Source organism: Pseudopodoces humilis, chromosome 7 (assembly GCF_049639895.1).
Source record: "Pseudopodoces humilis isolate 2021_Gansu_Grassland_sample_001 chromosome 7, ASM4963989v1, whole genome shotgun sequence".
Classification (NCBI taxonomy): Eukaryota; Metazoa; Chordata; class Aves; order Passeriformes; family Paridae; genus Pseudopodoces; species Pseudopodoces humilis.
The window spans coordinates 22,134,318-22,277,421 of NC_142206.1; the positions used below are offsets into that span (position 1 = coordinate 22,134,318).

The 143,104-nt window shown below is 42.3% G+C and overlaps 3 protein-coding genes across 4 annotated transcripts; all 3 read left to right on the forward strand.

Annotated features, from left to right (window-relative positions):
* The first annotated feature begins 812 nt into the window (after positions 1-812).
* On the forward strand, positions 813-83,668 carry HSD17B12 (hydroxysteroid 17-beta dehydrogenase 12). Its single transcript, XM_005522405.3, has 11 exons — positions 813-1,018; positions 32,355-32,401; positions 36,821-36,896; positions 50,505-50,615; positions 55,242-55,306; positions 56,271-56,315; positions 66,376-66,410; positions 71,773-71,854; positions 75,155-75,220; positions 81,701-81,850; positions 81,995-83,668. Exons 1-11 carry the CDS (start codon positions 850-852, stop codon positions 82,097-82,099), a joined length of 951 nt encoding a protein of 316 aa, XP_005522462.1. The 5' UTR covers positions 813-849; the 3' UTR covers positions 82,100-83,668.
* A 1,456-nt stretch (positions 83,669-85,124) lies between these two features.
* Positions 85,125-103,753, forward strand: ALKBH3 (alkB homolog 3, alpha-ketoglutarate dependent dioxygenase). 2 transcript variants are annotated; one of them, XM_005522406.2, is made up of 9 exons: positions 85,125-85,237; positions 86,488-86,600; positions 88,244-88,278; positions 89,139-89,186; positions 90,737-90,840; positions 92,016-92,104; positions 95,013-95,222; positions 101,761-101,859; positions 102,368-103,753. In XM_005522406.2, exons 1-9 carry the CDS (start codon positions 85,168-85,170, stop codon positions 102,458-102,460), a joined length of 861 nt encoding a protein of 286 aa, XP_005522463.1. In that variant the 5' UTR covers positions 85,125-85,167; the 3' UTR covers positions 102,461-103,753. The 2 variants fall into 2 exon arrangements, with proteins under 2 accessions (XP_005522463.1, XP_014107361.2); XM_014251886.2 differs by lacking the exon at positions 85,125-85,237 and adding an exon at positions 85,475-85,554.
* A 12,365-nt stretch (positions 103,754-116,118) lies between these two features.
* C7H11orf96 (chromosome 7 C11orf96 homolog) lies at positions 116,119-116,906 on the forward strand. Its single transcript, XM_005522407.3, has one exon. It carries the CDS (start codon positions 116,186-116,188, stop codon positions 116,546-116,548), a length of 363 nt encoding a protein of 120 aa, XP_005522464.1. The 5' UTR covers positions 116,119-116,185; the 3' UTR covers positions 116,549-116,906.
* The last annotated feature ends 26,198 nt before the right edge of the window (positions 116,907-143,104 follow it).

Sequence of the window (143,104 nt, forward strand, 5' to 3'; positions counted from 1 at the left end):
CACTCCTCCCAAGTCCAGGAGTTCCTAACCCGTCCTGTGTGGGGCTTTGGGAGAGAGGTCGTGTCAAACGGGCAGCTGAAGGGCGACGGGGCACGGCAAGTCCAGGCATGGCACAACAAGTGGTCATCTCAGGGGAAATATTTCAGGAAGCCTTTGACCCTGGATCTTTTCGAGGAAGACAAGATCGAGGCCGGTCAGACGGGACAGCGCTGCCAACCTCGCGGTGCGTGGGATGCAGGGCAGCTGGGCTGTGGTGCCCAGCCGCGCTTTGCCCAGGATGGACTTTCCCCGGGGCGGGTTCCCTGTGCCCAGGGGTCCCTGCGGGCCCGTGCCGGGCCGGGCCAGGCCGGGCTGCGCTGTGGTGATCGCGGCGCGGCTCCGTGGGCGAGCGCAGTGCGGGGCTGGGGGAGGGGAGCCGAGGGACATATTCGAGTGCGAGGCGGAGCCTGAGCATTTTATGAATGGGCTCATATGACGTCAGTGGGGGCGGGAGCAGAGGTCCCGTCTTCCACCATTCCTGAGCGGCTCCTGGGCGGTGGGACCAATCGAGGTGCGGCGGCCCGGTGACTGCCACGCTCGCCGGCCAATGGCGGCAAGAGAGCGGTGCCGACCACGTGGGGCGCAGGCCGCAAGTAGTACGGGGGCGTGTGGCCGCTCGCTGCCTGCCCCCCCTTGCCGGCGCGGCGGGGCCGGGCGGCCCCAGGGCGGGCGGGCCCGGCCGCGTTGCCGGGTTACCCGGTGGCTGAGCGGCCCCTCCGCCAATCGCGGCAGGGCGGGGGCGGGCGCCGTGACGGCTGCGGGGCGGCGGTGGCCGGGAGGGCTCAGTCCGGCCGCGGCAGCCTCCGCAGCATGGTGGCTCCCGCTGCGCTCCCGGCCGCCGGCCTCTTCTACTGGGTGGGCGCGCTGGGCGCTCTCTACGCGGCGGTGCTGGCCTCGTACCGCCTGTTGACCGGGCTCCGCGTGTGGGTGCTGGGTAGCGGCGCGGCCGCCGTGGGGCCGGCGCTGGGCGCCTGGGCAGGTGAGTGCGCGTCCCGGCCGCCCCCGCCGCGGCTTTTTCTACGGTGCCCCCTCCGGGCCGGGGCAGGGACCTCGCCGGGGAGCGGCCTCGGCCTGGCGGGGAGGGGACGCGGGCGGCGAGGACCGGCCCTCGGGGGGACCGGGGCAGTCTGGCGGAGTACCCGTGGGGCGGAAGCCGGGTCCGGGACGGGCCGGCCTGAGGTAGCGGCTGAGGGGCCGGCGGGTTCCACTGCTCTGCCGGGTGGGCCCCCGCCGAGCCGGGAGCCGTTCTCAGGCTCCCTACGAAACGTGCGGGGTCAGAGCGCGCCGGTCGGGTCGGTCCTGAATGAAGCGCCGAGTGTCGGGACTTGTGGGCGGGCGGGCGAGCACGGCGTGTTTGAACTTGGCGTCTCTGGGGCGGCCGGGCTCGCAGCGCGGCTCCGAGGCCGCGCAGCCGGGGCCGCTCCGCAGTTCCCAGCGCGGCCGGTCGGTGCGCGCCGCCTCCTCCGCGCCGGCCTCGCACCTCATCGCTGACGTCAGGCCCGCCCCGTCCCCGCCGCCCCCGGAGGAGCGGCCGCTCCCGGCGCAGCGGGAGCCGGGGACCGCGCGGCCCCCGCCCGGCGCGGGCAGCAGCGGCGCTGCCCCGCGGGCGAGCGGCGGCGGCCGCGGGTGGCCCTGGAGCAGAGCTGTGCTGGACTGTGGGCGAAGCGCCCTGCCGAGAGCGGCGGGCGAACGGCGGAGCGGCGCGAAACTTGTGCCGACCCCGTCTGCTGCGGCAGCTCGGCCCTCCTCGGTCCCGGAACGCGCTCAGGAAGGGGCTGAAGCACGAGTGGCCCTCCCTGTGGAGGGGGTGACAGTAGCGGTGGCAGGGAGGGGTGGCGGCAGCATTTAGCTGGCATCCCCGAAATACGGGAGTGCTGTGGAAGTACAGCGGAGGCTGTTACCAGGGTGTTTTCAGCGCTGCGCTGCTCTAACTTTTTTCAGTACTTCGATTCCTAGTCATAGAAGCCAAGCTGGGGAAAGACAGTTTCTTCTGTCTGAGTCTGCCACTGCCACTGTGGCCTTTAAATAATGATGAGGCGATAGAAACGGTTTCTCTGCTGGTGTAACAGACCAGGCCAAGGGAATTTTCAAATCCATTATTGGAAAAATCATTGTAAAGGGCAAGTCCTGTGCCTGATTAGGAATTAATAAGGTGGGCCACAAAAATAATTGTAGCGTGTAAGAGGTGTGAGTTTAAGATGAGATGACAGTTTAAAAGGCTGCAAAAGGTACTTGCTTCCCTCAAGGGGAGTAGGAGGACATCAAGTGCTCAGCTGCTGCGGCTGCTTCCAGGTGTCAGACCTGTAGGCAGAGCAGCCCTGCAACAAGCTGTTTGGTTGCTGGGCTTACGACTGTGCTCCCCCACAACCTCTGCTTCGGACAGCACAGAACATACGTGAACATATGTCTGGGTAGTTGAATGTCTGCTTGTGTGAGACACCAGTAACCCAGCGGTGCTACTTGCAGCATACATAATGCCAGAGCATGTCATGAGTCCTGTGTGCACAGGCTCAAAGTGCAGCAGCCGTGCCTTGGATAAGTTACAGCTTTACTTACAAATAACTAAGGCCCAGGTCTTCCTTTCAGCTGGAGAAATGTTATACCTGTTAAAGATGTGGCTGTCACAGGACACCCAAACCTTTGATTTTCTAATATTTGTTTTGCATATATTACTGCATTATCGGTTGCCTGCTGACTTGTGGTGCATCACAGAAGTCTTGGTGGCCACTTGAGTTTGTTTTGCGTTGTTTCAAACATGGAAGTTTGCAGTGCTTGAGCCAAATGCCAGCTTGTCAGCTGGAACCACAAACTGTAAACAGCAGATCTTCCCACAGTCACATCCTCAAACATCCAGAGAACTGCAGTGCAAATGTCCTCTGTCACTGTTTTGTACAAGCGTGGTCAGCAGCGGGCTACGGTATGTGGCCAATGGCTGCTCACAGAAGTTGTTTTATCTCTGTCAAGATTGTGGTCTTCAAGCCAAGGAAGAAGAGGAGCACTGGCAGCACAGCTAAATTCTGTGTTTATTTCTCTGCTCTGAAGTGGGAGTATTGCTGCAGTGTCAAGGAGAATGGAGAAATGAGGGTGGTGATGCCTGCTGTCAGGCAAGACATGTGGCCATCATGGGTTAGCTGTTGTGTGTGCAGCTGATGCAGGTGAGATGCTGCTTTATTGGGACAGCTGCTGTAGTCTCCAGCTGAAAAGAGGAGAGGTTGTCTTAGTCTGAATAAGCACTGGAGTGTTTTCCCCTGAAGTACATTATGGCTGGGCAGGCTCTCTGTTTACTCTTACGGAAAGGAGGATGGAGGCACTACTGCAAATGTGTTGAGTCACCTTGAGAATTAGGAAATTGTTAAGTCATACTGTAGGAAGAAGTGCATTTCCATTTTTTCTGATATTTAAAAAAACAAGTGGTTTTGATGCTAATTGGCTGCTGTAGTTACTGGGTCAATTTATTCTTTTTAATAATAAACTGGAGAGCAACTTCATAAAAACCCTAAAACACAAGTCCTTTTGGAAGGACTTCTTACTAACCTTTAACTCTTCTGCATGTCTGAAATTGAGTTGCAAATTCTTTCCTTTTTTTCTCAGAGGTTTTTTTTGACTGCTTCTGTCTATGCTTGGTCTAATTTACTGGCATTTAGAAGGAGGGGATGTGAGGAGGATGAACAACTACGTGAGCTGATAATGTACTGTGGGAAAACTAGGTTTGTACTACTTGAGGTAGCACTTCTTTTGACAAAAAGCTTTTCTATGATCACTGTTATGTGTGAAGGTCTGTAGGCAGCTTTTCTGGTTTTCTCTCCGTATAACTTGCATCTGGCTTGATTTTTGGGTACTGTACAGTGAAATACAATATGGAAGTTGGGTGGATGTCTCAATGTGAGATGAGTGCATCTTGAGAGACTATACAGTGGAAACTCCTGGGTTGAATGTTCTACCTTCAGTGTGGTTCACAAGTTGGTAAAAGAAGATAGTAACAGCTCCTGTGATTGAAAAACAATGTAGCTAAATGAAGTACAGACTCATCAGGACCAGAATGCCAAGGAGTCATTCTGAATTCACCAAGAATACAGCAAAGATGTGGCTGTTCCCCTGCCTTCCTCTAGGCAGACAGATGTGTTGGTAGTGCTGATTGTTGTGATCCATAGTGGCATTTCCTTAGGTTGGATGAGAGTCCTATTCTTCTCCAATTGATGGTAGTGGCAGGCAGCCACCTTGCTTCTCTGCCATTGAAAATGGGGTGTGTTCTGGAGTATAGTGTCTGGAGCAGGGAACTGTCTGCTGCTGTTATAGCTCCCATTTGGAGAGTTGCCGTGTCTCCTATTTTAGGAAGCCGCTGCTTTTTCAGGAAAACATGAAATTGTTTTTCTGCTCCTTCCCTTCAGTAACTTGGTGAAATAAGTTCAAAATCCTATTATAATTTAGACTGGGAGGGACCTTAGGAGGCTTGTAGTCCAACCTCCTGTTTGGAGCAGGGTCAGCTGTGTAATCAGGCCAATTCAGTATATGCAGATAATCAACTTTGTATATTCAAAAGACAATGCAAGTTGGATTGATCTGGTGCTCTAAAGCATCTGACATCTTGGTTGTGTCAGTACTTGGTTGTGTGGATACTTAAACCTTTTGTTTCTTTTTTTCCCTGTCTGAACATGACAAATATTTTGATGATTAATGTGATTCCGCCCCCCCTCCCCCATTTTCTGTAGTTGAAACTATGTGTTAACTGGAAATGAAGTTTGTTTTGATTGTGCGATTTGCCGTATGACACTTGAAGAAAAGTCCTGCTTTTTTTCAAGCCTCACAGTAGTTTAGAAAAGCATCCACTCCTTCCCCTAGTGCCTTTGATAGAGTCATGGTTGAATAATCGTACATTTAGTGGTTACAAGATGTCTGATAGTGGTGATGCTTTCTCATGTGGTGAATACAGCTGTACAGTTGTATGTGGGCCAACAAACATTTGTGAAGATGAGCTTGCCTTAATTAAGCTTCTTGGAGTTTATTCCTTAACATACAAAATTAACTAAATGTGGGCAATTTGCTCTAGGTTTCTTAGAGAAGAATTTGTAGGAAGTTGTTAATCAGGATGGTGCTCTCAACTGCCTCTAACTTTCTGTAAGACCCTTATTCAGTCTTAAACCATTTTTTTCCTGTGTAAATATTTAACAAAATTTAACAAAAACTTCTTAGAACAGCTGCAAAGCTGGGTGACCCCCTCTACTTTCTTGTTGGCTTCTTTTGCTTAACAAAGGCCATACATAGTTCAGCATCTAAAAATAGCAACTTGTGCGCTAGGGCCACTGAGGGAGGCATGAAAAATATAAGTAACTGGGTACGTGAGTAGTGGAGTAGATACTTCTTTGTGTCTGTACAGTCAGGTCTTTTAAAGATTAAGAATACGGGGGCAATTCTCAAACTCTTGTTGACTAGTAAGTTGAGATAATAACAAGCTCTATAAATTAGACCTTGTTGATAATATTATTCAATTAATAAGATGTGATGCTTATGTCAAGATGAAGAAATCTAAGAAGAGGACTAGCTGGATTTTGTGCTTGTAAATGGTTTGAGTTAGATTCCATCTGTAAACTGGTGCTTTCTGTGGTCCCTAGAAATGGTGCCTTATGAAACAGACCCTGATCCTTATAAAGTTCTTGGGGTATCCTTAATGAAATAAGTCAGATGGTAAAATATTTTAGTTGCAATATAAGAACTCCATACAGAGGACATTCATTTCAGTGCTATCAGGTGCTAACTTGCTGATGACTTTGAGCAGCTTTTGCAATCAGTGTCGTTTTTCAAACTCCTTAGCATTGTGAAATAGTTGTTACCTTAAAGCTTCTTAGTCTTCTGCAAGCAAGTTTCAGTCCCGATTGCACAAGAAAGTGCAGTCTTGCTTTGCAGGTGTTTCACAATGTGCAGTGACAAATAGTTGACAAACCATGTCACAAGTCACTGTTGCAGATTTAAAAGCCGCCCTGGAGCAATGTGTGATGAGGGTGTAGTTAGTAGGGAGATGGAGGGGAAGAGAGTTTCAGCCTCTCTGAGTATTACTTTCCCTGCAGGATGTGAGCTCTGCTCAACTCCCCATTTTCCCTGTGCACTGTGCTTGGCTGGTGTGTGCAGAGCTTTGGAGGGAGCTTCTGATTATCTCTTATTCTTTAGCTGAATCACTTATTAGGGATTTATCAACTTCAGCACTTCAGATCCATGGTGAAGGTTTTCTGGCCTTGTTCTCAATTCTGGACGCTACCCTTGTATGAAATAAAGCATGGCACTTGTTAACTTGAAAAGTAATGTTAAGAATGTGTGAAAATATGCCAGTTTGCTTGAAAACTAACTTGTTTGGACACCAAGTTCAATCGTGACAGCTCAAGTGAAATGTGCAGACTGAACTCAGAGCATATTTTGTTTTCTGGTATGGCTATTTGCAAACTGCTTCTGAGGGGTTACTGCACTGAAGAGTGGCTCAGAGAGCATTCTGATGCAAATGTCCCATCTGTACTTTCCCGGAGTACTGTGCTCTAGCCTGTATGGCTTTTTCTTTACCTATTTGCCATGTAATACTTCCAAGAATCCATCCTAAATTTTCTCTAGTAAAAATTTAGCTGTCTGCCTTCATAGCTTGTAATTTAGGAGACTTCTGTCAGTGTATCCCTTCAGCTTTGTTGGACTAAGGAAATGATGCTCTTCCAGAGCCATCCAGGAGAAGTGGGATCTCTGACCTGTTTCTCTAGACTTGGCAGCTCATGCTGTGTGGTGTTCGAGGGGGCTGTAACTCCTTAAGAGACCTTGCAGCTCTTGGTGAGTCAGGAAGGCTCTTTAGTATTTTTTAAATAGGCTACTGCTATTAACATACCCTAAAATCAGTCCTGCTTCCTAGACAGTATAAAGTAATGAACCATACTCGGCTGTTTTCTGCAATTTTTCTCTCTTTCTGGTGCTTGCTTACTTCTTTCACGTGTTTCCATTTGCACATGATGTTACTGACTATTTAAAACCTCTACTTAGTAGGATTGCACAACACTGCACTAGGTGCTTCTTTTTGCACTCTCTGGTCAGAAGAGTAGAGGGAGAGTGACTGCTCAGAGTCCAGAGGTCCCGAGTCCTGGTTCTGCTGTGTCCTTGCTGATGGACTTCAGCCTTCCCCTTCTGGATCATGCCAGCACACTAAATGTGTGTGTATGGGTACCACCAGCCTCAGCATCAACCAAGCCTCGTAATCTACAGCTCTGCAGTTCGATTCAGAATATGAGCAGACTTCGCCATGTTTAGCTGCAGGAGCAGAAAGATGTATATGGAGGAGGGTTAAATGCTGTAGTATGGTTTCTCCATCTGCAAAAAAACCCAAAAAACAGCTAATGATGAGTGGAGGACAGATGTTTGCATTAAGGTGAAAAGAATACCCATCTCTGATAAACAGCATGAGAGGGAAATGCTTAACAATTTATTAGCCTGGAGATGAATAGCTGTGATTCAAGCTAGTTCATTCATTCTCCCAGTCTTCTGTGTGTCTTAAGGTAGGAATACTTGTAATGGAAACTGGTTACTTAAAACTAGAGAATTTATATAAGGATGTAATCTAGAGTGATATCTTGCTTCAGTTTCTTTGGTTTGCTCTTTTGTCCAGTGTGCTTCCCTCACTTTGGGACCTGTGGGATGCCCTGGTGACAGCAAGGAAAGGCATTGCATAGAAGTGGTGAGCACACAAGTGTCCTCAGCAAGGAAGTCCCAGCTGGAATTGTGCTGTGTTAGTGCCAGCTGGGTAAATGCACTCCTGTGTAAGGAACAAGTAAGCTGTCAGGAGGCTTGACCTGAGGGTCAGAGGGCAGAGCTGAGAGTGTCCTTTGGAAAAACTGCAGTAGTTCTCCACCTAGGAATTATTTTTTGGTAGGTGGGTGAAACACGTTGTTCTTGGTCTTGTGAATATATTCATTCCTAATCCATAGGGTGATGATGACCATCTCTGCCGTGGAAGGGATAACAGTAAGAAAGTATCTTTCCTGACTATTCTAATAGAAATGCCAAATGTGGTTCTTTAGGCCTGTATATGAACACAAAAGTGGGAAAAACACTCTAGTAGGTAAAGCACCCATTTGTTTTGCTTGCATGGTTTCATCACTTATCTAAGTTGCTGCTTCTAGCTTCAGATGACTTCTGGTGCTGACTTACTGATAAGTTTTAGAAAACCTGGTTCTTAGAGAAAAGCAAAAGATTTTTCAGGTTGAGTACATTAATATCTGGAAATGCTAGAATTAGGGCAATTCAACTTTCTTCTCCTGTAGTACATTTAATTGCACAAAAGAATTCTACTTTAAATCTGCTATTTTTTGACTCCTGATTTAACTTTAAAATAACATATTGTTTTTCAAATCTTTGCAAGTTCCTAGATTCCTGGAATTAAAGTCTAGAACAGTGCGCCATCACCCACTGGGTGAGTCATTAGCAGTGCTGAAATCCTGTTCCACAAAATAAGCGTCTCCAGCTCACATGGGAAGAGAGCTATATGCAAAATTTCCTACTGAGCTTCTAATTCACTCCATTGCCCTCAGCAGCAGATGGTGACACCTAAAAGCCTGGGGTTTGGTTGTAGGTTTTGAAAGAAACCTCTTGTTTAGCAGTTCTTAAAAGTGGAGTGGAGATGTCCAGAAGCTGAGCCTCAGGGAAAGTAGTGCCTGTCCCATTTTCTTCTACTTCTTTTCCAATTTTTGTTACCCTCCCTGCTTCTTTCTCCCTTGAGGGTTCTCTTGGGTTTCTCTCATGATTCAGTTGCTTGTCAGTGGTGGGAGACAGCTGGGGTGGCTCAAGTTCAGGCATGGTCTGTGTACGTGCAGAACTTGCTGTCTAGCTGGATGTACCCGTTTGGTTTTGGTTGCGTGTTTGATTTTTTTCTGTTTTTTACACCTCCCTTCTATTTTGTCCTCTTAAGCAATTGTGAGCCACATGTTCTTGAAGGGTGTATTACATCAGTCATGCCAGAGGGACAGCTCTGACTCCACTTCTTGAGGAGCTCTGTACTTAACTAGACAAAGAAGAGCAGACTTGAGGAGCTCAGCTCTAGGACTGTTAATCACTACAATTTTTCCAGAAGATTTTGTGTATGTTAGAAGGCAACCACAGAAGCAGAAGGGGAGAAAAGCTGTAGTGAGAGAAGAGGAATGGGAGGTGATAAGCTCAATGGGACAAAGGTTTTTGTTGCTGATGAGACAAAACTGTTGTGCATAGACTAATTCTGGTCTCCTTACAAGGCATCTAGTCCCTGCTTTTAGATAGAGAGGTTTGTGGATGTGTGTGAGGTTACATATAGATACAGAAAGCAGAAGGCAGAGAACTATTTCTATTTCTGCAGGTGCTGCTACCCAACCAACACTTGCTTATGCTTGCATTCTGCTCTCCCCTACATTCTACTTCACCACTGGATCCTTGTTCAGCTTTCACGTTCCTCATCTGTGACTGGCTGATTTGTTTTTCCAAAACTCTTCCATCGTTCTGAAGTCTCTGGAAGACCTGTTTCCCATAGGCTTCTGCCCCTTTGCTCCCTTCCCCAAGATTCTTATCCTGCCAGCAAAGGTGATTAATCTATAAACTTGTTGTTCTCTATTATTTTGCATAAATATTTTTTTCTTCAAAAAGGTGTACATACCCAATATTCCTGCTGTCTTAGTCTCATCAGCCAAAGAGCCCTCCATCCCCAGAGTGTGGATTCAGTATGGCTCATGAGTCAGATCTCTAACAGGAGGGAGAAGCAGCAAGGATAGGGCAGTAAAGGATCACTGCACTGCTGGAAGAAGCTGCTACTCAGTCTGTGGTTGAACAAGGCATTAGAGTAAGGATGTTTGCTGTTTGTTCCTGCCCTCAGTTGTCCTGCGTGTCCAACCCAGTGTTTACATGGCATGGCAGATAGGGATGTGTTTGCCTGTCAACTTACAGGTGTGCTTCCAGGCAAGTTACCTGTCCTGATACAAACTCTTTCCCTAAGTCTTTTTGTCCTGGTAGACCCAGATCTATGGCAAGACTTTTGGGGCTTCTCAGCTTTGTGTTTGTTCCTAGATTTTGATCTAGAACACTCCATTTGGTGGACTGGCTCTTCACCTTGAGTGTTCACTGTAACCTCCAGAGCCTTGTTCATGTTTCTTTGCACCAGAATCAGTTTGCTGATGCTCACATGGTGTCAGTTTACAAATGAGATGCCTTTGGTCACAAGAGTGAGTGTGTGTTTTTACATCATGGCTTTCTGGTGTAAAAGTTTGGTGTGGAGAGAGAAAGTGGATGGAGGGTTCTTATCTTGCTGTTTTCCTCCTTACACTGGCACTGAGGCTGGTCTTTTTGTGTGGTGATCTGTTTAAGGAGTGTGCCCTGCAGAAAATTAGTCCCTTGGGGCTATTTATGCTCCATAGACTGCTTTGGTCATATGAATTCCAGTGCTGGTGCAACAGAAGGGAAATTTGGTAGTATTATGGAAGTGTGTGTTGAAGATACAGTTGAGCTCAGTGGTCAGCTTGAGTTGCTCCGAGACCAGGCTGCTGCCAAAAGAATTGCAGCTGCTCTGCTGCTGGCTGGGAGCTCTCACTGCTTCTTTACATTGCCTCAGTCAGTGTGTGGTGGTGGTGTTGGTGAGGTCTGCTTGTGTGGCTGACCTCTAACTGTACAAGGAAGACCAGCTGCAGTCAGCTGGGTCAGCTGAGCTGCCAGAAAAGTGGTTGGCGATCAGATGCTGAGGAAGGAGGTAGGCGTGGATGGTTGGGTGATGTCCTGCAGCTAAGCTGCCTGAAACTGAGCCTGAAATTGCAGGAGGAGCCTGTTGTCAGTTCTATTGCTTGGTCCCATCTTGATGGACTGTTCCAAAGTTTTGTTTTACTTGGTTCTTTTGTGGGTCAAGGTGGGTGGCACGTACTTCTTGTGTGTTTGAGAGGATTGTTTATGTGTTGCAGGGTATGATTTTAGTCCCTGCTAACAGGTTTTAACTAGCTCCTTTCCTTTTCAAAGACTAGGATAATGGTGTTGTGTTGGTTTGATAGCTAAGTTTTTATTAATTTTAAGAAATAAACCTCTTTGTCATTCTTTCTACAATAGTTTATGTTATTGTTCTTCCTGTGACCTTATCCTTGGGGACAGACTGGTTGTGCTTGGCTGTGTTTCAAACTCTTAATCTGGTAACCAAATTCTTGATGTTTTAAAGTGTTTGGAAATGATGGGGTAGGAATCTGTTAATCTGAAAGTTTTTGTAAGCCAAGAAATTTTAGTAAAATGAAAAAGGTGGATTTTCAATCTGCCAGCTATGCAGAATTTTGGTAGTATTTCATCCCAGCTGGATTTGTCACTTAGTTGCTGTTGCTGGTTGTGGTTAAATCAAAGTGTAGAGTTTCTGATGTAAAACATTGCCTTGGCAACATATGAAAATAATGCATTTGTTCAGAAAAAATGTGTAATCTTCCAGCATAGACTAGCTTGTTTCAGTCACCGTTAGTAAGCTTTCGATTGAAACTGTTTCTTGTGCACTAACCTAGAATTAGTCTCCTCAAACAGACTTTCAGCACAAATTATTTACTAAGTGAAGAAGCAGATTTGAGTAAAAATATATCTTTTTTTATAAATGCATATTGTTTTAAAGTTGCCCTTACTGTAGAAGTTGGTTTATATATTCATTTTAAAGCTTTGCTTTGGGGGGAATTACTGCTATGGGGATGCATGTAAGTAAGGGATGCTGATTAGAACTTAAAATGCCCTGTGTGGTAGTGTGTACACATATTCTTACTAGCTTACTAGCTGGATTTTCTGCCATCTGAAGTTTGCTGTTATTCCTAAATCTTGGAGCAGTGATCCTTGCTCTTAAAAAGATTTTTTTTTTTATCCCTTTCTCCTTCTCTTCCTTAAGGGGTCTTAGTTCCTTAGATGCAAGCTACTTTGTCTAGCCACAATGGCCATTTTCAGCAGGAATGATGCACCTAAATTCACTGCTGTGAGAGTTTGCATGTGCAATGGGCTGCTCGGCCTCTAACCAGGCTATGCTGTGCCCCAGCTGGCCTATGTTTGTCCTGGTGTGCATGTGTCCTGGTGCTTGTGGGACAGGCAGTGTTTTGGTGAGGTGGCACTGGCTGAATGCATGGTAGGAGAGGATTACAGGACCTGAAGGAGAGCAGCAGAAATCCTGGAATGGGTACCATTGGTGGGGGTTGGGGGGGGAACTTTATTAAATTTTGAGGGGTCTTTTGAGAGGCTAGAAGGACCTGTGGATAATAAAGCTGTTTTGTCAGTCTGGTTCTGATCAGTGAACTAAAGGTGCCAAGATCAGTCTATGCAGATACGTTAAGAGCAGCCTCCATTGCTTTTTCTGGTGTCAGACTTCTAAAGTAGGGTTTTCTCTTGGACCAAAGAGAGAAGTTAAATTGCTGGCCCCTAGTCCCACTCAGAAAGGAGCTGGGGAAACACTAGTGAAAACCTTTTCTGCTGTGGAACCTATAAAGTTGTCTAAATCAAGGAGTCCTTGAAAAGTTGGGATAGGAGGGCTGCAAGAATGGGATGTCAAACAAGGAAGGAAAGCAGCAAGTAGAAGAGAGAGAGGGCAGGAGGTACCTGAAGTCAAACAGGGAGCCTGAGGGGTACAACCTATTGAGCATGCTGCTTTCCAGAGCATCCTGGAAATTGGTGAAGGTTGCTCTCCCTTTATAGCATTGCATCTGCCGATAGGGAATGTTGCTGAAAATTCCTCCTTTTTTTCCGAGCCGTGGCTGCCCGTTTGCTTGCTTGGGACACAATGAAGAGTCTTGTCGCCACTTGCTTGAGTGTACTCTGTAAATGAAAAGGGCGTTGGGGAGACTGCAATGAAGACTTTGGAAGGAGGCTGTAGTGGACCTTGACAGGGGAGTGCTGTATCTTTGGTTTAACTCTCCATAGAAGTCTCCACTTGGTCAGGGACAAAGTGCATGTTAAAGACAAGGTGAATAGTGCTGTGCTTATGCCAGTGTTCCCTGATGGAGCCGGAGCTCAGCGGGACCTGAAATTCATGCGTGGTGTTGGCTGGCCCGGAGGTCCTTCCCTCTGCCGGGTGTGCCCTGCTGCTTTGTGCTTGGGACAGGAGCGCGCAGGGCTGCTGGCCACGAGCTAAAGGCGAGTTCTCTGCTGCGGGCGCATCCTGTGAAGGCCGGCTGCGGAGACCCGAGGGGCAGGCGGCAGCGAGGGATGCAGGGAATGCTCTGTGTTGGGCCTCAGCTCAGCTTGGGCTGGGCGCGCTGGTCCTTTTGGAAGGCAGGCGCTCGGGCAGTGCCGGCTGCTGGCCGGGAGCGAGGATCCAGCAGCCCGGGATCGAGCAGCGTGCTTGGTATCAGGGGCTGCTCGCATCCTGCGCCGTGACGCGGGCGTGCTGGGATCAGTGTTCGGGAATAGGAGTGTTCCTGGCACGCCGGGCCGTGCCTCACGCGTGGGCGCGGAGCAGCGGCTGCAGGGCGCCGGCGCCCCCGGGCCGTCTGTCCGTCCGTCCGTCCGTCTGTCCGCCCCCGCCCGCCCGGCGCGGCGCAGCAGCGCCCCCTGCCGGCCCGCACGGCGCACCGGAGGTGCGTGCGCTCGGGGCCGCCCTCCCGGCGGGACCGACCCCACTCCGCGCTGCCTCCGGTGGGCGGCGGGGGAAGCCCACCCCGCTCCCGGGGGAGCCGCTGCCCGCGGAGAAAGGCCGGCCCCGCCAAGGGTTAATGCCGCCTCACCTCAGCCGCCCCGGCCGCGGCGGGAGGGGGCGGAGGAGGAGGAGGAGTAGAGTGGTGCCGTCACTGCGGCGACTCCCGCGCCGTTACCTAACCGGTGACATAACGCGCTCCCTCCGCTCCGCTTAAGAAGCGCCTGGGGCCGTCACGGGGCCTGGCAGACCCTGCGGGGCGGTGGTGGGGGCAGTCGGTGTGACCCCTGCCGGGAGCGCTCGGCTTCCTCCGCCCTCATTGCCGCTCCTCCCGGGACGCCCTGGCTTCCCGCCCCGAGGGGCAGCGGGGCTGCCCCGTCCGAGAGCCGGGCGGTGGTCGGGGAGCGCTCCCCGTGTCCTCCTCTCGAGGTTTCCCCGGAGGGCAGGGGATCGGCGGGGCCGCCGCTCGCCGCCGCTCCGTGGGAGCCGCCATCCCGGGCCCGGGGATGCGCGGCCGCCTCGCGTGCCAGGGATCCTGCCAGGGACACTGGCTGGTCCACGTGCGGCCGGGGGGGCCGGGACAGCCTGCGCCAGCCCAGGCAGTGACCGCAGGCGCTTCCTCTGCCTCCCTGCTCTGCCAGGGAGAAGAAAGTGCACCAAATCAATCGTAGCTGAAACATTTAAGGAGGCGTGATGGGAGACTCGTTTCCATGGGAAAATCTGGGGAGTTTTCCACCGGGGAAATACTGCAAGTTTTCAAGGGCTTGGAGTGAAATATAGAAGGCATCGGTGGGCGTTTCTTTATTTAGAAACGGGAAAGCAAAGGCAGTGTTGCCCGAGTTCTTCCTTAAATCTTTACGGCAAGCACCTATTGCAAAACAGTGCCGATACGAATAAAACAGTCAAGGATTTCTAGATCGCTTTAACGTAAGAGTCTCCCTAATGCTTTATGGTAATTTATCGAGGGCATTTCTCATGAGACAACTGTTGCCTTCTAAGTTGATTAACTTGGGCGTGTTAACATTATTCATATCCTCCTCCCCCACCCCCTCCCCCCCCCCCCCCCGCCGCCGCCGATGGATAGAAATACTTAATTAAACCGAACGTAATTAAGAGCGTGGGATGGAAGGGACCTCCGTGGAGCAGTAATTACCAAATATTCTCATTCTAGCTAAAACTATATCTATATATTTTAGGGTAAAAAAAATGCAGCGTGTCGTTCAGGTTCGCTCGGTTTCCAGCGGCGCAGGGTGGCCTCTCAGCGCTGCGAGACCCCCTATTTTATGAATGGTGGGGCTGTGCTCGATTGAGCAGCCGGGCGCGCTCGCCGCTGCCGCTGGCTGCGGGCAGAGGGCGCTGCCGGGAGCGCGCGGTGCTCGGCGAGGCGCGGCTCGGGCTGCGCTCCGCGGGTGCGGGACGCGAAAGCCAGTCTAAACACAACAGCCCTTCTGTGTGCCCCGCCGGTGCAAAGGTTAGAGTGCAAAATGTGGTTTTGAGAAGCAACGTACTGCGGGGTACCTCACACTTCTTGTAGGCAGGGTATCTTTGGAAGAGAAGTTTTTTTTGGCTTTTCAACAACTTAAATTTCTGGAGGTTGTTGTTTGTATGAACCACCTATTTGAGTAGATTGTTTCTCATCATAATTAGGTAACTTTCAAAGATAGTGGAAATTTAAATTCTAGTGCTACTTCTCTGCGTTTTAAGGCTTACCTTTATAGGATCTTGACAGCTGAATAAAGGCTTGTCAGCTATGGCATCTTTTATCTGTGCTTCTCTTTACATCTTTTTAACAGAGTAGCGTCTACTAAATATGATCCTGAAGCCTTCTTTGCCTCTAACAAGCCATGAGAAACTATTTCCAGTACATCTGAGAGGGCTCTACTTTTTAACAGAAATAACGGTGTTATTTAGAGTTAGGGATTATGAAAGATTTAGAGCCATTCCTAGCATAGCATGAATATGCTTACAAGCTTCTTGTGGATCTTGGTATATGTGTGGTTGTGCTTGAACCTGTGAAAGGGGACACCCTGAAGGGTGTTCTCCTCTCTCCCCAAAAAAAGCTACTTTAGCAGTTGGTTTGAGTAAGATTGCACACATTCTTTATTCCAAAGTAGCAAGGGAGAAGGAAGGAAGGGTTTTATGTGGTGATGGTTTGTGTCTTGGATAGCAACAGGTGGTTTAAATGGTCCAGTCCACCTTTTTTTTGTCCTTGGGAACTGACAGTTTGGGAGACCTGAGTTTTTGGATGTTTCCAGTCATAAGAACAGAAGCATAAGATTCTACTAGAAGATCCAACATTGTCTCTAATCAATATGATTTTGGTTCTTGCTTAACGTGAACTACTTTGCTAATTAGCTCAGGTGTCTTCTTATTCTAAACTCTTCCACTTTATTATCCATTTTAAGTGCTGGAGACTTTCACCTGTAATGGTCACATTAGTTTCAGTCTGCATTTATCCTAGACAAGCTGCCTACAGATGTAATGAGGATTGTGAATGTCCTGCAGTTCCACAGTTCTGCAGCCTCAAGTGAGGAGCAGTGGGCCGGGTGAGATAGGAGCAGTTCTTTCAGCCTCTTTTGTCACTAATGTTTCTTACTTCCGTGTCTGATGTGACACATGTTATGTGGCTGCTGTGCTCTTACTTAGTCTCAGTAAAACCATGAGGAGCTGGCTATGGAAACTGGTCTATTCTTCTGGCTTGTCATTGTTCCTGCTGTGCTGGAGTGAAGCTGATGTACGTTTGTACACTTGTTTTCTGCTGTATATACATTGAAGGGCCTGAACTTGCATTCTGCAGTTGTTATCCACCTGATACCTTCACAAGGCCTTGTAAAATTCCCAGTGTGATGCTTTCCATCCTGCTGTTTAGGTGTGTCAGATATGGAAGTCTCTGTGCTCCAGCTTCCCTGCTTTTGAGCAGGTTACACATTGAGTATGAGTTTTGTTGCCACTTCAGCTGTTCTGTAGAATCCTTATTTTCATACCTCTGTGTCCCTGGAGCTAATGCTACCTTCTCAGTGTACAGCTTGTTTTAATGTTGCTTCTAGCTTAAATGAATAAAATATCACTGTGTGTCTTCCTGCTCAATTTCTGTTCTATTTCTGAGCAGTCAGTCTCTTCTGGGAGAGCAAGCTTCTGAATGAAATCTCTTCAAGTCTCACCTCTTTGCTGTTTGATTCCTTTTTCCCAGATAGCCTGGAGATCTTACAAGTTCTGCTGACATTTGCTTCCTTATGCTTGTGTTGGTGGGGGAGGAAGTGAATACATAGTGTGGGTGGCGGGGAGGCAGACCTTTTCTGCTCCAAACAAGAAGTTTTGTCAAGCTTTCCTACTTCTGTCTTTCTTGCGTGGTATATGGCACGGTGAGAACTTGGGAAGAGGGAAGATCTTGGAGCTATCCTTACACAAAGCAAATGCTTTTCCTGTCCCTAGAGCCATCTTTATACTTGCTCTCCCACAATCTGTTAGTGCACTCTGGGAGCTGAGGTGTAAAACTTGGGAACATGATACACATACAGGAATATCTCCTGAGCCCTAAATGCTGACTGGCCATGACTGATAAATGGATAGTATGAAAGAGGAGGTAAGAGTTCTTATATGTCCCCTGCCTGTGTTAATAAGCAATGGACTCAAATTCTGCAGGACAGCAAGTTTGGCTCATGGGTTTATGTAACATACACACACAATATATTTTGTCCATGACCACACATTCAAAACTTGAAGGCTTTTTTAGAACTGTTGGATGGTGTCCCCTCCCATGGGCCCCTGGAGGCAAGAAGTTAAACAAGAGTAGTTTCTTGGGTAGTTCTGATTTTGGGATTAACTCTGGGGTTTTGGGAGGGAGCAGATGAAATTAGAATTTAAAAGGGGTCAGTGCAAAACTTATCAGTAAGCTTGACTCTGTCACATGGAGGTCCACATCATGCTATTGTAGAACATACAGGATCCACAGATCCAAAGAGCTGGAAAATCCCTATTCTATTTTAAAAACAATTTTAAAAAGCCCTAGCATTTCAGAAACTCTTCTTGTATTTTAGAATTTTTAGCTGTAGAAAGTCACTTAGCAGAAATGTGTCTTAACAGTTGTCTGTTATACACAAGAACTTCTAAAAAGATCTCCAAGAATGGAAACAGCTTGGGGAAGGATTAGATATATTAGCTTTGTGGGCTTTTCAAAGTCTTCACAAAAATTCAGCAAGGAAGCCAAGCTGCTTTGTATTTCGATAGAAAACCAAGAGGTTAGAAAAACTCTGTACAGTGTTGTGTAACTTTGTCATATACACTGCAGGGCAGGTATGTTTGCTGAAAAATGTATAGATACAGATTTTCTCTTCACATGTAGAATCTGTCTCTTTCTTGGAAGATGAAACGTAAAAAGGAGTGACTTGTGTGGGTAGTAAGTGGGTGCAGAGAATGGGAAGGTGACAGTGCAGGCATATTAGCTGTCTTGAAACACGTTTTAGTATGGCTTGGGCTCTTAAATTAAAGGTTCTGGGAGAGCCCTTGCAGCTATTGCATCACTTGCTAAAAATAGCATCTATACTGCATAAGGCAGCCTGTCTGCAGTGTGGATAGTCTTGAGAATTTAGTGCTTCTTATGAATGATGTTCAGTCATTTTTACTTCTCAGCTAAGCATGTTTTTAATCTAAACTGTGATAGAGAATGAAGCAAAAGGTTTTATTTTCTGAGGGTGGGGTGAGTTTCAAAATAGCGTTGTCCACAGTTCTGTGTGCAGCATGATTCTAAAAATACATTTTTAAGATTACTGAAATTACAGCTTAAAGGTACTGATAAATATGTTCTTATATTGTAATTCTCAGGGGAGGGGAAGAAAAAAAACCTGCTTTGTGCAGTATGAGGTATTCTGCTCTTCTCATCAATCACTTAAAATTTAGCAGAGGTTTTTTTTAATGGCAGTTACACAATGCAAGTGAAATATAATGCTAATCTGAATTCTTACTAAAAAAACACCCCACAAACCCCAAATCCCTTCTCTTGAAAATAGAATATATGTTTTACAGTGCTTTTTTTCCCTTCTCTTATTTTGAAATCTTAGTCAAGAATCACCAGCAAAGGAGTGTGTTTGTATTCCAGTGGTGTTGCTGAACCAGACAGGTCTGCAGCACAGCATTTTATTTTTAGACTCTAGGTTGCCATTTTTATCCTGTAAAAAATATTCATCAGCGTCTGGGTGACAGGCCATCAATTTTTTTAAATGTGTTAGACCACGTTTTTCCACTTCTCTCTATTTCTCCTTTTATATCCTGCTATATACATTCCTTTTTTGGGGGGACAGGGAGAGGGGGAACGAGGGTATGGATTTTAATTCATGCATTAGATTTTTCAATTCACAGATCTTTAGCGTCACACGGTTCATTCATCTTCTGTGCTCGGCTGCTTACGCAGCTTTGCTTATTGTCTGCAGAGGGTGAACTGCTCTGGTGCAGGCAGCAAAAGCATGGGATGGGCAAAACCAGCCTCCTGCCTGACTGGTCACCTCAGCTGCCCTCTCTGCTTGCCCCAAAATACCTCCATGTGGCTGTGCTGTGGAGAGGTAGTTTCATGTGTGGTTTTGGGGTGCTGGTCAGGTATAAAATTACTTCCTGGATAAGCTATTCAAGGTCTCTTTGCAATAAATGTATATGAGCCAGCTGACTTCTAACAAGAGAAGATGGGAGATATCTTCTGGTGTGTAATACTGAGAATTGTTTAGTGCCTGGCAAGAGGGGCTCAAAGCCATACAGTTGTTGGGTGGTGAGGCAGTAATTCACTAAATGTGAATCTGCAGCACAGATTCTATGGCAGGAGTGCCACATTGCAGTTGCTTTCTAGGGTGGTGGGCTTCAGAACCTCCATACTGCAGCTGTCCTGTTTATGCGTAGAAAACCTGAGGCTTTCTTAAAGAATTGCTTTGTGTCCTTGAAGAGCCTCTAGGCTGACAGGGAACTGTTGTCATCAGAGCAACTGGTACAGCTGAGGGCCCCTCCCTTTTTCCCCTGAACCCAAACATGGGAATCTTTCTGTAGCAGTGACAGGAGCTTGTTTTTGAGCGGCTTTTTGGTGGTGTTGGAGAAGAGTTGTTGCTAATGGGAGGTGGATCCCAGGAACAACTTGCTGCTGGAGCCAAGTTAGCTTGTAACCCAAGGGGGGCCTCACCTCTGAGGGTGATGGGTTTCATGGTGGTCTGGCTGCTTCCTAAGACTTTACCTGAATCATGTGATCTCAAATGCTCAAAGGGAACTGAGAGAAACAAGAGAAAAGAGTGAATATACTCTGTTAGTAGTTGAAGGTTTAAGTCATCTCTGTCCTGATTAGTTTTATTTGTAATTTTAAAAGCTTTTGGAGCACTGGTACTCAGGATGGCTTGTTGTGGCAGGGCCAAGCTTATGATAAGTAATAAAGGTATTCCCAAATGTAAGAGCAATACAATTTTTAGGATGGTTGGTTACTGACACTTTTGGAGTTAGAAGTGGAGATTTAGTATATTGAAACTATATCTCCACACATGCTAAACATGCTTTAAGGGGGAGAAAATGGATAGGATTTTGATTATATTTGTAGAGACATTGAAAGCTGAGATCTTCCTAAGGAAGGTTCTTGGGTACAGTTGTACCCATTTGTGTACAGAAAGATAACATATTGAGCTTGTGGTGTGACTTGTAACCTCCTTAAATGTGTGTAATTAAAAAAGTTGCTTATCAAAGATAGACTTTATCAGCCCTATTAAAGATACACTTTATCAATCATATATGATGATAATACAACGCTTTCTCAGGGTTAAAACTTGTTTTTGCTTCTGCACAGCTAAATGGCTGTCCTGATTTATGTCATCCTTCCTTAAATATGGAACATTCTAATTTTCGCGTATCAGAATTTGGAAACCCTAAGGAAGTGGCTTTATGGAAGAAAGTAAAGTGGTAGGTGATATTTCAGAAGAAATTAAGTAGCCTGTGTGTTTGATTTCCTTCATCTATTTTGGCAATGATGGTTTTGAAACCACGTTGTAAATAATTGGTTAAGGATTGGAGACTAGATCCAAAATATCATAAATGATAGTGGTATCCAGATTGAAGGAATGTTACGGGAAGAAGAGGTGAGGCTCTCTGTTTTCCTTCTCAGGGGCTGTGCTGCAAGGAGGTTTGTTGGGTGAGAGCAAGGCTGGATGAATATATGACTTGAAGGCATTCCTTAGCTTTTTAGGAGTTCAGAAAACTCCATATGGAGGCACACAGTGGTTTTGGGTGAGCTACTTAGGTCTGGATGGGCTTCTCTGCTGAAAGTTGGCAGGCTGTGTTGTGAGACTATATTCCTGAGAGTCTCCATAGTCTTTCTGTGCTTCCCAGTTTGTCTATTTTTGGTATATTGTTGATGCAGTGAAATTCTACTCCGTGACTTGCATTTGAAACGAAGTTTTTAATTCTGGGAGTAGGGAAGGAACACGGTGTTTCTAATACGTGGAATATGGTTAATTTGGTATTTTAAATGTACTTAATTTTTAAGATTATATTTGCCATCTGCAAACCTGAAGGGAATTCTGATAGAGGCTCCCATTAAAGTGTTTCCTAAATACCGTATACATTTTGTTATATCCGTTAGATTCACCTGTTTAGTAATATATAAAATAACTTGAAAATCCACAACATCAATTTAAAGGACAGAGAGAAAGTTAAGCAAAGTGACCAGTGTCATTGCTTGCTATGATCAAGAGGTAGTGGAGAAAGCACCAAATCCCAAACTAGCAGATGACTTGCAAAAAGAACAGAAGGAGGTGATACTGTCCCATGTAGGATGTAGTTCAGCTGGGTGGCCTCTTGTTAAGTCTGTATTATGTGCTAAAGGTTTACATGGATTTAAAAAAAAATAAAAAATAATAGCTTAATAGCTTTGTCTCATATGGATTTGTCCAAAATCACTAGCTGTGGTCCACTACATTGCAAGCTGGAGACAGGAGTAGCATCCTGGAGAGATACCATTATACGTGACTTCTCAAAATCTCCTCTCAGTACCTCTTGCTGACAACTACCAGAGATCAAGTTTTGGGTTGGCTGGATCTCTGTTTTGAGCTGGAAGATCTGATCTTGGGATAAAATGGTTATACTGTGAGAAAGCTTGTGTACATTGTGCTTTTTTTTTTTCCCTTTGCTTCCAGTACAAATAGTTGGATGTGTGCTAAGGCAAAGGAACAGGTGAATGCTAACATGGGGTTTTTTTCCCTAATAACCTGATGCGTTGGATGTGCCAAGCTCGTACAGAATGATGCATTATGCTTGAAATATACCCAAACCTTCATTTAAAAATTTCTTCAAGACTGTGTTTTGTATAACTGCAAATAGTTCAGATCCTAGTCGTGAAGCTGTGAAAGGTCAAAGTGTTTCAAAGGTGCAGAGAAAAGGTTGTATTTAGCACGGCACCAATTTCATGCCCACGGTGTGATCTTTAAAAAGCCATTACAAGGTGCTGTTGGTTTTTTTCATGCCCTAAATGGAGACTGGTGTCCTCACTGTGAACAGGAGGTGCTTAAGTAAGAAGATTTGAGTTATTGCCAGCAGGATAAGGGGTTCAAGAGGGAGCCCCTTCCTAGTTCCAGTGCTTCATGGAACCAGAGTCTCTGCTCTCTTAGGACCACTTGTGCATTTGACCTGCATGTTGTTTTTCTTATGTATCTCTAGCTTCACCTAGCCCCTTTCTCATGGAGAGATGAACAAGACACTCTCTGGAAGTCAAATTGTGTGTTGAGATGGTGGGGGAGGAATGATAATTTCTGTGATGCCCTCTGACAACCTGAGGAAGTGTAGCACCATGCAGTCGACAGAATGTATCAAAAACAATAAATAAATTACAGTCAGGCTTATTTTGTTTCCCATTTTCTGTCTGATCCATTAAATGGATAGTAATGAACAGATTCTTGTTGTCAGTTTGTAGCTCTACTTCTACAGTTAGCTCTGGCTTGACCTGCATTTCAGATCTCCTCCAGCAGGTCAGGTTCCTTACCCTTATTCTGCTTTTCAGAGTCAGAAATAGGGTGGGGTTTTTTTCCTTCTTTGAGGTATAGTGATTTTCAGGTGGTCACAACCAACCAACTTATATTGTCTTCCCAATCTTAGCCTAAACTTTTCCTTTTCTGGTGATTACCCTACAGGAGCTTATGAAGAGCAAACAAAATCCTTTTAAACTCATCTCCCAGAACAGCTAACTCTAAATCATCTTAGCAGCCCTTTTTTTAAAATTCTTTTTGCAGCTGTTCCCATTTAAATTACTTAATGTATTATTGTTTCTTACTACTGTAGGAAGCACCTCAGTGGTTATACATGTTGTCTTTATAGTTGCATCAGAAGGACAATTTACAGACAATTTTATATGCAGACACTGATAGGTTATATCAGATAGAAAGACCAGATACCTTTTTTCCATTCCTTATAATGGTCACCTCACCTCTAAACAAAGTTAGTTTCAAATGCATATCTTGACATGTGGTATCTCCGTGTCACTGTGTAATAACTGGCAATATTATGTTTTATTCCTGTGTGGTCTGTAGACCCATGTCATTCTTTGCAGTGTGACACTATGATCCTTTTCAGGAGCTAGATTGTCTGTGAAGTTCATAGAGCATTTCCTTCTTTGTGTGATGGTCACTAGTAACAGTGCTGAACAGGATTTGTGCTGAGATCAGTTCCTGAGGAGTGTAACTAGTCATTTGTTTTTAACCTGATAAAATTCTGGTTTTGGTCTGAGCCATTGTAGCTGCCCCCCCAGTCAGCCCCTGATGATGTTCTAAGATTCTTATGTTTCACCATATAAAATTATTTTCTTTTGCCTCATAGGTCTGGAGCATTATTCTTGTCTAAACTGATCGTACCTTTTAGAAGTTTGACACAGTTTGCCTTTTGATTAAAAATGGATCTAGTGCTGCATTTTATACCAGTCTCGACTTTTTGTATGTTCACAATTATTCAGACACCTTACATAGCTTTGACTTGAAATGAAATGCCCACAGCTTGCCAGGATCACTTGTTTATCCTCTTCTACTTGCAAATGTTGGCTCTTTGTTGCCACATCGCTAACTGGAAATTATTTTTCTGCTTGCTGCTAGTACTTGGTGAAGGAGGAAAAACAAATCTCAGATTTATTTTAGTGACTTCTGATGTAAAATCTTCTTTCAGCATTGCAGGTTCTAAACCCAGAGGCCATTCTGCTGGCTGCTTAGTTTCTTCTCAGAAAAGTGACTTAACTATGCGTGTTTCCAGTGGCAAACACACTGAAAGCCCCCAGATGGTGCCAGTCCTGAGCTATCTAATCTTTAAAACGTTCGTGTTGTATTCACCCCCTCCTAGAGGCAGGAAGAACCAGAAATGGTAATTTGAGTGACCTCTATGCATGTGGTTTTTTGGCCTGGTCGTGCTTGCCGTGACAGTCAGCATCTGTCACGTATTTCACAATGATGAACAAACAAGAGGTTGTTTTTGCTGAATATTAATGCTATGCAGTAACTCTTACTGTAGTGTTTTACAGAGCACAAGGCAGCTGTAGCCTTTGCAAATGCTTAAGTCGAACTGGCTTGAGTAGGTGATCCAAACAAACTTCTTGCTACTGCAAAAAGTTTAATTCAGGGCAATCTTGGCTTCACCTGACATTTTCTGGATCAAAAGGCTTAAAAGCAGCAAAGGATGGGGTGGGGGCTTCTGAATAGGATAACAGAATTCCCCCCCTTCTCCCGGACTCCCATGTCCATAATGCAGCAGCCCTTGACTGACAGGAAAAAAAGACCTTGCAGCAAAGGCTGGAGTTTGAGTGCATAAAAGGCAACCAGCTTGAGCTGGGAGAGCTCCCATAGAGGCAACTGGAACTGGAATTGCTTAAGCATTGAGTGTGACTTTCATGAATTCTTCAGCATGCTTTTCTTGTAGGAATTTCTAGATTGCTTCTAGTTCTCAAATCTAAAGAATCTCCAGAGTGCACTGTCCAAAACCCTTTCTTGCTGTAGTTCTGGGTGAATTGGGAACTTGTCAGTGCTGCGATATTTATAGAATATTTTTCTACCCACAATCCTAGCTCCTAGACACAAGCTGTTACCAAGTAAGTGTTTGGTTTTGGGAATTGAACCTTTTTCTGTAGCCTGTCTTTTCAAAGCCTGACCATTAGGTGTTAGCTCCTCTGTGCAGAAAGAAAACCTTTATATGAAAAAAAAAAATAAAAAAAAATACTGAATTTCTAGGATTCCAGCTTGGGTACAGATCTTTCTGATGAGACTTCCTATTTCAGCAGTTAAATTGAGAATAGATGTGAAGTTTGTCTTATTTTTTGCACAGAGTTTTCTGTTTTTATTTAATAGAAATGCGGGGAGTTGCTGCTGTCTTATTAACTTGCAGCCGGCATGCTTATCTTCTTTGTTCTTTGTTAAATATGAGCTGGCATGTGTTAGGCTGCGTTAGCGTTCACTCTTTGGGACTTCAGTGGTTTCTAAATTTGGCATTGCTAAGCCGGTGCCCTGTTTGCTTGAATCAATTGGGGCTGCTATTTTTAGCACTAAAAGGGAATTGAAATAGCAATTTTCTTTCCATGTAATGGATCCCCAAGAGGAATACTGATGTAAGCTCTCTGTCATCCTGTATTCTCCCCTTCCCCAAAAGCACTCAGACGAAAGGCAGCTGTCATGGTTTGCGGCTGTATTAATCTTTAATCAATCGAGTGTTTTCTGCATTCAGGTGTTCAGGGAAAAAAAGGGTCACGACTAAGATCTGCCTAGAATAACTAAGCACTCATGCATGGTCTGTGCAGCCAGAATTTGTGGATAACGGCAGGGATAGATGGAGCAGCTAAAAATAGTATATGCTTCCAGTGTTTCTCCAGTCTATTTTTGATGCTTGATTTTGATAAGGTTGATTGGAGTCTTACTAAAAATAGCTGTTCCTAGCAAGCTGAGGACAAAAAGTAGAATATTTTTAACCAGCACAGACTAAAGTACTTTTGTTGGCTAGAGATAATCTAGAAGCTTGGTATTGGTCAAATGCCAGTGATTTATATAAATCTGTAATAAATGAAGCTCTGCTTGATGCCAAGCAGGGATAGTCTTTTCTCCCCTTGCCAGCTTTTGTTTTCCCCAGGAGCTGTCATATTCTTAATATAGCCTCTGTGTTTCGTAGCAGAAGAATCTCGAGTCTTCAGTTATTTATGGGCTGTACTTTAAACCTATGCTAAGGTTAGCTGTGCTGTGAAGTTTCTCTCAACTGTATTGCTTTAGCAATACACAGAGGGTCCTAGTTTCTGTTGATATGTGCTGCAGCTGGATTCTGTGCTGTGACAGACCCTTGCTCGATTCTGGGTTCAGTCTTGCAGGACAGGGATGGCTCTTCTGTGTGAATGGAGGATGTTGCAGACAGACTAGCTCTGCAGTGACCATTTTGACAACAAATTTGAATACTTCTCAGGGGATCAGAGATGTAGCTAAGCTACCCTTCTTGAAATCTGTTAGCTAGCTTAGTTTTCTCACAGGAAAAGGGTGTAGGTATTCCCAAATTGCTGGACCCACATCTGTCTGGGGAGAATAACATTGCTGGTGGCCTGAGTTCTCCCTCCTGGGTAATGACATGCATGAGTGCATCTGCAATACTCAGATTGCCTGAGAACTCTGGCTTTCCTGAATGAAAACAGGAAAATGGCTGAACCAAAATGAATTTGTAGTTTGAAGAGACTAGTAGAGAACATGTTGAATAGTTGCTAGCTTCATTGTGTAGGTAGGCAAAGCACTGCAAGGACTATGCCTGGTGCTGTTTGCTAGAGGCAATATGGATAAAAGTATTCTGTGCTTTATCTCCATTAGGCATCCCAAAAGTTCATTTTGCTGTGGAAAATGTGTGTTTGTATCTGAAGGCAGGCTTGATCTCTTTAAACTTTTTTTTTCACTGTAGTCTAACCTTGAGTTGGGGAGTCACGAATCTATAATCTTGTTTCAGCGTGATTGCTCTGCAGAACTGCAGTAGAATTTTCTATGCTTGCTGTTGCTCCCTCTCCCTGTGTCAACACTGGTCCTTGCTCCTGTTGTGAGATGAGATGATTTCTACATGCCTGCCTCATGCTTTACTGCACCACTCTTTGCTTTTGTTTTAAGATGTTCTGGCTGCATGAGAAGCAAGTAAAAATTTTCTCCTTGGGCCCTGAATACTCTCACTACAGTCACAGAACAGACTGCCAATGGCAGCTGGGTTCTGCTTTTGCCTGGGTCTGGGATGGTAGTCCCTGCTTTATGAGCAAGGAATACACCTCTGTTATATCTCTTAGGAGGTGGTGGATGGTTTTTGGTGACTTCTTATTTGGCAACACAGTGGCTGTTACTTCTTATAATCAGAAAAATATGTGGGCTCCTCACAGAGTTAGTGGCACTTCCTCTCTCATATTTAGCCATGGGTTGTGAGATTTCTGAAGGATGCAGGTGTTATTGGAAACATTTCTGTATTTACCCCTATGTAAGGCTTCTGGAGATGTGTCTACATTTTTCTCCCCTAAAGTACCACTGGTCATTTTAATCTTCTAGACTGAAGTCACTGTCTGGTTGCATGTGTTCCACAGGCTTGGTCTATGGCTTTTTTAATAACAGGAAAGCTGTTCCCTTTTAGTGCAAGATAACACCTCACTGACTGGTGAGGTTTTCTAACTTTGTTTGTCAAGGGTTGCCCTGAGTTTGGTACTGGCCAGGAAATGCTGCCAATGCTTATTAACTACATCATACTTGTTGTGTATGTGACAAAAGCTATGCATTAGGAGATAAGTTGACTAGGTGGTATTAAGTTGTAGAGAATTAGTGAGTTGTGTCAATAGCTATTCTAGTAGTGGAAGCTGTGGTGGGTGCCCGTGTAGCTGTATCTTAAATTAAAGAGATCACTGTAAGAGGTCAAATAAGCGTAGTTAAACTTCAAGTGGGAATTGAAAAATCTGTGGGGGGAGGTATGGGTTTCATTTTTTCGTTCTTCTCTCCCCACAACCACATAGGAAGCAAAATTCTGGCACAGCCATTAGGGCAAAGATGCTATACTGTCCTGAGGTAAAGATTCTGGTGATTTAAGGAAATGATTACATGATATATTAAGGATAATACTGTAATAAAAAATTTAACTGTTGGCGATCTTGTGCTGATGACTTGTATATAGACAATGGTAATGGAAACATCTACAGCCTACATATAGTGTAACCTCCTCCAGCAGTGTGAGCAGATGATGCTCCACACTGCTCTCATTGTTTGGAGACCTCAATACTACATTGGCAGTTTCTTTTTGCACCCTATCACTGCATCCAAAGCATGGGCAGGTTCACAGTCATTTATACTGATGTGGTGTACACTAGTGGCTAGCATGAACAGTGTTTTTAGTTTAGCAGCTTTCCAACTTCTTGCCTACCACTCCAAATGGTGTAGGGTTTGGAATATAAGACTATTGATGCAAAACTGAAATGAAAACCAGAACTAGAAGATGATACATACATCTGTCACTGATTATAACAATGATTATGCCATGCTTACCCAAAATATAATTTCCTAGAAGAGCGAGAGATGTTTCTTTCCGTGGACTTGCTAGGGCCAGGCTTTGTGGACTCTCAGAACAGGGGTTTTTAGACAGGCTGTTTTGGAACTTAAAAAAGATGATGTATATATATGTCAGCTCTTTAGTTACGCATATACTAATTTCAAAGAAAGTTCTTGAGATGGGAGTCTGTTCCAGGTGAGGACTAATTATTTTGCGAAATACCATGTATCCAAAGCTGCTGAAGACTGGCCAGTGGGAACTTCCCAGGGTAGAACATTTCCAGCCCAATGTGAGTGCATGTATTGATTTATGAGGAGTGAGGTGCTCTCAGAGTATGTGGTGTTACTGGATACCTTCCCTTATTTTTTGTCCCCTGACTTTTATGGCTGTAGGGGAAAAGGCAAAGATGGGTGTTGACTTCTTTGTATAAAATTATCCAATGCTGCAATACTTCCATTCAGGCAAACATTTACTTTTGTGGGCTCGCACACAGGTTGCCTGGGCACTCTTGCTTCTCTCCTGGAGACAGCAGATGGCTGAAGTGGGAAGCTACTACAGTTAGTCTGACTACTGAGTAAATGTGTATAATCACACTTAGGTGCTGGTGCAGCTTTCTTGTATAGACAATAACTTATTTCTATCCTACTTGCTTTGCCTTCTTTAAGCTCTGCCAACTGCAGTCAATTTGTAACTTTTGTTGGAAGGCAGTCTGTAGTAGAAACAAAATTCAAAAGCTTAATCTACACTTGGAGTCAAACTAGCTTGGGCACATCAAGTTGAAATTTAGTTAAACAGACACAGCTTTGGAGTGGTTAAAACTGCAACATTTTCCTACAGTATGGAAGCTTGAGATGAATGTAATCAATGTGAAAATAGTGACTTTCTAATGTTCAAGCTTTAGGTAATCCAAAATGTGGAGGGAAATAAAGTGGCTGAATCTCGACTTCTGTGATGTTGGTCCTATCAATTGCCTTTACCCACCTCTTCTCCCTTCTTTTACAATGTCGGGTCTAAGTTATGCTTTCCGCTCTGGCAGATTGCTGTCAGGACAGCCTTTCTGGCCAAACTGCCCACGAGGATTCAGTAAATGGGCAGTAACCAGAGGTGGCTGAACTGGGTGCTACTGGTCAGTAGCAGGGCAGGTCTGTGTTAGTGCACGTTTCCCATTGCAGTCCATGGGTGCTGACCTAGATGGCCTCTCCAGCAGTGCAGATGTAGATGGGAAATCCATTTGCTTTGAATGGGAGGGAGCTGAGCCAGGTGGCTTCTCTCAAAGGGCCTTAGGAAGAGAAGTGTGGCCTGAAAAATGATGATAGAATGTTGGAAAGCAGTCCTTGGTACTGTGTTTGTTCTTCGAGATGGTGTGGGAGCATGGAGCAGAAGAGAGTTATCCTTCTCCACATGGAACCACTAATTAAATGATGGTCTCAGTGTCACCTTGCAAGGAGTTCCCTTATTGCTAAGAAAAACCAGCTGCGTACCTTATCCTCATACCTATGCCTTTTCGAGCAGCAGAAACAGAACAGGGATGTGTATCAACCATGTGTGTCTGTTTCTGTAGGTGATGGCTCAAGCACTACTTTTTTCCTGACAGGATTTTGTAATTTTTATGTGCATCAGATTCATTTAAATTTCTCACATTCTGTTCTGGAGGCTACTTTAACCTCTGGACTACAGGTTATTTTAATTTGACTTAGGGCCTATAAAGGGAGAAAAAAATCCTGTTACTCACACTTCAGTTAGAAATCCCTGATCTTCAGCTTATGTCTCATGCTCCAGCTGATTCCATTACCATTTACCTAAGCAATGGATTCAATAAATGAGTAAATATCCTTGACTGAAACTACTTGTACTTTACCAAGTCTTTAAAGGGCTACAGGTGCTTTTTGGAGTCCCTGCCTCATGGAGCATATGTTTTTGGCTGCAGCTGCTAGAAGTGGAATAATTTGCAGTGTCAGAAAACAGTATTTAAAAATGCTGAGCTTGTTATCTGGGAATAAAACCATTAAGTCTATAATTTCTGAGTTGGAAGGAGAAGAAACAATCTAAGTGTTACAGGGAATGGCTCTTCTTTAGATGCCTCACTAACTATAGTGAAAGAAATAACCCTTTTCACCGAGTCACTGAGGTTGAATGTTTTCCACATGGGTCAGCTTAGAACTTGTCCAGCTACTTACAGTGATCCTTACAGGGAGGGATCCTGGTACTGTTTTCACTGTACTCCTGTTTGCTTCATTGTTTTGGTGAAGTAGCAATGACTTGTGTGGTGATACATAATGCGAATCTCAGGTCAGCAAGGCTGAAACTGAAGCTTGTTAGTTCTTGAACTAAAGGGATTGTGCTGTCCTGCAGGACTGTGGTGTGTCTGGCTGAATGAGTAACAATACGGCTACAAGTTTGGTGGCAGGAAATGGGCTCCTGATAATGTATTCTCGATTTCTTCCCTAAAGTCTGATTTTTATTGGTTATTTGGACCCTTGATTCACCTTTCATTACATGACTTTATTTCTCTACCAAACCCGTCACTCACACTTTCTTAATGGTGGCTGGATAGGAAGTGGCAAAAGCAGTGCGACACAGACACTTGGTTTTCTCAATAAAATTCCCTGTCTTTGACAGTGCAGCAACCAGAGCTCTGTTTAGTAGCTGAAGTGTCCCTTGTGTGCAGTATGCATATCCTTATATGCTGGAGTTATGGCATCTTGCAAATGAACCCTGAAACTAGGGAAGGGATAAACATATATGTATGTACCTTCATCTGTGGTCATCTGTGAATCTCACTTAAATCAGGGATATGACTGGATCTTTCCTTCTAGCCTGTTGCTGAATTGTTGCTGGACCATTCAAACTTAAGTAGGACCTTTGCTGGCAGTTTCATCTTTTATTACCTCCACTTATTTATAGATAGCAGGCATAGAGACTGAAGGGGTTATAGCATTTCTGAGCTGTTAGTACTCAAACAGAAATATTCTGGCTGCAGTTTGCATGCCAACTGGTAGAGGGGATCTGCAAGCGGTAACTAATCAAATCGTCTGCAAACACATTTCCTTCCTGTGCTCCGAAGGGAAGTTACTGCTGAATCCCAATGCCAGACAGCACCTCTATGCTATGAGTTTCATTCAGGTAGAGGTTGACATGAGAATTAAACCAGCACTCCCAGTTAGTTCACTGTTCTGAAACATTAAACAAGTCCAGTTATTTGGCCATGCTTACATTCAACAATAAGCAGTAGAAGAACAAACCAGGCTGTTCTGATCTGATCAAAGGACAGACAGAAAAAATCTGGTATGTTATGTGGCTGCTTGGAGAGTGAGAGCAGAGACAGGTAAATGAGGTTAGACAGGAGAGCTAAAAATGTAAGGATGTTGAGGTGTAGGCATTGGGTTTGGTGAGAACAAAAAGCTGAGGGAGAAAAGAAGTGGTGCTGAATGTACTTGAGCAAAAAGTGGTTGGAAAAGCGGTTTCTGTATGGAGGAATTGCTGTTTACTGAGATGATCAGCTACTAGTGTGGCGAGAGCCCTGGAATAATCTAACGGCATGTTGAGTCACTCACAGCTTCACAGCTTGTGGAAAAGAATCCTAGAAAGACTTGAAGCTTGACACAGATCCAGTCACCCACAGGTGAGAAAGTTTAAGCTGTAGAAGCCCAGCTTGCAATTGATGTCTGGATCAGTTACTCATACTTGCTGCTGGGGAGCACCGTGGTCATAGGGATCTGAAATCTGCTGGAGGAACACTAGCAGACACCTGTTGCCTGTGTCCTAAAATCTGTTTTCTTGGATGCTTACAGGATTGGAGATACCTCTTATTTTACTGTGTACTTAAAACTAAGGTGGCAGCTGGTTTAATAGTCATAAACCAGCTTTTTTCAGTTAAATGGCTTGGAAATCTCTCTTAGTCCGCAAAGCCTCTGAAGAAGTGTATTGGGACAGAGGACCGGCTTGAGAAGGGGTGCCGAACCTGATTCTTGAAACACATTAGGCTCCTAATTCCATCTCTTTCTCTCCTTTCTTACCTATGGAAAGGTTTTAGTGTGAGTTTTTAAGGTGATTTCATAAAAGCTGTACACCTATTCCAAAGACTTCGATGTGTTTCTGTCTGGAATGAGTACTTTAATAGCCTACATAGGAAAACACCCATTGCAGTTCCTTCTGTGAAGCAACTAATGTAGATTTGTCTTTCTTTTTGTTGTTGCAGTGGTCACAGGAGCTACTGATGGGATTGGAAAAGCCTATGCAGAAGAGGTAAGAATTCTTATAATTTGCAAGTCTGTCTTGATTCTTGGCAATATGTCAAGCTGTCTCAACTCTGTCAAGCTGCATATGATATCTCCTCACCTTATCGTAACATAGATACCTGTGGAGAAAGAGGTCTTCTACCTTGCCTCCCTCTGGTAACCAGCCAAAAGTTGTATCTCTGTTTGTTAGTTTTGTTTATTTGTGAACTATATTTTCAGCTCTTACCTTGTCCTTCAGTTTTTAACTTTTCTAGTTTTTAAAAGAATTTTAACTTTCTCAGCCCTTGGTATTTCCTTTTGGTATTTCCAGGCACTGACTAAATGGCATTTACAGCTGCCAGCAGTATGTTCCAATTACTTCCTCAAGTTCATAAAGTCTCTGAAGCTGGGTTTTACCTTTATCTCTTTTTCTGTACTTTTGCTCTTGATGGATATATGGGCTCCAAATATATTTCACGTGATGGAATGTATTGCTTAAGACAGAAAGTGCCTGTTAGTATAGGGTAATTTAGCCTGTAAGCTCAGAGAACATAATGACAAATAGTGCTGACTACAACAATTTATAGCAAAAATAACTTTAAACTCAGCACTCGTATCAGAGTGAGCTTGTCTGTGCTCGTTTTTGTGTTCTCTGAAACACCAGCGTGATTTTGTGTGAGATCAGCGGTGAGAGATTTCCTTTTCTTTGATGTTGTTTTGTTTTGGGTTTTTTTTGTTTTGCAAAGCCCACAGGAAAAATGGCATTCCTCTTCATGGATAGTCCTTGTCCTTTGAATTCCTGTCATCCTGATATGCCTTGCCCTGCTACCTCACCCTTAGCCCCCAAATTCCTTTCTATTTTGCAGGAAGTAGTTACCTCACAGTACTGGTTCAAGGAAGGGGAATGGATTGCAAAAGGAATTAAGCCTGGTGCTAGCAGCACCTGATCCTGGTTTATTGTTCATAGCTCATACGTGCCAGGTATCTCAGTTACATGGCACCAAAGCAAACGATGCAAAACACTTAATTTTAACTGTCTGGAGCAAGTGGAAGGAGGTCACTGTGCCCACAGCAGAGCATTATTAGGAGGAAGTCCTCTAGTGTGGGAGACACCCTCTGAACATCATGGGAGATTAGTTTCAGGATCTGTGTGTGAAGATACTGGGTGAATAAAACTGCAGCTTGCTTTATGTAATGTCTCTAAGAACTAGGCTTCTTTCAAGCATGAATGTCTGCTGCTGGCTGACTCCTGCATTCAAACCCCCATTAGGAAAGCCATCTTGAGTATGAGATACTGTTGGAAAACCATGTCTATTACAGCTGCCTTGTAGTGGTTGCTATAAGCAAAGAACACCCCAAAAGCACCCCAAAGGGTACTGATACTCATTCTTGGGCTACAGAATAAAATGCACTGTTCATGAGTTGTATTTATTATTGGTACTTACGTGTTTATTTAGAATAAAACACAAATCCATCCTTTGACAGCTTAGACAGATGAAGAAAACTTGATAAAGTCAAGTGTGGATGTAGAGTGAAATGGTGGAATACCTGAAAAGACGTCTCAGTTTTTAAATTAACTCTAGAAATATCTCCAGGCTGCCAGCAGAGGCTTGATTTTCTACTAAAAATTCTCTTCTGGCTACTATAAATTCCACTGGCATATGGCTGCTTGGGCCCTGATGGCTGTGATTATAGTCATGCAGACAACTTCCTTTTTCTTGAAGGGATTGTTGAGAATTGCAACTGAGTGTTGAGAATTGCCTTTTTGAAAGTTTGATATGGTGTCACTGGAAAGTGATGGACGAGCTTTGTGAGTGCGTGGAATCTTGGGTTGTACTCCGCTCTGTAGATTATTTTCCTTTTCCAAGCAAAGAACTGTTTTCACATTTTCACTCTTGCAGTATTAAGACCTTTAATTTTTGCCCAGCAGTGATATTCTTGTCATTTCTAGATCACCCCTTTGTGAAAGGTTTCATATTTTGAGGATGTGGTCAGGAGTCAGTATTCGTTGCCCCTCTATCATTATCTTCTGCTTGCTTTTGAAAATCATTAGTATAAATTCAATCTTAGCCGTATTTATGCTCTGGTGATAAACTAGGGGTTGTGATCCCATTGCATACTTTATAGTACTCTACTATGCCCATCTGTTGAGTATAGCATTTTTAGAATCTCTTGCTATGTCTACTCCAACAACAGCTTTAACCTTGCTTTGGTTGGCTGTTGATGTCGTTTTCCATCCTGGAGAAAAAGGGTTTGAACAGCAGCTGTGTTTTGTTACCAGAATGGAAAATGTGGTAGTCACTAACATGGCATTTAAGGAAATCAAACGCCTCCATTCATCAGCTCCATTAGAATGGTGATCCTTGCTTGCATCAATCCTTAGGCTACAAGGGTATCTTCCCAACATATGCTACTCTAGGTGAGTTTTTATGTTAAGTTTTAAGGACTTGTCATTCAGCTATTCCAGGACCTGAAGGATATTGACCAAAGGGACAAGTATAATAACAGGTTATCTACAAAGCAAGTGGGTCTTCCTTGATTCCTATATAAAAATATAATTAGTAACTGGGATTTCGGGGATCATTATCTCTCTTTGGATGATTGTGGTTCCTTTCAGCCAACTAGGTTGAAAGTGAAGATAGAGTACTCATCAGGCACCTTAATTGAACCTGCTCTCAAGTGCTGTATCTTTTCCAAATTTGATTACTTCTCTTAGTGATACTTGTTCCTAGTTACAGGGTCTTTTGTTGGGTGTTTTATGTGCTGTCTTAGAACTCACTTGCAAAAGGGTTTCTGCTTTCAGATGTACTTCTCAGAATGCAACCTTTTAGTATGAACATAGCAGGGATTTCTCCCAAGCTCACCCTTGTGGAAATTCTCTAAATATGGTGAGGTTCCACTGACTGGATGTATTGGCATCATTTTACTTCTTGGCTTTTGAGACAAGTACAGCTGAACACTTTTCCATTAAGCCCAGGTACTTACTGAAGCATTCTGAGCCCAAAAGTCATGACTGCTGAAAAGAGAGCAAACTATTCTGTCACCAGTCTGGAGCTTTGCATCCATGAGGAAGATCTCTCAGGGTTTTTTTGCCTCATGAGACCACAGTTATTTTGGATTCTGAATAGATTACTGTCAGATTGTCCTAGCAGGTTGGGTAATCAAGGCCTTCACTGCCTGGATCCTATGGAAGGAGAGTGCTATTCCCTTTTTCCTGATGCCTTCCAAACCTACTCTGGGCTTCATGTAAAGCTTATCTGGAGGTGGCTGGATGTGTTCATCCCTTTTAGACAGTAATTCTTGTAACACCACGTCATTTCCTTGAGCAGAAGGCTTAAGTTGCCTGTAAGCCTGAACCTGGCGGCTGTCTGCTAGTGATTCCTATGGTGTCTTTTGTTACACCACAGCTTACTCTATGCTCATGAGATCCAGTATGAGATTTCTACTGCTTATAGGATAGTAGTACCTCTGGGAATAAAGTACAAAATTCACTTATGGACTCTGCCATACCTGTCTCTGACAGAATCACTACTGCTTTGCTTTCTCCTGCTAGAAAAATAGATGCCATGAAGCCACTTCAGGTTGTTGCTATACAATGCTGTGGTGTTTGAGGTTTTTGAGTCTGTGTGTTTTGTTGGTTGGTTGGGATTTTTTTTTGTTGCCGTTTTTTAAAATTCCATTGAAAATCCATTCTCATCAGATTCTGAAGGCAGTGAAGGAGTTTTATGGGAGCGATGACAATGTATGTGTTTTTTATATGTAGGTCTTAAGTCTCTGAAAGGCAGTGCCACTTTGAACTGTGGATAGATATATTGTTTCTACTTATAGTAGTCACAAACATAATTTTCATTTTAGAGTAATTCAGATATGTAACTATCTTCCTCAACTTTTCAATTAAATTGTTAGAGCCCATTTTAAACCTGCAGTGGTAGGTCTGATTTGATGACCAGGTTTTTCTCTGGCCACAGCTTAAGTTCCACAGATAGCTTCCCTAAAAGAGTTGCAGAAGTAAATTAATACTTGTAAGTAGTACAAAGTCAGAGTGGAGCCTTACTACAGGGAGGAAGTATTGAGTTGCAACATAGGTGTTCAGGTGACCATGGATATCTTAATTTGGCATATTAAACTTAATGTCTTTGCTCTGACTTGCAGAGGTAGTGTAAAAGTTTTGTAACATATCTACTATTTGTTATTTTATGAGTATGTCTATCCACTTATACTAGATGATTGAGAAGATAATGTGGTGTGAAGGGAATTAAGTAAGAAAGAACATGGAAGTATTTGTCCTAGTTTTTCCTTTTGTGTCTTTATTGAAAACTATTTTTTTCAGACTTGCTGGTCATATATTGTCGTGGTATTTTATGAATCTTGCAATTCCTTTGATTAGGTTACTAACTTGGAAGTGATTTATGACTATTCTAATGTCTCCTCTTTTGTCTTCTTGCAGTTAGCAAAACGTGGAATGAAGGTGGTTCTAATCAGTAGGTCAAAAGAAAAACTGGACCAGGTTTCTGCTGAAATAAGTGAGTTAAAACTTTTTTCCTACACTTCATTGGCATGCTTCTAAATAAATACAATTGCTCATGAATTTCATACATGCTATTATATACAGCTCTGATTTTGAAAATGCTTTGCTCTTGTGCACAGTGCAAAAGTTACAGATATAAGTGGTAAAGGCCTTGCAGATCAATTTTACAGCTGTTCATATTTAACTTCTGAGAACAATAGAGGTTAGTTCTGGAATAAGTACTCCTAAAACTGTTAGTCTTCCATAAGAACAGCTTACGAGGCCAGACTGAAATACCACCTATTCATGTAGTAGTAGCCGTCTAAAATCATGATAAGGTAAGAAACATGCAGTCATTTCCCCATCTGAATATTCCCTTAGTTTGAAGCAAGTTTGATTTCATGGGCTCCAGCCCCAGCCATATGTGGTTTCTTTGCAACTAGAAGGTGTTCAAAGCATTTCCCTTAGGTTACTTGTTGTCTTACCAAGTGTACAAATTTATTGTGGGTAGCTTGCCCCTCCTCCTTCTTTTTTTTGTTTGGATAAACTACTCAAAGATTAGATTAGAGACCTGTAAGCTTTGTTGAGGTGATGAGTGTTCATAGTCATAAGAATATTTGGAACGAGTTAATGTGTTTAAGAATCTATATTTGGGATTGTTCCTTCATTAAGTGTGTAGTAAGTGGCTGTAATGGAAAAAATAAGGGAGCAACTTTAGTGTTTCTATCACAAATGGATATTTGTACAGGACCAGTTAGGAAAAAGCTTCCTCAAGTCTCATGCTGACAAATGATTTTCCAATCAGTGCAAAGTATAATCTAACCTACAAGAATTCCTTTTCTAATCTAGATCTCTTTTATTAAGGCATATTTCATGCAAGGTTATTAGTTTGTGCAGAGTATGTCAAGATAAAGTGAGAAATGTAACCATGTGAAAAGGTTTTGATAAGCGGGAGTAGTAGTTGTACACTATAAAGCAGGTTTCTCAGCATAATGTTGTTGGGCAAAGAAACCTGTAAGATCATGCTTTTGTGTTACCCTTTGTTGTCTTGCTTAGGCTTTCTAAAATGGTTTGTGTACATAATGCAGATAATGGCAAGAACTGCTCTCTTTACAAGGTCATAAATGTACAATTTTGGCTTAGGTTTACTAAATATTTCTGTGAATTTATTAGTAGCACTGCTTTACTATAAAGCATAATCCCCCTAAGTCAGTAGTTAAAACACTGTCCTGTACTAACTTGTAGGGGACTGCTGAGTGAAAGTAAGGATGACTGAAAAAATCAAGGACTTTAGCTTGCTGAACAGTAGCTGTTGTACTAGATCTGTGAAAGTCAGGGCATACCATTCTATTGATATAAATGTCACTATTTCTGATTTTTAGTGTCCAATGTAAGATGGCATATGAAACTGTTTTCTGGACAGAAAATTATTATTTTCTATGTGTATCTTTAAATTGTAGAGAGCAATCCTTCTTAGAGCAAAACTGTCATCAAGTTCTATCTTCACTGATTTGGAAGTAATTGGCATTGTTCATTAGTATCCTGCATTTAAGGTTGTCAGTGCATTGTCTGGACCTACCGTGATGCTCTGATCAGTCCACAATGTAAATGCAGCAGAATAGGTGTCACTGCCTGGGTAACCTGTGTAACTGATGATGCTTGCTGCCAATAAATAAAGAAGCTACAACAAGGTGGTGTTTTTTGGTGGTTCACTGCAGTAGCTGGATGACAGTTTGCTGCATGTGTGGGCATGTGCAGTCACGTTTCTAGCAACGTTACATAAAGTTGTTTTCCTAAGTCAAACTATAACTGAAAGAAGTTTCTACAAATAATCTTGTTCTGGAATCAAACACCTATGCATGAAGTGTCAAGCTTCCTGAAAGTGGTCATAACCCTTTCTGTAACAGTCTGGGTATCTCTTCTTCCCTGGGAATTAAACGTGATGCTGACAAGACCGATAAATCTACTGCTTTGAGCTTCAGCACTTACATGATAGCTGTTGGGGGAGGTTCTCAGATTAAAAAAAATAGGTACATGTACCTGTGTGAAGCAGCCTGTAATACATAATTAGTGTTAGGCTTCACCCAAACATTTTTCTGCTTCCTTTCCTAAACCATTCTGAAATGAGATGACTCACGCTGGGTTTTCAGAACGCTCTTTTTGACAACACTGAGCTACTGAGAAGTCTGTCTTGTTCATTGTGGCATATACTGAAGGATTAGGATAGTCTGCATGATCAAGCAAGCCCGAGTTGCACTTTCAGATCCTGCTAGGTTTTAGCTGGGCAGAATTGTCTTGTATTCAGTGTCATGTGGTCTCTGCAGTCTGCTCAGATGTTGTCATATATAAGGTGGGTGACTTTTTTAATGCTAAGGCTGTAATTACTTGAGTGGTCTGCCCTTGCAGGCTTCTGAGGTAGCTTTAAACTTCTTTATGGTGGTCCATTGTTCTTCAAATTGGCATGAGCTTGCTCCTCTTTTGGGAAGAACGGCTGTTTAACTAATTCCAGTTCTTTTGTATGATTCTGTGCATGTTTTTGGTTTTGACCTCCTTTTCACTTATCAGTCTCATGCTTATCCTACTGAATGGATAGGTGCACTCTGCCACAAATAATGAGAGGGCTTTTGAGGCTCAGGTGTGTTCATTCTGTTTCAGAAGACTCTTCTGCTCATAGGGTAGACTTATGCTAGGAGTAACATCTACTTACAAAATGCAAGTTGTATAACCACCATCATAAGGGAAATACTGATAATGTCTTTCTGCATGTTAAATGCCAGCTGACCTGGAGCTGATATTTTTCATGTGTGTATGCGCATTAAAGTGGCTGAACTGATGTTACAGGAATGCCAGATGTTCTGAGTGTGCAGCTCAGTTTGAGCAACAAAAATTAGTGGGTTAATTACAAGTCGTTAAAGACTTCAGAAGACTTTTCACTGTGTTTTCAAGCATGTTTTAAAGCTATTTTTTTTTACAGAGTACTTAGGTGTTTTAGGATTTGCCATGTAAGAGAAATTCTGCTTTCCGTTCCCTAAGAAATAGAATGTCAGCCACTGACTGAAGAAAAAATTTAGAATTTCCTCTTCATCATGGACAACCTTTATGAGGAATTATGTAAGTTTTATGGAAACATATTTGTTCTTATAATCGAATTGTCATGCACAAGCACAGACTATTAAGGTCACAATAAAAATTGCTTGTCTTAGTTTAGTTCATGCTGCTTCACTGTTCCACCACTTTTCTGAAGTGTCTGTTGCATCACTTTGCTAAACATTTCCAAAGGTTCAGGGAGGATCAGAAAGACAATTTCTCTGTGAATGGAGACAATTGTTTGAGTGCCACATAATGAGTCTGTTCCTTGATTTGCTGTATTTAATAATAAGCATGGTCCAAGACATCTCAGGTGCTCTGTGCTGGCAATTGGTTATCAAACCATGGATTTGCAGGCAGAAAGGCTTCAGTTACTGCACTGGATAGGTTTGTTCTGAGGAGAATTGGGAGCTACTTTGCTGTAGAAACTCATTACCTGGGGGCTGCAATATGAAGAATGTGGTGCAGAACAGTTAAACAAGGAAAAACTAGTGTTTGTCTATAGGGAAATTGTCAAGAGAATTTGGTATTGATGTCCATTTATAGCTGGTACGTTCACAGGACAGGTCATGGAGTTGAGCATGGGCTGCAAGAGCCAGGAAAAAAACTGTTATCACTTGCTAGTGTTTCTACTTATAAGTCTAAGTAGCTACTTGCTTGTAGGTGAGTACATATAAAAGCAACATGGCAGATTTTGAGTTTGTCATCAGTTACTATATCATGAAAGGAAATTTCTATTTACTGCTTTAAAGTTGGTGGTTTAGTGTTACATACACCCAGGTAATAAAATTGGCTCCAATTAAATTGTTTGAGTTATGAGAAATCCATTGTTTTTCCAATGTATTCTCACAAGTTAACATTTAATTGGAATACACCGTAAGCCTTTCATACATTTTGGCAACTAATGTCCAAAACTTTGATTCTGCTACACGACTATAAGAAAATACAGGTTTCTTCTATAAGGAGATAATAGATTTTTTGCAATTAAAATCTATGTAGCTATTTCATTCCAATACATTTCCTCAGCCCAGTGTGTAGTGTATCTAAGTTACTTGGTCATGGTAGTTTCATCTTGAACTACTCTTGAACCCTAAGATTTTGGGTACTGTAAACTGATAGCTGTTAGGCTTATACTCAGGATCTCTTGTGTTCTTACCACTCTGGCATGATTTTTGAGTACAAAAATGGGATGTGGTGCCATCCATTTCTGGGTTTGGCAGAAATGTTTCTTCCCCGTTTACTAGGTAGGTGTGTTTTACAGTTTTCTTCTGCTTTCTTGGTAACCAGATGGTGGGCAGCATTCTGAAGCAGATCTGATGCTGACCCATGTGCTTGTGCCCCATCCCTTACCATGACCCACTGCAAGAAATGGGCCATGCCCCCATGACAAATCTGATCCCTGCGGATGATCAGCTCCCTTGGAGCACTTGGCTCCTTCATCTCTGCCCTATCACTTGGATTTCCTCCCCACTGCACCCCACTAAACCCTCCTCACATTTTGGAGTTGGCAGGTAAGAATATTTGTGTTTAATAGAGGAGGTTGAAATGCAGACAAGCTCTGAGAGGAAGGAGACATCTTTTTACTTTTCTCACACAGATATGAGAAGGTTCACTTGCCTGAGCTTAACATGAAGACTAAGTGAACCCGGTAGTTATTCTGACCTTTGGCGATCTATTCTAAGGTAAATGAATGTGTTTTCAGCCTCCTATCATCTGAGCCAGGTTCAGTTTGACATACTTGAAATCCCCGTATATTTCTTGAACTTGACAAAATGGCTTCAAATATTTCAGACTTGTTTTGATGCACTGAAGTCACCTTTCACATAAAGTTGTAGTGTGAAGATCTTTGATTCCAAATGAGGTCTTGGATTTCATCTCTGAAGTAAGCTTCCCTTGGATGAAGTGAAGGAGGTTCTCTTGATTTTGCCTTGTGTGAGCCACTTACTAAAGGAACGGTTGGCAGGCACTGTAGAGAATGGACAGAGGATTCAAACTGAATTAATTTTTATTAATTTGTTAATAAATTAAATAGATGAACCCTGATGTAAAAGAGCAGTTGGAAAAGGAGCTTATTTTTAGTTTTGAATTTTTTTCTTATTTTAGAAGAATTCTGGTTCTGTGGTGTTGGCTGGATCTTTTTCCCCCTTAGTCCCTCTTTTTTAATCAAGTTCTCTTGAATTTTCTCAGTGACATTTTGCCTGGATTCATTTAAAGAAAATGAGCAGAATACTTAGAGAGGAACACTTGACAGATGTCCTGCAAGCTGCATGATGTAGTCCTAGAACTACTTCTCCTCTTAGGAGAGTTTTGAGGCAGCAATCTGGTAGGACAAGCCACAAGTAAAATGTTCTGTAGATGAGTAGTGATATCCTTGGAAAAGGACTTTGTTTCCGTATCATCTGTTGGCATATGAAGTAACAGACCACATGTGGTGTTTTTAAGGATGAAAACCAGGAAGTTTATTGGTCACTCTTAGGGGTTCCACAAAGCAATAGAGTGAGCTGGCAAGCTCTAGGAAGTGGTGCTTTTTCACCCCTGGCAAGACTGAGTGAGCCTCTTCCAGAAAGAAGGTGCTTGCTGTGAACCTTACTGTCTGTGTGTTCTATGCAGTATTTATTAATAGTCTGTAAACCCAGAAAGTCCAGGGGAAGGAAATGTATAAAGGTTGTTTAAATGTGGATTAGGTACTTTGGGTTTCCTTGTCTGAAAGTAAACACAGCACAAGCAGCCTCTTCCCTCTCCTCACATACTCTGTATATTGTGCCTGTAGGATCAGGACTAACTCTGGAACTTAATGGTTTCTTGAGTCTTACAGTTTTACTTGTTAGGTAATTGGATCAATGGGCAGGTGACTTCCTTGGTACTTTTGAAACCTGGACTTGCCCAGGAATTGTGTTCCCTGAAAAAATTTGGGGTCACTGCTGCCTCTGCCTGGCAGTAGTTATGTGAGGGAATGCATTGCATTTTTCTGTAATACTCAGAAACATAATGCCCATCTCTGCTAACAACCTCTTTGTAACATAAGCCTTTAGGGATGCCAAAACAAGAGCCCTTGTGCCGGTCTCTGGGCCATTAAACACCTGTTGTTAACATGGAAGCTGCAATCTATTGCATATCACTTTCAGTGTAAAATAAGCTGAATATTACATGGAAAGATAAGTATTGGATTGTTTTCGCATTGGACTGGGTGAAAGTCTGATTTGCAAATCTGGTTTAAGCCAATTGGTGGAAGCTCTATTGCCAAGAGACTTGAAATTAGGTCTTTTAGGTGTCTGCTGGGGATAGTCTCTCTCTGGCACAAGAAAGGACTGTGTGGTGAAAACAGTGCTGTCTTCCTTCTGCAACTTCCTTCTATGAATGTGTCATATATCACTTTTTTAGCAGGTTAAGTTCCATTACATCAACTCCTTTTTATCTGTCAAAGCTGTAAAAATCCCTGATAGACTTCTCTGCTGAGGAAATGGTGATAATCACTTGTTTTTTCAGGAATATGTTGTGGTGAAGAAAAAAATGCTAGTTAGTAGCTCTTCATAGAGAAAGGAAACTCAGTTGATTCGTTCTGTACAACAAATTCTTAAAAAAATAATCCTTGAATATGAGAAATAAACAATTTTTAAAATTGTGTAGCTACTGGATAAAGGTATTCCTGCTGTAACTCCTTAGGCATGTGCCACACTTTCAGTGCTGAGCTGGGTACTTTGTTTCTTTGAGCAGTAGATGTGGACTAGTTAACAATGCATTATTCTCCCTTACATATAATACTTTGGAAAACCCTGGAAACTTGTGCTTTTAACTACCTGACTTTGGGCTACAGCAAACATTTTACTGTGGATGCTGAATTGGAGGTATAAAACATGATGCTGAATCAGCCTAGCAACTTGTTTCCCTTTTAAAATTTGCTTTAATTCAAGTAGAGTGACTGACTTAAATGTCTTGAAATTGACTTGAGAGCAAGGCCACAATTTTTTTGTTAATCCACGGTGTGACACCTTTCAGTCTCTATAAGTGACCCTAAATTCTTCCTACAATGTATTTTTTCTGGTATTTTTGAAATTCATTGTGTTGAGCCAAAATGTGAAAAAAAAGTTGTTTTTTTTTTAAATAATTACTGTTCTAATAAGTATATGGCTGAAGAATTTAGACTTCATTTTGCAAAAACTCATGCAAAATTAATGTCTACATGTATAGATGTGTCAGGTGCACACATTGTCACAGACAATAATAATGATATTAAAGGAAAGGAAATATTACAGGAAGTATGGGAAATAGTCCATATGCCCTTCCTAAAATGATTAAGTAAATTAAATATTTCTTTAAAAATAGCTCTCTTCATGCTTAGTAAAAACAAATACATCAATGAATATAAAAAAAGGAATAAAATCTTGGTGGAGGGTTCAAAAATAGTGTTGGGGAGGGAGAAGAGCCAGAAGGGGAGTTTGAGATGCTGCCTGCTACACAATAGCAACCTTCCCACACTTCACGTTGTGCTTCCCCCTGAAGCAGCTTGGGATTGTGCCCATACCGACTCCTTGTGCAGCTTCAGCCAGAGTGGATATTTTGGGGTTGCGGAGAGGAGAGCTATTCTGGGAATCACGACTCCTGATGGCACGAGGGCAGCCGCACGTGCGGTGCCCAGGAGCCTCTCGTGCCTGGGGTGCGGGGGCATGCGTGGGGAGCACCGCAGCTCAGCTCGCCTGGCTGCCTGCAGTCACGGCTGCACTTCCAAATACTGCCGTGACTGGAGCGTGCAGCCCCCCTGGCTGTCAGCCTCTGCAGCTGTTTGTCACAGGCTGCTTGATTTTGTGTTTTTAGTTAGCTTGGTAATTAGAACAAGCTTGATTTAGAAAAGCTTACAATGCTGAGCAAAATATTTGGGTGAATGGCCTTATTGATTGATCCTGTGTTGCTCAGAATGTGTTTCTGACTTGGTTAGTGTGTCTTAGAAATTGTAATATATTTTGATGTAATGGAAGTCAGAGGAGAGCAAATGGAGGCAGCTATTAATAAAGTGTGTTTTCCCTCTGTTGTGTAGTACTGTATATACACATTAAACACACAGCCCAACAGCTCAATGGTTTTTGGACTTTGGCTTGGAGAGCTGAAGTCATCTGTGAAAGCTGAGAAGTGAGGAACTGACTTTTATGTCTGTGTATATCAAAACTTAAAGTTAACAGAACATTTTAATTAAGGTCTCTCATTTTTTTACCTGCTCTACAGTTCTATATGATTAGGTTTTTAAAAATATTCATTCTTTTAAAGGAAATTGTTTCTAAAAGATTACATGTGCAACTGTTGCAGTATGTAAGGAATTCCCTGGAAGTCCTGCATGTGTACTTGAATGAAAGGAATTGGAACCAATTCCTAGGTGCTTGACCAAGTCTTCATATGCACATGCTTTAAAAAATTTATGGAAACATAGCAAGTGCTGTTAGCTTGTAGGCAGGCATCTTAAGCCGTGCAGGAGCAGCATAGCCTTCCTTTGCAACAGGTGCAATGGAGCTTCCTTTTAGAGATTTCTTAGGTTATCAGTATTCGCGTTCAGAGTTTCACACCCTTCAAAATGTTCAGAAAAAACTAGCTCTTGTTATACCCAGCTGATTTTAACATGCTTCTACATGGTAAATATATCACTGTGTAATAACAGTCTGCTATCACCAGTCTGGAAGTACTTGGTACTTCTGGAAAACTGATTCCATCCATCCATGACACTGTGAGTTACTTCTGTGAACTCTGAAAGTCCTAAATTGGCTACATTCCCAAAATGAATGGCTCTCCCTTAAAACCAACCAAATACTTTGTAGAGCTCTCAGGAAGCCACTCTATAGTCTTAAATTCTTCGTCTCTGTCCTGCATAAATAGAGTACTAAAAAGCAGGTGGTTTTAGTGTTTTTCTTTCATCTCTCAGCTTCTTACCCAATATTGAAAAGTTACAAACTCTGTTTCTGGAGACTTGGGTGCTGGATTAGGATGAGTTTGCCACTTCAGTGGTACTGGAAAGATGGCATCTTTATTTGTGGATGTAGTTCATTCTCCTTACTTAATGAAATTTGTCCTCTTCTGTATGATGAAAAATGGAGAGCCGTTTTCCTACTGTATAGAATCTCTGACCATCTGGAAGCTAAAGACCAAGTGAGACTTTTTATGTTTCTGCAAGCAGTTGTATTATAGTGTATCACTGTGATGGCAATATTTATACGTGGCTTTGAATGTAAAGTGGTGAGATGCTTCAGTTGTAGTGAAAGTTTTTAATGTCCTTTCCCTGATCTTGAAAGAACCATCCCCATTACCTACTTACGGTGTTGGCCGTGTATCCCAAACCTCTCTGTTGCAAAGTTGACTGGATTTGCCTCACTGTTCTTGGTGCAAATTCAAGCTGCTATAGCAAACTGCTTTGAAACAGGTGTTTCAAGAACTAATGTTATTTTATTAGGGATAAAATATAATGTTATTTTATTATTTTATTTATTAGGAATGCTTCTCCTGACCACCAAACTGGTGTCTGCTTGCTGTTGCATCAAAGTACACAAGCTTGCTTCTCTTGGGGAACCGTCTTTCAAGCCCAGTTTATCTATGTCTGAAAATTTCCTTAGCATTTTCTTAGCCTGTCAACAAAGATTTCAGTTTAGGGGGGCTGATGATTTGAATTATTTGCAAGCTTAAAAAAACCCTAAAAAATAAAAAATTAAAGTGTTTGCTTTCTAACCATTTTACAGTTCTTAGTTGTTGTTATTTAGGGTGTACCTCGCCATAGTTTCTAGCTTTCTGCTTTATTTTTTTAAATTACGGCGTGATTCTCTTTTTCCTGGTGCTCTAGGTAATGTGGTGTTGTTTTGCAAGTGAATCTTTTTAGTAGACAAGGTATGCCCTACTTCACCTGATAGTTAAGATTAGTATCTTCCTTGCATATCAAGACTGGATATGTTTCCTGTAAATCAGACAAATCTGGCCTTTGGAATGAATTAAGCTTTTGCTTTACCTACTGATGTTGCAACTGATGCTCTTAAAAATCAGGCAAGTGTTGGCCTGTTGGCTGTTCCTCAGAATGGTTTTACGTTTTTTTAATGCTTATTTTGAATAGGTAACACTTTAGCCAAGGTTTCAGGCACTATTTGGAGTCCTCTGCTGAGGATACTGAAGGTAATGTGTACTTCAAGGACTTATATGTGAAAGTGTTTGTACTTCTGATGGTGTGAACAATGTAGTTAAGTAGTGTATTTGTTTCCAGACTGCCTCATTCCTGTATTGTGCAGAAATGCACAATGGGAACGTGCCTCAGGAAGTCAGTAGTTCTTTTACCACTGCAAAAATAGGCACTTTTAAAAGTTGTTTTATGTTCTCCTTTCATTGTGTATCTTATGTACTGCTTTTGTTTGCATGACCACTGTATTGGACGGTGCTGTGCCCCTGCCTCTGGAGTCTGTGTTCTTGGGTTGCTCTCTGGATCTTGGGAAGAATACATCCCAGTATCTTCTGCAAAAGTTCACTTCATCTTTTTGTCTTGTACAATGTTTTTACCAGCCTGCTCTATCATTATTGGGATTGTTGGTTTGTTCAGCCTTTCCAGAGCTGTGAAAATTTGTTCGTGGTCAGCAACCTACTTCTCAAATGATGCTATGAATGCAGAAGATCATGTCTGCTTTTATTGGTTTACCAGGATACTGTAGAGCACAATTGGTGTCTTGCTAAATTATCAGATGTCTTGGCTAAGGTAATACAGGTCCTGCAAATTAACTGGACATGTGAATGCTTAGGTTAATATTTATTTGTAGGGTCAATACTGATCTCACCTAGGTTTTTTAGTAAATGAGATGATTAGGACATTTGTGTGTCAGAATTGAGAATTGTGAAGGAGATCTGCTGAACTTCCTTTCCCATCCTATGGGTAGGTGATGACAGACTGCTGCACAACTATAGACAGCATGATGTTGTAATATTTAGTCTCCTGCTAAGGAGCATTTGAAATACAGTTCTGAAGACAAAACATCAGATCCACTTTTCAAAATATCATCAGAAATGTTGGACATGCTGGCAGGTAATAGCTCTTTCAGGTCCTCTAGCTGTGACTGCAAAAACTGTCTTATACCTTCCTTTCACTCCCTGTGGCTCTCAAGTACCTCCTGGTCCTCAAGCTGAAAGCTCCATTAAGGAGTTTCAGATTTTCTCTTGGACAGCAGTAGCCTAGGCACTCCTAGATACCCTGGATAAGGACATAGCCTATTTGCTTCTTTCTCTATTACTCTACATCTCAGTGTCTTTCTGGCAGATAAAACAGGAATGTGCTCTCTCCTAGCCCATCTGTTTGAGGACATCTTGATCCTGAAGATCAAGGAAATTCCCTTTTCCATTTTTTCATGGAGAGCACACCTGCTCTCCTCTGCACCTTGTGCTCTGACTACTAGACCAAGTTTACACAGAAGTGACTTAATGCTACTTGCATTGTAATTTGACATAGAACTGTTTCTTTCTCTGAGGTAGGGGATCATCCCACCTATTGCAGGTTCTGGGACAGGGCACAGGGTATGCAAAAGTTACAGGATACCTGAAAGCTGCTGTGAAGTGAGGAGGGAGGATTTGGTCAGCTGGTGGTATCTGCTGGGGCAAGACAGCCTTGCATGTTTGCATGAGCAACAGCACAAAGACCTTATCTTCTAGTTATACCAGTGGGCAGCCTTCTACTTTTCACATGTTTTTATATGTTGTACTGTACAGTCTCTGCCCACAAAGGGTGCTGTAGCTTTTTTTAAGTGTATTGCTTAACTACCATAAATGTAATGGCTCTTTGCTAATTTTCTAAAGGCTTAAAGAAGGGTCTAAAGGCTCAAAGAATAGTAGTGTGAATACTTTATTGTTTTCTATTTATAGTATTATGTATATAATTTATAATATTATTTGTATTTATAGTATTCAGATTTGTCTTTACCTTGTCCTCTTAGTATCTCTAGTGATTTCAGGAAGCTTTGAAGATGGATTGGTAACAATCCTAATGAAGAGTGTTTAGTATAAAAAGGACAGGACCAGTTGAGCAGTTTGTGAGAGTGGTGTTTGGGTCCTTTAAACAAGTGGCATTTCACAAAGCATCTGAGTGGCAGTGAAGACAGCTGCAGATCCCACAGAACAGTTAAAAATGACATGTGTGTAAAGTGTGTGGCTTGGGCTTTGCCCATCCAGTCCATTTGCACGTATGAGATGAGCCTCTAATGTTGCTCTTAATTCTGTGTCCTGTAAAAAAAACAAATGTGTGTGCTAAACATTAGAACAGCTGTGTTCAAAAATAGACCATTTCTATGCCCCCCCCCTCCAGTGTTGAACTTGATTTTCTTCTGACGTGATCACAAGACTGCTGCTGCAGTAGGGGCTTAATGCTATTTACGTAGTCATTTGACATAGCAACATCTCTCAGGGGATTTTTAAACAATGCAGCTGTTCAGGAGAGATGAAGAGGTTGAGGATGGGAAAAGGAGCAGAAATAATTTCATCTGCCATTAGGGATATTGGGGGGGGGGGGAGGGGAAGCAGCCAGCAAACCAGTGAGTTCAGTAGATTCATGATTCTGCATGAATGGATGGCAGGATCATGGGAGTCACGGCTTTCCCTTGAATGGGAAGGAGCATCATGGGAATCTGGCTGCTTCTAATCTTTTTTGTGAATGATTCTTTTCCTTTAACATGGCACTGGTTTTTATGAATGGCTCTGGGGGCAACGTGCTGCAAAATCCTTCTCGAGCTGTATACAGGTCCCTTAAGGAATGCTAGGGTGGGAGTCGGGTGCAGCAAAACAGAGATGCTGCAATGTTAAGCTGCTATTCTGCTCTTTTGAAGTCTGGGAGGACATTGTACTGCTTTTAATTCAATATAATTTAGCTTGATGAAAGCAGAATTGCTTTTTAGATGAAGTATTTTTACTACTTGCTGCCTTCTCTTTCAAAATGCAGTTGCCTACATGTATTTTTCCTATTCTAGTAAGGCTGGAGATGACAGCAGCACATCAGAAGGGCTTTGGAATGATCAGATTTGAAGTTCTGCTCTTTTTTTCACCCACACGTTCCCTTTTTGGTACACGTTCAAAAAAATGAAAGAGTCAAAAAGTTTTATGGGACCAGAAGTAAGAATGGAGATGGAGAGCAATAAAGAATTGTTTTGCTTGGTCTGAAGCAACTCATTTGCCATTTGGCTTAAGTTGAAAAAAAGTGTTCTTGTCAAGCTGTATGTGAACGCTTGTATGCATGTGGTTACAGATTTCTCCATTTTTGCTGTTCTATGCAAAGGTGTATAATTTGCTATCTTGACACCTTTCTTGACCCTTACAAACAAAATGTACTGAATCATTTGAGAATTTTTGTTCTCACCAAAAGTAGATTAATGTCATGAATGTCTATGCAGGGAATGTTAAAATTCAAGGATTCCTCTTGGAGAGGTGAAAACGTTCATGTGTAATGCTAGCTACTTAAAATGTTTTGTAGAATCTAATAACTGTTACAGTCTTAATATCTGAATGGTAAACTGTTTAAAACTTCTTAAAACTCTTTTTTTTTTTCTAGGGGAGAAGTATAAAGTGGAAACAAAAGTCATTGTTGCAGTCTTTGGAGAGAGAGAGGATATTTATAATGGAATCAAAGCCGGATTGGAAGGCCTGGAGATTGGTGTTTTAGGTTTGTACTGATTTTTCTAAATCTTTCATTGTGTTTTGTCTGACATGCCTACTGACTTCTTCCCATATGGAAGTTTATTGAAACTAATTCACAAAAGCTACTATTTTTCTCACTAAGGCTCTGTTGCTGCATGCTTGAGATATTTTCTAGCTTGCTGTTGATACACTACATGAGACGGTGCTTGCATGTGTGCCTACTTTCTAGGAATTTGTGATGTTCATTGAATGTGTTCAGTGTGTTACCCTGTGATTGTTAAAGGCTTTTGACTGAAGCTTGTGACTGCACACACCATGTCATGAACACTTAGGGTTGTTGAGCCTGGAGAAGGTCTCTCTCTGGTGAGACCTTGTTGTGGCCGTTTAGTACTTAAAGGAGATTTGTAAGAAAGATGGGAACACTTTTTAACAGGGCCTGTATAATAGGACTGTTGCAAGGAGCAATGGCTTTAAGGTAAAAGAGTGTAGCTTTAGATTAGGTATGAAGAAGAAAAGGTGTTGACACATTGGAGCAAGTTGCCCAGAGAGGTGGGGGATGCCCCATCTCTGGCAATGTTCAAGGCCAGGTTGGTTGGGGCTCTGTGCAACCTAACCTGGCTGAGGATGTCACAGGGATTGGACTAAATGACCTTTAAATGTCCATTTTCAACTCAAACTATTCTATGATTCTATGCCCTAATGCCATCTTAGATCCGAAGCAAGCTTCACATACTTAGCTTAGGAGATATTCAATTTAGGAGTAGAGCCCTGTGGGAGAACTGTGAACTTTTAATTACAGAGCTGTTGAAATTCAATCATTACCATAGGACATCAAGTAACTGTCTCCTGCTTCAAAAGCCTTTTCTGGCCATGTTGGTAAGCTGTTTATTTTGCTGATAGGAGCACAATATGCCTGAGTATGGTTTGCTACATCACAGGAGAGTAGGTGGTGTGGGAGTCCTTGAAAAAACACAAGGTGATCCCTCCAGTTACTTTGTCAAATGTAGAACTGAGGTGATTTCATATAGTTGTTTTATCACAAGCTAAGAAGAGTTTCAACGTAATAGCAGTTTACCTGAATCTTTTTTTTTGAACAGTGGGGTAAAAAAAAAATTGCTTATTGGTTTTCTGGGTTTTTTTCCCTTGGAAACACATATGTCAGTGCATATCCTGTATTTCTATGGTTAGTCAATATAGGGATGAGAACCTCTGATGGTTAAACACATGAAAAAAAACATGTGGCTCAGGCATCTCCTAGTACCTGTCATCTGATAAAGCACTCCTCACTACAAAACCCATTTTACTAACCTGAAGTGCAGTAGTTGGAGCTGCAGCTGTGGGGTATTTTAGGCATATTTCGAAACAAATTTGTTATATACATGATAATATACTCTATGAACTTTGTTGCTAATAGATGAATCTTGTTGTTCATTGTTTGAAAATAAAGCTCCAGAAAATAGTGTATATAAAAATGCAATTAAAAAACATTAAAGGATAAACCCCAGAATGCTCCCTACCACTTTTAACAGACTTGAGTACATACAACTCATGGCATCCAGTATTTAATTGCAATAAAAATTCAAAGCCACTGGAGTAACTTCAACTGCCAAGGATGTGTTTTGTGTAAAGAGTAGTTGTGACACAGCTGTGAATGCCTTGTTTCTTGTTTCTGAAGGAAATAAGTTCCAAAGAAACTTTGAAGAGTAAAATTAATGTACATTCTAATCTGTCCTGTCAAAATCCACTCAGAGTGTAAGGCTTGCAAGCTGCCTGTCACGTAGCAATTGCTGCAGAATGGTAGATCGTTTAAGTGTCTCAAAACACCAGCAAACCTTTTACTGTGCAAGGCACATATCCCCACTGGAAGGGTTTTTATTATTTTTTAGGCTATGATTAGGTTATGGTGATTTACAAAATCATGAAAATCTGACTTCTTATAGCCTTGCACAAACTGGGCACTAAAGCAGTGTGTGTGTGTCAAATTTTGTGTAAAATCATTACAGGAAAACAAAGCACGTTCCTTAAACATAGCCTGCTTCTTGCTTTTATTTGCGTGAGCATCTTAGCTAAAAACATGGTAAAAATAGCAACTTAAATGCTCTAGAGTTGTGTATTCTCCAGCTGAGTTCCTCCACTTTTTTTTTCTTGCAGCCACTGTCAGTGCAGGTTTGCAGAAACCTCTTTTTTAATTAATCACTAGCAGTTTTAGTAGATCTTGTGCTCGAGATCACCAGATTACATGATACGTGGATATTTTCTTTCCCCCAGATATAGCTGTATTAATAGAAACCATTTGCCAATGTAATTTTTCCACAGAGATGGTGGCTACTCCAGAAGGATAGTATTTTAATTTTTTTTGTGGTAATTAATCTCTTGCTTTAGTGCCTTGTATTTTAAACTATGTAATATTTGTTGCAATCCAGAATTTAGCTTTTGTTGAGCTGTGTTTCTCACGTTTGTGTGAGGGAAAACATGGATTTAAATGAGACCAGCCATAAGGGTTGAGTTCTCAGGTTCCAGTATATTTTCTTCTTTCAGGTCTCATCTGGAACAGTAAGTATGAGAAGCATTGGTAGCACAGCACAGCTGCCAGTGATCAATGCTGATTATTTCTTAACCTTATACTTGGAGACATAGGAGTCTCCGCACATACTGCTCAAGAATGAGCTTCTAATTATGGAGTTCCACAGAGTCTAACTAAAGTACTTACAGATTGAAATCCTTGTAAACTTCTTATTTGGAAGCTTCTTCTCACCCACGTAGGAAGGCTAAAAGAGTTTGCATAATGTTTTGCTGTGTGTTCAAAACAGCGTCTGTCAGTGACTTCGAACATGTGCTAGCTACAGCAATATGTTAAACAAGCAGAGGTGGGAAATCTTCCTTTTGCCGTTCTTAAATAGCTCTGATTCTTGAAAGAAGTTTGTGCTGGACAGTATCTTACACTGTTGCCATCCATTTTTTTTCTTTTTAAAATATGGTGGTATGACCCAAAACCTGATTTTTTTAATGGTGTGTTAGAAACTTGCAGCAGAGATGATTGCAGAAAGTGGAAAGGTGCCTATCTGGGACCTAGTCTGCAGTAAAGGGTGTGAATTCTGTGTGACTGTCTCTGTAGCATGAATCATATAAGCCTTCTAAATTTGGAGAGAATCACCAAGGTTAGTCCCATAACCCTGCCACAATTCATAGCCAAAATCCTTTCCAGAGAGATGGAACGAAAAATAGTTTATTTTTGGATGAAAAGAAGAAAAAAAATTAGGTTCACTCTGGCAGTAGCAAGACTGGATCTTCTTTCTTTTAGAAACTTTTCACTCTTTCTAAATATAGCAAATGTCTGCTGGGAATTTGCCAACTCCCTGTTCCCCTCAATTCCTCACCTCAATTTTTAAAGGTTATCTAAAAGTTAAAAATTTGAAACACACAGCGTGACTAATGAACTTCCATAAATACACTAAGATCTGGACTAAAAGAGCTTGAGGGAATTCCGAATGAAGTTGGCGCACTTTGCCAGAATCTCTTCCTCCTGTTTCTTGCACATCTTGCATCCCTGTCGATGCTTAAATTATCTTTCAGGCTGGGTCTTAAAACGATAGCTTTTGGCACAGATGGAGGGGCTATTTTATTTTATTTTTTGAAAAAGGCATCAGTGCCTTTTGACGACGTTTCTTGTCCCCGTGCAGACTGCTGCCTGGAGGTGCACAGTGCTGCTGAGCATACATAGAACTTCGGGATTCTCTGGGGTGTAAGACACTATATAAATGTAAAATGTTGCCACAGCAACCACATGTCACGCGATTCACTTGCGTAAGATGAACAACAGATACTTAGGAAGCGGAGATCCCTTTTGGTTGCTGCTTTTTGTCTCCATATCAATGTGCTCTATGGAGCTGGAGGCTGCAGAGCAGCACCGTTTTCGAACAGAATTAGAAGTTTCCTCCTGTTGGGGCTGGGTTTTAGAGGATGGGTATTGGTTTCACGTCCGACAATAAAACCGTGCCAGTGTAAAGTATTGGAAAAACCCAGTCTAGGAGGTTTAAGTAATCCCGTGCAGGTGTGGGCTGACGGGGAGAAGGCTTTCCCGCGGGGAATCTCCGTGCAGGGAGGCCGGGCGGCGGCGCGGGGTCCCCGCGGGGGCGGCGGCGCTCGGGGCGGGGTGCGGGGCGCGCCCGCCCGGCCGCGCCGGCCTCTGCTGCCACCTCCTGGCCGCGCCGCGCACCGCGCCCGCCGCTCCCTCCGCGGGCACTGCGCCTCGCCTCTGACCGCGCTTCAGGCCTTCATTTGTTTGTGGAAAAAACGGCGTGACACGGCTTCAGCTGCTGTCCCGCCAGGCAGCTGCTCTCCGGCTCACACCCCGCAGACAACTCCGCTAGTGGCAGAGGCAGCGTCGTGCCCCCCGCGCTGTGGGGCGTGGGTGCGAGGTGCTAAACACAGCAGCTTGTAAACAACGAGAGAATTAACACTCACACATTAAAATGGCCTGGCCTTGTTGCTCCCGCATTCCGCTGCGTGTGCGCCGGGATGTATCCAGTTCAGGAAACTTGGCCAAAGCAGTTAGAATGTCTTTAAAAGCAACATTTTAAGCATTTAATTGCTTGAAAATTGTCATTAATCAGGGGGCATCCAAGTGATCTGATTTATATTTTTCTTTCAGTCAACAATGTGGGAATTGCCTATGCTTATCCTGAATATTTTCTTGATATTCCAGATCTGGAGAAGGTAAGTGCTTTTGTGGTACCCTCTAGTGTTCTACTGTGGTTAGCAGATGTTACAGAAGTATTCAGGTTTGGTTAAGGAACACACATAATGAGCTTTTCTGATTAGAATCAAGTGTTCAAAAGCTTGGAAATTCCCATAAGCAGCATAACACAATGCTAATGATGGCAGTCTCACTTCTTGGTGGTGTTCTTTACGCATTTTCCCTGCTTCTTCTGCTCCTGTCCCTGGTCTCATCTGGCTGTTGTTTATGAGCTGCTTTAGCTTGTGCTGGGCGTTTCTTACGTGATTGAAGGGGAGCAAGCAATTTCATAGATGAAAGCTGTGTAGTCTATAGCACAAAACTTAAATAAGACCATTTTGGACAGTTCATGATGTAGGGACAATCTTGGTTGTACTGGATACATTGAAAACTCTGATTATGAACAATTTCACTAGTGCATGATTTTCTTTCTGAAACCTTTGTAGCTCACTGGGTCCATTGTGGTTTTGTGTTTTCTGCTTAAGTGTTGTTAAATACGTCTAGTGTTTGGTTCACCTTCAAATAAGCTCCATGATATTTAGCAAAAATAAATTAAATAAATAAAATCCTAGTTTTTTACCTCCTGAATAAACTGAAAGTCATTAAAATGGTGAAGAGTAAAATATGGTAGTTAATTTTAAAACGTGTAAAAGATAAGAATTTATTAAAGGTCGTAAGTATTGCAAATAGTGTTAGGAAATAGTGTCAGTGTGATACACCTGTGGGGTTCTGTATTAATGCAAGTCCCTAATCAAAGATGAAACCTGACAAAGAGCAATTCACAGACTTTGCTTTGAAAGCCTGTCACTGTTCCTCATACTTTAGCAGGCAGGCAAGGAGAAAAGGCAGATAATTTATCCCAGAGGATAATTAAACCCAGAGGATGTATAAATACTGTTGAAACAACTTAAAATGAGTAAACCCCAAAACTTTGTGTTCTTGCAGACGATCGACAAAATGGTTAACATTAACATCATATCTGTTTGTAAGGTAAGTTACCAACACTTCTTGATAATTCAAAACCAGAAAACAAGATTCAATTGTCTGAGGGAATTACTTTGACCTGTTAAACTACAGGTTCATTTTTTGTCTTGGAGAAACCCAGAAGTTCCAGTTGTAATATTGAACTGTTCTGATGGTTGTGTGAAATGTAATTTGTTGCAAAGATGCCTATTAGCTATTTGAAAGGAGCAAGGTAAGTACATAAAACAGCATTTAATGCTTATTCACAATTGTTCTTCTAGTCCTTCTTGTAAATGCTTCATTCTTCTCTCCCTGCATCGTGTGTTTTTTGGGGTGGGCAGCTCTTACCTCTGCATGCCTAAGGTTTTTGTACACTGTAGTGAGAAAGCACTTAAATATTTTCTGCAAAATATATGAGCAAGAAGGAAAACCAAGTTCACGTAAGTGTGCATTAACTTTACATCAGAAGTTGCCTTCACTTTTTGATATTTAAACTGAAGTTTTTATTGAGAAGAAATCAGCATGACTTCAGGCTAAAACGTATGGTGGTTCTCTTGTTAATTAACATGAGGCCCATTCAAAAATGAGGTTTTCATCCTAGTATAGCAAACTTTAAGAAGGACAGAGGGAATAGCTGCTTACACATCACAGGGATGCTGGTAGTGTATTATCAGTGTAATGATGAAACTCCTTGTGAGTATTCACTGCTAAACTTTCTTATGCGTAACAGTGTATCTCTATTAGCCAAGGGTTAACCTTCTGCCTCAAAGCTAAAATAGTAGAGGTTTCAAAGAGGGCTTGAAATATTTGACTTTATTGCAACTCTTCTGATTAGGTCAGTTAAAGTAATCTAGTACAGTTCTTTTGGGGAGTCTAAACTCTGATTTTCATGTGAGGAGGCACAGCACCTCTTAAAACAATGCGTTAATAAGATTCTCACACTTCGTTAAAACAGACAAACAGTGAAAATGCAGCCATTGCTTGACTGAATGGGAGTTGGTAATGTCAGCTTACTGCTGCAAGTTCTTACTTCTGTGTGTGTTTTGTTTAACATCTCAGAACTACTTGTTGAAAAGTTAGAAATGCTATAACAGTGAGTCTTCAGAAGCCTTTCACTTGGAAAATGACCGTGGGCCTGACAAGTACAAGTTTTCTAGTTGACCAAGGATAGCCCATGGTGTCTTGTTCTCCCCCTGCAAGATTTAATCAGAGAAGTCAGTTATTAATGAGTTTGCTTTTAAGATAACTTTCTCTTAAGGAAGTAATTTAAGTTAACTGAGCTGCATCAGGTATACATCTGAAGAAGTGTGGTGTACAGACCTCCTCTGCTGAAGTGTGAGGTCTGTGCTGTGCCAGCAGAGGGAGTGCACTATTCAGTGATAAAATAATTTGGGGTGTCAGTCTTCCTGGGAGCATTTTGTTATAGTAGAAAGATTACAGATTAACTACTTCAGTATGTATTTCTGAAGATGGGAGGGTAGTGTAATAGTTTAAATCAGCATACACCCAAAGTTCCAGAGATGCAGCTAGATTGTGTTGTTCTCATAAGTAATCTAATGCTTCAGTTGTAGTGTCAGTGTTTGTCAACAATATAACAAAATTGTCATACAGCTTCCTGTAAGATTTGTGTCCTTTCAACCTCTTTGCAAGAATAGCCAAAAATGGCTATTTTTGTCTGAAAATCTGCTTGCTGTGTGTTAATAGTGGTTTTGCTTCTGTTTGAAAACTTTTTTCTTGACTGTGAACAACTCCTGCTACTGCATTTAATCAGAGTTTGAGCATAAGATTCCAAGCTTGAAAATGTTTTCTCCTGCATGAGCATGTTGTGTAATTAGACAGTAGGCACGCCAGATGCTTAGTGTTTTGGGGAGAAGAGCGCATCAGGGATGTGTGCCATCTGTAAGACACTTTTTCAGGAGCACCCATAGAACTAGAGAATCATGGTATGAAAAAAATAAATTTAGGAAAATTCTGTGTATCTTTTCACTTAGACTTTTAGGATGTAATCCTGTGAATGTTTAGTTCCATTTTTGAGGTTGATACCATCTCTAATATATATATGTGTGTGTGTGTGTATGAATATTTGTGTGTGTTTTTTAAAAACAATAATAAGAATATTCTTCTTGTCTGACTAAAAACAAACTTTGTGATGGAAGAGAGCACAAAGTTCTTAGGCAAGAAGCTGAAGGTCTGCTGAAATGTGAAAGTACAGGAAAGGCAGAGCTATTACCTGTTCAGGCTCTGCCCACAGCATCTCCAGATCCTCGTCAGAGGTATGACATAACTTATACTGTCATGTTCTAGAGCATTGGCATCCACTTCCTTGCCTTTTGGACCAACCTTTCTCAGAGCCTAAAAGTTTATGATGTCCCCTGCCCTCTGAGTAGCCTGTACCATGTGCCATGAGCAGCACCTTTTGAACAGCTCAACTCTTCTGGTGTGTATGTCAAGTAATTCCAGTTCTGGCTGAAACAGCCCTTGGACTTGAAGTGGGCAAGTCAGGATAATTAGCACAGATTGATTCTGCAGAAATGTTGAAGTCTGTTTTGTTGCCATAAGTATAGGCAGTTCTGAAGCATAATGCACATCCCATAACTTTTTGATCCATCTTTTTCTTAATCAGCTCATTGGATTTCCTACGGGATATGCAGTGTGTAAGAAGGGGCACACTGAGAGTGAAGACGACATGTTCACCTCACAGGACAAATTGTTAGCCTAGTTGGTCCCACTGTTCAGTATTTTTCCCAGCTGCAAAGCATCTAATACTATGGATTTTTGGCAGGTGTTTTGAGAACCTGTTTTCTGTCAGATCTTTTAAAACCTATGTCTTTCCCAAATCCAGGCCCTGCCTGCCCCCATCATGTCCTTAGAACAGTGTTGGATTAGATCACCTGTGAACCATGCAGTCATGCAATTTTGGGGTTCATTCAGTATAGCATGAAGTGTTAATTACTGTGATTTGCCTTTAAAGCACCCTGTACATCACTGAAGATAAGCCATGTAAAACTGCTTAAAACATGTTGGAAATCTCATGTCTTTTAAAATACTGGTTAAAAAAATTGACAAAATATCACCCTGTACCCCAGCCAAAGTAGATGCTTTTTAAGCTGTCAGGGCAATATCACATTTTCATGTGTGCAGTGCAGGAGTAACTCTGGTCTTCATATAATATACAAACAAATAATTGTTATGGGTCTTGATGCCATAAATAGAATGAAGATTTTTCATTTGTGGTATTTTCTCAGGAGAGCTTGAGACTTAATACAGTAGTATACAAGGATTTAATTGACAAATAAATGAGGAAGAAGATGAGGTAGTATATATAGTTTCATTATCTTGTCATAATCTCATCTCAAGTTTCTTGAGGGATTCAAATAGCAGAACTTTAATGAATGTTGGTAGCAGTTCAGGTAATGTGTGTTTGTATTATAATTTTTGGATATCTTGTTGCATTTTGAGACACAAATATTAGTGGCATTGAGTGAAATACCAGGTCAGAATCCCTGGGTTTTTCCATTAACCAGTAAGTGTTGAGAAATCAAAATTAGAGTTGCTCTGTATAGTTCTAATCACAGTTCCTTTGTATTAACTTCATCTTCTATTAACTTCATCTTTGTATTCTACAGCCTTTAGTTTCACTTGGAAAAATAAACTTGATTTGGCTGTTGGCTTAATGTTCTGAAAGCCAAGGGTTCTAGAACTGCTGTCCCGCAGAAAAAGTGAGTAGGTATAGGAGCACAGAGGATAGCTTCAAATGCTTCAGGTAGCCCTTCTTTGTCCTTTGAAAGCTGCAAGAGTTACTTGGTATGCAAAGAATTGCAAGTTTATTTCTTTTGCAGCGTCACAATATGCTAATTGCACTGGGAGTGAACTTATAAAAAAACTTATTTTCTCTTGAAAAATGAGCAGGACTAAATAGTGGAGGGAGTGCTGGCTTAGCGGTTGGTTGAGCAAGGAGCTGGATTGGTTTGCAGGCTATTATATTGTGGGGGGATGCAAATTTTAGGCTTGCAGGTCAGGCTTTGCTTGGAAATTGGCACTAAGAGGTGAAGTGGGAGAGTAAATGATGTACACATACATCCCTTGTGTCTGTGGTAGTTCTTCACGTTGATGACTTTACTCATGTTTTATACTGATTGTCAGTACAAAAGGGTAATAGGCTTTACAACATCAAGGATTTTTGTTGTCACATTTGAGATGCTTTTATTTTCTCAAGACTTCAAAATACATAAATGCTTCATGTTGAACTGAGATATCTGGTGTGAGCTGCCCCTGTAATGGAGGAGTAGTGAGAGGTGAATTCCACCAGGTTGTGAATCTCAGGCAGGACATGGGAATAACTACCACAAAGTCTGAAACTGTGAATTTAGGAAAGAAAGCAACAACAGAACCCAAAACCAATATAAAATTAAAAGGAAGAGCAGAAATTAGTGTATTTGATAAAGAGGGGAAGTATTTTATGCTGACCTCTGTGTAGAAAGAAGAAAAGCCTGTGGAGCAGCAATCCTGAAAAGACAGTAGGAAATAATATCTCTCTCGCTCTCTCTCTCCCCAGTGTGTATTCAGATGGGCTAATGCAGCCTAATACTACATCTGTAAAGGTACCTTAGCAGAAATCAGGTAGTAGTTGCTTGTCCCCTGCAAGAACCCTGTGTGTGTGTGTATTCCAGTCTAGTCAAGAGATTTTTAACATTTATTCCCAGTCATAATCAAAGAGGGGGTTAGTGATCTAGCCAAGTACATAATACAAGTTTAAAACAGAGAAGGGACAGTTGCCAGTGCTTGGAAAAGGAGTAAGCATCCTGTGAAGGTGGTCATGAATATCATTCAGATGTTCCAGAGGGAGAAATTCAATGCTGTGGTTTTCCACCTTGCTGACTTTCAGTCTGAGAGTGTGATACACAGGAAGCTGGATCAAGGGAAATGTAGTTCTGATAAATATTTTTAAGCAATAGTCAGAGAATCACTGGGGATTTGTCTTCAAAGTACAAGTAACTTGGGGAAATTCAGGAAATCCTAGAGTTCTGTGGCTTTCTGTAGATTAGGGGTTGACACAAACACATATTTTGCCTCAAGAAAAGAGAAAGTTCAGCTTTATTATTTGAGCAGTCTTTGTCCTGTGTAAAGGGCAAGAGGAGAAATATGCTTATTTTGAGAGCTTTCAGCTTTTAACTTCAAAAGTTTGTGGCTCTAAATATGGAAAACTTCCTCTTCTAAAACTTGCTCAGAGGAAAGTCAGTGAAAATGAGCAGACCTTGTTACTTTTATAGTTCGATTTTTATGTCTGGCGCCCCTGATATGGCCACATGGGTTACTGTATGAATTGAGCTGACATCAGGTTTATTTGCTAGTTTCTACAAATACAAATAGTTCTTGATTGGCTTGGGGTATGAGCTGCATTAAGAAGTTACTGTTTCAAGACAGACACATAAAAAATCTTTCTAGATGCTGAGAATGGGCTTCACAATCAATGTAATTACCAGTGCATGAGAACGGTTCCTTAGTTTTTCAGGTACCATCTGCAGGCAAGGGAACCAGTTAACTTTGTTAAACAGCTACTGCATTTGTGAACTTGTGTGAATCCTATGCCCTGACACTCTTGAGTTGGCTCATGGTCACAGTGATGTTTTTGTACCTGAGTGGGAGCACCATGGGGAATTCCTGCTCTTTAAGAAGTTATGTTGCTCTGAGTTGTTAAAATTTCACCCCAGGTTTGTGAATGAGGGAAGCTTCTTAGATGCATAACACTGTAGGAAACTTGTCCAAATTCTCAAGCCTCACGCTTTGTTGTATTTGCCTAGTTCTAGTTATAGAAAGGGTATCATTATACCATTTCAAAGTGGAAAGAATGACATGCAGTTGTAACATCATAGAATGATTTCTCTCTAAATATACAACCGTGGTATTCGATTTCTGGTGTTGTATAACAGTTGTGAGGCCCATAAGGTGTGAAGGATGACTTTGAATATTTATCTCAGCTTTTCCTGCTGTATTTTAGTAGTCTGAGTAACATCACTTGAAAGATGATAATAATTTTGCATGTTAGTATTATTATTTTTTCCAAAGTCTCTACTTCTGAGCTATTGCTTGGACCAGATTGAGAAAATACTACAATGCAGTGATAACTAAGAATGGGAGGTTTTCTTTGAAGAAAAATCACTGGAAATCCATGATTATAATTTCCAACTATATTTGTTGGTCCTCCAATAGCAGCTTTTAATTGTAGTGCCTGCTTTAGAATGTAAATCTAGCTATAACTCTGTGCATTCTTTTATTTGCAAGTAGGAATCTTTGCTTTGTTAGGGTAAAAGTAGTGTTACTTTTTCCAAAACTAGAAAGTAGAGGACAGGTTTCGTGAGGAAGAGTGGACAATGCAACCAGTGTTTGCCAGGAATGTAATAAATGCAGTTGCAAATAAAAGGGCATCAAGAAATTATAGCTGCCTATAAAAGATTATTGAACTGGTCTGTAATCAGTCTCTGCCTTAAGTTAGTCATTTGCCCTGAGCATTCTGGAACTTGAGATCTGGATGGTTAGGTATGAAAGAAGTTGACTTAAAAACAAAGCAACCCTCCAAACCAACTGTACCCCAGACTCCATTATAACATTTTATGTGCATTAAAGGAAAACACACACAAAATAATAGAGTGCAACAACCGCTCCTCATGGTAGTGTGCTAAATACAACTTTTAGCCAGACCCTGTAAAATATCAAAGATTAACAGCTTCTGATGTTGAGTAGCCTGTCCTGAACAAATTTGTCAGATGGACATGCTCCAATGTAAATTTTCAGAAAGAAAAAGCACTTTGTTTTAGATGAACTGGCAGTTTTCACATAGCCCAACTACTTGTCTGGAATTAGCCGAGTCTTCAGAGTCTTGGGAACATTTGTATTTTCAACTGTAGCACTCATATTTCTGTGGAAAGTAGTATTCCTTCAAAAAAAAGGTCATGTGATGGAAGCTTAACCATGTTCAGTAATCACCAGCTGAAGGCACTCTTTAGGGTAGCTCCCAACCTCTCCTTTAGGCTTCCTGACACTTCCTTCCACCTGTATTAAATTGCCTTCAAAGAACTGTAAATTTCTCTGACATCCTGCATGCAAATTCCTATAGATTGCCTTGCAAGGCTTTGTCATTTATGAAATACACACCATTGCAGAACTAACTGACTATCTTTAAACAAGACCCAGCTAAAATTTGGATTCTTTATCTGGGAGGTATTTATTCAGTTCTAGATCTTTAGGTTTTGAAATGCCTTTTTCCATAATGGCGTGTCTGAAATTACAGCTATTGCAGATGAGTGTGAACCAGTTTGGCTGTTTTGGATAAGGATTATACAATACAAGCACAGGTGGACGCCACTGACACCATTATTAGTGATAAAACTACATTTCTTCTATGAATTGTTTTATTTGAATTAATGCTGAAAATATTTTACATGTGTGTACAGTGTATAAAATTGCCAGACCTGAGTATGGCTGCAGAATACTCTGCCAGCATTTTTCCAGTCATGCACTTTGAGTGTGCAGTTGGCTGGGTCAGGTGACTCTGACTCAGAACACTGCCTTCTGTTATCTTGCTCTTTAAAAATAATGGTATTTTTACATCAAGATACTGAATATTCATAAATATATTTTCTTCACAAATCACAAAGGTGTAAAAATACTGATAGAAACTTTTACCTTATTTCACAGAATTTTGAAGTTCCCTCAAAATAAGAATTTTAGCAAAACAAATGCAAGTGATGTTGAGTATGAAGCCCAGTTTTGCCATCAGTATTTTTCTGCGGAGGGGAAAAAAATTGATTGCCTGTCCAGCTGAACTTCAGAAACAAACCATTTAACACAGTTGGTAGTGAGAGACTTCTCAATTTCTCCCCCAAATTGTGTACCTATTGCTGTATTTCAGCTGTCAATGGCTTCATAGTTTTTTTTATTTTATGTAAGTCCAGCAATTATTGTAGCATATTTTAGTAGCCAGCGGGTTCGTGATAAACTGTTAGAGCTGCTTGGTGGGTTGTAATTTGGACTTAGACCAATGAATGCATTTGTGTGGATTTATGACAAAGTTTCAAACATGGGGTCTCCTCTACAGTAGGAAATTGTATACTGGTTTTTCAGATCATTTATGGGTTGCCTAAGGGAAGGCAATTCCAGTCCATGTCTGCGTGCCAATCTGTGGAGATGATATGCAGCATTACACTGCCCTGAGAGGCAAGAAACAGTATGCTGCTTTTTGCCAAGGGATCTGTGGAAGAGATCATAAAACTTGGATCAGATAAAAGCTCTTCCAATCTTGAACTAGTCTTAAAATCAGCCCAAATCATTGTTCATCCTTTAAGATTAAAATAAATAGTTGTTTCTACATCTCTTTTGAAGCATGAGTGTATGAAAAAGCTCATGTATGCTTAAACTTAATACTAGAGGGTTTTTTGAAGCTGCATCAGATCTGTTTAGCTTGTTGATGCTTATCAGCTCTGAATACTTAGTTTGACTTCTGGGGCAGTGCTGACAGCTAAGTGTGTCAACAGCTGACTTCATGAAAGGAAGGCCTGTTCAACTCCTGCCTGTACAGTCCCTTATCAAAACTGTCATGCAGTGTGGCTGATGGCAGAATCTATTCTAAGGAAGAAATGCCAAAAAAATGCAAAACACAACCCTTCTCTGGCATTTTCTTTGTGTGTCTGCAATCAACTGAGATTGTTTTCTTTTGTGGTTTTTTTCCTATTTTTTTTCTCCTTTTTTCCTGAAAGGGTATGTTTTATAATTAAAAAATAAAAACAAACAAACAATAAAACCTCAAACCCAGACTGAGTCATATGTAAGGGCTAATGTAGTCGTGATAATAAAATGAGTAGCTTCCTACAATAAAAATGGTTTCTTTGTAATGAAAGTGCTTACAGGTGTTTTGTGTGCCTGTATATGCTGATTTCTTTTGCGTGTGTTTTTCTTTCCATACTATTCAAATATTCAGTGTTTTATGCTAGCAAGGTAATTCGGGATCAGTGGGAGTATCATTACATTTTGGTGTATGCTGGTTTTAGTTTTTTATTACCTACCTCCCATGTTCTCAAAAACCTTGTTAGAATACATTTTTGATGTCAAAAGTGGTAGCAGTTTATATTTCTTGTGTGATCTGTCTTTGGTGTCAGTGACAGTTATGCATAGGGTTAGTTGGGGCGGGGAAGAATTTTGCACAAGCAGAATTTTGCTACTGCTTTAAGAAGGCAGAAGTTTTGGATTTAAATTGTATTTTAGGATGGTAGTAGTGGGAAAATTAACTATTTTATACTAATTAAAATTTTGCCCAACTTTGGATCAGTGCTTAATTTGTTTCCCTTGTCAGAGATGCTCTGTCTGCAACTTGGAATCTTGTTTTAGGATTACTGCTCTGGAGAATCCTTCAGCCAGCTTGTAGATGGATTGCTCAGAGTCATAATAATGGCAGGAGTTTCCAGAGCAGTGAGGATGTTTGCCAGGCGACTTTCCTCTTAGGGATGTAGTTTTTTCAGTGTGAAAACATCTGTGTAATCAGCAAAAAGTATTTTGGAGTCTTAAATATTTTCTGTAGATAATAATGTAGGAAACTTACATTCACTAGTTCTGTCAGTGTTCTTGCTGCTCCATAATTTATTTTTGTCTTAAACTCGGCAGTTCAGTTAGCCTAGCTAAAATATATTGGATAATGTTTTGAATCTTGGCATAGGTGGTAAATTTAGTCAGTCTTGAGGAAGAAGGGTGTTTTTTGCAGGGAGAGGAAGATGGTACATGTACTGTAGTTCTGTGGTGTTTTAATGTTCTTTAGAGGCCATGGATACTGCAGAGTGGTGAAGGCATTTGTTTTATTTACTCTTGTGCTACTAACTAGATGGGTTCACCAGATTCAGTGCACACACTACTTGACAGAGCCAAGTTATCCAGGTAGAATAAAAATAAACTGCCTACGCAAAGTATGGTCTCTGCTTCCCCGAGCTGTGCTTGGGGTGGAGGGGGTGGCAGCTGCTTCTGGGAGGAAGGGAGGCTTCCCTCGGTCTCTGGCTGTCTGGTGTCTGCATTCTCAGCCATCACGAATGTTTTCCTTTTGCAGATGACACGATTGGTGCTGCCCGGCATGCTGGAAAGGTGAGTCACGCTAACACTATCCAGACAAAGTCATCATTATTTATAGGGGAGAATCCTTTCTTGAAAAATTCATTACTGTGACTAATCAGCCTGGTCTCCATGTTTTAATGGCAGAGTAATGCTGGGTGAGTCACGCTGATGGTGCATGAATCATCAGACGGTGGAAGCCTTTTCCACTCGATTCCCTTTTTATTTTTCCTCTCCCTTCTCCACTGTTGTGGTGATTCCTTTTAGAACAGAATTAAAAAGCCCATCTGACTCATCAGCACTAACTCAACAACCTGCTATTCTGAGGGGGTGGTTACAGTTCCTGGGAATAACCTTCTTAAGGCTATTTCTCTAAGTCATTGTAAGTAAAATGGATGCAAAGAATTTGTTCTCATTATACAGTAGGAGGTATTTTGAGGAAAAGCTGTGATCATTTGGAAAAGTAGAATTGGAGACCAGCTCTTTATAATAACACACCACTGTCGACAGGGAAGACATGTACTGACTTCCCAGCTTAGCTCCCAGGTGAAATCAAAAGGTTCATGATTTCCATTTAGTCCCTTCAGGCTGTTTTTCAGCTGATGTTGGCTCTGCTGGCTGTTTGCCATCTCTCTTGGGGTGCTAACCCTGCCTTGCTGGGGTTTGCCCTGGATCAGGCTTGAGCCGTGTTCATAATACTGGGAAAACCTCTGTAGAACCATGCAAGTGAATACGGCAGGAGGAGTCCGTGTGTGGGGCAAGCCTCCAAATCTCACAGTGATGAAAAAAAAAGGAAAAGGGTTTAGTTTGTGTCATCTCATCATCTGAGAGTCTTCATTGCAGACCGGAATTCAGTTATTCAAGTGTTGTTGCACAGATGCATAGATGCTTCACTTCTAAAACAAAGCTTCTTCTGGGTGCAGACTGTCAGAGCTAGTGGTCGTTATGGGAGTCAGCGTCTAGCACATCAGGGTGATGGTGAGCTATGATTTTTACTTAGCCAATCAGGAGATAAGAATACATGTATTTCATCTAAAGAGATTTGAATTAGAAATATAGACCCAAGACTGAGCTCTGGGGCAGGAGTGTAATATTTCCCAATGAAGCTGAAGTAGAGGTTGAGGATTATAGTACAGGGGTGATACATACTCAGGGCTTATAGGTCAGAAGCTACTCCTTGTACTATTATTGATAGATAAAGGGACTTGTTTTTTGTAAAACCACTGTCCCCTGAAGGTCCCAACATGACCAAAACCTTTATACTTTTGAGGAAATTTAATGTTGTTTCATTATTAGGCTTTGGAACTTAAAAACTCTTAACAGTTTCTTTCTTCGGTTTCATCTTTCTTTAAAGAAATATTGTAGCTGTGCATTTAGCAGAGTTATCTATTCAGCTTCTCTGGACAGAATGGTGTATACTCACAGAATATCCTGCATTGGTTTTTCTGTTACATTTCCATCTGGGTAAGATGATTTGAATGAAACGTAGCAAGCCAGGATCCTGCTGGGTCCTGGTTCTAACTGCCCTCGAGCACACACCATTCCAAGGATAAATGCTCAAGAAGCCTGAAAAGAAAAGGTTAATAGTGGTAAAAAAACCTAAGCGCACATCTTGAACTTTTTCCTAAATATAAGGAACTACTTTAAAAGACTGCTCCATTTGGATGACAGCCTTGGTTTCTGTCTCAAGGAAAAATATTTGAAAAAGCTTCCATTTTCTGTTTGATTTTTGTGAAGTTGGTTGGGTTTGCAGTGCACAGAATCAATGCCTTCAGCTGCCAACTCCTGCAGTCATAGCTCACAGGCCATTAACACCTCTAGGAGTCTGTAACCACAGGAGAACATGGATGTCCAGCAAAACCAAGGGCATGAATGAATTGGAGCTGGACTTGGCTGCTCTTTAGGTCAGCCATATATTTCTCACATGGGACCACAGGCTAGAAAAAGGGCTCCAGGCTCTAAGAATAAAGCTAGACTAAGAATCTCATTGTCATTCCTCACTTGTTCAAGGAGGAAAGCATGTTGAGTAGATAGATGTGACATAGTGTGTTAGAGCATCTTGCAGCTTGCTCTAGTATGTTCTTTTGCATATTAGAATGTTGGTTTTATGACAATATATTGCAAGATAAATACAAAAATAGAGCATGCTTTGTATGCTTTGCATCCAGGTCTGATAAAAGAAAACAAAGCTACATCTTAGTGTGCCTTTTACTTTTTATTTATAATAAACACAGCAGCATTCGATGAATGCCACTTCTGGTAATTAAGTTCTCTGCTGTGACTTCTCTCCTGTGCTCTGAACACTTAAAGTGACAATTTATTATCTGAAGCTTCCTATTACACTTAGATGAGCAGTTCCTGTATAAATACGCAGGCTACTGTCTGTGATGGGAAACTCATAGAACTGAAAATGAGGCTTGATGTCTTTGGGAACAAAAAAAAAGCCACTGCTACCAAAAATCAGTTGGCTGTTGCTAGACAAATACCAAGCTATGGTATTTATTGCCAGGAAAGTAGCAAGTGCATAATTACATTACAGAAAAAGCTTGCTCTTTCCACTTGGCATGCAGCTGGAGCAGGCACTGGTTGCCACAGCAACAGGGAGATGGCTAAATATAGCCTCCCTGGTGCTGGACCGCTTAAGGTAGAATGACGGGGAGGTGTGAGGGTGTGGGCCTGGCTCTCTTCATCTTAACCAACTTTTTTTGTTTGGTTTTGAGTTTTTTCCCCATTAATGGCACAGTCAAATCAGATGGAGCCCAAATTTATTTTTACCACACTGATGCTTGAGTAATTCTTCAGATCCCTCCCTGAAAATGTTTATTCTGCAATTCCTCTAAGAAGCAGAATTGTAATTGGAGTAATTGAGAGTGTTCCCCCTACTCACATGCTTCTCGATTTCATTTTATCTGGAGGTTTTAAGCTACGAGCTTTTAAGGCTAGGACTGTTTTCTTTAAAATGTAAAAATACAAACCACAAAACCCCCAGTGGCACTGACTGCTTCAAAGAGACCAATACACAGAGCTTCTGCAAGGGGCTGCTATTAATGTTTTAATGTTTTATGTTTTGTTTTTCCAAGAGGGTTTTCTTTACTGGGTCAAACCATTAATTCGCTCCATCTAGGTGGTGGTCACGACTCCTGCTAGAAAGTTGCAGTGTGGCCAGATGCTGTGAGACCTGTGCTTGCAGCCTGAATGTCAGCCTCTCTTCTAAAGCTTCAGTTTATTTTAAACGTGTGAGGCTTGTATTTATCCATATCAATGCTTATCCTTCTTTGAATCTGTTAAGCTTTTGTCCTCAGTTAAGTTTTGTGGCAAGTACTCCCTCGTCTGAATATGAGAAGAGTACTTTTCTTTTATTGGATCTAAATTTCCATCTTTCATGTAAATAAATGTCATCATTCTTTTGTATTCTGAGAAGATAAATCAAGATCTTGATCTTTTTCAGTTGTTAGTTTGTGTCTTCTTATCGTGGTTGCTCTTAATAGTCTCTTAAATAACTAAATTGATGTATCAGAGTGGATTTTTTTCTTCACTTCCCCTTTCTTAAATCATCAGTTTCTTAATATTTCTGTTCTGTATTTTGAGGGGTAAAGATGGTTTGTAGACTGTAACACAAGATTTTGGTGGTGGTGGAGGATCTGTCCCTGCCATTTCCAGCATCCTGTTGTTTGGCTGGTTTTAGTGACTGTTGCACAAAAGAGAATTCCTTGTTCAGGGTTTTCATGAAGGACACTATTGATTTAGAATCCATCAAGGTTTGTGATTATTCACAATTTTTTCTTTAGTATGCATTGTTGGTTATTGATGCTCTTAATACTGATTTTTTTATCTGCCATTCTGTAGTCTGTTCACATAGCAGCCTGAGCTTTTTAAAAAGTTCCTTATAGTAATCTCCAATCTGATAATCTCTTAAAAAAATGCATAAATACTCATTTTATTGCTAATCTTCATTTGAGATAATGAATAAATATCACAGTCACTACCTGTCCTGATATGGAAAACTATTAGCATCCACTGTTAGCTTCTAGCATCCACTTCTGCTGTCTTGAAAATTCCTGATTAATTTGTGATCTTATGCTTTCCATGCTGCGTATTTTGATCCATGCTGCTACTCTTTTCACCAACCAAGCCTTTCAGGGAAGTCCTGAAAAACACAATGAACTTTGGAAAAGGCGCTTGAAATCCTGAATGACTGAAATTATTCTTTTGTGCCACATTTGCCATCTCATTCCTTGTGACAAATCAGTCACAGATGTAACTCACTTGTCATAGCACAAGCCATGCTGGTTTGACTCTATTGTCATGATTTCCGAAGCATTTATGTTGTTGTAGTTTTTAACGGTGACTTAAATTACTGTTAAATTACTGTTTAAGATGGTTACTTAAATGATTGTGGCAGCAGTGGTGTAGGGTATACCTGTTTGATCAAATACAATGGAAACTCATGTGAATCTGCAGGAGTTGAGCTGTGTGATGTCCACCTGCATGAGTGTTCTCATTGCACTGAGCGTGGCATACTTTGCTATGTTGAAGTAAAATGGCTTAAATTTCCAACAGGGTTAGAAGAAGTAGAGATTTATCGTTCATTATGTTGGACTGTCTTGCAGCACCTTCTAACACAGTAATTGCCCTAATTTGCATGAAGGTTTTAAAATTAATTATTTTTTCTACATGTCACTTAATATGTCTGATTTGATAGGTAAAACTGGTCTCAGAAATAAATATGGCTCAGATCAGTGTACTGGGAGGTCAGGAGCCTTCCTGTCCTACCTGCATGTGCTTTAGAATGGCTTGACAGAGCAGGTGGTTGCTAATTTCAGGTATATTTACCCAAATACTACTGATGAATACCTTCAGTGTTACTGTAATACAGCTGTAAGACAACTTTCATTTTCTGTGTTCATCCACTGAACATCTTCTATATTTATTAAAATACTTCTATTTCTGAGCAGTAGTTCAGATCCTTGCTATCTTGAAGATCCATTATGAAGTAATATTTAGAAGATGAAAGGAACTATCGAAGTGTAAATTATACAACAAAACTGTGTTTCCATTTCTGCCATCTTATCCTAAGATGTAGAAGCTCCTCTTGAACTTGTAACAGCTTGACTCAATGGTTTTGCATAGTTTAGCTCACAGTGTGTGTGTGTGTATATAAATAAAACTTTGATTCTTTTGCTGTATTGACCTTGGAGTTGTTCCTGATTTATATCAGCTGCTTGGATACTTTTAACTGCATAAATTGAATTTAAATTCAGGATTTGGTTGGGGTTTTTAAACAGATCTTAATTTCAGTTGCGTTCTAAAGGGTTTTTTTAGGCTTGCTGTAATTTTTGGAAACATGAAAGATGTTTCCTTTATTTCATTATAATATATCTTTACTTCCTTTCAGATCAAAAGGGATAATCCTGAATATTGCATCAGCTTCAGGGATGTGTCCAACTCCACTGCTGACTCTTTACTCTGCAACCAAAGTAAGTGTTCCCCTTCCACACTGAAATCAAGTGTCAAACATAAGGCAACGCTTACAGGAATAAATGTTTTGGTGTCCATCTAGTGGTGCTTTCATGAACTAAAAGTACAGAGTTTGTCTTGAGTTTTTCCAGTAGTGAAAGCTGGAAGGTTGCGAGAAAACTGAGTGCAAGGATTTACTGGCATGGAAATGACTATTTTATGTATTTCCTCATGCATTCCATTTTTACATGCAAAAGGATAATAGTGTACCAAGCAAGCTTAGTGTAAAGTTGAGAAAGGACATGGACTAAGTTTAACACACTTTATTTGAAACTTCTTTCCCCTAAATTCAGTGATGATTCTATGATCTACATTTCATCTTAAGTTCATCTGCTCTGGTTTCTCTTCGTGTCGCTGGGACAGTTTCATCTTTTTGCAGCTGGTCTTTTTTTTTTTTTTCCCAAAGATACTTTCAGGGGATTCTAAAATGTTGCCCTACAATATCTCCAGTGAATGCTGGATACATATGACAGAATGTAGGTACCCAGCATGGAACTGAGGCATATGTGATGAAATAGAATGCAAGAGACATTTACACTGGGATTAAAGCAGTATGGCACTGCACCTTTTTCAGGCATACCTGGTAATTAACTTGACTATTTCAAGCATCTCAGAGTCTAAGCAGAACCTTGACAGGATGAAGAAACCTTCAGTAGTGTCATTCATGTCAGAACAGACTCGCATGTCCTGTAGACTCTCAGTAACATCTTCATATTCCCAGAAGGGAGTTGATGCATGCTATTTCATTCATACTAGAGGGGATATTTAAGTTTAGAAGCCTGAAGTAGCTTTAGCTGATAAAATTTCCCCTTGCAATAACTGTTTCCTGAGGACAGTTCTTTCTTTTAATACAAATGGTCACTTTTGTTGTGGTAGTGCTTTAAGCTTTATGCAATCAAATGAGCTTCTGATTTTAGTGCTAACATACCTTACACTCTTTTTTTTTTTTTTCAATGGGAATCTGAAATATTTCTTCCCCTCCCCTTAAAAACTTAAGTTACAGGTCAAGTAATCTGTCTATTCTCAGCACTACCCATCATCTCCTACAGCAAGATTAGTGAGCATGAAAGTGACTCCCCTAATGTAGCTATAGAAAGACTGTATCTGCAGTTTCTAGGGTTTTTTTTTTTTCCCTTCATCCATTTAAAGGGAATTTAAAGCATAATACCCTTCATGTGTAAGTCAATGACTTTGACTAATTATCAGGAACAAATGTGGTCCAACTCTTTAACCTTCCTGTGGAGAATTCCCTAGTTTACACTGAAATGAGACTTTTCAAGGAATCATACTGCTATATTTTGACAGGTTTACCTACCTGTGTTAATGATAAAGTGAAATATGATTATATCATTTCCCACCTCACCCCTATGCCTTTGGATTTGTTATTAGATATTTGGATATCCAAGGGAGAAGAAATTTTCTAACATGAAATGCTTATCTGTGTATTCAGGGAATGTTTATTTAGAGAGTATTCGTAAGACTTCAGGTTCAAAGTTGTTGAGGGACTTTAGCTTGTGGAGGTAGAAAACCCAACTTGTCTTGAAATAAATGTTTAAAAAAAAAAACAACTCCAAAGCTTATTTGTATACTGGAAGTTGCTTTCTCTTCTCATATAAAATGAATGTTTTCTTTATAGCAAGCTCTTTGCAAGCAGTAGAGAAGACAGTCTTTTATACTTCATGTCTATATCTGAAGCAGTAGCTAATATCAGGACTTTTGTCATGGAGGAATAGTTAGAAATTTGAATGATCGAAGCACTTTCATTAGCATAATGTAATTATTTTTAATAGATTATCAGTATACTCTGTGCAGTTATTGCACATGTACCTGCCTGCTGTGTTTAGAAACTAAACCAAACTAATTGGCATGTCTGTGCAGGTACCTTACTCTTGCAAGAGGATGGTCAGAGGATTCACTTGAATGGTTGCTGCTAAGCCAGACTTTGTCTTGTTCATGTTGACTTCTGAATTTTCTTATGACTTTATACTCAGGGGAGAGGGAGGAAAAAAGAGCAGCTGAACAGCAGATAAGCTTTTTATGGAGCCTTCTGCTAGCTTATGCATGCAACTTGAAGAAGAAGAGTAAAAGGACCTACCTGCTATACAGCAAAATCCAGTTTTATTTCAGATCTTCCAAGTACACTCAGAAGAGTGTCTATAGAAATAGTCCAGTAGTATGGGAGTGTTTCTGTTGCTTCTTTTATAGGCTGAATTCAGTGGGATGGCCTTGATAGGAAAAACACTGGCCACTGCCAACTTTGTATTTGTTTCAGTTAGGACTTGTGTTAAACCACTGGGGACATGGTGACCAAAGGAAGACTGTAAAGGAGGTGCAGTACTATAGCTTTGCTGCTCACTTTGAATCTGGTGTGGAGCAACTGCTTCTTAAATACTTGAACTAATTTACTTAGTATTTTTTTTAGCTTCAAGCATGGATGGGATGGTTTAGTTCATTCAGTTGAAGATAGTCTGTTCTTCCTACTTGGTTGTATCGCTTCACTTAACAAGAAACCATAGCAGAATCTGCTATTTTTGTCTCACTGGACAGCAGGATAAGGTGGAAAGGTGGTTTAGAAGAATTTGAGAAGTGGAAATCTCTTCTGGTTTGAACTGCTGGTAGCCTTTGATTTTTCAGACAATATTTCCTGGCAGGGTTAAGGAAATGGCTGTATCATGTATCAAAAGGTGCTAACATCCACTTTTTAAGCCCTTTAACTTCTTTATTTGAACTTCCAGTCTTGCAATTTCTGAAACTTCCAGAAGTTTGGAAGAGGATCTGTGGAGGTGGACTTGAGGATTAGGAAGAAGTGTCACCATAGGGTGGCATTTTTTAGAACTGTAAAGGCAGAAGACTAAGTGTTTAAACACTATGTTCTAAAAACCATGCACAAGAGGAACCCAATTAAATCAGTCTTAAACATATCTAAGAAGATGACATAAGTAGTGAACAATGTGAACATGAAGTCATCTTTTCCTCTTTTAACTAGGCTTTGTTTAACAAATCTAGTTCCTTTTCCTTCTATATTAAAAAGGGGGTTATTTGTTTAGATTGAGCCTTGCTTCTGTAAAAATACTTCATAAGCATAGAGCTTCTATTTGAATGACATTGCTCTTGTATGCACAATTTCATTGAAAACCTCGGGTTTTCATTTTGAAAACAGGAACTCCAAATTGTAATTCAAATACTCTCACACAAAACTGTTAAAACTAGAGTTTCCATTGTAACGTGTATCATGCTGCATGTTTCCCTTCTCTCTCCAGGCTTTTGTGGATTACTTCTCCCGAGGCCTTCATGCAGAATACAAGAGCAAGGGCATCATTGTGCAGGTGAGTAGTTTGTTTCATATAAGTGTGGTTACCACAGCAACATTGGTGTCTTGGCAACAAAAAGGAATCAGCATATTCTCTTATTCATGAGTGTGTGACACAGATTAAGGATAAGGATTTCCTTTGATCCCATTAGCAGCTTTCTTAAATTACTCTGAAACCATGGGTCTTGAAGCAACAAAAGACATGGTTTGGTTTTGTGTGGGTTTAGCTGGTGGTGCTAATTGAACCTTTATAGATAAAATATTCCATAAAACTCTGCATAGTGCTGTGGAATACATCTTTATGAAGCTTCATCTATTGGAATACACTGTGGAATGTGTTTGTGCAGGCATTCCACAGGTAACAGCTCAAAGGACTCGAATAATAGAACCCCTGCAGTGTCAGTGAATCAACTGCTAAACTAATCATAGTTGAAGAAGGAAGAAAGCCTCAAAGATCCTTCATGTGTAACTGTCTGATTTAATTTTCTGTATTGCTAAGGAGTGTTGCTTCATACCCCTCCTTGCCCCCTCCCCATTTGTTTACCTTCCTTGATTTTAATTATTTTTAGTGTGGCACAAAAGCAAACCAAACCAGTTTCTCATAGTTTTATAGGATTTTGCTTTAATATCAGTTCTCACATACTTAGTGTTTGCTTCCAAAGCTGGAATTTCCAGATTTGGTCACAAACAGTGAACCTTCCATTGCTATTAAACCTCTCCAGAGTAAGAATCAGTTTAATAAAGATGGTATGACATCTTACCTGTACTGTGAAGACAATGGTATCTCTTTTTGAAGTTCAGTTAGGGATCTTACAAACAGGATTAGCTATGTCCATGCTTCTCATTCCTCTGTTCTGTGGGGTAATTCTCAAAGCCATTTGAACTTCAAAGGCTTTATGAAAGGTAAGGCACAAAGTTGCCTGCTTTGAATGTGTAATCACCATACAAAAGAGCACAGCTCTTATTACTGGCTAATACTATAGGGAAATTGTAACCAGATTAAGGCTGTATTACGTTTTGGTGTGCTAGATTATTTTTTCCTTTTAAATATATTCAGCAAAACAAGAACTCACCAGAAAATGTCCTGTCACGTTTGCTGAGAATGGGTTGCATTACGAGAAAAGACAGTTGTTGGGTGAGCTATTCCCATGCAGTCACCAACCTTTTAATGGGAACCTCCTGTAAACCTAGATTTAAACTTTATATCAAATATCTGAAGGGGTGCTTTCAATTTTTGGGATCTGTTGGCAGTGGAGAGGAAGCTAGTGAAGGTGGACCTTGAAAGCATTCCAACTGCTTGACTTTAGTTTTACACTGGTAACGTAACTTGGAGTACAGCTCCAAAACCTTGACTTCTCCCCTTGGTGCTTGATTCTGTGCCCTAGCTCTCTGGCTTGTGCAGTCAAACCAATGTGCAGCTATGAAGGATGCATAAAAAGGTAGCATTCTGAACAGGTTCAGCATGCAGGGGTCATTTTGTGAGCTCTCACTTCTTGAAGTGGATTGAGCTGGAGTAACTTTCAGTGTTTTATGTCTCCTTGTTATTTTCTCTCCTCACAGAGCTTTAGCTCCAAAGTATCCTGCAGTGGGTCAATGTTTACCATGTGGCAAGTTCCTTACAGCTTTCTCTTCACTTCTACCCTTCTTGATTACTTCTACCTCCTCAGTGTCTTTCAAATTGTATTACTAGCAGATTTAGCTTCACTATCAGACAGTTATTCTTCATCTATATTCATCTATGTGCAATGTGGCCCTCTCTGTCTGTGATCAGTGTCTCAAAATGAGACTCAAGGAACTGGTAGAGTATTGCCCTTTCTTACATCAATAATATCAAGTCTTCTGGGTAGACTTCCTTTCTGCTGAAGTCTGTCTACAAAGTGAGCCACAGGCCCCTTCAATACACAGCTTCACTGACAATAAAGACAGTGTGAATTTTTTTGGGCCTGTATTGTGGTACTACATCTAACCTCTGATTTCTGGTTTTTCTTAAGGAAAGCTGCTCTTAAGTCACTTTAGTGCGAGGGTGCTTAGGGACAGATGCTTGCAGGAGAAAGAAGTGTTGTGTCTTTGAGATGTGTTGTTTCTATGTGCAGCTTTCTCCTCCTCCCCAGATTTTGTCTAAGTAGTACTCTTAGCAGTTTGAGAGGAGAAAGAAGGAGGGTCAAGAACTGTTCGTATATGACTATGGAGTACCTGTTGAGACTGACAAGGTAAATGACCCAGTGACTCATGCTTGGCTAAAGGCATTAAGACCAGTATGAATGTATGTAGGATAGGAAAGGTTTTCTAGCTTTTGGGTATGGAAAAGCTAGGAAAAGGGTTTTTGGTGTCTTACATTTTTAGGATTATAAACAAATAAAGAATTAAATGTAACTTTCTGTATCTACAGTTCTGTTTTCCTGTACAAACCTTTACAGGTTGTGGTAAACTGTCTTTTTGTGACTCTGGTGTTGGTTTAGGATGCTGAATTCCTGACAGCAGAGCACTGCTTTTTATCCCTTAAATGTAGATAGTGAATTGCCATTGAGTTATGTGGGTCTGATTTTCAATAACTGTCATAGCTTCAATTTGTTATGCTAATTTTGTTGCAGTCCATGTCCTTGTCCTCTTATTTCAGCCTAAATCACTATAAGCCAGTAATGAATATTACAAGTACCTTCCTGTGAAGACTAGCTGACCTGTCTCCTTCAATCCCTAAGGAAGATTGCATCCCTCTTAGATTTTTTTTTTGAAGTGCATCTCTGTGACCTTCAGAAACATTATACTTTTAATTTCATATTTGCCCTTCCAGCTAGATCATCATCATTGAAACCAGTTAACTTTTGCTGTGAAATACCTGCAGAGCACCACCGTGTGAAAAGCAGAAACAAAGTGCTGGTGGGATTTTAGCAGTTTCTTCCTATCAGCCTCTCGAGTATGTGTCTTGCTCAAGTGGATTACCATCTGTGGAAGCTTAGCTTTGATACTGCTTTTATTGAAGCATACCCATCTTTGGATTAAAAATATACTCTTCTGGCTGACATGTCTGCTTATTTTTTCAGAAGCAGCACAATAACAGCATAGGTTAAAACCTTGTATGTGTTTACATGGGGAAAAGAGGCAAGAGAAAAGAAATAAGGAAGAAGATGACAATGACTTTACTCAAGACTTTCAGAAAGATCTCTCCTTGGCAGATTTCTGCAGACTCTTATGAAATCTTTGCTCTTTTAATATGTTTAGAAATACTGCTTGGTTCTTTGACCCTTTCTTTTACTCTCTTTAAACTTCAGTTAGTTATTGGCATTGTTCCTTTATACTTCATTACTATGTGTAGCAACAGTATAGCAGTAGAAACTTGCACTATCTGTTTTATTTTATTTTATTTACTACATAAAAGACCAGACCACAAATTAATGAAAATGTCCATTTAGAAGGATTACCAGAAAATTTTCTACCCTAACCTTCTGCTCTCCCAGCAGTTGGATTGCCTAGCAATTAGCAGTGGGAATGCTGCTGGCACTAGGACATGGGCTAATTGTGGCTTTATCCAGCCAAATCTTGGAAACCATCAAGAGCAGGGGTGCTGTGAGCTCTCTGGACAGTCTATTTGAATTTTATATTGCTCTCCTAGTAAAAAGGCTTTCTCCCTAATATCCAGTCTGACGGTCTATTGCCAAAATTGACAGTTGACCCTCTTGTCATTTGATCAGGCATTACCAAGAAGAGTTTGGCTCTTATCTTCATAACTGCCTTTGAAATGATTTTAGGTAGGATGTCATCATCAGCTTCATTTTTACAACACTGAACAGGCCTAGCTTTATTGCCAGGTATTCACAAAAGTGTGCTGTCACCAAACTGATGTCTTATGGCATTACCTTATTTCCTCCAAAACTTTTTAGTTTTCTATACAGATCAACTTTGGTTGATGTAACTCTTCAATTTCCCTTTAATGTTCCTCAATCTCCTTTTTTGTCTGTTGGAAAGGGAAGGAAGCTTATTTGTCAACATCAAAGAGTTCAGGTCTTTTTGCTTTTTTTTAAAGTAAGGTTAAAAAGGTGATAAAATTGTGTAAACAGGCTATTCTGACTTCAGAGGACTTACTTGACTATTCAGGACTTGAGATCTGGCTTCTTACATCTAAATAATATTCAAGAACCCAATTTTGAGTGTGAGCCAATTTTAATAAGCATCAGAGCTATAAGCAGTAGCAAATTTTTTAAGTGAGCAGGACATATTGTACTGACATAAGCTACTTTTAAGGCATGTTTTGAAACTGTAGGGCAGGCTAAGCTTTCCCTGAACAAGGAGAGTTATTTATCCAGGTAGTGTGGGTTATATTTGTCTGAATGTAAAATGCTGAAAGGCTTTAAGGAGGGATTTTTAAATTTTTTAAAAAAATCTGTTATGCCTATTTTAGATACAGTTCATGAATCTCTGAATTCCTTGTGGGAAGGAAAAAGGGGAGAAAACTAAATAAATTCAGCAAGTCTCTTGATATCTATTAAAATAAGGTACAGTTAATACAAAGATGGTAAATATAATGTATCTGAAATTAAATATCTGTCTATTTGTTTTCTGGAGTGCATCTAGAAGAAAAATGTTGGAGTATAATCCCATGTTTCTATGTGCCTTGAAGTCTGTGGATCAGTCCAGTAGTGCTACCATATGCTTGCTGTTTCAAGTATCCTCATGCACAATTGTTTGCCCCTTCATGCTGTCCAGTGGTGTAACTGGGTAATGCAGTTCACTTTTGAAGTCTTTTGAGCAGAGAAAGAGAATAAATCATATGTATTGTGCTTTTCTTGGTGGGGATGTTGCAGATATAATTTGGTGGTGAATAAGAAGCCTATAATTTTAACTTTTTAAAACAACAAACTAGAGATTCAGCTTAGAAAAGTGATCTGAAAAATAGAAGCAGTTCATGTTCTGGAGCTGAAATGAGGTACCTATGCTGCAATGGTAGCAGAATGAATAGTTTTCTTATCCGAGTATTTGTAGCTTTTGGTGACTTTAAAGGCAATGGTAGCTGCTTTCACTTCTGAAGTTGAGGTCTCCATTTTTCCTTCCCATTTGAAAGTGGACTCATGTAATATATTATTGAAAGTCCTATTTATAGACAGAAGGGCACAGTTTTCATGTTCTCAGGTGAAGGAATGAGCAGACCATTGTGGTGGTAAAATTTCTGTTGAAATGTGCACAGCTATGGCATGGATGTACACTCCATGAGAACTGAAGGGGTCCTTTCCCTGCTGTGCGGCTGAGAGCAGCAGCAGATGTTCCTGAGGTCAGGCATGTGTGGTCGTTCTTTAAGAGACTAACATGGGGAAGCAGGTTTACAAACTGTAACTTGCCCAAATATTTTTTGCCCAAATGTTTTTGGAGGTGGTGTTCTAATTTGGAGATGAGTTAGTAGCAGAGGTGGGCACACACTTCTCAGGTACTTGCTGTAAAGGTACGGCAGTGGGAGCACTCGCTACATGGGCAGTAGTGGATGGATGTATTGAATCACTGCTAGAGCCACTGACAGTGTCTTAGGAGGTCCTTGTTGAAGTGGTGATAAAGTTCCAGCCTCTCTAAGCATGTTGAGATATGGTATGTTTAATATCAGTTTAAGCACTGTCGACCAGGGCTTTTTTGATTACTTTTTTAGAAGAAAAAATTGAGGACAAGTTGAAAGCATTGCCAAAACCATGACCGTGAGCCAAGGGCGTTGCTTCCTACTGTGCAAGTACATGTGCATTTCCCTTTCCTTCTCCAGCAGCATGAGACTGGGATAAGTGGAATGAGGTTTTGGATCCTCCAGGTCTATCTTGCCCTACCATGGGCATGCCTTTCTGCTCTCAACATCTCTCCATCAAGATATACCTACGCTTCTTCCTCTTGCTTCTCCGCTGCAGTTCTGAGACCCAGCATCACTTTTCTGTTTTGCTTCCGAACATTGCTATAAAAGCTCATTAACTGTGCTCTGCTTTTGATTCTTCCTTCTGCCCTTCCACCCTGGTACTGATAATCTCCTTCGACCTCTGAGCCCTGCTGTGGAGTTACAAGCTCGGTGTTTTGAGTACCTGGATGCTGTTTTCTCTGAGGAACTGAGGAACTTTTACTATAAAACAACTGTCTTGGTTTCTGCACCTCCTTCCCAAGCAAACATTTGGAGATGTTTGAGAGAAGCAGCAGTACAGCATTTTCTATTAAACAACTGGAATGAAGTTTTGTACTTATTAGGCAAATTATAAGAATGGCTTTTCAACCGTATGCTTGCAAGAGTGGTTTTTCTAAGGCTCCAGCTGGTGATGTTGACTGTCAGGAGAGAACTGAACTATGTCAGGTTATCCAATTAAAAAGTTTTTGATGTTACATTGGGATCCCATCGTGATCTTAGAACTGAAAATAAGGCTGGCTTAAGCTAGAATTCGGTGTACAGATTATCTGATTTCCAGTTACTTTAGCTCTTTAATGGATTGGTAAATTAATCTTAAAAGCATTTCCTGCTTAACATGAGTTTTCCTGTGTGCAGAGTGTTCTACCATATTATGTGGCAACAAAAATGTCCAAAATCCGCAAGCCAACCTTTGATAAGCCAAGTCCTGAAACGTATGTCAGAGCTGCCTTGGGCACGGTGGGCCTGCAGTCCCGGACCAATGGGTACCTACCTCATGCACTCATGGTAAGTCACCTTGGAAGATGTAAGGATCTGAAATGTCCTTTGTGTTTATTACGGAAAAGAGAGTCATTACTACAAGTTTTAAAATGCTGAGACCTCACCTCCTAATTTTTATTTAATTGGGGTTTTTTGTTGTGTTTTTTTTAGGGATGGTTCATGTCTCTTCTACCTACATCTACTGCCATTAACTTAATCATTAAAAATAACAAACAAATACGGGCTCGTTATTTTAAAAAAATGAAGGAGAAGTAAGTGGGAAGCAACTTCATCTTGGGAACCTGGGACTCCTGCAGATTCCATACCATGCTGCAACATCAAGTAGACCTAATGTTTTAAAGATCTCCAGTTGTAGGTGTGCTTTCTAACAAAGAGAACAGTCTTGTTTTGAGGATACAGATAAAACGAGACTGTTGACTTCTAATATGGATTGAAAAATAGGCTTTATTTGTTTATAGATATTATGAGGGGGGAAGTGCTTTGAACTAAAATTGCATTGTGCTTTACAAAATATTTTCATGGACTTGGTCAGACATCACGCTGTTGAGGAACATCTTGGTTATATAGTGTCCATCATACATATTATTGTGCTCATGAGTGAAGGGCAGAAAAAAAGTAGTTCTCAAAGATTCCTGGACAAGTGGGCAGGGGAGGAAAGGGAGCATAATTACTTGAAAAGGTAATCTGGCACTATTTCCTGAGTACTGACCTCTTGAAGCTCAGGTTTTGGATACTTGTGAGGATTCTGCACTATCAGCCAGCTCATGAGTGCTTCCCTGCTTACATGGTCCAGTGTGATTTTTTGGTTATGAACTAGAAGAAAATGGGCCAAAACCCAAAATAAGTGTAATAACTCATCTATAAATATATACATAAAGTAACACTGCAGAAAGCATTCAAAATCTTGGGTCTTGAATATGGATTCTAACTTTTCAGTAATATGTAATCTTCATGATTTGTAATAACATTTTAAAAAGTTCAGTGCCTGCTCTTTGTAATAGGTGATGATAACACAATGTAGATAAATGTCACAAGTTACATGTTATGTGCTGGTTGCTATGTAACAGATTATGGGTACTTTAAATGCAGAGCTTGAAATGAGTTACTCGTTAGCAACTGTGGTTAAATTCTTTTTGAAGTTATGTATCAGTCTGTCTGGTAATGTCCTTTGAAATATGAATCCTGAATATTTAGACAGCTTTAAAAATGAGAACCAGGAAATGTCTTAATGAGTAGAACAGTTTTAATTTACTTGAATTAAAATTAACTGATTTGTTTCATGGTTCTGTTCCAAAGTGGAATGCTCCTATGAGGCTCAAGTTACCTAACTCCTGGACACAGGGAATAGAGTACATGAGAAGTCTGCACTGCTGTTGTATTCACCTACTCTTTATTAAAGATTTTGGTCTTTAACATTCCTTTTTATAAACATAAAATGTATGAGACTCGCAAGGCAAATGAAATTGCAAGAAAATACCACTGTTTCCTATGATTGAAGAGGGGAAGTTTTTTCTGTCCTTCAAAGAATAATTTCAAGCTCTGATTTTGAAGTAAGATGTGTTGCACTGAGACACGATTTGGGGCTAACATTTCTGTACATTGAAAAAACCTGAATACCGATGCAATGGTGCTGATCAAATCTGAGATGCAGATCCTATCCCATAGTTTTCTTAATTTTTTGGAACAGGGATGGTGAAGTTGGTGGTATTAGTTCTCTAAGAGCACGTGATTTGGTTTCCTCTGGATCTGATGTGAAAGCATTGGACTATAAAAATCTGTATGTTTTTGACTTTGTAAAACAAATAAAATGGAAATTACTCTTGAGTCTTTAATGTGTTACTTTTTCTCCTAAAAATGTTTGCAGGTACATTCAAGTGTCTGATTGTCCTTTATTGTGAGTAATTACAGTGAAAATTGCTATACTTTTACATGCCAAAACCAATTATTATATTAATCTGTTTTCCTGGCTGTCATTTACCCCCTATCTGGGGTGCTTTAGGCACATAATCTCTGGCCAGTTGAGGTAGGTGACACTCCTGCTCTGCTCTGCTCTGCCACTGGGGTGGCCTCACCTTGAATACCTTAGTTTTGAGTACCACAATATAAGAAAGATATAAAGCTACTGAAGAGCATCCAGAAGATGACTATGAAGATGGTGAAGGGCCTGGAGAAGCAGCCTTATGAAGAACAGTTGAGGTGACTTGGTTTACTGAACCTGGAGGAGACTGATAGGAGACCTTATCATGGTCTACAGCTTCCTCACAAGGGGAAACGGAGTGGCGGACACTGATCTTTGTGGTGACCAGTGACAGGAACCAAGGGACCAGCATGAAGCTGAGCCAGGGGAGGTTTGGGTTGGATATTAGGAAAAAAACTCTTCACCCAGAGGATGTTTGGGCACTGGAACAAGCTCCCCAGGGAAGCAGTCATGGTACCAAGCCTGACAGAGTTCAGGAATTATTTGGCCAACACTCTCAAAAAGCACATTATGTGATTTTTGGGACTGTCCTGTACAAGGCCAGGAGTTGAACTTAAGATGATCCTTGTGGATCCCTTTCAACTCAAGATATTCTATGATTTTACATAAAATATATATATGTATATAAAATACATAGAATATATATTCTATATATAATATAGAATATATATAAATATATATATATATAAAATCAGAAGAATACAAATTTTATTAGAACTGTTAAGCTAGCAATAAATATTTCCAAGTAACAATTTTCTAACTATTGAAGGTGTTCAGAAGGGTATGGCAGAGAGAATGGTATGCACATCCACCTGGCACAGAGGGAGGGGTGTGCAGGTAAGGAGGTTCTCAGAGCCCCATGTCGCTTCATGTGGTGGCAGGCTGCAGGTTGGGTTCTCTCTCTCATGCCCTCTGAGGTCTTCTATTTCCCAAGCTGCAGCAGGGAATCACTAATTATTTTTTTATCTAAATTTTACTTATACTTTAACCTAAATTACCTCGACTATGATTTTGAATGTGTTCACCTCGGTGATGGAGGTAGTGTGGGACTACCCTGGGCACCTGTCAGAAAACAGGAGAGGGTTTCTGGTGGCATCGGTCCCGTCTTCTGCTGGTTCCAAGACTGTTTTTGTTACCGGCGCCATGCAAGGCCTGGAATTTTGGCGTTTTGACTCCCTCGTTGGAATGGGACAAGCGGGCTGGGAGGCGAGTTGAGCGCCGCTGGCCGCCCAGGCACAGGGCACCTTTAATTGAAGCTCGGCCCCTGCGTGCGCGGCAGGCGGAGCTGCGGCTGCACGGCCGGGCCCAGGCGGGACTTGGGGCCCTGGGCAGGGCCGGGCCGGGCATGGCGGAGAGGCGGCAGCGGGCCCGAGTGCAGGGCGGCTGGGCTGGCGCCCCGGCGGGGCGGCCCGCAGGTAAGGAGCGCCTACAGCCGCCCTTCCCTTCTTTCCCGACGGCCGCGACTTCTCCGCTGCCGTCCTGGGCGCGACAGGGCGAGCGGCGGGGCCGGTCTCCGGCTGCACTTCCCGACCGCCCTGCGCGGCCCCAGGGCTGGCCCAGTTTGCCCCGTTGCCGTCGGTAACTGAACTGCAGGTGTTCGAGCCCAGCTTTTAAGTAAAGTTTGGGCGTGTGCCACAGGTGCGGCGATTTTGGATGCGGAACGCAGGGTGTGGATGTGTTGCTAACGCGCACGTTGAGGTGGGCGCGTCCTTCGCGTCTCTGGGCAGCTCGGGTGAGACGAGTAGCGTTTGGTGGAGCTGACTTGTGTAAGAACAGTCAGTCACTTATTCATAAAACGCATTGTGTGTCTTTGTTTAGCTTTTCAGGGTGAAAACATTGTAAAATAAAGAGAAGTAGTGGGAAGGGATGGAGTTAACGTCACAGGGGTTTTAGCAAACGTTGAAACCAAAGAGTGCAGAGGCAGAGGAGTACTTTGAAGGTTTCCAGTCTTGCAGGGGGAACTGGTTTGTTTTTGTGAACGTGCTCAAAACATGTTCCACTCACCTGATTACACAACTCACCATATATCTGCAGTCTGAGCATCCTAGGCAAGCTGAATTTTTAATCATGAAAAAAGTAGCCAACTGTTTTTGTGCATGTGGCCTCAAAATTACCTGTCTCAGGTGCGCTTCATTGCTCCTATTCATGAGTGGATTAAAAAAATAAAAATTTCTCCATTGTTTGAATTATGCTGAGTGAAGATTTTGTGTTTCAGGCCCATTTTAAAGCCTGTTTGCATGTGTAAATAAAACACCTGAAGTTGTGTAAATCCTGTTTTAATAAAAGTATTTTTTGTCTCTTCTTTTTTTTTTTTTTTTTTTCCTAAAAAAAGTAATACAGAGGGAAGCAGTTTAGCTGCATGGAGCAATTTCTGCTGGCGTGTGATAGGTGTTTGTTGTAGAATTGAGAAGTTATAGATGTCATCCTTTCTGATAAAAGTATGTTTTCAGTTTTGCTTGTCTATGTATAACAAATATATATATAAAAAAAAAAAATCAGTTCCTGTGCAGTTTTAACTTTTAGGTTTGGCAATTTCCTGAAATCTCTGCCAGTCATAGGAGAATACTCCAAGGAATGATTCCATATGTTTTTCCTAGCTATGTTTTTAGTATCGTGATATTCAATTGAATTGAAGGATCTTTTCTTCTTTCTCTCTTTATTTTAGCACCTAAGGTACCTGTGGCCAGTAGCATTGCCCTTGCAGGTGCCAGACCTGCATGGAGACAGAAAGATCAGCCTCACATTCAAAAGCAGTTTGTCTTTGAAAAGCCATCAGAGGTAAAAATTACAGGGTAAATAGCAAAATCTCATCTGTTATTAAGCTTCAAATGATAGGTAAATGTTGTTTGAGAATATAGTCCATTGTTTAAAAGCTGAGCTGAACTTTGAGCTTTTACTAAGCAGAGTTGGGAATTGTTTTGCATATATGGCAAACAGAAAGTCATGGTCCCTCTGTTTAGCCTGCTCATAACTACTTTTTTTTTTTAGAGAGCTAAAAGAGTATGTTCTACTAAATATTCAGTGTGCAATGTCTAAGCATGGTTTGAGCTCTTCTTGTTTTCCTCAGATGGGTTATCTGTCTTAACTTGTTACAGGGGAAGAGCATGGGATTTGTTTTATATACTTTATGTCCTGTTGTTAGCATTCAGGAACACACATAATCAAGGAATGATTATATGAAGGTGCTTTATTAAGAGCTCTGTGTGTCAGAAGTACACATACCCAAATCTGACCCAACTTGGTTTTGAGCTGAACATATTTTATACTCTATCGTTATATAACTTACATATTAATTATTAAACTTATATTGTTCTATTGTATACATTGATTTCATCCAAGCATGGATTTCTCATGGTTCCCCTCAAACCCCTAACATAGTTTCTCATGATTCTTTAAACAATATTTATATCTAATCATATCTAACAATTACATCATTTATCATATACTGACTACACATGCAGTTTCACATGATCTTAGCAAGCACAATTCCTAACATTTCTCAGGGCCTACCTTTAACACTTTTCCCAGGGCTTGCCAAGCCTAACTTTGTTTCTAATTCCCCGAATTTTCTGTGATTTTAAAATCTTTTTCTATCACCATCAGCTGATGAAGGATACTGTGCTCTATACAGAGCACTTCTTTGCTTGGGGAAAAAAATAATTGTGAGCACTTCTTTCTGCTTATTTGAAAGGCTGTCATCTTGGCTCAGAAGCATTGAAGACAGCCTGGGAAAATTCTCTTTCCCCTGTGGCAGAGACCTGCTATCTCTATGGTACTGTATTTTGATCCTCTTGTTGGCTCAATGCAGTAACTCCTTGCAAATCAGAACTTCACTGAGCTCAGAGAAGAGAAGCATAAATCCTTGAGACAACCAGAATGATAGCCAAGGCTGGATTAAATGACTCTGTTTTTTAACAAAATACAGCTGTCTCAGCTGTGCAGACAGCTTTACAGTGTAGCTCCTGCTATGTCTGATCTTTTGTGGTTTGTCCATTTGACTGAGGCCTGCAGTTTGTTCATGCTTCTTAGGGTTGCTCTGAATTTTTCCTTACATAAGGATATTTTTATAAATATAATAAGCATTTTCTTGATTGCAATTGATAAATAGCAAGTATTGTGATAATCAAAATAATTTAGAAATCAGTGTCCTTTAGGGGGCACTTGATGGCTAAAAACCAGCCTGCAATGGAAGCTGTATTTGAGAGTTTCTGGGACGAGGAGGGAGTGGCTGAGTTGTTTTCTGCTACTGTTTCCTACTACTACTGTTTTCTGCTACTTCCGTCTTGCCCTGAGGTGTGTTTTTCTCACTGGCTTATCAGTGTGTGGCTACACAGAATCACTAGAGATGACTGTGAGTTCTGTTTGACTGGAGAGCACCAGATATTTTAAGATTCACTGTGTACTGTCTTGTTCCCTTTCAGATGGAGCGCAGGGTTCCTGAGGCAGGTGTGATAGAGTGAGTACCCTACTGGTTTCTCTGTGTGCTTTTTCTGTCATCATGGTCGGTAAGAGTAGAAATTGTGGACTTTTAACCCTTTTATCATGAGCTGAATGTATTACCAGGAGAGCCCAAGTCGAGTAACTGGTTTTTATGCCTTTGGTATGGCTGGGAAGGCAGTAATCATGCTCAGTTGGACATTCTGGTTCAGCACAATTGCCAGTATGTCTTCTTTGGTTAGCAGTGTGCATTTTCCTGGGACAATCCCAGTATAAACTATGCTGGAAATTACTTACTCTGGAATATACCAGAAATATAGTTGGTATGGCGCCTTTCAGGGCTCAGAGTAGTAGTTGATAGTAAGTTTCCTACTGAAGCTGGGTATCTGTATGTCATTTACCCTTTGTGTTGAAATGGGGGTCTTCCCAGGATAGCTTTGGCATGAAGTGTGACAAAGTGTGGTTTATGGTGGAGTTAGAGATACTGAAAATCCAGCTTGGTTCAGTTTGGCTATCTTGGCAGAATTTTCTTTCTCAGTGTACCTATAAAAGCAAACACAGTGACCTGAGTGCAGTCATGTACAGTTGTCTCCTTCAGGTTCCCTGTGACGTCCCTCTTTTATTTTTTTCTAAGAGCCCTAAAACTGTACTGAGTCTTTCTTTGGTGAAAGGAGGGACAGGAAGAACATGCAAACTCATTTGCTGCCTTACTCTGACCTTTATGTCCAGGATATTATTTCTTCTTTTTTCTAACTTCCTTTTCTTTTTTAAAGAAAACTTTATCTAGTCCAGGCCTATAGCAATTCCAGTCTGTGCTGCTCAGTCTAAGATAATTTCTTGTTTGTCTTTCTGATGGCTCTTTCCTTTCTACATCCTCAGCAAGCCTGGTGTGTATGAGCTCAGCAAGGGACCAACTGGCATTTCTAGGTAAGTGGATGAAATACTACTTGCTTTTGCAGAGCGATGTGGTGATACCCAGCTTTCTGAAGTCCAGTCTCTGCAGAGGGTTTTGATTTCAGCATTTGCACACTGCACTTCCTGTGCGTCATCTGTTTAGAGTACTTCTGGAAATACTTTTGAGTGACAGGTAGCAGGGACTGAGATGGTTCTGAGCAGCACTGAAGAGAAGAAAAATAAACCTCTTGACATCTGGTATGTACTACATCCGGTGCTCTTTCCAGAATAAGGACAAGGGTCTGAATCTGTTAGTGTCACGATTCACACAGTAAGTTGCTGCTGCAGATTTGGATCAGTATTCCTGTGTTAGCAAGTGTGGGATGCCTGTGTTGTACAGTTAAGAGCGGCCCAAAACTTGTAGCTGTAAATTGGAATTGTTTTAAATAAATCTAATAAAAGCATTTAACTAGGCAATTGTGGTAACCTCAGGATTGTCCCTTCTGCTTATATGCTGTGCCTTAATTATTTCAGCTTAAGGACACTTCTAAAGAAAACCTACTTATTCTGTGATTCCTACTAACTAAAATATATTTTACCTTGCTGACTTAGCTGCAATATCAATATTAATCCTCTTCTTTTGAATTTGATAGAAAATTGAAAAAATGCCACGGACATAGTAATTTTTTGTGCATTTATTTAATTCCTTCTGATTATTGTATTATTTTATTTTTGTGCCTTTATCTTAGTTTCTTCTAAATATGCAAATAAATTTTTAAAGCATTTTGAAAAGTAAAAACTTTGACCAGCTGGAAAGAGACAATATACACAGTCAGCTGCATTTTCTGGAGTTTGTTTTTGTAATACACCGATGGAAAGTTAATAATCAGATTTGAATCTTTTTTTTTAATACCTTTACTGTATACTCTTACTGTGACATCTTTAGGGTGTGGAATACTTGTGAGAGTAAACTGCTGTTAGTAGCATTCCTACTCTGCAGCCCACCACAGTAGCTGTAATTCTTGGATGACTGCTAGTCCAGTCAATATATTAGATGTACATAAGGAAATGAAAAAATAGGACACATTAAATATTGTCCTTATGCTAAATACTTACCTTTGTGCTTTGAAAAAGAGAATAGGAATGGCAGTAGGGATAAAAGGATATCAAATTCTAAGTGATGTGGAGACAGTGAAAAAAGGGCAATTACTTACTTAATGTTGATTGTATTACCATAATCATAATCAATATGTTATTACCATAAGTTAATAACAAGCAGAAAGATGTCATTTTTCACAGTATATGACTGATTCTGGAATTCATGGTATGTTGTTGGTTGTCATACATTTTTAGAAGTTTTGAAAAGGAATTACATACATTTGGTGAGGGTAAGACTCAACAGGAGCCCTTCTTTTCTTTGCACCTGCTTTTGGCTAGGGTCAGGAACGGGATACTGGGCTTTGACTTTTGATATGATGCATTACAGCCACTTTTAACTCCTTTGGGAATCCTGGAAATGAAAATATTTTCCCAAAGCAGATATAGAAATGTATATTCCTTCCATTTTTCTTTTTAATCCTTAGGATTCATTTGATTCCTGGCTTTATTGACTCAGAACAAGCAGACTGGATGTTTGAGCAGCTCCTGCAAGACATACCCTGGGGCCAGCGAACTCACATCAGACAGGGTAAGGAGTGTGTAGACCACCTTTTCAGGTCATTCACAGGTCAATTCCATAACAGAATCTGTATGTTGTTTAGAATTGGTTTTAATTTTCAGTATTACCACTTCTTTAAGTTTCTGTACATACCTGAAGACTACTGCAGCTTATTTTGCAATCTCTAATGACATGTTACTATGGCCAACTGAGTGAGATCTTTCCAAATTAAAATTGCCTGTCTTAAAAATCTTGGAGCTGTACTGTCTCTTCTGTAGTCTCCAGTTCTTTTTCTCACTCATTTTTAAAGATCAAGTCTGGTCACCATCATACAATCTCCTGCAAAAAATGTGTTCTTGGAGATTTCTTTCATGAGGTGTATTTTTTGCCTCTTTTACTGAAAATCCCAGCAGAGCATGTTCCACTTCCTTTGGCTTTAATTATTAGTTCCAGCGTGCAACAGAAGAGGCTGCTATTCTGGATTTGTTCACTAAGGGGCACCTATTCCAGCTAAATTTTACTTTCAGTCAGGAACTGATGTAAGATAATGTATCAGAGTAATTGCTGGATGGGGCTGGAAAATGTCTTCAACGTGTATTTCTTGGCTGTCAGTAAAGGGGCAGTATAGTGGAGAATGCTACCTGTCAAGCATGAGAAGTTGTTGCCAAGATAGTCTTTTCAGAAGCTGGAAGTATTTTTAACCTGATGTTTGTGTTACACCACAGAGCACACACATATTTGATAAAATATTGTGTCCAGCCTTGCCACATTTTGTTTCTGTAATGTCCCAAGGATGCTACAGCCCTTTCTACTTCACCTTTCCAGTGGATTCATCTTCATCTTGCAACTTATGCCAGCATACTGGGCGCCAGAACCAGGTGAATGTAAAACAAGATAAAATTTCAGTTTCATTTGCTAGCTTTAGCTAGTCCCTGCTCTGTCTGGCATATAGGGGTAAGAAAATGGATATGTTTCCAAGATTTTGACAAGGTAATTCCTCCTGCAGATGCACACCTGATTTTGAATCATTTCATTCCTACATTTGAGTTCATTTTGTAAAGCTGAGGATTTTAAGGAGCTGCTTTTTAACTTTAGGTGAATGGACAGTCTCTTTTTGATGAAGTTTCTTGGCAGAATTCCATCATCTTTCCAATTTCAAATCCTTTGATAAGGCCAATTGAGAATGTCTTCCTGGTTTTTTTCAGAAGCATCTTTTGAGGAACCACGGCTAACATCTTGGTATGGGGAGCTTCCTTACACATATTCCAGGATAACAATGCAGCCAAATCCAAATGTATGTATATGTTTGCATGTGTTTTATTACTGTCTACAAATAAATCCTTTGCAGACATCAAGAGACAAAAATTCCCTCTATCCTCTATTATCTAGAGAATCTGTTAGCATTTCATTTGTGATCAGCAGCAGATTCTACAGGAATGTGGTCAATTTTATGAAATGCACTTTGAGTGAGTCAACTGAGAGCAGTGTAATTTAGTTGCCAAATATTGCCAAAAGGAAGTTACTACTCTAGAGTTTAAAGTTTTACTTTGAGTCACTGGAGCTTTGGGCAAAACTCAGAATTGCTCTGTGTAACTTACTCCAAGTGTCTTTGCATGGGAGATTGTACTGCACACAGTCATACTGATTTTTTTGTTGTCAAGATAAAGTAGTACCAATTACTGAAATAGTTACTTTCAGAAACACTTAGGTTCAATACTGCTTAAATGAAAGTTTAGGCATGTTTTGATTCCTGTGTGGATGCTATGAAATTCACACATGCAGCTCATCAGCTCAGCAACTCCAGATTGTAGCATGTAATTTCCCACACTGTTTTGGAAGAGTTAAAAACCTTCCAAGTGACTCAGTGATGTTTTGTTCATGTTTTCTCTCCCTCTACGCCCCTCTCTCTCTCTCTCTCTCTCTCAGCCTGTTGTCCCATCAGCCTGTCTCTTGGTATTGCTTTGTTTAAAATTCCCATGGCAGTAATTAGGTGTCACTGTTGAAAGCTGGATAGCATGAGAGAACAGTGTTCCGAGTCCCAGAACTGCTGCCAAAGTGGGATGTTTGGGAAGAGTTGGAAAGGCGTTATTTAACATGATGAGTTGAAAAGATTTTAGTCTCAAAAATACTGTAGTTAAAAATTCTATGACCTACAGAACTTGTGGTGGAAAACAGGCATTTCTTTGGTCCTCATTTGTGAAATACTATTTTGAATGGGCTTTTCTGAAAGCTGAATGTCTTTAGGGATTGGAAGTGCCCTCACAAAATCATTTTGTTGTACGCTAATGATTTAAATCCAGTTCAGAACTGCCTTCTGTGGAACCCATTGCTACTTGGAGATTGGATGGAGCCCATATACCTTGGATACAAGGTTTCATTTCAGTTTGCATCAAGTTCTTCAAGGAGTTAGCACTTATTGGGCCACTGTCTTGTTTCTCTCATCCAAAAGGCTCATGTCCTAAATTAATCACTCAGGCTGGTTCTGTCTTTTATTCCTGAATATTTCTGCATTTTGCTGAGAGAAAGAAACTCAAGCAGAAAGTGAGATGCACTGGAGAAGTTGCAGAGATGGAAGTCAGCCATTCCCAGGCTGGAAGGTTGCCTGTAGGTAGATCTGTGGGTACACTGCACATGGGCGCTGACATTTCACACAGCTTTGCAGGTGGAAGTACCTGTAGCTAGAAGAAGTGGGGGATGGTGTAAAGAGCAGGATCCCTACCTGTAGAATAGGGTTTCTATCACAAAAATATCCTGAATAAAATGTAATTTAGTGCACAGCTTAGCCAAAACTGATTACTCCCTGAAACAGTTGATCTGTAGGAGTAATTAGCTTTGTGTCCCTCCTTTTTTGTTTGGTAAAAATTGGTGTGATTGTAGTGCTTCTAGATATAATCCAGTGTTAGTGCCTAAATTAATTTTGCTATTAAAAAATGTTTCTCTGTAAGCAGTGATAGAGTTGTTTCAACAAATATTTAAACAAAACTACTTCCACTGCTTCAGGTTTGTAGTGGGCTTTCAACTACATTGTAAAATTCACCATATGGTAGCGTTTTAGTAATACATACTTCTGTGATGTGAGTTGAAGAAATCTAGTCCTGGTTAGTCACTGAAAAGTGCTCTGAATAATTGTTGTTGGACTTTCTGCACATTCAGGCAGCACAGTTGCAAGCAAACTGTTTTTTGGGGGTTTTTTGGGTGGTATTACTGCTTTCCCAACATGTTCCATAGCTGCAAGCTGTGTTAACCTAGAATTAATTACTCACATGATGCCTAATCGTTGAAGGCGTGGTTTAGCTAGAAATACGCCACTAGAGAAACATTGTATGTTGAGGCCCCTGCAGTGTAACCACTAAGATAAATACCTCTTAAACTTGGGGAAGCTTGGAAATAAGGTAGTGCAGTGCTGTTTATTAGTGGTGGATACTAGAAAATATTTCCAGCTGTCTGTTGCTTCTTCCAGTGGTGCACTGGGAGATTTGGAATCAGTTTCTTATCCTCTCTTGATCTCTGTTTTTGCTTATATAATGGACAAAAAATTCTGACCTACATTGCTTTGGCTTTTTTGTTTTTCTTATATATTTGTGTAGTTCTTAAAAGCTCTCTGACAGATGAAAGTCATGATATAAGCTTATAACATTAAATAACTAGACTGAGTTGTAATGGAATGTGAAGAGCTTCCCTGGGCTGTGGGCTCAGCAAGATGTTTAGTAAGGGGAAGGATGAAATCCAGGGCCAGTGTCATCGGTTTTGTAACCCACTGAAGAGTTACAATGTCGAAGTGAAAGCCCCAAGAGGTGATGAGTTGAGCTCAACAAGCTGTGCTAACAGAGTGGGGACAGAGGGCTGTGATATGCCAGCCATTTCCTCTTGTTCTCTGTCGACAGCTGCAGGCAATTGAGAGCAGTGTCATTTAGTCACTGATTGCCTCCATTAGTATGAAAGGCAGCCTGGTTTCAGAGTTTTAAGGAGATGATTTAGTATTGAGCAATGGGTAACGTGTGTGCGTATTTTCAGAAAGCCCAGCCCATTCCTCTGCTCTACTAAAAATATCAGAATTGCTGTGAGTCATTTATTTGATTTTAAGTTTATTGTGATTAGAGTGCACTATATTTTGTTTCTTAGTAGTTTTTGCCTTCTGTTTTGCATTACCTGCCCCTGGCCTGCGTTCATGGTATTTACATTCCCCTCTGTGCTGATTGCAGTGGCATCCGCTGCTGACCATGCTGAAGGAACGCATTGAAGAGTTCACTGGCTATACCTTCAACTCTCTTCTCTGCAACCTCTACCGAAATGAGAAGGACAGCGTGGACTGGCACAGTGACGATGAGCCATCACTGGGAAAAAATCCTGTCATTGCCTCACTCAGCTTTGGTGCTACTCGGACCTTTGAGATGAGAAAAAAACCTTCCCCTGTGAGTGTTTGTATCACACTGAGAGAGTCTTATAGCTACTAATATGTTTATTGTTTTCCCCGTTTAAGGGAACTTAATTACTCAAGCATTTCAAAGTTAATGAAAACACAACTTGGAAAGTTCTGTGGAATAAGTGTAGGGATCAAGAAATCTCTAATCTCTAGTAAATCTCTAATAATGTGCAGCAGTGTAGTGTAGTGCTGCAGTGAAATTGGAACCTGGGCAGTCTTGTGCCCTAATAAGGGCCCTTTCTGGTGCATAAGATGAGATCAGTGATGCTGTAAGTGGACTTACACTGTGCCAATGAATCAAAGAGTTGCTACCATTTTCTTAAACTCAAGCCAGTGTTATGTAATGCAGAGTGTATTTGGGATGAAGAGTAGTTCTGACTGCTCTTGTAAGTGAAAATCCTCTAACAGTGTTTTCATTTGGACGTGTGTGTATCCAGATTGAGGGGCAGTGAACAAAGGGAAGAAGCTCATTTATTGTCTGTAAAATGCCTTGGAAGCTGTCACATCGTACTCGTACTCGCAGGCTAAGGATAAGGAGGCTGTGTGGAATATCCTTTCAGGAGTTAATTGGTGATTCAGTAGTGAATACTCTTTCTAGATAAAGTGCTGTGTTTGGGAATGCTTTGTTTATAAACCAGCTTAAACTTTGCAGGTCATATTTATCCAAGTCAGGGATTCACATGTGTTGAGAATACAGACCTTATTTTAGGATGTCCAGTTTCAGATGAATTTTCTGCTTGCGCAGTCTTTGACAACTTTGGAAAGAAGTTTGCTATCTGCTTGTGTTGCTATTTATTCTGAGTAGGTAGTACAGAAAGCAGAGGTGATAATTTCCAGCCTGCAAGAAAACTCTATGCTGACATGCTGAAGCCTGCCCATCAAGAGTCACCTTGGGTCACCTAGTATGAACAGCAAAGGTCAGAAATTGAGCCAGAAAACAAATAGTTTGTAGTTTTCATCACTTCTCCAATTTGTAAATTCTTTGTTGCCTGAAGTGAATTTAATCTTGGTCGCTGGGCATGTGATCACATAACCAGTCTGTTATGTCAGTGGGCATGAGTAAGTATCCCTGATGCTGTGTTGATAATCAAATGTCAGCTGGAAAGTTTATTCCTCTAAAAAACTGTAAATGGTGCTTGGATTAATTTTAGAAATGCTTGTGTTCCCCATCAATGGATCAGAATAAAATACACTTAAACTTCAGTATAAACTTTCCAGGTTCTGTCTTAAAAATCAATCCTAGTTCTTGAGTAAGATGCCTTTTTTATAGATTTTCTGAAAAGACAACCCCTATTAGCAAAGGGGGAAATTCAGTCTACCATTTGTACTTGGCTGCCTTGTTTGAACTGTACTGCACGATTTCTTCCCTTTTCTTCCAGAGATGGATGGTTTTCTATAGATGTATCCCTCAAGCTCTCCTCATTGCTTTTTTAGCACCTTTGACTTGATATCTCTGACTACCTGAGTCTTGCTAGCTGTGAAGTGTATTTCTTTTGCAAGTGTCACATACTGTGTGACACTTTTCTCTGAGGTAAAATCCCCATGTGCAGATCTTCAAAATAGTTGCTATTAAGTGTGTCCCATGTCTAAGGGAACTCATACTTAATAATTACATGGCACACATTATGTATTCTTTGCACATTCCCGAAGCCTGAAGTTTCCTGAGAACATCCTATGACAATGGATGCTTTGCTGAGTGGGAGTTACAAGAGGCTCTGATGGAAATTACAACCTTTCAGGCTATACCGCCGGAGAAGTAATTTTCATACTCCACTGTACTGTAGCATTCACTCTTTCATTAAGGGAAAGTTAAAACTGATTGTAGATCTTTGAAGTTTGATCATTCCTTTGTTAAAAAGCAAGTTACAGGAAGAGGAATGCAATCTAGGGAAAAGGAATTCAGATTAACAGTCATCACAGACATTCAGGCTCTCCCTGGTTTCAGTATTAACCAGTATCAGTGCATTAGGTTTTCCAGACGTATTGTAGTCTTATAAGTCTTCATTGAGGAGGGAAATAGAAAGTAAATCCTTTTTCTCCCAAAATTAAGCCTCTTTGAGGGCAAACTCTGTGCTATTTCAGATTCTAGGGTTTCAAAGGCCTTCGTTTCCCTTTGTTCTTTTAAGTGCTTTTGAATATTTTGAGATGAAAGATATAATGAACATATAAGATGAGAAATACTATGGTAGAACATTACTGCGGATAAATGCTACTAAGAAAAAATGTGATTTCCTGTGTGGGATCATCTACTGAGTACAAAACCGTATGTACCACAAGTGAGGTCACAGCTTGAAGGGCAGTTGAAGAGTAGATCAGAGTCTTCAGAAACTTCAGTTCATGTTGGTATCTCTGCAAATATTTTCTAGATTATATCTTGAAATGTGGATGAACCTGATAGGGAATAAAATCCTGTTTCTCTAACTGAAAAGATAACCAGTGGTGTTGATGGGGTTGCATTTTGTCTGCATGTTTATGTGAATTTTAACAATTGTCTGTTAGTAATTTGGTAGTGTTTTTGTAAGTCACTCTGAAACAATCATGCAATCTGAAATCTTTTTCCACTTGGCAAAAATTAAAAAGAAGTTACTTAGGTTTAAGTGTTTTTTTTTATTATCCTGAAAATTGTTCTAGGTTGAGGGTAAGGAAAGGTTCAGTCCTCTGTTTTTCTTTTTGGTGAACACTGTATTGAATAAGTCATCATCATATAATGGAGGGTAAAGGAGTGTAGAGACATGTGTAGATCATTTGTATCTTCTTAAACAAGCATCCTTTGTGGAAAAGTAGAAATAATTTGTACTGGGATTTCAACCCAGTGAATATAAAAAAAGCTGCAAATACATTTCAGGTGTAAATTTCTCACTGGAATAAGGAGACTTCATGGGAATTAACATGACTCCAGAAACTGTTTTATTTTGCCTGCTGGAATTTTTCTTTTTAAGCATTTGTTTTTCTAAATAGAGCCTTTTCTGTTTATTTGGACCAGTTACATGATTGCAGCTGGTATTTGTCCTTTGCTTTAAACGGTTTCTAGGTTTTTTTGGATGCCTTCTTCATAGTTAAAAGTCTACAGTGATGTGGTTTCTTCTATTTTCTTCTTCCAGTTCCAGTCAGTTACTTCAATCTTGCTCCTACTTGCTTGTTCCCCCTGCCCCCATCATTGTAGCTCCTGCCTACACTGAAATCAGGAGACAAATTCTTTTCTTTAGAGCTGTGATTCATACACAGTTCACACACCTTTGGTTGAGTCAGTGGGTCCTCTTGTGCTTGCCTACAGCCTGAGTGTCACCACTGTGGCACCGTGACCTCCTGCCATTCCCCACACAGCCTCAAGCCCCCAAGCCCACTTGGACGTGACTTCTTCCTCCCAGTCGAGAGGAATTGATTTCACTCTGTGGGATGAGTGTTCCTGATACAGCCACACTACCATTTTTTACTATTGCTTGTTCACTGCTCAACTCTGAGACAGTGCCAGGTTATCTGATTGTGTCCTGGAAGAGTGGGAAATACTAATACAGGGGGGAAGGGTGATACCTGATGTCCCACTGGGAGGTGTCCTGTGGCAGAGGGGTGGCTGCCATAGGTACCAGCTGGGTGGCTGTCCAGCAAATGGTTATGTGAACTGTGGAAGGAGTTAGAAAGCCAGCTGTCAGCTTGCTCTTCTTCCATCTATAACCAAGGAAACCGATGGCTGCTGGGAAGGGAGGGAGCTTCACACCTTTTAGATAATAGCAGGATGTTCGAGATATTCAAAGAATCAACCTTCAGATGGGTCTGTCCTTCAAATGGATCTCTGAAGCACAGTCCTTTTTTCCTATCAGAAGGTAAAGATCTCCCAGTACTTCTAGAAAAAGCATTAAAATAACCCTTTGTGTATTAACAGAGCTAATTGAAGATGGATTTGGGAATATGTGGAGCATGGTAGAGGCAGAGATTCAGATCAAGATGAAGTGAGTTGAATTTGTAGATTGGCATGAAAGAGACTCACAGACAGCAGTGGCTGCAGAGGAGGAGGAGGTTTTGTCCACCAGTAGTGGCAGGGCTTGAGAAGCTGTAGGTAAGCAGAGAGGCTGAAGGGAGTGCTCAGCTGCAGAAGGACTGAGGGAGTTTAAAGGTAGGCCTGTATAAGCAGGCCAGTGCATTATGTGAGTATATCAGTATATCTGAGTATATCAGTGTAACTGGTATTCATCATTACCGAGTCTGTAGAGAAAAGCAGTGTGATGAGGATTTTGTCAGAGACAGTGAAAATAAACGTGTTAAATGCAGAAGTATTGATAGGTGAGACTACTTTGTTGTGGAGGAGGGTGTTTACAGAGCTGGTGCTAGAGATGTAAACTGGAGAAGAGGGATACAATCAAGATGAAATCTGAAAAATACAAGGTTTGAGCTTTCGTAAGGATAATTCTCTTGGTAGTAGGTGAATACGTGTAGCAGAAGACTAGGAGCCAGTATTCTCCATGAATGATGCTGACTTTTGCAATTGAAAATGATTTTGCATCATTTGCTTGTATAACTGTATTATTATTTATACATTCTTCTACAGGATGTTTCCATTTACTTTTCTTTATAATAGAAGGTTCCTCTACACAGTCCAGAAACCATTTCCTACCACTATAGCAATAAACTTTACTGAGACTTAAGAAATAAACTTGGGTGATTTATATAGATTTATACTAGATATTTTCTCTTTCTGATTTTGATACCATTTCAAGAAAACAACCTTGTTGGAGTCCCGGAATTCCTACAGATTTTATATTCACAGCTTCCCATCAACTCACACTGAGCTTTCCTTACTTATTAACTGTAGTTACTCTAATTAAGGATTTAAAAAAAGGTTTAGCCAGTGTACTTGGATAGTGTAAAGCTTGAATTGTATTAAATGTGTAACTCAAGACTATGAAAATTCTCATACATTAAAAAGCAGAGCAGTTGCTTTACTGTACATGTTTTTGTAAGCAGGTGGTTTTGTGGTACATATATAGAGTTACAAAGTGAACATAAAGTCACCTAATGCACTTCTTTCAGTGTTTGTTACGAGAAAGTCTTTTCTATCTTAGATGTCAAAAATAAATTCTCTTCATAAACTTCTTGATCTCTGAAAGTCAAGTGAGTTCTCTGTTTGTCTGACATCAGCTCTAGCAATAAAAGTTCTGAAATGACCTTTGGTGGACAGTAACGACATATAAGAAAGTAAAAACTTCTTGTTTCCCTGGCTTTGCAAAGAAAATTAACATAAACATATCTTTTTCTAAGTAAAATGGAGTTCAGAGATGTCCCATTTAAACCGGAAAGTAATTGCTGTTTTTGCATACTGACTTTTCTAAGCCAAAAGGATGTTTTCTCCTAAATCATTTATCTTAGCAGAATTCCTTTTTAGTTAAGATGAGCAAGAGATAAAAATAAGCTCACTGTTGCCCATCACAAAGTGAAATGATGTAATCCTCTGAAATAGAAAGTACGTGTGTAGTGATATTTCTCTGCTTTTCCTCAGCAGTCATATTTATAATATCTATTTTTGAACTTTTTTCCTTTTTTCCACTGAAGATAAGAAAACATTTCTTGATACTAACTTGATACCAACCAAGCTCTTTTGCATTTTAGAAAGTGCAGTCCTCTTTCTATGTGCACTTTATTTATAAATTCACACACACTCCCAGTTGGTTTTCTGAAAATCAAACTCTGTTTTAGTTGAGGGCATAATTCTCCCAGTATTTGTTACTTAACCTCATTATTTTGAGCTTTTCAGTGAGCCATGAACTTTCAAAAGGACAAACCTCCTTTAAGCTGGACTACTGCACATTTGACTTAGCAGTGTATGAATCTGGTTTAAAGTTGGAAAGGATAGTGCAAAGCAACAGAGTTGCTGTTCCCACTCGTGTGGCATGTGTGACACCACTGCTGGAGCGTGTCACTATGTCTAGTTGTTATATTTGAGTTTTTAAATAGTTGCACATAGTCTAAAGGCTTAACAAAAGTTTGCAAATTATTTGTCTTTGAGTCTAGCATTCTGTTTCGCTTAGTCGTGATTAAGACAACTTGTTTTGCAAGGTATTGTGGGAAAAGGAGGATTTTTTTTTTTTAAATAACAAAAACTTTTCTTTCAGCAGCTAGTGCCATAGCAGCATGTAATGTTGTAATAATTCAGAATAGCATGAAGATGTTACTTTTGATGAAATAATTAACTGTTGGAATCTAGGGTGGCTATTGCAGAATGTCTCCACACTGAACTGTTTAAGATGTTTCCATAAGGTTTGCAGCCTCACTCCAGAATTTTGCACTAAATACAGGAACTGATTGTTGAGCTTTACCTGTGGCATCCAGGTAGTGAGATACAATGGCTTATTTTCATGGTTAAAATGCTTGGCTCCTGGACTTTTTATGAAATATGGATACAGAGAGGTTTACTTAGACTTGATCTTGGAAGAGCCTCCTCCTCCCTCACAGGCTTTTTAAGCTCTTCTGTAAAGGACTGGTTTTCTACCAAATGCACATGGCCTGCTTCTTCAGTGTCTAATGTTTCTTTTTAGGAAGAGGATGGAGATTATACTTATGTAGAAAGACTCAGAATCCCACTTGATCACGGGACTCTGTTGGTGATGGAAGGAGCCACCCAGGAGGATTGGCAGGTAAGAACTCCTTGACACTGTTTATGTGCTTTATTTGCAGTGCTGTTTTCCAGATATGCCAAGGCACTCCCATGAGGGTATGGGACATTCTGCTTCCAGCGGCACAGTTGTTTTCCAAGGCATTAGTATTGCTTTCTTCCTCAGAAACAATGGGTTTGCTTTCATGTGCCAAGTGATGCAGTAGGAATCAGTTCAGATGTTACAGCATTAAACTTCAGCAACAAAGGTAGTAGCCTGCAGTGAAAAGAGCAAAAGCAATATAGAAACATGGAATATCAAAAAGTTGTAACTTAATTTTAAGAGTTCTACATTAATGTACGAAGACTTTTTGTTTTCAGTGGCCCTGAGCAGTCAGAACCTGATTTTCTTACCTAAGTGTTTAGAAATACAAATAAAAAGCCATCACAGTCAGTGATGTCATCATTAGTCATTGTTTGATTACCTGTATTTTAAATGCACAAGCTCATGATTTGATATTTTTTTTCTTCTTCCCTAATGCCACTTACAGCATCGAGTGCCTAAGGAGTATCATTCTAGAGATGAACGGATAAACTTGACATTTAGGATCATTTTTCCAGAACCTGATGGAGTTTGGAAGTGAAGACCCACTTTGGACATTGTTGGATATAAACCCACAGCAGATCTAGAGCCTTAGATTGCTACAGATATAAAGGAAGCCTTACAGGAACAGAGTTCCTTGAAGTCATGGGAAAAGAGTTGATGTTCTGAAGACCTTTGGCAATCAGAAGCTGCCTGTGTTATGTGGACAAAAATTATATGTTATTAGATGATGCTAAATCGCAGGCTTTGTGAACAGTGATTATTCTTAGAAGAGCACAAAGCATGTGAAAGATTTGAGAGGTCCCAACTGGAGCAGAGAGATTCAGTGAGCAGATAGTTTGCACCTTGTTTCTCCTTTACTGCCAAGTTATGATCTCTGTTGGAAGTAATGACAAGGTGGGATTCTTGTCCACCTCTATGTGTCTGTACAGGTATGAAAAAGCTGCACTTGGTGATGACCTCTGGTGTTACTTATTTCACCAAGGGGTGGTGCACTGCTTTTTTATCTGTGGGTTGCAGAGTCTCTTCCAGTTAAGCAGTTTCACAGCTTAAATAACGTATTGAATTATACTGGTGTCTAGTGGAACAGAGGGTCAGGGCTCTTATCTGCCATGCACTGTGTGGTCAGACTTTATCCTAACTGTTTATCCATGTAGGCAGGACAATGCAAAGGCAAGCAACAGAGATGTCTGATGACCCTGCTTCTGGGTCAGTGCATATTGCATTTAAGAATATCACTCAGGGGGTTATCTCTTGAGCCTCTGCTGTGACAGATTGGCAGTCAGCACCTCAGACCAGATTCCAGGCTGACTTTTTGGAATCCTTCAAGTTTGGCTGCTGTGACTCACCTGCTGCTGGAAAGCAGTGGGCTCATGACTACAGTCTGAATGTTAAGTTAGGAGTGCTGCCTGTGTGCTTAAGATCTTACTGCAGCTAAAAATTATCACTGTACTGGGTCAAATCATAGTTTTGGTCCATCTTCAATGTCTGCCTGCAGTAGGATCTAAGCACAGGTAAATACCCTCTGCCTTCTAACACGTTAGCTTTGTTAAGCAAGCTAATGTCCCTCTTCACTGTAAGAATAAATTGGTGTTGAGAAAAGAACTGTCTTTATTTAGCAAGCATGTGTTGTGGTTTAAGTTCTTATTTGGTGAGAACAGTGAGGTTATTAATACTCGGTTATGCCTATGTTTTAATGTTATTGATGACATAAATGTTGAGCCATTTCACTCCCTGTGGTCTTAAATTGGGCAGAATCATTTCCTCGAAACAGCTTCTCTACCTAAACCACCATACATTATTCTTATAAAATTAATGTTACTGGAAAACTTAACTTTGTTGTCTTATGAGGTCTTCACTTTCATCCCAATTTGTACAGAAATGTTTTTGGAATACTTTTAATGTTACTTCCTTGCATTTGAATATTTTGTCTAGGCTCTGTGATGTATTTCATGGTAATCAGAGTTGAAGGAGGCAGATGCTTCCATATTTACTTTCTTTGAGTCATTGGAGCTTTGTGCACATCCCTGTATGTGTGTCCAGGTTTGGCAGTCCTGGAAGAGAGTGGTTTTCCTTAATCAAGGGGCAGTGCTAATTTCTCAAGGTATTCTGAGAAGGCAACCCTTTTGCCCTTATCAATTCATTCAAGCTCCATTTGTTTTCACTGTGTTAAGAGTAAGTAGCCAGGCTGCAAGAAAGAGGAGGAGATTGAGATGAGTTGGAAACTTTTAAACTCCCAAACCTTAGCCTGTGGAAATTGCAACTCATTTGAATTCAGTGAATCTATGGCACATAACTAATGGCAGAACCCTGGAGGCTGATACTGTTGTGGAAGAGCAGTTTTTCACTTCCTTTTCTTGGTTTCAATTTGTAACGTTAGCAAATTCTGGGTTAGTTTCTTTACTTCCTTTGATTTGGGAAATGACAAAGTTTTCCTCCCCTGAAATGAAATGATTTATAGGAGAAATGTTCTATCTCCCAGCACTTCTTTTGTTGCTGGAAACTGCTGCATTCTGCTTTCTCTCATGTGTCAGCTTCACTGTATCCAAATCTGTTTGGCAGTGAGGAGAAGGCATATGGCATCATTCCCCAGCCTGTCCTGTGTGTGCTGGCTGCAAGGGGAACAGTTGGCCTAGAGGTCAAGTTTCCTTGTCAGCTGGGAGCTTGTGGGTCCTTCCTTCTTTCCCCCACCTTCTTGCCAAAAAAGTCAGCTAGCCAGGTAGCAACAAATTGCAACCTCCTGCCTGCCAAGACAGCAGGAAATGGCTTTGAGCAGAGGAGATTCCAGCCCAGAGCTCCTCAGGAGACTTTTCTGCAGGGACATCTTTCCTGTTGGTAGAAATTTGTTCCTGAATGCTATGGGCACTCCTGCTGAGTTCTCAAAATTGGTGTGCACAAAAGTGAGATTTGAGAGTTCTTGAGCTGGTGGTGTTCCCATGGCACCTAAAGATTTTTCACTAGAGGCCAGGGCAACTTGAACATTTCTTGTGCTGCTGTTCAGCTGTTTCTGCTGTTGCACTCAGGTGCAAAGGGCAGCATGTTTAGAATGGTAAATATGCAGTTAGGTTCCATTCTTTAACTTAAAGATAGGTGGAGGAACCTTTCCCCTAGTTACATGGATTTGAAAACAGTATTTCTAAAAATGTCATCCAAAAGAATTACTTTCCAGTTATAAAGCTTGCTTTCTTCCTTCCCAGGACTGATGTGATATTCTCAGCCAAAAACTTTTTTAAAAATTATTTAAACTCAGAGTACACTAAAGTAAAATATGCTGTTTATATGTTCACAGAGGATTCAAGGGCAGGGGACTGGCCTGAGAGTTTTGTTTTTGCGGTTGGCACCACATTCTCTCCATCTGAGGGTCTGCAGCAGCTGCTGAGAGCTGTGTTGCTTGCAGAACACTTCTGTGTCATTATTTTTGTGTGGAAGATACAAACTGTGGGTTTACTTTTTTCCTTTTCTTTGAAATACAGAATGGTTTGGGTTGGAAGGGTCCTTGAAGATTTCAGCAGAGTTATGTGTCTCTTCTGAAAAATGCTCAAAAACTGCATTCTTCAAAATTGTTCGTCTCTGGCTTTCAAACAGGTGGAAACTACTAGTAACCCCAGGTAAGATTCCCTTTTCCAGAACAGCCATCGCCTTTTCCAAAATATAATGGCCCTCAGATTTGATGAGAAGGAGCAGATGAATGGAAGATGCCTTGGTAAGGATGGACAGTAGCCTGCCTTCCTCAGGGAATGTGCAGGATGGAGCCGTTCTGAAAAAAATCCCCAGCTGGGTCCATATGTAACCATTCATTTATGTAACAGCTACATAAGCAATAACATTATTAATTAACCACACTGGTGTCAGGCATCACTCTGTCCCCATGCTACATGTAATCGTTTCATCACAGAATACTTGAGTATTCAAGCACAAACTCTTGGTGAGGCTGGAGTATATCTGATTCAATACTGCACTTTTGGGCCACACTGGGTTGATCGGAGCACGCACCATTTGAAATCAATAGCAAAGTTCTGTCACTTCCCTGCTCTGGGTTTTTTTGGGTTTTTTGTTTGTTTGTTTGTTTGTTTGTGTTTTGCTGGGTTTTGTTTTGTGGGGGGTTTTTTTTGTGAAAAGGAGCACTTTAGGATATTCAGTTTTGATTAGCTTTAAAGCCATGGATAATTTTACTTTGTCTGTATCACATGAATTCTCCCTGTGTCTTTTCTATTTCTCATAACTTACAGGGTTAGAATTGCTACACATAGTAATTTATAGCTACAATAGTAATGGAGAAGGAGACAGGGTGCCAGGAAGGGGTTAAGAAGTCAGAATTTTCATACTGTAGTATTGGCAAAATGCAGAGGACTGTTCTCCTGGGGTTTGGGATAAAAGATGTGTGTATGATGGGTGCTGTGAATCCATAACGCCTCCTCCTCAAGTGCTGCTACTATTGCCTTGGCTCAAAAGCATTTAACACCCACTTTGCCTATTCTGGTCATAAACCTTTTCGGAGTGTATAGGAAATCTGCCTCACTATGGTTTGTTTTCAAAGTGCTTCTTTTCCATCCTTGAGGTTTCCATAGCAACCTGAATAATCTGTTTGAATTGGAGCATCCTAGCCTGTCCTGTCTCCACCTAGGTCCTGCTGAGATCCTGTAGGTATCATCTCCTCTTGACACACTTGGGAGTGACTGGTGATGGTTGGCCACAGGAGCGCTGGCCCTTCCCAAAGAGTCGCCCACTCATCAAGGTGACAGATGTGTGCTTTCTCCCCTGTTGTCCTATTTGATTTACCTCCTCCTAGGTAGTGCTCAGTATAGTTTGGTGGAGTTGTTGCCAGTTCCCTTGAAGCTGGCAGGTCGTTGGTGGCTCACCTTGGGAAAGCATCTCTTGAGGGAGCTGGGAGGCCTTGTTTTAAGTAAAGAAAGTAGGGACTGTATTGAAGAATTTTAATCAGAATGAGGAGCAGGGAGGTTTGTTCCATGACCCCCATTGTTTGTTTGATTCAGGTTTCCCAGCAGAAACAAATACTTTGTTCTGTTCACACAGGGGATTTTGCTGGCTGAGCAAGACTTTGAGCAAAGTCTTCACATCCTGGGGTCATCCTGACAGATGGTGCTCAGCTGAAAGTTGTTTCCATCTAAACTTTAGATCAATCAATGGAATCAATTAGTTGATTCCATCTAAACTGTGTGCAGCTGCTTTGCTGGTAACAGAGAGCATTACTTGTTCTGTTGCTCTGCCCCCATTGTGGAGGCATCACATAGATCCGTGCTGAAGAGAGGGTTGACATTACAGCTGATCTCTGAAATGCCAGTGCCAGCTCTCTGCCCCTGGGCATGTGTTTCCAGCAACACCCTTGTGCCAAGGCAGGCTGCCATGCAGCTGGAAGAACACATGGACTAGAAAGAGCCTCAGGTGTTGGATGGGATGGGATTTGTAGCTGTGACTTATCATGGACTTATCATTGGATCCTCATCATCATTAGGGAGGGCTGTGGGAAGCCTTCTCACCCTGAAGAGTTTCTGATGCAGAGAGCAGAAGATAAAGCAGGAGCGAGCAGAGACATGAGTTGACAGAAGTGTACTGGCCTAGATAGACAACCCACACTCCCCAGCTGATTTGTCAGGGTGCAGAATCTACATGGTCCTCAGTTTCCTTTCCCCATCTCCTGCTTTTTGGGGGCAGATCTGTGCCAAGAAGACTATCCAAGTGACATGGCATGCCTTTAGCTTGAGATACCTGCAGGACCTTGGAAAGGAGGGGCCACAAGGTGCAGGCTCCCTGATTTTTTGGGAGAAGCAAGGGTAGTTAGTAGAAGAGGGATTAAAAATTGCCTGGTGGTGTTTTCTGTTGGGAAGCAGTGGGAGGGTAAGGGAGGGTAAGTGGTGGTCACATCGGTGAGACAGTGTCTGACAAACTAAATAATGCAAATTTTGCAAATACCTGCACTTTTGGAGCACTGATGGAGCCATGACAGTTGATGCCAGAGAAGAGATTGTTACCCTGGAATAAGCTGACCAGCAAGTCTGGAGAAGTCCTCCCAGGCCTCAGGGCAAGGAGAGCGATTGAGTGAGGCAGGGCAGGGTAGACGCAGGGCACAGCATCTTGGTGCTGCAGTAGCCAGAGGTAGAAAAAAATGTTCTGAGCCTTGGCTGCTTCTCTGTAACATCCCTGTATTTTGCACTGATCATTTTTTCCTGGTGACCTTGCCAGTTATCTCCTGTCTTTACTTCCTTGCAGAGATTAAAGTTGCTCTATTTTACCTTAGAAAAGATCATTCTTCAGCTTTGGGCGCTATGGGCTTTCATCTGACAGGAATGGGGTTATGCTTTTTGTCTTTCTGCTTGTCTGCATTAGCACCACTCTGGCTCCTCTTTGCAAGGCAGGGCTTCAGTTGTTGAACTGACATCACTCAGCAATTTACTACTTTGGTTTGTTTGGTTTTTGTCTAAAGTTCCCAGAAACATTTACAGATTGATTAAAAATGTCTCAAGGATTAGATTACTTAAAGCCTGATAGTTCAATTATCAAGAAACTTCTGTTTTAATCTCTAGACCACAATTAATTTCTTTCTTGATTGCTTACAAATAGACTTATAAAGAGAAGAAAAAGTGAAATTTATTCTGCTGAAATAAGTGGATACTTTACAGTGCTTTTAGCTGCAGAAGAAAATGGAAGATAAAATCCATCAGAAGTGTTAAGATCTGATTTGTGGCACCAACCTAAGATTTTTAATCTTGACTCATATAGAAAAGATTTTCCTTTTGTCCGACCTCCAAAACAGCCAGAACCTTTATATCCATGCTCTCCGCTGGTCAGGCCTTCCTTGTTACATTTGAGATGTGTGGTCAGTTTTGTCCAAATCTGAGAGAGGATGGGAGGTCCCAGAAATAATTCAATTCAGCTCTTGCAAATCCCAGCAGTTGGGTACAGAAGAGAAACCAACACAAGCGCTCTGTGCTCTGACAGCTCTGGGTTACTCTGGGCCTCCCTGGCAAGGAGCAGGAGAATCCTCCTGTCCTCACTGCCTTGCCAGTAGCATTTCTGCTCCCCAGGAGGCAGAACAGAATGCATGGCCATCAGCACTGTCCCAGCCACCAGCTCAATGTGGAGCATGTGGAGGGCTGGAAATTCCCAGGATTCATTAAAGTTCTTCCCTGCATGCAGGGAAGTCTTTCTTCTTCCTAGACATTTTTAATTATTTTGTGAGGCAAAATGTTTCCTCCAGATTTTGAACCTGAGACAGGATGTCCTGAACTAGAAATCCTAATTTCTGTCCTGCTTACTTGATAGGGTCACAGTAACAGCTGGGCATGGTAATGCCTTGACAGTTAAAGCCATGGGATGTTAGAGGTTTTATTTCATGTGGCAGCAACTTGGACCAGGAGGAATATTCAAAGCAGTCAGTTTATTAGTTTAAAGTATATTTTCATTCTATAAGAGCCGAGATTTCTGCAATCACTGGTCTTCGGTTATTGGAACCACACTTTTTTCTTGTACCCTCATATCACTGTGTCCCAATGCTTCAGTAACAGTGCTGGGAAAAGCTTCCATCCCTTCTGATGCCTGTGAGGCCAAACAAGGGAAATTTAATGTAGCAGTTTTTTGTCAGGAAACACTTTGCAGCTCTCTTTCAAAACAAAGAGTTTTATTACTACATTTATTATTAGTGGTGTGATGACAGCCAAATGCTGTTAACTTGTGAAGTGCAACTGAAATACTGACTTTTCACTTCAGCTGTCACTTTACAATTTAAACAATTCTATGTAGAGAATAAAATAATACATTTCTGTGAGAAGCATTCATACATTCAAACATTTTAGTCTGTACTTTCTCCTAATGGCATGGGGCAGAAGGTTTATGGGATTTATTGCAGCTTATAAAAAGGCAGGCAGGACTGAAACGGAGATATTTGAGGGAAAAGGAGCTTTGAGCACACATATTTTGTATTAACTGTGTGGGATCGTGATCTTCCCACAAGTACTGACAAGTGTTTGTCATGTCTGCCAGCTGTGCTGTGGGTGCGTCCTCGTCTGTTCCCAGGTCTGCTCACAGCTAATGAGAGGCACCTTTGGGGATGGTGAACCCCACGGTGTCCCTGTGCCAGAAAACCTTGCTGAGCTCTTGGGCCTGGGCTCACGTGGGGCCTGTAAAACTGCTGTGTCTGGGACTGAGGAGGAGGGAATAGGAGGAAAGAGAAGATGAGCTGAGGAGGATCCTACCATGAAGCTCTCTGTAAAAAAGAAAGTTGGGAATCAAGAACTTGGCTGAATTTCCCAGTCATTACTTTAGGGAGACTTGGAAAGAAATTTTTTCAGCTAAAATGGCCAAGTTACATATAAAAATGAGACATATGCAAATGTGACAAATCTTTTCTCTTAAAATGCTCTTTTATCTAAAAATTGCCTTAAAACCTCAGTAAATGTCACAGGGCACCATTTCTGTGGCAGGTTGCCTGGTGAGATGTAAAAATCCTTCCATGCTCCTATAATCTGTGCACTGGACATTCACAGTTTGAAACATCCCTCAGAGAACTTGCCCATCATAGCAACTCCCTGCTATGTTGGGAAGAGCTTTCTCATGGAAGCAGCTTTAGTAGAAATAAGTTTTCATAAGCTGCCTGCAAAGATCCCAGTGGCAGCCTGAGCTTCCTGCTACCACTCACAGGTGCCTTGCTGCATGTAGCTGCCCTCTAGTATATAGGAAGTGCTGTTAGGGAATTTTCCTCGTGCTTTACTACCTGAGGCTTCTCTCTCATCTCATGCTGTGGGGAACAAAAATCGTGGTGCTCGGGGTGTGGAGGAGACCCCCCAGGCTGTGGGAGGCTGGAAGCAGAGTGTGCTGCAGAACAAGCCAAATCTTCTCTTCCCTCTGGAGATTTTCAGTCCTGCAACTAAGGCTCTGCCAACACCTGCCTGCTGCAAAGGGGAGATGTGCTTATTCCTCACCTGTGCTGTTGGCTGCAGGGCTCTCCACAGCTGCCTCAAATGATGCCAGGCAAGATGCCCCTTGGCATGGGCCAGGGGAACTGAAGGATTTAGAAAAATACTTCAAGGTACACGTCAAGCATTTAAAATGCTGTCTGCATGTTGGCCTGCTGGCTGCCTGTGAGTGCGAGGGTGTGTGATCCTTACTGTAGGATTACCCTCAGGCTGTCAGCTGCTGGGCTGGCTTGGCTTTAATTTAATTATTTCAAAGGGAGATAATGTTTAAAGGCTACTGAAGTTGAAACAGTGGAAAGGAAGGTAAAGGATATCCAACCAAATACATAAGAAAAGGGATATGACAGCCCTGAGTGCGTAGCTCTTGTGATTGGCTAGCCACTCCCTGGTGTAAATTAATTCCCTGGTGTAAATGCATTCACATGTGCTGGAGAGAGGCCTGGCTGCCTAGGTAAGATGCATTCTGTGTGCTGCAGTTTTGTTATGACAGCTAGAAAGAAACATTGGTTTGTTTTTCTCCATGCAGAAGCCTAACAGTGGATTTCAGCTAGGTCTTGTTGGGTAACTTGGGTTCCCCTATCAGAAAGGTACACTTTCAAATTTAAATCAGATGTGCGTGCAAAGAAAGAGACAGAGAGATTTCTGCTTTCTGAGGTAGTTTGTATTTGCTGCCTGTTTATTGGTGTGCCATCTCCAGTTTGTAAGCAATATCTGTTAGGTTGCAGTTGGCTGAATATTTTTATTTGCTATTTTAAAAGTGGTTGTTCCAAGATACTAATTCTAGTGGAGAGAGAACTTCCTCTTTCTGGATAGAAATGAGTACCCAGAGCAGGATGCTGAGTGGAGATGTACACAGAGATGCACTGTGTGGTGGCTGGAAATGCCACCTGCCAGGACAGCAAGAGGTAGCTTTTACTCTTGATTATGTTTTGGGAGGATATTTGAAACTGACATGCTGGGTATGGATTAAGGTTGCTGGGATTGTTCCTGGGAAGCAGTTTATTCTGCTGGCTCTCAAGGGACCCCATCAACTCTGACAGACAGCAAAGTCACTGCTCTGTTTTGGGACATGAACTGTGGTGTTCGCTGTGACTGCCCAGCTACAGGTGGTTTCTGTAAAAGCCCTGGTCCTTCAAAAGTTTATTTTCCTACAGGAAGAGGTGGGTATCTCTCTACATCCTCTTAATCTTTCCTTTCCCTTCAATGACATGAGATCTGATAGCCAGCAAAAGGCTGTGTGTGTGTTTCCAATAATCACATTTTTAAATTAATAACCAGATAACAAGGTAATTTCCATGCTGTTTCAGCAGCGATAATCGTGTCTCCTCCTATAATTTAACTACACAAGGCCCCAAATATGAATATAAAAGGTTCCATACTGCCCTGTGCAGTGTGCTGGCATACAATGTGGCTTCATGAAAGGAAATGAAATCTTGAAATCAGGGAACAAAATGAGCAGAACACAAAGGAGATGAATTATGATGAAATGGAATGCAAATGAAAAAAATACTAGAAAATTCTGAAACAAAGTGAAAATATTTAAATGGAATGGGATGACATGAGGTACAGTGAAAGGTTTCAAAACTGGCTGAGATGACACATACTGAAATCTGAAAATCAAGGAACAAAGTGAACCACGGAGACAGAAAAAGAATTATGATGAAATTTGCTCAGATGAGCAGCAGATGGGTGGTAGCAAGGAGCAGGGTGTGGAGGGAGCAATGTTGGGGTATAGCTATGGTCCACTTGGCAGGACTTTTACAGTTGCAGTGGCTCTGGAGCTCTGGGCTTTGTGTTTTTCTCAACCCTAACCCTGAGCAGAGCAGTAAAATCAGCCTTTTCCAAAGCTGAGGTGCCCAGCCCATGGGTGATGCCAAGGAGAAGAGTGTGGAGGGAGCAGTGGGGGTGCAGTGCACTGGGGGCTTTTTGCAGTGAAATGGATTGGAACATGCTGAAATGATACTCATTGAACTCGCTTGATTCCTTTTCCTTTAATGAAAGGAAATGAAATCTCCAAACCAGAGAAGGAAGGTAACCAAACACACAGAAGAGGAGGTAGAATGAAATGAAAAACAATTGAAAGAAAACCCTAAAATTCTGAAACAAATTCTTAAATTCCTTTTAAGGGGAATGGGATGACGTGAGTTGCACTGAAAAGTTCCAAAACTTTTCTAAATGATACTCATTGAATTCTCCATATCAGAGAGAAAGTGAGCTGAACACACAGGAGAGGAATTACAATAAAATGAAATGCAATCAAAAAAAAAAAAAATTGTCTGAAATTAAATGAAAACAACAATTAAATTGAATGGGTTGACATGAAGTGCAGTGAAATGGACCGAAACTTGCTGAAATGTTACTCACTAAAATCACAAGATTTCATTTCCTTTCATTAAATAATGCTGGGAGCAAGTGAAATGGAGGCCATCATTTAAACTACTTGAGTAAATATTTTTTTTATGTTAGTGCCTTGGAGATCTTACTCTGGGGATTATGTCACAGGATAAATTTTCTCAAATAATATCTTCAAGACCTCTCAGTTATTTCCATGGTGATCTTGCTCCAGCTCAGCACTGACATTTCCCAAAGCATTTTATAATCATATTTTTGAGGGTATTAAATCTACCTGAGTTTGCCTTCATACAGAACTTTTTGTAGGAAACCAGACAGGCAGTTTGTACTGGGACGTGTTTTGAAGTTCAGATATGAAGTCAACCAACCTTTTTTGACAGAAGCTTGGATACTTTTGGGCTAGAGCAAATTCAATTTACCTTGTTTTGAATAAATGTGTGATGTTTTTCTGCACTTCCAGAAAAAGGCTTCTATCTCATCTTGTTTCTGCATGAGAGACAAGCTCATCCCCAGAAGTCCTCCGAGTTGGTCATCAGGCTTGTCTTCTTAGAGGGTTGTACTGAGGAAGCAGATTTCGGCCTTTGCTGTGCTGCAGAATCAAGTAGTCAGGAATTTAAGTGCTTGTAAATGGAGCTTTTGGAGAGAAAGATTGTAGCACTGCAGTAGGGATGTATGGGCTAAATTTAGCCACTAAAATCAACAGTAAAAAGTACAGCCTTCTGCAAGCTGGAATGATTCAATTTGACCAAACATAAAATTGTTCCCTTATTAAGTTAATAGTATCTCCCAACACAAAGGCTCCTAACTGACCCTGGCCCTAAAACTGCCTTGGGGAGCCAAGAAGCCAAGAGATTGCAGCCAGGTGTTTCATAAAGCCAAGGCTCTTAACGTTGCTTTTGCACTGGCAAGGAGCAAAACAGCCAGCCCTCTGGAAACACACTAGCAGGTGTCCCTGGTCCCCTCTCTCCTAAAACTGTGTTCTTGTTCCATTTTATCCCCTTTGAGACAGGGTTGTAATTAAAATAGTTCGTTTCAAGTGCAGGTCCTGAAACATTGCCCCTGCTAAGGCAATTTGAAAGGAGAAGGGACCAGTCCTAAGACTTACCCAAAGACAAGGTTGAGAGTTTCTGATGGTGAACTCAAAAACAAGGCCATTTCTGTGTGCTGGATTATGGCACAGGATGTGTTTTGTGTATGTAAGCTACTGGGTTTTTTTTTCAGAGCATTTGTCCTCCTCTGCACTAAGAATGTGTTTTATGACGAAACATAATAAAGTTGGACTGGCTGTAGGTGCCCCACCTTGGGCTGCTGGGCTAAGTGTAGATTCCACTGGGGGCTAATTGAGAGTGTGCTGGCAGTGGCCTGGGTGCCTCCCCGCTGCAGTGCTGTGCTGCATGTACACACTGAGCGTGGGGGTACCGAGTGACTGACTGCCTGGCAAACCTCAGGGCCCTGAGTGCACTGTCCTTGTCCCCTTAGCATCGCAGAGCAGAATTCCTGACACTGCTGCTAAGCCTCCGCTTCCTTCCCGGTTCCTAACCAAGCTTCAAAAATATCATCGAGTGGGTGAAGCTGTACTGGAGAGTGTCTTTATGGGAATCATCTAACATTAGCCCTGAAGAGGGGACAGACTAACCATTTCAGGCTCTTCCTCCCTCATGCTTTTCTACTCCTCCTCCCTCTAGCTCCTTTCCTATTCCTATCATAAGTTTTTCTTATGCTGTCGGGTTTTTCCATCACTGAGAGTGCTTGGCACGCACAGCTTTAAAGCGTGGTTCCAACCATCACTGATTTGCAAGCTTTTGTTTCAGCTCAGTAATACTTGTATGCCATTTTCTGTCTGAGCATCTGATTCTGCATCATATCAGAGAAGCACCACAGAGCCCACCGGGGAATGGAAAATTTTAGGATCCCTTCTAAAAGGAAAAAAATTGAGTCACACTGAAGGAAGTATTTAAGCTTCATTAGAGGTGGCAGACTTGGGAACAAGAGCCCAGAGTCCTGCTTAACCTTCTGTTTGCTGATGGTTCTTGCCTGGGTCCGTTCCGTGTGATCCCTGCAGTTTAGATCTCAGGCACTGTAACATGAGGTTATTCAGATTTGGATTTGCCTTGGAGCTTCCTTTAACCATGGGTTTGTTACTCTGACGGGTGGCCATCAGCTGAAAGCTGATGTGACGGGTCTGTCGGTACTCTTTCATAGCCATAGAAATCAGGGTATTGATAGAAAAAGCAGCGCGGTGAGACGCAGAAAGCTGAAGTACCGCTGTGGCAGTCCGGGATCCGTCGGGTGCCGCGGGGCAGGAGAGGGATGCCCTGGAGCTTAAGGGGAGAGGAGGCGAGAGGGGGCGATGGGGCCCGAGCGCGATGGCTCCCCCGCCCCGGGCTCTACCCGAGTCCCGCTGCGAGGGGACGCGGCGGGCGGGGGCGGCGGTGCGGGGGGACACGTCATGCGGAAAGGAGAGCCCGGCCGGCCGCGAGTGGGCTCCGCTGCGGCCCGAGCGCGCTGCCGTCTGAGCAAGCTCCCGCGGGGCTCCGCCGGCTATATAACGGGGCCGGGGTGCCGGCGGCAGCGGCTCTGCTGAGGCAGCGGAGGAGCACTGCTCCCCGCCGCGCACCGCACCCCGCCGAACTGCGCCTCTCCGCGCCTCTCTGCACCGCGCTCCGCTCCCCGCCGAACTGCGCTTCTCCTCTCCGCACGGTACCGCAGCGCGCCTCTCCGCTCCGCTCCCCGCCGAACTGCGCCTCTCCGCTCCGCTCCCCGCCGAACTGCGCCTCTCCGCTCCGCTCCGCGCTCCGCTCCGCTCCGAGCGTCTCTCCGGACAGCGGCGCTCCGCGCTGCCCCTCGCCGTGCCGCACCGCCCCGCGGGGCCCGTCCCTCCGCCGCCGCCGCCCGCCGGAGCAGCGGCGCCCGGCACGGCCGAGGCAGCGAGCCCCGCTCCGCCGGCCCCGGCCCCCGCGGCGGGCGCTCCCGCGGGCGGCAGGATGGCCGCGAAGCCGGCCGAGCTGATGGGCATCTGCTCCAGCTACCAGGCGGTGATGCCGCACTTCGTCTGCGTGGCCGAGGAGTTCCCGCCGCCCGCCCGCCCCGCCAAGACCCCCAAGGGCAAGCTGCGGCGGCCGCGGCAGTCGCGCTTCAAGACGCAGCCGGTGACTTTCGACGAGATCCAGGAGGTGGAGGAGGAGGGGGTGTCCCCCATGGAGGAAGAGAAAGCCAAGAAATCTTTTCTGCAGTCGCTGGAGTGCCTGCGGCGGAGCACCCAGAACCTCTGTCTGCAGCGGGACCGCCTGGGCAGCTGCCGCCTCCGCAACAGCCTCGACTCCAGCGACTCGGACTCGGCCCTCTGAGGGCGGCGGGGCTCGGCGGGACCCGGCCCGGCACGGACTGAGCTGCGGGGAGCCGCGCCGCCGCCGGCACAGGAGAGCCCGGACGGGCAGCCGGGTCGGGATGTTTTCTAAGAAAGCGCTTGTACCTTCGTTTCTATTTGATTGTATGAAACTCACCATTTAAAAGACCAAAAAAAAAAAAAAAAAAAATCTTTTCTATTCGTTAGAAGAAATGAGCTGTTTTAGATGCATTGAGCTGCTGGACTTTATATTTATTTTTGCATTTAAAATGTTGACTGCATTAATTTAATATGTTTCTACCTGAATGTCTGTTATTATTTCCATAAAAAAGTAATAAATCTGATATATTTGCACAGTACTTACTGGGCTGTCCTTATTTCAGGGATCTAGCTGTCCTTGTTCAGCTTTGAGGGGTAAAGGGGTTTAAAAGCCGTCAGTAGCAAGTGCAGAGCCAACAATGTTTTCCTCAGGGATGCTGCTCAGAGAGGTTTTGTAGGCTGTAGTGTCAAGTATAAACTAATGAGGCAAAAGTCGAGTTAGACTGATTTTAAACTGCTTTATTTACTTCTTTGAGATCTCTGTGTTAACCTGAATTGAGGTTTAAAGAGCATTTCTAACTGGTGTCCAAGAACCTTATTGCAACTGGACAAGCCTCTTGCATTCATAAAAATGCATATGTAGATTCTATCTTCATTCAAGTTGGTTGTGTCTCTTCTTCCCTTCCCCTTCTGCCCCATAAATTATTTAGTGCTGCAGACAGTTTTGGTAATTGGTTAGAATGCAATTTTATTTACTACAGCAATTGATGCTATGTGGACATGCTTTTCTTGGAGTTTAAAATAAGGGGATTTTGATAATGGTAAATTTGTAGGAGTGAGGCTTCTGTTGGGCTGCTGCACGTGTGTGTTTGCAGGTGCATGTAAGATTTTCTGTGTTTGTGGGGTATATGCTGAAGTGCAGCTGAAGCTCTCTGCAGAATGGAAACCAAATTCCTGGACTGAGAATATTGCACCAGTATTTTCTCCATTTTCAAACATTTATGTGCTAATATAGTGTAATCCTGTGGTAGCACCTTCCTTCAAGGCAAGCCTCTGGCAATTAAAACTTTCCAATCAGTAGGTATTAGCTGATACTGAGCTGTAGCTAATATTTCTCTGGGATGATTTTCAGGGGACTTAGGGCATTTCTAACATCGTGGTTTGAGGTGCAATCATACTGGTCAGTATGGAGAGGTAAGGGCTGGGGCAGAGGAAGAAGACAGACATGGTGCTGGTGAACAGGGTGTTGAGATAGGATTGAGAACCACAGACTTCTACCCTCTGGGCACAAGTACAGCAGAAGACCTATGCAACTGGCTCCTGGCTACAGCAAAACTGAAGCTTGTCTCTTTCTAGCTTAAAGCTGAGGAAAATCCGGGGGACATGGGGTGTGACTTGTTTTTGGACAGGTCCTTCACAGCTCCCTTGCAGCACCAGCACCTCCAGCTGGCCTCCGGCACCAGGGGAGGGTTGTGCAAGCAATTCAGCAGGTAAGGAAACAGGTCTGGACCCTGACCCAACCTCCTCATACAAAAAAGCATTTAAATGACCCCCACATGTCTCCTTGCATGCAGCCTGTGAAACAGCTTTTCTCCCTTTGCAGTTACACCCTCATGGCTGCTTTCTCTGCATGATACACACATACATGACATCTATGCACAAAGCAAAGCAACTTGACTTCCAGAAAAACAGGCAGGCAAACTGGAATCTGTAAGGCATAATCAGTTACCAGCAGCTGGGCTAATTTTCCTCAATAAATTCTTTACAGTGCTTCAATTCTGGGAGTTCTGAGTTTGGGAAAGGGTTTGCAGATGTTGCATCTTTCCCAAATATCATGTGGGAACTTTGTAGCCATGTGCCTCTATGTTGCATAATGCACACAGCTAATAAGCTCCATAATATTTCCAGAGATTATATAGCATCCTTCCCATGCTGCAGGTTTTAGGCTACTTTTCAGTTTCCGTTTGCTTTCAGGTCTGGTACAAATCCCTGTGATACACAAAGTGTGGGCTAGCTTCAAGAGGCTGTGAGCACATGATCCTTGTCCCCACTCCTAAGTTTTCTTTAGCATCTGGGGTTGCTAGCAGGCCCTTTACCATGGCTATTGCCACCCCTCCTTCAGCGTGCAGCTGTGCTGCTGCCACCATGCAGGAGGCACAGGAGGCACAAGAGGCTGTGCTGCACCAGCCAGCAGAGGAGCATTGGATGCTCGCTCCCTGGAAGGGTGAGAATAGACATGGTCTCTTTTCTGTTCCAAGAGACAAATGTAGATGTTAACACATCTACAAAGAGTATTTGAAAATCTGCTGTAACGTGTTTGAGGAAAATGTCATATTCCAGTGGTTAGGCTGAATAAATGAGTTTCTCTTCAACTGTGCTTTGTTGACATTTTTCTGTTCCATTTCAGAGTGAATAACATGGGAGATACCAATGCTAAAGATAGGCTAGTGTTTATCTTCCAGACAGTTGCAATCAAGGCAAAAGGGTGAAAAGCCAGGGTGATTTAGCTATGTCCTGGAGAAGCCTTCCTGAATGCAGCTGGAAAAATAAACCTCCCTCCCAGTCTTCCTGTGCTGCTAATTTTGAAGGTCTCTAGTGCAGTACTTTTCAGCGTCTTGACTATCATGTCTATCTGTCCTGTAAGGATTGCAGGAAGTCTTGTTAAATTCACTTTAGTGAGGGTAATGACTGTATCAAAGGGGTTTGAGTCTGTCATCTGCTCCCTAGGCTTGGGATGTGGGTTGTACATTTCCTTTCAGCAATTCACAGCTTAAAAGCATCCAACAGATGCCACTTACAGTGATGCTCAGCATGGCAGTGAGTAGGCATGAACATTCCATGTCTGCACAGGAAGGAGCTGGAAGTCAAATTCTCATGGTGCAGCAGGATGTGTCTCAGGGCAGAGGTGAAACTGAGCACCCCAAGAGTGTCTTCAACACTATTTTGCCAAATTACAGGAAATCACACAGGAGAATTTGTCCTTATTGGGACTGCCTGTTATTCTCATATCACTTTATGTGTAAATCATTCTGTCCTCGTGGCAAGAGGTTCATCAAGTCAGTAGAAACTTGAAGTTGAAAGCAATTATTTTATTCTCTTCCTGTTTTGTGTCCAGTCCCCTCCATGCCTGACAGCATTTCTCCCCTGTGTTTGTTTTTAAATGCTGTGTTGTTGTAAAGCTCATCATGGTGGTGTGGTGGATCTGTACCTCCATGCCTTATTTTGGCCTGATCAGTGTAGAGGGGATCTGTGAACAGTGCAGTATCATTGCTCTACCAGAATCAGGGAAAAAAAAACCCTCTCTGTTCATCTTATGAGAAATATTTCTCTGTTCTTTTTGCAAATGTTTTAGCTAAGTTTGCCCAGTAGTTAATGGAGGATTTCTGGGTGCAATTTAGCATCCACCTCAAGAGGCTGAGGACAATCTCTTCTCCTAGCTCTGTATGCACCCGTTCTGGTCTTGCATAACTTCTCTCACCCCTGGGCTTCCATTAATTCACTGGCAACACTTCAGAGTGGAGCTGTTGTCAGGAGCAAGTATGGAGAAGGTGCTTGCAATTTCTGCAGGTTTTTGTGCTGGGATCCTGAAAATGCATTTGCTTTAGGAGCTGGTTAATGATGACCCTTACCAGTGCTGGGGATCTGACGCTGCAGGAGCACAGTGGACAGACTGGAACACTGCTGTTAGTAAGAAGCACCAGACTGCTGTTATTTAACCTCCAAAGTGACAGCAGAGCCACGGGACAAAACACAAACCGAGGCATCCATTTATTTGTCAAGCTGACAGCAAACAAATTGCAGTGTAAGAGAGGCTGATGAGTGAGCTCTAGCAAATCTGGTTGCTGTGGTTTCTCAAATGTCAGCAGTGCCAGCAGTTTTCTTGGCTGCCCTCCATGAGGTTTGGCTCCCTGGCAGCGTGCATGGACCTCAGCCTTCAAGCCCCTGGTCTGAGGCTTTTGAGCCACCACCAGAGAGACCAGCCTGGTTCTCCAGGCTGCACTGAGCCTTGTTTGAACCTCAGCTCCCATAGTGTGGCTCAGCCTGGGCTGTCTTTTGTACACTGGACTTATATTTCTGTGGGGAAAAAGCCCCACTGCAGCAGATAAGCAGATAAGGTGCAGATAACCCGAGATCCCTGAGCAGAGCTCAGACTGTTTGTGCAGTGATGGTGCCCTGGATTTCGAGTTTGGCTTTTCCAAGCCATCTTAAATAGTGTGTGCAAGCTGGGAGCAGTGTTTCAGCAAGGCCGGCTCCTAACTTTAGGGAATTTTTTTAAGCTGTAAAGATGCAAGATGACATGCTGAGCAGAAAATAATTGGGTGTCCAGTAACAACACAGCAAGAGGATCTCATTTCTCCTGAAGCAGGAGGCCAGTACACAGGACAGGGAGGTCAACCCAGAGGACTTCATCAAGTAGTACGTAGTCTCCTTGAGTCACCTGAAGTCAGGTGACTGAATTCGGAAGAATTAATTCATTATGGGAATGAATTAATTCTCAAGCAGCATCTTGCCACATGTATGTGTGTGTGTGTTTGTGTGTGTGTGTGTGTGTCCCTGTTCCTGGTCTGTGTAGTCTGGAGTGAGTGCTGCTAGTAGCAGAGAAGGCCAGCCTTTGACTGTACGACAAAGCACTTCCAGATATTTAATTGGCACTGGAATTACTTAATGGGTAGCAGGGTAGAAGGAAATACTTCCTGCAAAACCAAGAGCTGTGAAATCAGAGATCAGAAATGGTTTCTTGTGCCAGAGTATTAGCTTTAAGGCTATTAAATGTGTAGACTTTGTAATTATGCATTTGTGACTTCTGTGTTAGTAAATGTAATGGTATGTTACAAATAGCTTAGGGATGGATCCTGACTTTGTCTGCACTGGTGTCAGATTGGCTTTGGTTCAGCTGTACTCAGGAATCAATCTGGATTTGCTCCTTGTTGCATTCATACTATTTGCTGATGTTGCTGAGCATGTTTCTGGACTGGTGTGAAATGTCCAAGACACTTCTCCCCTGCTCCATCATGCCCAGGATGATCTGAGGTTTCACACAACCTTACACAACTTTAACCATTCTTGTGTTTTGGGAACAGTGTGAACGATGCATGTGCACTTGGCTGGGACATCTGTTCCCTTCACCCACATGGACTGGGAGCCAACAGCAGCAATGGTGAAAAGCTGGGGAAACTGGATCAAGAGGGGAGGGGGCTTTCCTTTTTCTCCTCTGTCCATCCATAGATGGACAGAGTCAGTCTCATAGTCCATGAAACTGGAGAAGACTTATTTAGAAACTAAGCTGAGGTTCACCTGGATCTGATTTCAAATTAAACAATATTTACCTCAGTAATTTATTACTCTGTCCTAAATAGAGATTCTTTGTTTAGAAATGCTTGCATTGAAGAGGTTGAAGTTATTTATTAGGAACTGGTGAAGTGGAAGTTTTCCTCCTTATCGTGATTTGAAACATTGTAGAAGTGGTTTGTTTTTTTTCCTTCCTTGTGAAGAAAATTACCTTTCTTGGGCAAGAGGGAAGGGGATTGGTGAGAAGGGGGGGAGAGAGAGAGAGCCAGCACATCTTGCTTGTGAAACAGTTCTTGGCTAGTACAAAACCATGTGAAGGATGTTTATGTGCTTGTTACTTTTAATCTTGGATTCTTGCAAGTGAGAGTTTTCCCTTGGAGAAATATTTGGAGGTCCTGACCATGATGGCTAAAGATACATTTCAGGCTCTTTTCACAGCCTCTAATGTCTGAGGGAGTCTGCAATCTGATGACTCAAATGTTTTAGGGGAAATTCAGCAAGGTAACATGTTTTTTTCACTGTTCTGTATGTAAAAGCAAACTGAAGGATAGCAGCACTGGACACATAGGTTATCACACATGCTTTCTGGTAAACATTTGCTTTTAAGAGAAGTTGGATGCATTTCAGCTGTAAGTGGCTGGCATTTATTGTCTGGGAAAGTGAGCTTTGAGGTTCCCTGTGCTTTAGAGGCAGATTGGATAGTTGGGCTTTGAAGGGGCAGAAAGATGCAGTAGCACAAAAACCTGGAAGGATGCAGCTCTGTCATTTGAGGAGAGGAATGAAGACAAAAATACCCAAAATCAGAGCAAAATGGAATGTGCCCCGCCTGCCTAAGACAGTGAAGAAGGGCCTGTTTTTAATCAGCTTCTGTTAGTAGTACTCCACAGTTTATGCACTCTTGGGATCCAGTGAAACGAACTGAAGAATGAAGTTTTGCCTGCTTTTACAAGTTCTGAAGCATATTGACATTTTCATGTGACATTTTTGGTTCTTTTTCCTGAAATAAATGTGGGAGTTATGGAGTTATCTACCAACTCCCTCCTTTCTCAGAAAATTACACTAAAATAACAAATCCACTAGTTTTATGAGTTTAGTTTAGAATTCTGTGACTGTGTTTATGTGTATGTTTACACCCAGATATCATGTCCCAATGTATTTTTACCATACAGATGAAGTAAGCAAGCAGGCAAAACAGGGAAGGTGGTAGGATTGCAGAGATTTCTGCTAGCTTTAGATGCCAAGGCGCTCCAGGTCTCAGAGCAAAGGTGCTGACAGCTGGGCCTTCTGAGGCTTACTTCTTGCTCAGGGACAGAATATGGTCTTGTGCTTTCAGGGACAGATGAAGGGAAATGGGTCAGGGAGGAGAGTGCTGTTCCTGATCTTGCACTGTCTGACCCTGAGGAAACTGCTTCTCTCTGGACCTCAGTTTCCATGTAGGAGAGCTGGGAATTTATGAGGCTTGGTTCACTAATCCATGCAGACAGAGACCTTTTGGTTTGCAGCCACAGGAGATATGTTTGGGAAAGGGGAAATGGGAAGGAGGGGGATTTATTCAGAGGACAAATGCCCAGCAATGTGACGTCAGGGTTTATAAAACCCCAGCTGTTTGGCGAGATCACCTGTGCCAAGGAAGCAGGCTTTGCTTTGCTGGAGAGCCTGGCACAGAGTCCAAGCCCCTCCGGGCCAGAGTCACAGAGACATGGAATGGCTTGGTTTGGAAGAGACCTTAAAGATCACTCAGTTCCAGCTGCCTTGCTTTGGGCAGGGACATCTTCCACTAGGCCAGATTGCCCCATTCAACCTGGCCTTCAACACTTTCAGGGATGGGACATCCACAACTCCTCTGGGCAACCAGTTCCAGGCTCCCACCACCTTCACAGTAAAGAATTTCTTTCTAATATCCAACCTAAACCTGGGCTTTTTCAGTTTAAAACCATTTCCCATGTCCCCTCTCAGAGGCTGTGCGCAGCCCCTGGCTGGCCAAAGGCACTTGCTCACTGGGGACACAAACACACCTTTGGCTGCTCAGCAGATCTTTATCAGAACTGGGGAGAAAACAGTGTTCTGCCACTGCTGGTGAACTAGATTGCAGGCTGAGGAAGCTGATGAATGGTATTTACTCATTACTGGGATTGCATGTGGCCTTCTTAGGTGTCCCTTGCTCAGGAACCCGAGACTGGTGCCCTTCCTCCTTCTGCTATGCAGGGATCCCATGATGTCTCTGCATTAGAAAAGGGCCTGTTTTGTCAGCATGAATGTGAGTCTGAGTCAGGGAGGAAGGAGGGCTTCCTGTAAACACCTGAGGGAAGAGAGCAGTGTTGTGCCTGAAATGTGGTGGCATTGGGGGCTTAATGGAAAGGAACTGACCAGCCAGACATCAAAATGCATGGTGGCTGACCATGTCCACCAGTGGAGGAAAACCTGAGCTAAACAGTGCCAGCAAGTAACACAGAGCCCTTACAGGCAGAGGTGTCCTGTCTCCCTGGTATCTGTATATGGCCAGGTTCCAAAAGTGAGCACCCAGAGTGGATGCTGCAATGAATGAGCTATTCTGACAGAAAGACAGTGTGCAAAGGTAGCCAATAAAGCAGTAACAAGAGGTTTCACTCAACTTGTCACAGATTGAGTAAACATTACAAAAGGGCATGATAGTGCTGATGGTTTTGTACTGTTTTAAGCAGTGCTTCTTAGAGCAACAAGTCTGAGCACCCACAAGCTGCAGTGAGCCCTTGATTTTGCTCAGTGAATGTACAGATGCACCAAAGAGACACTTTGCAATAGAGATAATCAAGCATTCAAATTTCTTAACTCTGTAGGGTAAAACTTTCTCCTCCCATCATCTATATTAAACTCTTAGCTTCAAGGATGAAAATTAGAAGAACCCAAGAGAATAAAAAAAGCTTGAGGATATCTAGGCTCTGGATATTAAGAGTCCATGATAAATGGATAAACTACCAGAAAGACGTTTCAAAAAGAATAAAAATAGCTAGCATAGTTAAAAAGTAGATGAAAGAATATTATTAGAAGTAAAAAGATATCCTACAAAAAGCGTAAGTCATGTCCAAAGGGGGAAAACAGAGAGGATCATAAATACTGGGATGTTAAATGTGAAAAATTTGCTTAAAAAGAGATTTTGAAGAATTGCTCGTAAAAGGCTAGATTTTCTGCTATAAACTTTTGGAAACACATTGAAAGAGATATGTTCTATGCTCACTAGAAAGTCTTTGGTCCCCTGGCTGAATGGAGACTAGAGTGAACACTCAAGGAGAATAAGACAGTATCATAAAATCTAACTCTCTTCCCTGGAACACTGTAAATTAGGCGTATTTGACTATATATGTAATACAAAGTTGTCTAAAAGGGCAGTTTTTGATGGCAAAAGAGATGCTGGAGTCATTGCAGGTAGTCTGAAGTCAACTTGCTGCTCAGCAGCTATTAAGTGATAAGAATGTTGATAACTACTAGGAAAGTGTGCTGGTTTTGGCTGGAGTAGAGGTAACTTTCTTCACAGAGGCTGGTATGGGGCTGTGTTTTGGATTTGTGCTGAGCACTGGGTTGATAACACAGAGATGTTTTTGTTATTGCTGAGCAGGGCTCACCCAGAGCCAAGGCCTCTTCTGCTTTCCATGCTGCCACACTGCTGAGGGAGCTGGGGGTGCACAGGAGGTTGAGAGGAGACACGGCCAGGACAGGTGGCCCAAAGTGACCAAAGGGATATTCCAGACCAAAGGGATATTCCAGACCATGTGGCATCATGCTCAGAATATGTAGTGGGGGGAAGAAGGAGGAAGAGGGGGATGTTTGGAGCGATGGAGATTGTCTTCCCAAGTAACAATTACACATTATAAGGCCCCACTCTCCTGGAGACACCTGCTTGTCCACAGGAAGCGGTGAATTAAGTCCTTGCTTTGCTTTGCTTGTGTGTGTGGCTTTTGCTTTCCCTATTAAACTGTCTTTATCTCAACTCATGAGTATTCCAGCTTTCATCCTTTCAATTCTTCTCCCAAACCTGCTGGCAGGGAGTGAGTGAGTGGCTGCGTGGGGCTTGGTAGCTTTTTGGGGTTAAACCATGACAGAAAGAAATTAAGAGCAAAGTAAAAATCCCAATCTGACAAGCATCTAAAATGACATTGGTGTGGTATCATGAATATTCTGTTTAGGCTTAGTAATTAAAAAAGGAAAAGCAACAACAACAAAAAATCTGTATTTCCTGCTGTTGAAAAAAAATGTAAGAGTGGAACCTTTTAATTTAAAACAAAAAATATGAAGAAAGAAGGGAGATGCAGGAATAATTTTTGAAGATCAGTGAGGATCTTCTTAATTTCTGACAGTACAAAAGCTGCAGCAGTGTATTAGTTATTGGACAACAGGTTCAGGACAATAAAAAAAATAGAAAGAAAAAAAAAAGGAAATACTTCTTTTGTGCAATGACTAATGGGACAAACAAAAGGAAATACTTCTTTTGTACAATAAATAACAGAATCCCAAAATTCACTGTCAAAGATGCCAGAAGGACCAGCCCACTCAAAATGCAGTTAGGCAGATTCCCAGGAGACAGGTTTATGCAGAGCTAGTAGTGATTATGTGGGGATGGGCGACAGAGGCTCTCCAAACCACTGGTGTCCAAAAGCCAGGTGGGTGCTCCTGAGTGATGTACCAAGTGCTTCCCTGCAGCCTCTGCACGTGGCCACAATTACAACTGGGATGAAGGACTTTTATCCAAATGGCAGCAGCCTCAGGACACCCCTGACAGCTGTGCTGGCTGTCTGCTCTTCTCAGGGGGAAGTCCTTCTGCCTGGCCCACGCTGTGTGGTACTCACAGCTGTCTGTCTGGGCAGAGCAAGGGCAGGTCAGGCATGGCGATCCTCTGCCAGCGCTCTCCCAGTGGTGGTGGAAAACTCTCGGCTGAGGAATTTTTCATGGCTGTGGTGAAGCAACAGCCCCTTGCCCACAGAGCTCCAGGAATCCAGCAGGGAGGGATCCAGGAGGAGCTAGGGCTGGCATGGTCCCTCCAAGAGCATTATAGGTACCTGCTGTGGAAGGAGGTGTTCAAGGCTGCTGTGTTTGCCACACAAATGCTGTGTTACACCCAAAACCGAGGGCAAGCTTTGTTAGGAGCCAAGAGCCCCCAAGGCTGGTTGCAGTGACCCCCCAGCTGGCAGGGCACAATCACAGGTGGGCTGAAGTGAGAGGCTGCCTGTCCCTGTGCTGCCTCTCTCTGCCCCTGTGGTGATGCTGTGCCCAGTGCGTGCATTTGTGTGTTTGTGCTGACAGGTTTGTCTGTTTTCAAGTGATTGGAAACTCAGATTTATGAGAGGAAAGCTAAGATTTATGTTCTTCTTTTGCCATGTCTGTGTCCTATGGACATGAGCTTTATCTCCTATCTTGTGTTTAATTCCTGTGTAGGCACTTGGAGACTGATATTCAAGTGCGCATCAGAACCGCCTCCAGAACATATCTAAATAAAGCAGAATTTGAGTGCTAGCATATGGTTCTTTTCCAAATGCCATGTTGGTCCTGCTAGAGAAAATGGTTATTTTCATAAGCTGCAGGGTTAACATTTCAGGGGCAAGATTAAAAAAAAATAAAATAGATGTCCAAATAAAATAATTGGGCCAAATTTTGCAGTGACTAAGTAACTCCACCCAATACATGGAATGATACTAAATGAGGAATAAATCATCCCAGAATTTGGCTCAGGGTTGGCTGCTGGAGCCCAGACAGTAATAACAGGTAGACTGGGATTGTACGTGAAAAGCCAGGATTATGCTTTTCCCTGCTGTTACCAAATGTGCAGTGCCTATTTTCATCAAGCCTGTTCTTAACTCTGTACTATGGGCTGAAGGCCCTTATCACTGTGTGATGCCCCTGCTTCCTACACAAACAAACTCATACAAGTGTGAAGGTCTTGGCTGATCTCTGTAGCTTAGCTTGACGTATTTCCTGCTTCTTATCTGCTAGGCTTGACCAGGCTAGTGAAAATCTGGAGAAGGTCCCTCTGTTGCTGTAGGCTCCTACTGGGCCCTTCTGCTCAGAGCTTTCCAAGTCCTGTCCTTGCTCAGCTTCCCCAGGAGACCTGTGCCTGTGGTTTCCTTGCATTTTAGAATAGATTTACAGTCTCAGAGGGTCAGGACCATCTAAGTGGGAGGCAAGCTGAAGAGGAAGGCTGCTGCTGTTTGAGGTGATCTCTAGTGCACCACGGGCAGGAGCAGAGCTCCATGTGGAAATCCCGGTAGCTGGGAGGTCTTGTTGGCTTCCTGCAGGAACTCTTTGTGCTCCTCTGACAGGGCCTTCAGACTTTTCTTTTTTTTTAACTACTGTTCAGGTTTTTAACACACCAGATGCTATTAAAGCAAGAAAGTGTCAGAGCTCCTTTGCCCATCTACAGGCTCTTGGGAGTCCTCTGGATCCTGTTCATCCTTAGGGCTTGTAGAATCATAGAATAATAGAATATTCTGATTTGGAAGGGACACACCAGGATCATCAAATCCAACTCAGACTCCTGTGATCTGAAGCCTTCAACATGCTGCCTTGTCCTCTGTGAACCTCTTAAGACAATGCTGGAGCTGAGGTCTTTAAGGACAGCCCACCAGGCCAGACTGCAGCAAGCTGCCTCCTCTGGGCTTCACTGGGCTTGCTGCAGACTGGGATCTGTGAGCCAAGCTTCTCCTGGGCTGTCCCAGTTCATTCCCTGCACATTGGCAGGGCTGTGTGGAAAGGAGGACAAGACTCAGGATCTTTGGGGACTATTTTCTCACACCTCCTGTATTGTGTCCCTGTGAAACACCAATTTGAGGTTGTTAAAGGAGTATATGCTGTCCAGCCCACAGAAAGCTACCTCTTTCAGCTGTGTGTTCCTCAAAATACAAATGCAGTTGACACAGTTCTTAGCACAGTTTTTCCCAAGTACATTTTGTTTTGTAAAGCTCTGATTTGTTAATGTTCCTAGCTGAATATAACCTGCCCTGAGGATGCAGTGCTGAGACTGGAGAGCTGAGCACCTCTTCCCACAGCCGTATGCCCCGTCCATCACACAGTGTTCTGCTCTTTTTTGCCATCATCCCAACATGAACAAACTTCATGGAAAGCTGTAACTCTGCTTAGTGTTTGCATTGCCTGCCTGCTTCTTCCCTGCCTTCCCTGTGCTCTCAGCTCTGATTTACAGCCCAGAGACTGCTTGTCTCTGTACCCCAGCAGATTCACTTTTTCCATTTTGCCATCTCTCTCTCAGCCTGATGCCTGCTCAAGTGGGACAGCACATCAGGCTCAGCCTCCTTCTTAGCAGCTTGTAAGTACATCATGGTTCTCCAAGTAGGGGTTATTTTTACCACCTCCCTCTGCTTGTTGGTGGCACTGATCCGAAAGCAGCTCTCACAGCAGTGTCCTGGCTAACAGATGCTTTGGCCAACAGCTTCCATCTGACAGGGTAGGAACATCACATAGGCAGACTGGGTCAGGGATGCCTATGCTCTGGAGGGGGATGAGGCTTCTCCCCTCACCCCCAGCCACATTTCACAGTTCCCATGATGCAGCCTCAGCCAGAATCAGACCTTCACCTTGTGTGTGCCTGAAAAAAACCCTGTGTCACACTTGATGCATTATGGAGATCTCTCATCCTATCTCTGACTGCCACAGCACACAGAAGCAAATAAAAATATTAATAAGTAAATATTTCCTATCAATATGTTGTGGAGTTTATCTTTTTTCCTTTGGCCAGGAAATTGCTTGTATATTTTTTTCTGCTTTCTTGATTTTTCTTTACCCAGTTTAAATGCCTGCTTTTGATTAAAACAGGAAAAATCTAATTGTGTCTCTACTGCAGCAGTGTCTCCTGGGAGGCATGGCTCTGTGGCCTGACACTGCCCTTCTCTTGGCTGCAGTGGATGAGGGCATCCCATTCCCCACCCTGGGGCAGTGCAAGCCTCCTGAGGCACTGCTGCCAAGGCTGCTGGCACAGGGGGAAGTGCGTGGACCATTCTGGGGGGGTCACCTGGGAAAAAGGGCAGCTGGAGATGTCCAAGTGAGAGATAAAGTCAAATTTTCAAAATGTTCTGCTTTTGTTTCTTTCACCTGAGAGAAAGCAATTTTTCAGGGAGAAATTGCTCTTGCCTCTAACTGTTGGAGCCACCACTCATTTCAGGTCTGGCAAAGACAGTCTGGTGTGAAGGCAGAGGGCTGGGAGGAAATGCTGCTGCCTCACGTCAGCAGAGACGGCGGACTGAGGTAACCTTTGCAATTACTCCTGTAAAACTGTTTGAGTGCCTCTGTCAGAACCTTCAGACTTTAAAAAAATCATTGTTGAGGCTTTTTATTTAATGCTGCTACACTAGGAAAGCTTTAGGGCTCCCTTGCTGGAGCAAAAGGCAGGCGGACCTGGTGTGTTGCAGGAGGCTGTGTGCGAACGTGGGAGCAGCCTGCAGCACAGGCACAGACACTCTGCTGTGCTGTGGGTGCATGCTGCTCGCTCAGGAGCCATGGGGCCACAACTCTGGTCGAAGTCTTTCCATGCAGACGTCTCTGCTCAGCATGCCTCAGCCCTGCCTACCTTTGTGGAGGCTTTAACCTAACGAAAGCTCAGGAAGATCTCTGACCCCTTTGTGTTGCTTTTCTAGAGTGATTAATATGGTGCCCTCCCCAGCTGCTCTCACTGCTCCTTGGAGATCCTCCAGCCACCTGCAAACACACCTAAACACCCATACAAGCCCACACCTTGCATAATGTGGGTCACAACCTACCACAAGGGTCTCATGTTTTATCCACCACTTATAGATACTGGAACACAAACCCAGCACATCCCATGCACTCCTACTTGGGTGCACAAACACACAGCTTTGTTTACCCTGGTGCTACATGTGTATGCTGAATGCAAAATGTGTCCTCATGGTGCAGGGTTTGCCTTCCAAAGAGTATGACTGTCTTTTGTGGGCAGCAGAAGAGGAGCTGCACAAGCAGCTCCATAAGAGAAACAGCCTCCAGCCCAGTTTTGCTGCGGGGTGGCTGTGCTCCTGGAGCAGATTCCTCTGGCCCCTGCCAAAGCCACAGGTGCCAGCTGCAGACAAAGACTCCTTGCAGTCTGGGGCTGCTGCGGGCAGACTGAGCCACAGAGAAAACTGTTGCATCAATACTCACCCGACCCACACGCACAGCTCCATCGTGTGCCGCCCAGAAACGTGTGCACACCCTGTGCACGCATTTCCATGTGCTTCCATGTACAAATCCATCAGATCAGAGGTGCCCTATGCAGCACACTGAGAGCCACGTGCAAACCCCAAGACATGTCACACACCTGAGTGCCAGCACTACGCGCGGCACTGAGAACCTGTCCACGTGGAGGAACCTGCAGCCTCTGGCAGGAGTGGGCATGGATCTTAGGGGTGGCCAGTGTACAGACCTCAAACTGAAGTGCCACTGGGATTCCAGAGGTGGGATAGTCTCTGGCTTCCTGCCATCTGAGTACTGTGTATGTATCCTCTTGCGAGGAACAGGGATGTTAGGAAGAAGTTTTTCACAGAGAGGACGATTGGACCCAGGGATGTGGTGGACTCATTGTACCTGGAGGTGCTTAAGAAAAGACTGGATGTGGCACGTAGTTCCATGATTTAGCTGACAGGGTGGTGCTAGGTCGTAGATTGCATTTGATGATCTCAAAGGTCTTTTCCAACCTAGCTGATTCTGTGATTCTGTAATTGGCACTGGATATTAGCTGACTAGGGGTGAAGAGATCACCAGAGGGGAAAAGGGTTGTCATAAATGGTGGTGGCACTGAGAGGCACTTCTGACAAGTCAAAATCAGCCTTTGGCTTGCTTAGAAGGGACTTACCCCTTGATTCTGGAGGCTGAAAACCATAAAAAGAGCACAAATAGCACTCAAATTATGACTGCTTGCTCTTGGATCATGCTCAATTGTGTTTTAGCAGAAAAAATATCTCTGGGCTGGGGGAGAAATGTCTGGGATGTTCTCTTGCCCCAGGAGTTTGAAGTGACCATGAATAAACTGAGGGACTCTGGTTGGTTTTGCTAAGGCACAGAGTGGGCCGGGATCCTCCTGGCTCAGCTCTATCATGGTATATATCTGTCAGCCCATTGAGGCTGAGGCGGGAGGTTAGGGCTCCTCTTGTCCGCCACAGTCACAGCATGCCTCTGGGCCAAGGTTTCAACCCAGGTTTCTCATACTTTATGTAGATGCTGGAGCAGAGAAACAGCCAGCAAGACAAGGACAAGACTGAGTGTGCAGGGGGCTGTTAATAGGACCAAATTTCCTTGGAGGAAAATTGAAAGCATGAGTAGTTGCATTTAAAGCTTTTGGGATGGAAAATAACAAAGAGAAACCTCAAATATATTTCCCTTATCATAATCACTCCACTCCTCCCCTGCAAAATTAAATCAGAACAGCATTACCTCATAGTAATTTGGGTTTCTGACTGTTGGTACTCAAATATTTAAGGTTGGAATGGTCAGGTGACTTAAGTGCTATTTGTTCCAAAAAACTTCAACATTTTGGGGAAGGACTCTCACTGGAGGAAATATGAAGGTGTCAGAACTGTCTGTTCCATTCCATCTTCAGGAGGGCTAAATGTGGCAGTAAAAATAGACTAAGACTGGAAGAAAACAGAGGTGAATGCTACAAAAGCTTGGACACTGTGGGCATCTTTGTTGACACCTGATGCACAGCAATGCTGAATCTGTGAGAAGCTGTGGCAACAGGTGCTGCCCTGTATCCTGGAAAACCACTGTGAAAGAAGATGATGTCTGATAGCATCAGGCTGTGGAAGAACTGGGAAGGACAGGTTGTGCTCTGGGAGGCTTGCTGTGCAGATGGGCAGCATGGTAATCCATCAAAAAGTGTTCTCTGTGATCTGTTTCACCCTTGGTCACGCCACTGAGCCTGCTTTGAGCCCCACTTCGTGCTCTCCACACTTTCTGCAGGGCTATGTCTGAGCTGAGGTCAGATTTCTTTTGCTGTTAGCTGAGACAAGAAGAGAGCAAATAAAATCCAAGAGATAAATGGTGCCTGTTAATCCTTTCTGTGTGTTCCAATGAACTGGATTTGTTGTTTAACAACCAGCAGCTCTCCCTGTGTGCAGAGTTCCCTGGAGACAAAATGTTCAGCTCCTTACATATCAGGTTCCAGCAAACAGGGATCCAAAAAGGCTTTTAAAAGAGGGGTTTCTGCTCAGTCGTGGGTTATTGATCAATGGAAAGAACAAAATGCTCCTCATGCTGTGGGAACCACATATCCTTGTACGTTTAGCTATAAAATCAAATACTGGCTTTTGAAATAGACCCTGGGTATTGCAAGCAAACTTAAGGCTGCTGCTTCTCACTGGGGCCTTGCTTGTGACTTCTGCTTCTAACAAGGGGTCAGCAGAGGGGATTTTGTGAAGAGGTGAGGAATGTGGTTAGTGTTTTATTCGTGATTCTTCCAAAGTCTCTGCATGAGTGGGAAGCAGAGCTCCCTCTCCTCATCTACCTGCTGCTTTTCCCAAGAGCCTGACCATAGCAGTGTATGCACTTTATGCACACCAGCATCCTGTCTGCAGGGCATGAGCCAGGGGAAGCAGTTAGGGCTGGATGTAATTCTACCACAAGTCTGATCCATCCAGCATTTATCTCCTGGGTAGGAAACAGCTCCCAGGAGGTGCTGATATTTCGAAAGGAAGCGATGTGGATTGAAGCATGTTGCACTCTGAATGGGGGACTGGCTTGCGGCAGAAGAGTTTTTCCCTGGGCTGGTGTGACAGGACATCCGAGCCCAGGCAGGATGGATCTATCCATGAACCAGTACAACCTTCAGGTAGGAAAGCCATCTGTCTGTATTGGCGGGCCTTGGCTGTATAACCTGCAAAGGGTAATTGTGTTGTACATTGGGGATGTATTCTGTATTACCCAGGCAAGCTCCCCTACACGTGACCATGTGGTACCTGAGGGTGCAGCACCTGTGTGTGCAGCTGTGCAGTGGCAGAAACTTTTACTGTGGCTTTGGGGCTGCCACAGACTTCATGGGGCTACAGTTGTCAAAGAAAGAGTGTCTCTTCCCTGGACTGGCTGGCAGGGCTGTGCTGGAGTCATGCTGCAAGTGTGAGACCCTCCAGTGTGCTCAGCGCTGGGCAGGTTCATTATTTAGGGCATAGCTTCAGAAAACAGGACCCCAGAACCAGATGACTCCAGGAGCTGTTATTTATTAATTTAATTCATGATTATTTTATAGATCTATATTAATATTGTTTATGTATTTCTTCTTTAATGCATGTCCCTTTTTGTTTTATTAATGAATTTTCCATTCAGTTATTAGGCATTGGAGTTAGTCGTGTCAATACCAGATATTGAATCTGTTGTCCTGACAGATCTCAGAGGACAAAGCTAAGGCTGAACATCCACCCTGAAGTCAGCACTTGCTAGTCCTGAAGGACTAAATCCAAATGGGACCCACTGTGTCTTTGGGATTCTGTACCTAACAGTCACAATCATTCCACCTTAAACCTGTAGATGCCCAGCTAATCACAATAATCAAGTTTCTGGTTTTCTGCCCAACACACAGTCTGAAGTCTCAGACTGGCCTAACTCCGTAACTGTACTCAGACCAGGTCTCTTAGAACAGATCTCAGAAAAATGTCAACAAACATTGGCATTTTTGTGTTACTTTGTCCTGCAGTCCAGCAGATAGAGCACTAACCTTTGGTGGGACAGAAATGAGGACTTGTGTCCTATCCTTACTCTGCCTGATTTGGCTCTGGGATTAAGCCTGATTCCACCACTCCTGGAGGGAAGTGTAGGCAGAGGTGACAATGGAACACCTGTCCACAGCTCTGTGTCTGGTTTTGTCACCCTAGGCAGGGTCTCAAGCTCCATGTTCTGAGGAGACATGCTGCTCTTAGCCTAGGGGCTGCCACCAAAGCCCTTATCCTTGTTCCCTCTGCTTTCTAGCTGACTTCCAGCTTCCTCTGCCGCTGCCTTAACAATCTCCCTGTCTTGTACAGTGAACTCTGGGAACCTAATTCTTGACTGAACCTGTTCGTGGGTGAGAAGACACCAAGCAGCTCAGCACTGCCAGGCAACTTGTGAGCTGCTTGTGGGCTACTTGGGAGCCCTGGCTGCTACAACCGTGTGGGAAGCTGCTGGTGGTGAGGCAGCACAGTGCACAACTAGATAAGCTGTTCATGGCTGCTCAAAGAACCACAGAGAAGGATTTCAAAACCAGCTCCCGATTCTGGAGCTCACAGGAAGTGGTTACAAAAACAGGCCTGGTCTCAGACAATGAAGGTCTACAAGGTCCACACCTTATGGGGAATGTGGCACTGAGGAAGGGTACAGGGCTTTGAATTGCTCTTTGATATTTATAATCCTGTTGGGTTTTAAAAGCAATTCTTCTGGTGTGTTTACTACCATGGGCACAAGGAGGACTCAAGAGGCCTAAGGCAAGAGAGAGGATTACTCTTTACATACAGGCTCAGCAGAGCGATGTCCTGATGTAACAGGATCAGACACCTGGTTTGCTTCTGCACAGAGGACTCAGGCAGTCAGCCCCATTTGCCCCTGCCTGCTCAGCCATGGCTTCAGGCTGTGAAAAATAGGAATTTTGTGCAAAAAAAGTTTTGAGACTAAACAAAGTATTAATTTTGGTTTCTTTTCCTTGTTTACAACTACAGTTCAAGAGACTTAAACACTTTTCTATACAGCGGAGGACCAGAAATATGGTGGCTTTTTCTGAGCAGAAACTGAGAATCTGATGCAAAGACAAAGACTGGGATTTAAATATAGTAATGAATGTGTCTTGAGTTATCATTATAAAAGCCCAAGGCTTTTTCCAGACATGGGTCTGGATGAAGTGCCAGACTGGAGTGTGTGTTTGGATGCATTGGGGTGAAAGGAAAGGGTTTGCTCTCCTGCAGCCCAGATGTTAGCCACATGCTAGAAGTCTTGCACTTAAAGTTTGCACCCTTGTTGCAAGGTCTACACCTTCCACATTACAGCACTGTGCCTTCTTTTCCACTCTGCAGCTTCTCCCAAGGTGCCTCTGAGGATGCCACACCTGTGCAAGAGGGTGCTGTAGAACCCTCCAGCTGCAGTCCTGAGCTGGTGGTGTTCCCCCTCGTTGTGGATTTGTCCCATCCCATGTCCTGGAGAAGAAGGTATTTTCAGGGCTGTTTCACACCAGGAGCTACCACCTCCTGTCACACTTGCTGCCCCTCTGCCCTTGGGAGACACTGTTTTGGAGCCACCCAAGAGCTGCACCCAACAATTTGGCTCTTTCAGCAGAACTGGGGGGGTGTACTGCCCCTACACTCACTTACTGCCAGCAAGCGCACATATAGATCCTGCTATATATAAACAAGCAGGGTCAGAGCTCTATTTTTAGCCTAGCTCAAAATATATCCCTTGCAGTGCATTTCTTGCCACCAATTTCTACTCCTGTCTTCTTGCCACAAAAAGCCCTCAGGTCAATGAGGTCTGTCAGCCCTGTGATCAAAGTGGGGGACAGGGTAGAAAACTTTGCCATGGAACATTCCCCAGTGTCGTGCCCTGCCGTGAGCAAAAAGTGAGACGGGCACTTGTGCTAAAACATCCCTTTAACATTTCAGGTGAGAAAGTCTCCAGGACAATTTTTAGCATTCAGAATCAGACACTATGTAAAATGAGAGCCCAGCAGCCCAACTTCACCTGTTCTGGAGCCAGCTGTGGGCATGGGGGGAGTATTGAGAAGACCTGGATTTTGTGGGACACCCGTCCCACCAGTCTCTTCTGCTGTACCAAGTATATACAGTTCTGTCCTCTTTAGGGCTGAGCTTTGCTTTCTCATGTAGCTGACAGGACCAAGGAGTACAGGGCAAGAGCATCCCATTTATCTTGTGCCAGTACATGATGTGATTGGTGCTGCAGTGTGACGGCTCCTGTCCTGCTTCAAACATTTCCTGGAGTCATCATGGCAGTAAAAAATGAAGTGCTGCCTCTGCCTGCAGGGTGATTTTTGGGGATTCTGCATTGGCTTTCCATCTTCCTAAAGCCAGACAATTTTGGAGGTATTTGCAGTACAGCTGATGTGTCACTGTGGCTATTTAACCTGGCTACTTGGGGACAGGAGATGGCAGACCTAAGGCTGGACAGGCAATATTTCATAAAGGGAAACCTGCTGCTTGCTTGGCGGCAGGTATAGGAAAGGGGTGGAGGTGACATGTGAGAGGGCAAAGGGAGCAAAACCTCAGGGCAGTTTGCAGGGCTTGCAGTGACAGCTCTTGCCCCTGGCAAGAGCTCAGCTCTGCCTGCTGCTATGGCCTCTTCCCTCTGGCCCCGGGGCACCTGTTGGAGGAGTGCACACTCAGCCTGCTCTGGCAAAGTGCAACAGAGTGTCCTGTGGTCATCTCTCCCACTTCTGTTGTGTGCTCTGGTCCCTTGTGACAAAGACATCCCTGAGGGACAGTTTGCTTTGAAGGGCTCTGGTTTCCAAGGGGCTCCCATACTTCCTGGCTTTGCCATGCCATTGCAAGTCCCAGTGCAGCTGCTGAGCTGGGGCAGCTGAGTGTACGTGCTGCAGCCCAGGATGAGCAGATCATCTTACTGTCTTTCATCACAGGCTAAGCTTAATTTCATTTGCCTTGCAATAGTCCTGGCTCATCCTGTGTGCGTGGCTGGTTACTCATGGTAACTCATGTCACTGTAACTCAGCTCTGAGTCCTGGCTCTGGCAATTTGAGTGTAAATCTTATGCTAGTTCAGGAGTTTTTCTGACTATCTTGGCTTCTGGAAACCTCTGGTCTGGGAAATAATTCTCCTTTTGCTCCTAAAACACTTTCCACACTTCCTGTTATGGAAAGAAAGAGCATTAAGATGGGATTCTGGTATTCTTGGTAGGCTGGGAAAAGAGAGGGGAAATGCATCAACTGTTAAAACATAATCATGACTTTCTAGCAGTTTCATATCAGAGGGAGACAAAGAGGTTTTGAAACAACCTGTTCTGTTTACCCCTTTAATGACCCATGGCTCTTTATTCCTGTAAACTGAAAGGCAACAGAAAACTGTGATGTCTGATGAGGTACACTGACTCCCAGGAGGCTGGGAAGAAGTAACAAGCAGTTTGTTGAGACTGAAATGGACATCTGGTCTGCTGGCCAGGGGGCCTCATGGTGCTGAGGAGGTGGGCAAACAGACCAATCAGCTAATCAGATGGAGAGAGGATCCTCATCTTCCTCTGTTTGGTCATGCCAGGGATTTGGTGGGTTGTCCCTTCTGAGAAGGATTAATTTGGAGAGCTGAGCTGCAACAGCTAACTCTGGAAACAGCAGAAGTTCCTGAATTTGTGATGGATATAGGGCCAAGAGACTCACTCTGCTCCCAGTGTAGTGCATGGCAATACTCCTATCACTGTTGTCAGCTACTGTCTTACAGCAGTGGGATGAGCTTTTGGAAATCCTGACCTATCAGCTTGCCTTCTAAGACCAAAGGCTCCATTTCTTTTTTTCGCTGTGCACCTGTCTTCTCACAGCATCAGCTCATCTCTTCTTCCCAGTTTGACCATTTAATTGTATATGGCTATTTAGTGATTAAGAATGTAAAGAGAAATAGGAACTTTCCTTCTGTTAACTCCTTAGACTTCTCCCTTCAAACTTCTACATTTTTCTCATTTCAGATGGCTGTGAAGGGATATTTGGATATCCACAAGACTAAGAGCAGGATCAGGCAATCAAAAAAGATGGCCAGTGCCTAGTTCCTGATATATCACCATTTTGTGGTAAATGGAGAATCCATGCTGTCTGGTGGACACCATAGCCAAAGCTCAGATTCCCTGGGTCCGTATCATGGGTAGGGGAATGGATGAAGAGGCAGAGGAGGCTAGACTTTGAATTTTGGCCATGGCCTGTTTGCTGCTCCCTTTGACAGTGCCCCAAGTGCTAATTATAATTTCCTTATTCTTGATATTTGGCCAGGGCAAATGACAAAGTGGGGAGAAAGCCAAAAATAAGCAGCCCTCAGAATAGCCCTCTCTACATCTTCTTGCTAATGGCATCTCTGAAGAAGATTGCTTGTTCCCCTTCAGACAAGCTTTCAGAGGCTATTTTAATCCATTTTTAGTTTCAAATAACATTTATCAGAATAAGTGTGGGCTGGTTGCCAGCTCCTTCAGATCTTTGACAGCCTGGAGGGGCAAGTCTCTGAAAAATAACTGAGTGTGCTTCTTTCTACTGCATGTTCCCCTGCCCAGGGGATTTTGGGGACATAATAAGGAAACATTCATCTGATGGAGCAGAGCCCAGGAACCAGTGCTTTACTAAACCAGTGATTCCTCTGTCATCAACACTTGTTCCCAGGAATCAGAGCTCTTGTTCCTGTCATCAGTGGGGTTGCTTCAGATTCAATTTTGCAATCATTAGGAGGCAAAGAAGCAAGGTTGGCAAAAAGGTTAGAGAGTCAATAATTTCTGAGTCACTGCTTAGAATGTGACCCTAGCTAATCGTGTTCAAAAATCCTTGCTGACAGTCATGACATGACCACTCCATGATCTCCAGTGAGTTCACCATCTTTGCCAAGTTCATAAAGTGCTCAAATTTATATTTTAGAAAATGCCATATTGAACATTAATTGGCATTCCCAGGGAAGGAAACCTGGAGCAGGCTGAAGATTAAATGTTTAATTATTTAAAAGATAAAGTGCCCCCTTTCCCTGGAGAAATTTTGATAGCAGGCAGTACCTGGGCAGCTTGCCCTATTGCTCTGTCCTGGACTCTGGGGTTGTCATCTTTCATCAATTATAAACCAGTTTTTAACGTATCTTAGGAATAATATGTATTGTGACCTGCTGTCCAGCTTCCCTGGGAAAGGGCTGGCAGGCAAAGGAGAAAGCTCTGATAGAGGGCTGGGGGTAACATGAGAGATCTTGGGGTCTGATAGAGGTTGCCATAGGAGAAATGTAGGTAAATATTGCTACATTCATGGTGTATTGCTGTCCTCTAGCATTTGTCATAGTGACTTTGAAGACCACTTGATCTGGCCTTGATCTATTTATATCTCTTGTATTCAAAACCAGGCATGTGAAATGCAGATCAGAAGGGGTTCATGAGCAGTACTATGCAGAAAGCCTGTTGAGTGTGTGATACCTGAGACAGTTTTGGATGCATGATCCTGGCCTTGCATCAGCATAATAATGATAAATTCCTTGCTATGATGAGGGGAACTGATGCATTTATTCAATAATACAATGGTACTGATCCATTTTTCTCTCTCTCCGACCTGAGACCCAGTTGTATGCTTTATGATGTGCAAAATATGTGTTCATATGTTTGGACAGTCACAATAAACATTTCAGGATGATATGGGAATTTTCACAATGTTGCTAAGTTCTTGTTTCTTTATTATTTAAAGGGTAAAGCCTGGTAGCAACAGAACCCATCAGACATGTTAATATGTAGATGCAAATAAGCCTTCAAGGAATATTAGCCAAACCCTTTCTCCCTATTTTATTTCACTGTTTGTGAGAGGAAAGAAGATTTGGCCGGAGGTGAGCAGGCAGATCATATTTCTGTCAAGTTTGAAGGCTGACTAGACAATCCTTGTGGCTACTGTTGACCTCCATCCATGCACTGTCAGGGTCTTGTGACCTGTCATTTGTTGCCTGGAAAATGCCAATAAACCTGGCTTACCAGTAGTGTGTCATCCTCTCAACACCAGTAGGGCAGTTACAATTTTCCAATTAAACACTACTCCTTTAACTTGATGGTATAAGGGTTACAGTGAAAACCAAATGGCAGCCCTTACCTACTAGCTTGTGTCAATTCTGTTTCACTCTGTTTCCACAGCTGGGTTTGGCTGTTGAGCAGGGCAGTCTTTAAACAGTGGAAAGAGCAGGGAATGACTCACTCTGCTGCAGCAACCTGGGGATGCTCCTGCTTGCTGCCTCCAGACTAATTAATTTATCATGAAACTGGAGGAGTTTTGCTGAATGTCACCATGCTGGTTTTCCCTGCCTGGGCTTCTTCCATTATTTCTAGGTGTATCTTTAATGGAAAAATTGGGTCTGCCATCTGTAGGTGCACCTGTCTCTCTGATGGTGCTGCAGACCTACATGGGAAACCCCAGCAGCATTTTTGCTCGCATGACTCCAGGCCCTGCACCATGACAGAGTGCCCAGGACACGTCAGAGACCGCTCTGCTGAGAGTGGGGATAGTACCTGAAGTCCCATGGAGACGGCAGCTGCTCCTGGCTCACTGCCCCACATTCTTGGCTGCTTCCTGCCTTGGTGCTTTAGTTGTGCCAGCTGGAGCCTTGGGGGAGCTGCTGCTGATTTAATCATTCAACAAATTCCCCTGTGCAAATACCGATGAAAGCATCCCCCTCTCAAGGAGGGCTGGTGCCAGGAGTGTCAGACAGCAGTCCAAACAGTTGCATGGAAAGCTGGAAAGGACATTTTATGATCTTACCAACAGGTTTGAGTCACAGGTATCCTTCCACTCATGCACTCCTGAATTCAGAGCCTGAAGTGCCAACTGCCTCGTCACAGCTATTCTCCTACTCATGACAAAAATGTATTTACCTTGATGCAGCTTATTCATGGAAGTCAGCTTTGATATATGTGTTGTGTAGTAAAGCTTGGGCATCCTCGTGACTACTAAAAGCTCTGCAATGCTTTCAATTGGGGAATAAACCCATCTTGGCTCAGCTGAATTCCCTTCCCTGCGTTTTCAGGGATAGATGCTGCTCCTCACCTAGTGAGGGCGGCATCCAAGATACTGAATTTAAGTAGAAAATTTAGCATATTGAATTAAAAGAAAGTTTGCTTCTCTGAACATCTAAAAGTGGTAGCTGAAGAAATAAAACGGAATACTTGTGGGGAAACTCTGTATAGGCCAAATGAGAAAGGATGAGCTCTGACAGTTCATATTTGATTACACCATCTGCAGAAGGTAAATGGCTCAATTTTGTGTTGAGGAAATGCTGAGGGCAGACTCTGAGAAGGAAGGAGGAAGCAAGCAGGGGTTTAGGGAATGAAAGGAGAAGAAACCAGAAATGACACTTGAAGGCAGGAGACTGGTGGAGAATGTCAACTCCTTACACTCACAGTGTTGAAGAAACAAAGGAGAGATCTTACCCTAGCAATGAGGGGAGCAAGGTCTGTGTATCTGGGGGTTGTATTTATTTAGGTTTTTTTGAAAATGCACTTAATGTTTGGTTTTGTCTTTGGATATTTATATAAATGCAGGGGTAGAACTTAACGTAAAAGGCTTGCACTACAGTCTGGTAAGCAAGGATTCCTCCTCATTTCCCGTAGTTCCTTGAAGTCAGCTCCCAGGGCAGAGGCAGTACACAGTGTGCACATATTCTAGGGGTGGCAATGCAGAAATGAGTAAGCAAAGGCCTGCCTCTTGCTTTGAGTTCAGAGCACTTGGACATGCTGTCCTGGTGGCAGGCACACACCAGAGACAGGGGGCAAAGTTTGCCCTTTTCCCGACAGGCCAGAGCTGTCTTTAGCATCTGAGTTCCCACCCTGTCCTCCACAGGCCTCTTGTAAAGGGCACTTGGACAGAACACTGTTTTGGATGGGCTTCCAGAGACCTTTTAAGGCTGTGGGGTTTTTCCTTTGTAGCTGCAATTTACTGGTAAAACTTGTCAGAATTATGCAGGCTTTTTTACGGTGAAATGGGTTCAAGAACCTCTATTTTTAGTCCAGCTCTAAACAAGTGCAAGAATTACTGCCTGCTAGTCTTGTGTTCCTCTGTGGCCCTTTCCCTCACCAGGGCTGTCAGCTTTCTGTGCCAGGTAGTTGTAAGGTGGCAGGAACAGTCAGAGAAATTGGTCTATTTAGTCTGAAAGAAATCCTAAGTTGCTTTTCCAGGATCACAGAAAGCCAATCAATCCTCTTGATTTGTCACAACAAGCTGATGGGACATTAACTAGCAAGTCCAGGTCACTCTCTGAATGGGATACCTGAAAAGTGTTCCGGCTTTTGGAAGATTGTTGATCAGGAGGGAGCATGAGGCAAATGTAAGCATGTGGTACTGGAGTGCTGAGCGTGTATGTGCGCTGTTGACATAGCAATGTGTCTGTGTGCGATGCGTTACAGATATTTAAAATGCACATTCCATGGCTGGAAGAGCTGTACTTGAAAAACCATTTGCAATCATAACAAGGACTCGGGCTGACCTGCGGAAATGTTAACTGTGGCAGAGTTCCTTACTCCAATATCCGTTTAGATAAAGCATGTATGTGCTGTCCCTTTGTTTTATATACAAATTGACGCGGAGTCC

Excerpts from the sequence above, each read along its gene's own strand:
- HSD17B12 (XM_005522405.3), top strand. The coding sequence starts at position 850 with ATGGTGGCTCCCGCTGCGCTCCCGGCCGCCGGCCTCTTCTACTGGGTG. Across the intron at positions 36,897-50,504 it reads CCAGGTTTCTGCTGAAATAA|GGGAGAAGTATAAAGTGGAA; the intron begins GTGAGTTAAAAC and ends TTTTTTTTCTAG. Across the intron at positions 75,221-81,700 it reads GCAAGGGCATCATTGTGCAG|AGTGTTCTACCATATTATGT; the intron begins GTGAGTAGTTTG and ends TCCTGTGTGCAG.
- ALKBH3 (XM_014251886.2), top strand. The coding sequence starts at position 85,476 with ATGCGGAACGCAGGGTGTGGATGTGTTGCTAACGCGCACGTTGAGGTG. Across the intron at positions 85,555-86,487 it reads CGCGTCTCTGGGCAGCTCGG|CACCTAAGGTACCTGTGGCC; the intron begins GTGAGACGAGTA and ends TCTTTATTTTAG. Across the intron at positions 86,601-88,243 it reads TCTTTGAAAAGCCATCAGAG|ATGGAGCGCAGGGTTCCTGA; the intron begins GTAAAAATTACA and ends GTTCCCTTTCAG.
- C7H11orf96 (XM_005522407.3), top strand. The coding sequence starts at position 116,186 with ATGGCCGCGAAGCCGGCCGAGCTGATGGGCATCTGCTCCAGCTACCAG.